We start from the raw sequence: 144,179 nt of genomic DNA on the forward strand, positions 1-144,179 counted from the left end.
TCTCCGTGCTGTGCAGTGTGAATAGTGTCACCTTACAGCAGTTGGACCTCAGGGGGGGATCGGCTGTACTGCTTTGTGTGTTATGGCTGCCTCCTCTGTTTCCCTCCGTGAATAGGAGATTGTTAATCAGCTTAACAGTCACTTAGTTTAGCAATGACTCAAAGGGTTGATAAAGAAATAACCAAGATTTAAAATTAAAGGGACATACCTGTGTTTATTCATGTCCCCTCCTTCCAGGCAAACATCGGTTTATATTTATTTCCCTATAATCTGAACATAAGCCATCATTACGGTGACCTTTATATGGAATATGGAGCCTAAACAATAGCTAACCCTGATCCAAGACCATCACAGGAAACCCATTCTCATGAACGTCTTCGTATGATATCGTAGGAACACTTATGCACAACAAGTTTAGCGGTCTTTACAGTTAAATTTAGCCAAGGAAAGGTTACTGGTAGTCAGGTACTGGTCACTGTGAGGTTACGGTCACTTCAGGGGCCGCTACAGTTGAGTTCACCGTCATGCAGTAACGACAGTTAAGTTTGGGCACCAAAACGACTAGTTAAGATTGGAAAAATTATTGTGGTTTGGGTTAAAACACTGGTCCCCTTAAGTCAGGGGTGTCAAACTAAACTTGACTAAGGGACACATTGAAAAATGAGAGTCAAATCAAGGGCCACACATGTATAGTTTACTGAAATGCTTTTATTAATCAAAGTCAAATATTATGTGTCACATATAGTCTTCTCACTACTTCTACAATGTGGTCCTCATAAAGCCCTAAAAAGTCAGCAAAAGTTTAGCAAATCAAGCAAAACAAGGCCTTTCACGGGCCTGAATCTGCCAACGCTCGGGTTCTGTGGGAATTTCTGAGTCTCAAAGTCGGCGAATCTGCCAAAATTCTGCTTCGAGTCTCGCGTAATTGCAGTTTGACAACAGTTTCCCGTCTTTTTGGTTTGGCGCACAACTAGGCGGGCCAAATTTATTGGGAACCTTAATTGATATACAGGCCGGATCAAAATCTGTGAGGGGCTGGATTTGACCCGTGGGCCTTGAGTTTGACACGTGTGCCTTAAGTAGTATTCCTGGGACACAAACACACGTTTCCTGGGGGAAAGTCTTGTGTTTTCCCCTGGAGGCAATATTTATCAAAGGCAGAATATGTGACAATTTCTGAATGAAGTATTGTGGTGCTGCAGAGATGCCCCGGCCTACAAATGGTATCCTACAGATAAAAGAAAACATCTTTTGGTACAGATCTGTGCAAAATTCACACTATAATCATTTTAGTTTATTATATAAAAATACTAATACAATTAAATAAAATTAATCATATCGCAATATCAGTTAAAATAATGGCAATTAGATATTTTCCTCATATCCTGCAGCCCTACTCATAATACTTATAGCATTGTTCTTTAATTATTAGATCATTGTGCCTACATAACATAACACAGGCTTACATCTTTGATTTTCCTCTAGTGCCACCATCAGGAAATAGGGTCCAGGTTGAAAAAAACAGTAGTTACCCTTTAATGAACACTAATGCACAGAGCATGTGCAGATGCAGAAACACGCTGGGATTGGTTTCATGCCTTAGGATTAGGATGCAGCCACATGATGAACCAGGGCTTTGGAACATTGTCCTCCTGTATTTATTATTCAAGTTGCCATTTGTACATAGTGTATGTATCAGGGTTTGTTAGCGATGCCGTGGGGAATGGTGCGTCTGTCACGGTACCACGGGATTTATTATTGATGTTGAATCTGCACACACTCATCCATTATGTTCAGTCAGTGTCGAAGCACTGATGACCAACGCCACTCAGTAATTATGTCCGCGTCATAATAATTCAGTGTTACCATGTATTCACTCGAGGATTAGCATGATTATATGGTTACATTGTTACTTCAGATGCGGTTTTATCTGAAGACAGCACATGTTGATCTCCAGATAATGCTTCAAAATGATCCGTAAACACAGCCAAGCAATGATCTCGTGATTACGAGATGATGGGGATTATAAGGTATTATCTCAGAAATATATCTTTCATCTAATCTGAGAGTTCATTCTGATACATTTTCTCTTTGTTAGAAGATTTCTCTTGTAGTATAAGATTGTTGCGTCACAATTAAAGACACAGAAGTCGTAAGGATCCATTTTCATCGGTGAGTACAATGCAGGGCTGCTCGATTCTGGGAAAAATCATGATCACGATTATTTAACACGATTACTCATCGACTTTTGGAAATATGTTGCAATTATTGAATTTTAAGGTACACTGTGTAGGAATGTCTTCCATCTAGCGGTGAAATTGTATTTTGCATTCAAACAAATAGTGCTCACCCTTGAAAAGCGAGGGCTTTTCAAATGGCGTGTTGCAACTACGGTAGCCGTTATGTACCAAGAAGCTATGACAACATGTCTTCCAATTTTCGCTTTTTCGGCAACGAGGATTCCTTCTCCTGTGGCTCGGCATAAGTACGATCCTCCATTATGAACTAAAGTGCAGTGTAGTTTCAAGCTCTGAACGAAAAAGCGTTGTGGATTAGCTGGACAGGTAGGCTAGTGCTCTATGTCCCTCTCAGCCATTACAGTTTTTCAAAACGGCGGAACGACATGGAAGCCTCCTTGGACTTGCCCGTCCAATGTATTAGGGCATGTATAAATACAGATACGAAATTCTTCGCTTACGAGGATAAGTCAGATCGTTGGCAGAGGTCATTTTACACCAATGAGGACATATTTATGAATGAAGACATTGATTTTAGCTAATAAAATACTTAAAACGCAACACAGTGTACCTTTTAAAAAAACAATGAAAACACCCTGAACTGTGAAATTTTCCTTCATGCTTTTCCCGTTTTAACTCTCATTCAGAACACGAGACAAAATAGGAGTTTACTTGCAAAATGTAACGTGCAAAATAACCGTTTTTTTGTTTGTCGATTACTCACTCTTTGTGATTGTTAGGAGCCGGAATCGTAATCGCGATTAAAAATGTGATTAATTGCACAACCCTAGTAAAATGTGCTTCCATACCCACACTGTGTACACACACCGCGACTCACACTCCCAGTTACACAAACATAGGTAGCAGAGAGTCAAATGAAAGTTAAAAATTGATTTTCATGCCTTTTTTCACATTATCATCTCACATAACATTCTGTTTTTTATTTAGTTTTTTTCTCCCGGAGAAATCTGATCAAATAGTTTTTACTGATACAGTACTGTGACCTATTTCCTAGCTATTACAGTTTTTTTTTTTCATATGTGAACATGTTATGTTATATAGTGTCAGAATGTGTGTAAGAATAAAAGGTACGTCTTATGTCAAGCCTCTTTTAATCTCAGTTTTCAGAGTAGGGAATGAGCAGAAGCTCTAGTTGGTACATAGTGCGGTTCATCGTCCATCTCTGTTTTTAATATTCCCACGACGCTGGGTTATTAATGACAATGACAGAAAACACTTTATTGATCGGATATTCCTTTAAGCTGTTCCAGAGTTCACTGAACTGGAAGTGTAAGAGTTCCTACAGAAAGCAACAGTGTACTTTGACTTGGGTCTTACTTGAAAATACTTTTTGGTTGTTGGTGAAACATACTAGATCGAGCTCTTTGTGTGCATCCGTTGAGTTGTTTATTCTTTCTTGTACTGAATAAAAAGCAACATTTCTTTAACTTCACTTACTAGTCTCCTTTATGTTCACATGTCGCTAATCCAACGTTCACTTTTCTGCTGTACAGTATGTGAGAACCGTTTTATAAAGCCAACATGGCTTTGAGAAATGTACTCAGAGAAAAATAATACTTTTTTTTTACCCTATTACATTTATTTAACAGCTGTAGTTATGTTTCCAGATTCAGATTTTACAAATTTAACATGATCAGCTCTTAGAATATGTTGCCCTGTTACAGATTAAACTGCCCAAAAGTTCATCAACTGTTGTATAATTATATATAATTGGATAATACATATTATTAGCTCCACTCAGCTCAACCGCAACATTAAACTCTGCTTAGACATTATGCATCAGTCATAATGAACTCAGGATATAATATGCACAATAAAACTATAACACATGCATTGCTCACAATGGCCACTTTTACATTTGAGCACATTTGGCTGATTATACTTCTATACTTTTTCTTCGGTAGAATTTTGAATGCAGAAGTTGAATGATTTTTTACATTGCAATATTCCTACTTTTGTAATTTCACCACTGGTAAAACAATTAAGCCCTGGTTTGACTGTATTTGCGTGTTGTTTCAGTTATTCAATATGTATATGTGTATATGTAATTTATCAATGTAATCAATTGGTTTAGTCGTGGAGTAGGACATTGTCCGTCTCGGCTGCTCTGTGTTCTGCCTTCTGGTGATTGATTAGTTCGGTCTAGAGAAAGCTCTGTTTGGATTAGCCGTCCTGTTGTTTGTATTGCTAAACGGAAGCGGCGAAGATGGATATCAATGGTTTGGACGTTACTTTAATTATCTTGTTTACGGTAGTCAAAGTATTCGACAGTTTTTTGACACACTAGACTTTTTTCTTCTTTTTTTTTTCTATACATGAAAAGACCGTGGCACTTCAGGCTCGCTTTGTTTACACTGCAGCAAATGGTTAACACAACAGCGTATGTTAACCCAGTTACTTTATACTTGTAATGATGGAGTCACAATGCGAGTATTTCATGTATTTTCCCGCCGCTCCAATATCGAGTTTCTCAGACCCGGCGGAGTACACAACTCTTCCGCGGCGAAAGCACGTCTACCTGGGGGAGATAGTCCAGTTCCTGCTGGTCCTGCGGTCTCGGAACACAGCGGTGGGGAGGGACGACAGCTCCGGCGGTTTACCTTGGAAGGACCTGGCGGGTTCTCTGTCTGCTCTGGCCAGTGTGTGCGTCGCCGAAAGCCGGCAGCAGCGACCCAGCGAGTACCAAGCCGATATCCACAGCACCTGCAGCAAGGACGACGGGGAAGAGGAGCCCGAAGAGAGGAAGTCTGGAGGGAAAAAGCCGCCGGACAGTAACCGGACTTTCATACAGTGTAGCCCGCATCTCATTCACAACAGCTCGTCCAGGGATGGGCGGCAGTCTGGGAGGGAACCGGTGAAGGTAAGAAGGATAAAGTTCGAGTAATTAAGAAATGTTAGGTAAGGAAAGGGGGTAGGGAAAGCCATTTGCTCTTTACTATCTAATAGCCTACAGCCTGTATTAGGGCAAAACAATGACTTGTAAATAGGGCTGGGTATTGTTCAAAAATGTTCATAATGTGACTTTGATACCGGTTTCCGTGTTTACACTTTTTAGGCACCGGCCGGATTGGCTCTGAAGTATCGAGTATCGAAAAATGCCTCGCCTAATTTCAATACCTAAGGAGTAAATCTCATCAGCGTCGTTGAGCCAATCAGCATGCAGCATGTTTCTACCAAGATCTAATAATTCTGTGATTGGCTGTCTAACGTCATACGTCGTAGAGACACGCAGGAAAAACTCTACGTTACACACCAATACCCCTTTTACATGTACATGGTTATTTTTGAAAAACGGAGACATTTCCCTTCGTTTGTTCCCTTCGTTTACACGCAAACGGAGAATTCGCCTCTGGAAACGATTCTGTCTAAAAACTCCGGCCAGAGTGGAGATTTTGAAAAACTTTGTTTGTACGTTTGCATGTAAACTGAGACAAACGGAGGTTTAGGCAGCCGAGGAAGTGAGGAAGAGAAGAGAGAGGAAGTGATTGGTTGCTGTTGTTGCCATTTTCGGGATTCTGATTGGCTAACGTGGGCTCGAGCTTCTCGTTACACTGCCACCTACAGGTTTGTCGTGCTCTTGACGGCATATATTGAGGCATTTTTCGATACTCGATACTTCAGAGCCAATCCGGCCGGTGCCTAAAAAGTATTGACATCGGGACCCAGCCCTACTTGTAAATGTTAGCGCAGGGACGATATGCTTTTGGCCCGATTCATTTCTTTCACGATACATGGATGCCGGATTTGTATTGCGATTTTCATTTACTGTGATTTTAGAAGTATTGCGATTCGATAAAAACAAATAGTTTCCTAAGAAGAATGCACATCACATTATTATTTCATTTGTAAAAAGCTTTCACACCGTTTCCCTGGAAACGGATATGATGTACATATAAACAGAAATATTTTGGTCAAACATGGGTTAAAAAGAGATTCTAGGGAAAAGAATCGGTTTTCAAAACCGTTGCAAAAATATCACAATACATATGATTTTAGATTATTTTCCCCACCCCTAGTAAATGTGTTGGAGGACATTTTGACTTTATACCAAACCACTACACTGACCTACCTTCAGTGTAATAGGAAGTAACCTTTATCTATTTCCTGGGTGGAGGAGAAACCAAACCACTTATACACTTCCTTTCTACGCTGACCTTTATTCTTCAGTTTGATGTGATTCTCTCTGAGGCAAAGCGGCCTTTGTTGCTGCCTGTTGCAGCAGTCTTTGTGCTCCAGATGTGTCCAGACTCGACAGTGCAGTCATGTCTTCAGGGGCTTTAAACCAGCTTCACATCTCCAGCTACTGAAGACATCACGGATGACGCTGACAGGCTGCAGCAGCGTTACACTCTGCTGCTGGCAACAGGGACTGCACAGCTCTGTGCATGGCTGGGTACAGCTACAGAACCTCAGTTTTGGCTGTCAACCAAACTGTTGCCAAACACGGCCCCTCACAAATTTGGATCCGGCCAGCATATCAATTTTGGTTCACAATAAATTGGGAACTACGTACTTCCGCTCAATTTTCATTTCCCTTCAGTACTCCGTCTGGGTTTGCGGTATATCCTTGGGTTTTTGCCGGCCAAATATTATGGCGGTCCAGTCAGTGAACAGAGGGAGTGGCTGAGAACGATGACGTTGAGGTCGCGCGCTAGTTTGAGTTGTAGTTCCGTAACGGCGGCGGAGAAAGATGCGAGCGAAGCCACTCGGTCCGTTGTGGCAACGCAGCAGAATATCCAGAAGTTAAAGCCCGAGCAAGAACAATCTGTGCTGAGTTGTGTTGGTGGCCATGATGATGTGGCCCTCCTCCCCCACGCGGTTCGGGAACAGTTTGATTTTCCAGCTCGCTCCGTTAGTGGTTAGTTGGCTAAGGCTAACGCTAGCAGTGCTAAGCCGATAGTTGTTGTCGTCTCCCCTCTTGTTAGCCTGGTCCTACCAGAGTGGCTCTGGGCAGATCCAATAGTTTTTAACTTCAACAAGAGTACCCGCCTTCAAGGAAGGTAAGAGTGGCCAGACTCTCTGTACAAATGAAATGTACCAGAGTCTGGTAGGACCAGGCTACAATCACGCGACATTCAGAACAGAATTTGGCAGATTTGCTGACTTCGTGACTCAAAAATTCCCACAGAAGCAGAGAGTTTACATATTCAGGCCTGTGAAACAGGTTGTTGTGAGGCGGCCGTGTGGTCGCTGCTTTTATAATTGTATTCATTGTTTTGCTTGATTTGAATTCTGCGATGGCTGAGGAACATTTTCGCTGACTTTTTTAAGGCTTTATGTCGACCAAACTGTAAGTGAGAAGACTGTATGAGACACGCAATAAAACAGTCAAAAATATTTGACTTTTTCGATGAAATAAAAGCATGTCAATAAACTAAACATGTCTGGCCCTTGATGTGATTCTCATTTTTCAGTGAGGCCCTTAGTGAAATTGAGTTTGACGCCCCTGGACTAGTCTTTATCCACAACCTTCCACTTCCGGGATTGTTCCGGTGCTGCCGGAAATTCCGCAGAATGTCCCTTTTTTCTGACCGAATGTCCGTCCCCTCCCTCTTTCTTTGTGTTGGCGTTCTAACCTCCGGTGGATTTGTGAGGACTATGGTTAACTGCTCCTCAGATCTCTGCAGGGTAAATCCAGACAGCTAGCTAGACTATCTGTCCAATCTGAGTTTTCTCTCGCACGACTAAAACAACCTTTGAACGTACACGTGCTTGGTTTAAAGAAATTCCAGTAAACCAGAGCATGTTTCTCTTCCATCCCGAGATGCTGTGTGGACTAGCCAGACCCTCCTGTGCACCGCTGTGGAGGAAGGTCTGGCAATGGGAGACTAGTAGTACATTCACCAAAGATGACAGTAATTGTAAGGTGTATACCTGCTTGTTAATGAGCAACTTTATTTCCCATATTGTCATCCAAACAGAGTATCTGTCTTTAACCTCTAACATCTTGTCCGATGTCTGCTTGTCCTCCTGCAGGCTGCTCTGGTGTTGGACGACCAGGTTGTCTTCCGTCTCACCGTCTCGTTGGACAAGCTGCCAGTCAACACACTTAAAGCCAAGGTCAGACACATCTGCATTCAGACAAATAGGGCCGGGTGGTATGACAGAATCGTACTGCGAGACAAAATTATTTTTTCTCGATTAACCGATTAGTTGTTTGGTCTATAAAATGTCAGAAAATGGTGAAAAATGTGGATCTGTGTTTCCCAAAAGCCCAAGAAGACGTCCACAACTCAAAGATATCCAGTTTACTGTCACAGAGGAGAGAAGAGAACTAGAACATATTCACATTTAACAAGCTGACATCAGAGAATTATTTATTTTTCGTAAAAAATTACTCAAACTGATTAACCGATTATCAAAATAGTTGGTGATTAATTGAATATTTGACAACTAATGGATGAATCTTTGCAGCTCTACTTTGACGTCTGTGGTTTGTGTGAGACAGTTGGGGGCGATGTTGCACATTAGACCGGTCAGAAACCTCCACATGAGGCTGACTTATTAGGAAGACAAATTTAGCAAAATGATCACCCAGACTTTTTTTTTTTTTGTCTGCCTGTCTGTGCTGTCAGATCGCAGTGACAGTGTGGAGGCCGGAGGATGAGAAGGCGGAGGTGAGGGAACATGGCTACCTGACTCTCCTGCAGCTCCGGAGTCCAATACACACCTTCAGGCAGGACCTCAACACCTTCAAGGCACAGGGTACACTCACTCTGTTTCTCATGCCGGCCCTGCTGTTCGAGATCGACGCACACACCAACGCACACGTATAAACTTCAGGCCACTTACGCAGAAGCATGTATCAGGCTTTAATTCTAAGGATTCACTGTGCCACATGTTGTCATAAACATTCCTGCTCCTCTGACAGAGTTCCTAAAGTACAGCGTGTGTCAAAACTATCAACAGCCGATGCAGCTGTGCCGCACGTCGTATTTACTTGACCTCACTTTTAGGGCTGCACGATATTAGGAACATATCTAATTGCGATTATTTTGACATTGCGATATGATTCACGATATTGGAGGGAATGATAATTTTCATTGAAAAATATAAAAAACAAAAACAAAACAAAAAACTATTGATGTGTGATTTTTTTTTGCGAGGATCTGTACCAAAGAAAGATGTTTTCTTGAGGCTGTAGGATAGGATTTGTAGGCCCAGGACATCTCTGCAGCACCACAATACTTTATTTAGAACGGTTTGACACATATTTGGCCTTTAACAAATATTGCCCCCCCTGCGATTTGGATGTTGCACTAGTTCATATTGCGATTTCGATAAAATTGCGATTAATTGTGCAGCCCTAGTCACTTTTAAACGGCGGCTCTGAGGCAAAGATGTCTGATGTTTGTTTAACGCCCGTTGCCTCAACTCCTCTCTCCTCAAGTCTCTGCCTCGACTCCAATCTCCTGTGGGCGGGACTAAGACGCAAGGAGAGGAATCAGGGATGTACAATTCGGGAAATGGGAAAGGGCTCTGGTTTTAGGACTACAGAATTCTGGGGAATGGCTTACAAAATCCCATGTAAAGTGCCTGGTTTTAACTGTGTGTGTGTGTGCGTGTGTGTGCGCGTGTGTGTGCGCGTGTGTGTGTGTGTGCGCGTGTGTGTGCGTGTGTGTGTGTGTGTGTGTGCGCGTGTGTGTCTTGTTTCCATTCCCAGTCAGCACCACCATGCATGTTCTCCCACCTCCCAGTGTCCAGTTTCAGCACATGGCTGTCTCTGGAAAACACCTGACTGTCCTTAAAGGTAGACCAGCAAAAAAAAACACACACACACACACACACACACACACACACACACACACACACAGTGCTGTAACGATTCCAAATGTTACTGTACAATAATTGTTTCAGATGTAATTGCGATTAACAATATAATTGTCTCTTTCAGTAAAAAAAAAAAAAGAAAAGAAAAAAGTATGTATTACTTTTTCAGACAATTTAAAGTTTTTGCATGAATCTCAGGATACGTCTTTTGGGTTATATGACCCAGATAATGTAGTAACCTAAATACACAGCCTATGAGGTAAACCACGCCTCTTTATTATCAGAAAAACATTGTTTTTTTGAACATTAAATTGACAATTACCATCAATACTCATACCCCCCCCTCTGTCCTCAGTGTTGAACTGCAGCTCTCAGGATGAGGTGTGTGTCAGAGATGTGAAGATCCTTCCTAACTATAACCTGTCCTACCTCCCCATGATGCCAGATGGTTCAGTTCTCATAGTCGACAACGTCTGGTAAGACCACTGTAATGTACTGTATACTCTCTGTCCAGGAGCGGGGGAGCTGTTAGTCTGTGTACTGTATACACACACAAATAACCAGCTGGGCTGATGCCCAATGTTTATACATTACTGAACATTCCCACATTCTGCTGTCACTGCAGTGCTAGAAACTACAGCCTACGCGGTTTCATTTTAAAGGAGTACTCCATCAGGAACTGTGTGGGTTCTTCAACACTAGAAAGGCCAACATTCCATTTAGTCCTAAAACCACCCAGCGGGTAATATTTACCCACTGCCGAAAAAGCATCAGCACTCGCAAATATGCCATTTCTTGAAGCAGTGAAGTTATTCATTTTTATCTATTTTTTTTTTTACAATAAGCACGACTTGACAAAGTAACTATAATATATAATATAAGAGTCAGTTTATGGCCTTTACAGAACAAATACACAGTACACAGTTCTGTCCTGTAATGGTTGAGCCGACACTAAAGAAGAAATATTAAATATTTGTAATTAGTTTAGCTAGTTTAGAAACTGCTATATGACCTCCTCACTTATGTCCAAATCTAGCTTGTGATGTGTCAGCTGCCCTGTCAAAAGATGTTTAAATAACACGTGTTGCTAGGCAACCGGCCGTGTTGTGAATGCTGAGAGCAGCAATATGCAGCGCTTTTTATGTGGGAGTAAAAACTACCTGCTGGCGGTTTTAGGTATAAATTATCATATTTTCATTTTCTTTTTATACCACATCCCCCATAACTCACTAGATGATTAATAAACACATTTTAGGAAAAGTCATGAACTGAGAGACGAAGGGGTTTTATAATAATGAAATGCCACAAGGGTACATTTTACTATTTTTTTTCAACCTGGACCCTATTTTCCTATGTTTTTGTGTCTTAGTGACTGATGGGAACAACAATCTTGGAAATTGTAAGTTGTCCAGCTTGTATTTACCTTCACAAAAGTGCTTGTTTTACCACTGACAGCCTCAGATTAATATTCTAAGTGTCTGACAACATTATGGAAAGGATTTCTAAGGAGGTCGACCTCTCTGTTAAAGAGTAAGATCCTTTTTTTAAACATAGAAACATCCACAAAATTGCATCATTAGCATCATAAAATACATTTCATACAAAGTCGACAGAAATTAAATAAAATTATGAAAAGCAGTTTTGGGTCGTCTTTCCACTCATCACAACTCTAGTTTTGGTTGAAGTATACACATAGTTTACCGATTTAAATGTGAAAATATGTTGGCTCTATACACGCTAAAAGTATTGTTTTTTAAATGGAGTCTGGTGGGTTTAGTGTTAGCGACCTCAGAGCTGTTTCTGGTTAAACAGAAAGGTCTTAAAGAGGTTTTAAAAAGGCCTATATCTGTAGGGATCCTTTCCATAATGTTGTCAGACACTTAGAATATTAATCTGAGCCTGTTAGTGGTAAAACAAGCACTTTTGTGAAGGTAAATACAAGCTGGACAATTGCCCTATTAACTTACATTGGAGCTTGTTTCACCACTGCCGACTGCAGCGATCTCACTTAATACTGGACCAATGTCAAAGATTGTTGTTCCCATCAGTCACTTAGACACAAACACATAGGAGAATAGGGTCCAGGTTGAAAAAAAAAAATGGTAGTTACCCTTTAAAGACTCCTCACAAACACCTGTTTCCACTTCACACTAAAGCCACCAATCAGCTGAGGTCACAGTGGCTTCATTCTATCGGATGGACAGCGAGTCATCGCGTTTACCCAGCATGCTCAGCGCCCTGGAGGAGCAGAACTTCCTGTTCCAGCTGCAGCTACAGGACACAGCAGAGGAGGACTCCAGTGAGGTGAGGAGACACGACGGAGGCAGCTTCCTTCATTTCCTTTATTTTATTAAATCGTCTCAATGAGGTCAACATCTCATCCATTTTCTTTTCTAGTAGAAACCCAAAATACAAGTATGAACCGGAAAATGAGCATAATGTAGGACCTTTTTTTTAAATGTATTTTTACAATTTGTACATTCAATCTTCAATCACACCAACATTTACATTGACTACTTTATATATTGTCTGTGACTGTAATTATGTTTGTGTATGTATATGTATTGTTTACTCTATATATCACCTTTTTGTTACACAGTAGCTTCACAAAAAAACCAACAAAAAAAACAGCTCACAAACATATAGTTTAATTTTTATTTATTTTTTTATTCTACATCCGGACATTGTAGGTTTTTTTTTTACAAATATTACAAGCGAATGTGGCATGCTGGGGACTATTTTCAGCAGCGGATTAATCCAAATTGGCTGCTCTAGTGAGTATTTGTGTCAGCAGGACGGTTTGTGTGTGGGATTGAGTCAGAACAAGAGGACCCAGGGCAACAGCGTGGCCCGCTCATGTGTTTTTAATAATTTTAGTTTTTCACATGAACTAATACATGTATTGCATATATTTCTGTAGGGTTTGGAAGTCCCGTTGGTGGCTGTGTTACAATGGTACACTCCAACACTGCCTCTAACAAGGTAAGTGACTGTACTACTTGGAATGCAGCCACTTTTAGGTTGCAGGTTTTTACAAGACTGTCGTGCAGTAAGAGTTCTGTGAAAACAATGTAGTAAAATGATCATTTTTAGGATTAAAGGGTGACACATTCATTTAACGAACATGTCAAAGCAGGAAAAGAACACAGGTGCAAGTGATAAGTGATCATAACTGATATGATTAAAATGACTGTACTCCATTTTGGTGAGCTAGTTCCAGAGTGCATGCAACTGAGCCATCGCTAACAATATTTGCTGCGCTTAGGCTTTTAAGCAAGCATAAGCGGAAATCGCGGAGGGATCGAGGGTTTGTCCCGCCCGAAAAAATAAAAATATCAGTATTAAATAATAGGGCTGGGACGATATGATTTTGTCCCAATTCGAGTCGTTCACGATTCATGGGTGCGGATACGATTTATATTGTGATTCTAGAAGTATTATAGTCTTTTCCTTCTTTAACAAAAACAAAAGTTGAATAATACACTTCTAGAGACAATATATCACGAGACATTTCTAAAAACTAGTTGTTTTCTTCCACAAAAAAGACAAAAAAAAAAAAAAAGAATCACAATACACACGATTTTCAATACGCTTTTCCGTGTCATGCATATGCCTTTGCGAGAGGGTCAAGGGGACAGTGGGAGTTTCCCATAAAGAGATGGGAGGGGAAGCGTAAAGTGTGTCTAATGATGTATTCCGCGGTATGTATAAAAACCGCCCGTGAAAGCGCGCCTCTATTTTGCGGTGAAAATCTCCGCCTCCTTAAAAGCAGGCGTAAACCAGGAAGCGGGTTTCCTCGCATATGGCTCCTGGGGAAATGGCAGCAGTAGTCCGAGCAAGACGAAGACGTAGGCCAAGGAGACAAGCTGAAAGGATTTTTGCCACAAGGATCACACTTTTTCAGTTGAGTAAACACAAAATCATTCAGCCATGCAACATTACAGTTACTGGAAGAAATCAAAGATGACATCGAATCTCCGACTCAGTGTTCACATTCCATTCCAGCAGTTGTTAAACTCCTCGCTACATTACAAATATTGGCATCAGGATCATTTCAAACAGTCATAGCATCAGCAGTGGGACTATGGCAGTCTGCACTCAGCCGTATCATAGCAACAGTACTTAACGCTTTGCTACAGCGCAATTTACGGTATAGTGGGCGGAGAAAGGCGCGGAGTACCCCATGAACTGCAGGTTTGGTAAATACAACGTAAACTGAAGTATCACAGCGTGCGCTTTCTGTGGGTTGGCCATGGCGCTGATAACGCTACATTCGCAAATGTACGCACATCTGGCCCACAGTCTTTTCAGCGGACGTTACAGTTGAGTTTAGTCGACAAAATGGGACTGTCCTGCAGCGGCGACGGTTAAGTTTAGACAGTAAAATGCCTAGTTAAGATTAGAAAAAAGATTGTGGTTAAAACACCGGTCCCCTTTAAGTAGTACATGCTACACTAATAATAGTAGTAAGGATTTCCTCTGGGTATACATGTCCTATACAGGTACAATTTTAGCTGTACTAAGTATTTCCCCTTGAAAAATTGCTCTTGAGAACTGTTAGATGCAATTTACGCCCATGATGACGAGTCAAAATGTCTGCCGTTAAAAAAAAGGTCTATACTAAAAGGAAATTAAAATGCTAGTTTGCCTTCCCTCCAGATACATCTCTAGTTGTTACGCGCTGCCCAGTATCCGCTTGGATCGTCCTCGGCTGGTGATGACAGCTTCCTGTCCTCGTGCTGTCAGGCCTCTGGAGCACTTCTGGGTAAAATACACCTTGCTCAACAACTTGCAGGACTTCCTGGCCGTCCGTCTGATCTGGAACTCTGACGGTGAGTAGCAGGCTGGACCATCACACAGTCTCCCTTTCTAACCTCCTACGCCGTATTCATAGGGGATTAGTAGACATGGGCCGGCTACCAGTTTCAAGGTATACCGCCAGCATACCGTTCCCGCTGTATGAGCTGTTTTTTTTTTTTTTTATGAGTTTTCAAGGGCAGAAAGTTCAGTTTAGAAATCCCTATCCCTGCCAGTGTACAGTGTGTTTACCCAGACATTTCGAAATAATACATTTTAAAGCAGTAGCTGCAATACCGTGAAACCGGCCCATGCCTAGGGACTAGTAATACCAGGGGACCTCGTGATTTAGAGTTGACCCCCTCAGTAATACTGATTCAATACTGATTCACCTCCAACGCTGCCAGCAATGGGTGTGTTAGCAGCAACACGGGGCATGAAAAGAGAGAGAGGAAAAAAAAAAAGAGCTAAATGCAATGTAAAGTCAGTGTTGAGTTACAGAAAACTATTCGTCACTCTGACAGGTAGATCAGATTACATTTAGTGTTGTGTGACTCATTTCTAGAGTCAACATCTGTTCACAGTGCCTGCCACTAACTCATGTGACTCCTGTGTAAAAGACATTTCATCAGAAACACATTTACTTACTTTACATTCTACTCGTGCACATCCGGAGGGAAAAAACAACAACACCAGACACAGCGTAGCTTACCGGCTGATAGCATGCAGCTAAAGACACAGGGTAATGTTAGCTTAGCGGTAGCCTGCAGCTGCACTTTCCCAGACACCATGGCCACTGCAGGAGTCGGAGATAACGGAGACATTTCTTTTGCCTTGCCCCGTGACTGAGTTATGGAAACTAAGAACAAAGATAAAGCATGTGGGCTCTGACGGGACTCCATGGTGCCTTCAGGTGCACCTTGTTAAACTAATGGTGCATTCAATTGTTGCAAAATACCCTCCTGTCATCTAGTGGCTCTTATTGTGGCATTAACGTCCCTGTTGGAAAACAAATGTTTCACCCTTGTGTTGACTTCGGGTCAAATTGACCCGTTTTTAATAAACGTCGACATTGACGGCGTCAAAAACGTCAAACGTCAAGGTTGACAGGAAGACAACACAAGGGTTAAACTGGAAAATGAATCGAATCGTGGATTTGGATAATGGTGACACCCCAGGAAGTGATTGGAATGTGTGGATTTGCACAGTATTAGTGTTACAAAGAGTGGTCAGCCCAACATGAATATTACTATACAATGTCTTTAATCATCCCATTTTCTATTTTTACCTCCCTACCCCTACCACCTGGCCCCTACCACCACCCATCCATCCATCTATCCATCCATCTATTCATCCATCAGCTGATAGAGGAGGCCAGCAGGATCCCAGGGCCCACCCGGCAGTGGTGTGCCAGTCGCCTCTCAACAACCTGGGCCAGTGTAGGAAGGGCTCCACCCTCTCCTTCACCGTGGCCTTCCAGATCCTCAGGACTGGACTCTTTGAGGTACTGCATGCTTCTGCAGATACATTAAAACAGTAATACACAGTAATGCTCAAAGTACATACTCTCCCATCTCTTTCCTGCTCTATGATAACTCCGTAGTTGAGCCAGCACATGAAGCTGAAGCTGCAGTTCACAGCCTCGGTGTCCACCCCCCCCGTGGAGGTTGGATCCCCGATGAGGAACTGTCCATCGTCAGTCAGAGAGCTGCTGGACAGACAGAACCTGGGCCGCTCTCAGAGCTTCTCCCACCAGCCGCAGCCCAGGGCTCACCACGTCAGGTACACAGGGTCAGCCTGCAGCAGCACCACGCTGCTTTCAGTAGCTTTCTGTTTAGACTCAGAGCCAGCTTTATCTGTGTGTGTAAATGCACCACTTTACAGATTATGTTAAGGGACAACATACAGGATAGGAGCAAGGTTATAATAGTTCTAGAGTTTTTAGTTTTAAGAGTTTTTAGGTCAAAAAAAGTCTCGGAAGTATGTAGCTACTAGGGCTGGGTATCGCCAATGGTTTTCCGAATTGATTTGATGTTAATGTTTACATTTACAATTTACCCCCAAAAACTTTGTTTAAAGTATTTTTTACATACATTTAAGGTGAAAAGGCATAGATTACAAGGTTCATTTATGGATTTTATTAATCAATATCAGATCACTCAAACTAAGATCCATTTTATTTGGAGAATCGCTTATTTTGACCCAGCCCTAGTAGCTACACATACAGGGTTGAAGAACGGTATAGGAATAGCCATGATGTTTTAATCTTTGTGCTACTTTAGTGTCCGACTTTAGTATTAGTTTTTCTTGAAGGTTTAAGTTTAGTTTCAGTTAACTAAAAATATATTCACTGCTTTTTTAGTTTTAGCTTTAGTTGTAGTTTAATATAATAACCCTGGACAGGGGAGACATTTGCAGACAGACCTACACATTCCTGTCTATCATCATGTGCATGACCCAGTGTCTCTGCTGGCTCCAGGTCCGGCAGCGCCATGGAGCATCGGAGCATCACTCCTCCTGCAGGATCTCCAGCGGGCAGAGGCCGGTACCTGCCGCCCAGCCACATCTCATTGGACAAAATAGCCAAGAGAGAGTGTAAGGTGTTGGTGTTGGAGCCGGTCCAAGAGGCACACAGCCGGTAAGGCTTTTACAGTGTATTATACGCTCTCAAAGATGACAAAAATGTTAGTATTTCTCAAACAAAGGTATTGAAAAACTACTCCGGTGTCCCATTGGCTCGAGTATTGAAAGATATGCAGCCCCATTTGACATAGGTCATATGAGTCAATTTTGTGGGACAATGAACAAACAGTTCCCCTTTGTAGAGAATCGGCATAGTGTTAAATGTGAGGGGGGTTGGGGACGTACAAGTTATTTTCATCAGGTGGTTTGCACATACATGCATATGTAGAATGCTCAGTTAAAGACAAATGAGTAAAATGTGCACTGATACACTGATGTTTGGAGTTATGTTCAGAAACCAGGGTTTCTGCTGGGTTTAATAAAATCTAAAAAAGTCAAAAAATGTTAGGCCTTAAAAAGTCTTAAATTGGCTGAAGTATTGTGTTCTAGGTCTTAAAGGGGACATATGCTTTTCCGTATTTTCTGTCATATCTACAATGTCCTAATGTCGGATTCTCATGTTAAACGTGGCCAAAAGTTCAAATAATGAGGTAAACATATTTCAGAGAAATCCTCGTGAGCTAAAACATTCCGATTTTCCACTGTTCTGAACTCTCCAGTTTCAACAGTATTTTCTACTCTCGGTTAAGTGTTGCGCAACTCTAAGGCGGCCTTCTTTGATTGGTCATCTGCTCCAGGTAGGCAGGACTGGATTTTCTTTTTTTTTTTTTTTAAAGCTACTGCGGTGTTAACATTGTCCCATGTAGCTACATGCTAACAGCAGTAAAAGATGTCATCTTGGCTGCCAGTGTCGTTAAATTCTCCCCAATTCCGGGTCACAGTACTCCTGAAACATTTTTCTGTTTATGTTATATTTGGTTTGAAAGCCTTTATCTGCGATTTTTTGACTGTAGAAAGTGCTGCTATATTCTATAAAGGGTCCACTGCTAACTATAGTAGCTACATGCTAACAGCAGTAAAAGATGTCATCTTGGCTGCCAGTGTCGTTAAATTCTCCCCAATTCCGGGTCACAGTACTCCTGAAACATGTCCGATTGGGTAGTGTTTGGTTCAGAAGCCTTTATCTGCGATTTGTGACGGTAGAAAGTGCTGCAAACTTTTAAGTAGCTGCATGCTATCGCGACATAGCTGTAATCTTAACGGCCAATGCTGTTAATTTCTCCCCATTTTCGGGTCACTTTACTGCTGGGACATGTCTGGTTGTGTAGTATTTGGTTTAGAAGCCTTTATTGGTGATTTTTCACGGTACAAAGTCCTGCTTTATACTCTGTTGCAGTAGCTCCAGCTTCAACTAATGAAACAAAACTGGAGCGCAGCGGAGATTCCAGGAAACACGGCGGCCAATCAGAGCAGACTGGGCTTTGTCGGGGAGGGGGGCATTAAGAGACAGGCGGTCCTACAGAGCGTCTCATACAGAGGGTGAATACAGGTGCAGCAGCAATGGGCAGTATCGTTTCTTTCACTAGTCACTATAATTATGCTATATATTCAACAAATTATATAATTATGCTATATATACACAACAGATTATATAATTATGCTATATATACACAACAAATTATATAATTATGCTATATATATACACAACAAATTATATAATTATGCTATATATATATACTCAACAAATTATATAATTATGCTATATATATACACACATTCAACAAATTATATAATTATGCTATATATATATATATATATATATATATACACACACAACAAATTATATAATTATGCTATATATACACAACTAATTATATAATTATGCTATATATACTCAAATTATATAATTATGCTATATATATTCAACTAATTATATAATTATGCTATATATATTCAACAAATTATATAATTATGCTATATATATTCAACAAATTATATAATTATGCTATATATACTCAACAAATTATATAATTATGCTATATATACACACAAATTATATAATTATGCTATATATACACAACAAATTATATAATTATGCTATATATACACAACAAGTTATATAATTATGCTATATATACACAACAAATTATATAATTATGCTATATATACACAACAAATTATATAATTATGCTATATATATACTCAACAAATTATATAATTATGCTATATATACACAACAAATTATATAATTATGCTATATATACACTCAACAAATTATATAATTATGCTATATATACTCAACAAATTATATAATTATGCTATAATAAAAACATCAAGGAGGAGCTCCGTGCTACAGAGCGGCGATTGCTAGTTGTGTAAGTACAGACCTCCGTCACAGCTCGGTCGTATCAGCAGCATTTAGTAGATGCGTTGAGCCGCAACAGAGTTCCTCAACACCAGCTCTGATGCTCTGTCAGGTCAGCAGTAGCTGGTGGTTCAGTTATCCGAGAATAGGTGACTCTCAGCCGGGTACAGAGCACCGCGCGCTGCCGGTCATTTCAACGGAGATTATGGTTAAGCAAGTAATGAAATGACTAGTTAAGAAAAGAACTTGCTAATGTTAGTCCCTGTTGTTTGTGTATCTCTATGGCAAACGTGCAGGGGGAGAGCTGAGCCCATTCAGAACTACGGGAGCCCAGAGGGGACATTGTTAAGGAGAAAACCGATTTTCATTTAAACAAGTCAATGTTAACTACACATTTGAGTTGTGTCTTTTGTATCATAAAATGTACAGATTAAGGTGCTGTATACATTCTGTGAAAGTATCAAAACACTCAATCCACAGAGAAATGCACACAGCCCGTGTTCAGGAACTGTGCCTTTAAACGAGCCGTCAGGCCTTCTGTACGGTTGTGATGTAACTATATATATATATATATATATATATATATATATATATATATATATATATATATATATATATATATATATATATGGTTCGGTACAATGGAGGGAAAAGCATAACAAAAATGCAGAAGGCAATTTTTGGCTGTACCACCTAGTGTCATCCAGTCTCTCCCCTGAGCTAGCTGCAACAGCCTGAAGCGTATAAAGTAAGATGTAAACAGTAAACAATAAGTACATCATCGCCAGACTCCATCTGGAACTTGTAAACAAAATAAGACAATCAGCTAGTAGTGTGATATGGGAGACAAGCGCTGCTCTCATATGTGAATGCACAGAGCAGGGGTGTTAAAAGAGCAGCTTCGGTTACACAGAGCAGTTGGCGAATTGTGGCGTTAGCTTCACACGCTAACAGCGGAGCTAAAAGCGGAGCAAACAGTGAAGCAAATGGGCCTGGAAGCCATTTGTGGTCGAGGCAAGAAGTGATACAGCTACAGTACATCCGTGTTTGGTTGTATATGGAAGGGACTAGTTTGCTTCGTGTGGACTCACTGGACCGACTCGACATGTAGGCGGCGCTTGGGAGCTTCAGAGCTAAGGCGGGGCTACAGATTAGGTGTCCCTAAGAAACGCGTATGTAACAGTAGTTCCACATTACATTAATTCATTTGCACGCAAGTTTTATTTATTTTTATACCGTGTATTCTCCGTGTAAATTCATGTACCGGACATAGACGCCCGTACCGTTTCAGTTCAATACGAATACATGTTCGTGTGAATACATGTTCCACCTCTAATATATATATATATATATATATATATATATAAAGTGGCGCTACAGTGCCGTTACTGTCATTCCCCGGCTGCAATGACGGTGCAAGATGTGAAAGACCTGGAAACACTGACCAATCAGAGCAGACTGGGCTTTTTTCGGGAGGGGGGCTTAAAGGGACAGTCAGCTAAAACTGAGTGTTTCAGACAGAGGTATACAGGTATATTGAGACAGACAGGATGAGAAAAATAATCAGTTTTTTGAACATTAAAGCATGCAGACATGTTCTAGTAGAAACCCAAAATACAAGTATGAACCTGAAAATGTGATTGATATGGGGCCTTTAAATTTGACTTGGTGAAACCTGCACATACTGATTGTGACTCTCGGACAGAAAACTGTGAAGGAAAACCTGTTTCATATTGAATCTTCACTCCGTTTCTCCTCAGATGACCTGGAGAGGAAGCTTTTTTTTTTTTTTTTACCAGAGACACATACATCAGTGTTTGGGCCCTCTGTCCAGCCGCCAGAGCATCCACCCTGTGCCCTGAAGGCAACATGCCGTGGACGCAGTGATGGAAGGAGGAGCAGAGGAGCGCTGATTGGCCAGAGAGGAGGAGGAGTGGGAAGGTGATGGAGGGATAATACAGCTGGCCTGAAGAAAAGAAAAGCCCCCCTGCGGAGCCACAACAGTTGTTCATTTCATTGGTTTATCATTTCAATTTTGTTTTGGTTTTTACTTTTCCATTTCATTCCAGTTTACTCAACGGGTTATTTCCATTGCCTTCCTATTCCTGTGTATTTATAGTTACTAGTACATTTACAAGATTCTTTTGGAACTCGGCGTTGACTGTATTTTCCTTTCTTATGGCAGCTCTTGTTTTCTTGTAGGATATAATCAGGAAACCCCAGCCTGCCTGTGTGTGTCAGGCCTGGGAGCACAGAATAAGCTGGATGGATCCAGTAGCTGGTATTTATTTTGATAAAGTAACAGTCCAACATTTTGTGAAAGAGATTTGCTTGCCATCGAACCCCAGTTAGATACGAGAAAAACTGCTGGCCTAGCTGCATCTGAAAGACCTTGCAACAGTCCTTTTTCCACCTTGTGCACTATATGGCCCTTTCCTGTTCCAACCGTAGACTATAAAGATTGACGGCATGTGTCCCACACAAAATCTCCTGGATACAGGCAGCGCCATCTTCTAATTTTGGAGTCTGCGCAGTAGTGATAGGGCGGTATTGAAGTCCCGCCCATACACCCGTCCGACCAATCCCGAGTCAATCTCAGCTGTCAGTCATGCATTTCACCCCGTTATTATAGCATCAAAGAACTAATAAAAACTAAACTTATCAGTAGAATTGTCATGTGAACAAAAATCAGCATGATAACTACCTAAATGACTGAAAACCATCTTTGGGAAACATTTATTTGACGTGTACTTTGACTTTTTAGTTTGGCCTATGTCCTGTCGGCTAACATGGAGGGGGCGGGGCTTATGACCTACACTGCAGCCAGCCACCAGGGGGCGAGCCAGACGTTTTGGCCTCACTTACAGTCTATTAAAGCTGCAACCATTAGTTGACTAATGGATTAGTCATTTGATAGGAAAATAGGCGCCAACTATTTTGATAATCGGTTAAATCGTTAAAGTAATTTTTTTAGCCTCTCAAATATGGAGCTTTCCAGCCTCTTTTCTGTTTTACATCATATTAAACTGAATATCTGGGTTTTGGACTGACAAAACAAGACATTTAAAGATATCTGCTTGCGATGCGCAATTTTCACCATTTTTCTGAAGATTATTCGATAATGAAAATAAGCATTAGTTGGGGCCCTACAGTCTATGCATCGACCCCTGGTTTCAACATGACATGCCCCCCCACCCTGCAGCCAGGTTCCAACATCTGATGGAAAGCCTGGACCCAGAAGAGTGGACGCTCTTATGGCAGCACATTAATCCCCATGGTGCCAGATGTTCCACTGTCCACATACTGTGCTTTTGGCTGTACAGTGTAGCTTGTTAGCAAGTATGCTAGTCCCCAAAGTCAGCTGGGTTTCGGTCACTTGGAAAAACCCTAACCCTAAGAGAACGGGAGCCATTGTTGGGTTAGGGCCAACATGTAGTTCCAACAATAACTGCTACACCTGTGCACTACACAAGATCCAACATGTCAATCAGACAGCTGTGGGCTCCATGCAGAGGGGATTTGTCTCTCTCTTGATAGAGCTAGGCTAGCAGTTTCCCCACTGCTTCCAGTCTTTGTGCTAAGCTAAACTTGTTCTGAAACTACTTATGTGCTGTAAATGTGATTCTGGGTATGACAGAAAATAGGGAAAGTGAAAGTTCACTTCCCACAATAGCAGACCTTTACATAAGCGAAGACAGAAGTTCCCATCTGGGAGGTTTGAACTACGATCTCTTTATTCTACCCGCTTCGGTTTCGTCTTCAGTATCAGAAACATTTAGGGGAAATGAATCAGTAATTACAAGTAATATTGATAGGTTTAAGGTTACAAATTGTGTTGTTTTTTTTTTTATTATAACTGAACTACAAAACTGGATGACAGCTGCGTGTTGTCCTGCACCTTCCCTAGCAGGAAGTGGTTTGCACTCTGACATCTATTGGTCTATTTTTAGTATTGAGTGTGATCCAGCTCCATACAGTAGTCTTTACACTGGCTGATTTATTTAAATGTATTTGTCTTAATGATGCCTTCATTTATTGGCAATGTTTTTGTCTATTTTTTTTTTTTGGACCTGTTACATAGACTCCGTGGTGCGACAGTGTGGTCCCCTTATTTCATTCATTGTCCAGTAATTCAAAACCCCTAGCAACGTAACGTATGTTACATAATCGGTGCTAATGACTCATATGCACACATATAATGTGTGAGCCTCGTGGAAACGGGGTCCAGCTGAGTTGTTGAACAATTAACCCTTCTAATGTAGTCTGATAATTACAGAACCAAACTCATTTCTTAGGGCGGAGTTATGCCATCCCAGAATTTAGCAAATCTAGCAAAACGACAATTACATTTTTTAAAGTAGGCTACTCGATTTACAACAACCTGTTTCACAGGCCTGAATATGCAACGTCTTGACACTGTTCTCAAACACATCACTTGTGTCACCTGGGCCCATCATTTGTTTCGGGTGCTAATTATGGAGAAAACAGACAATTCTTCGAGTTGATTTCATTCATTCATTTCCAGAATCATTTTATTTGTTGAAATCTTAATGTAAATATTCATTTGTTATTGGAAACTTTATTCTTCATACGTGTGTTGAATTGTTTGACTGTTTGTTGTACAATTTTGACCAACTAAAAGACTCGGGATTGAAAAGCAATTCACTGGAGAACAATAATTGGAAGTATACCCAGTCAGCATGGTCTCTGTTGGCCCAATAATTAGTTCCAAATGACATAGTTCTTTTCCAGGAACGGTGTATTGAATTTCCAGTTACACATCAGTTCCTTTCCAGGAAACTATGGGACCGGTAAAATAAAATGTTATTATAATGCTTATAGGCTAAAAATGAATGTGTGGTTGGTAATAACAGAAAAAAAGGTGTGTACACATTAACATACTGGTGTACTGTCACTAATTTACACTTGATTGCCAATTGAATGTGTGTAAATTTCACTTTTATTTAGCCTATTGTGAGATTGGTTTTTAAACTTTCTGCTGCAGCTTGCTTACACACACACACACGCACTGTCATTTCAATTTAAAAGAAGGGTGGTATCGTGTGTTATGCACTAATTAAAACTGCACTGTAACTCTCTGCAGAGGACAGTTCAACACACATTAACCCGAAAACAGAGACTAATGTACTGATTTACTGTAAATACCCGTGAGGCATTACCAGAAATGCTGCTTAAAGCAAAAAAAGACAATGGTGTTGGAGGAAAGGCCATGGTTGATCCCTCTAAGAGCCTGACTGTACTGTTACATTTACCTCGAAGTCTTGGCGATACAGTATCTTATGAAAAATGTTGAGAGGGTTCATCCTCTGGGCAGCGTAAATGTGCTCTGTAAATGTTGACATTAGATGTGGATGTTTCTATAATGTTAGTCTCTCATTGCCAGACCTGCCTCCACAGCGCTGTGGAGTAAGGTAAAAACGTGTTCTGGTTTATTGGCATTTCTTTAAACCAATCACAATCGGCGGCGCTAAGCCCCGGACGGAGCCACGGTGCCTCTGCAGAATAGCCTCTGGAAGGAACTTGTTTTGGTGGAACGTGTGTACGTTCAAAGGTTGTTTTAGTCGTGTAACAGAAAACTCAGATTGGACAGATAGTCTAGCTAGCTGTCTGGATTTACCCTGCAGAGATCTGAGGAGCAGTTAACCATAGTCCTCACAAATCCACCGGAGGTTAGAACGCCAACACAAAGAAAGAGGAAAGTGACTGCCATACGGCAGAATTTCGGAAATGAAACATCGTCGATATAGACTAGGTGGAGTTTTTTGAGCTGGCGGTGGCACCAGGGCAAAAGTCAATGAAGTCATAGGATCTAAAAACGCTGAAAACCTTCGCCGGTTTGTTGCGATACAGTATGTTTGCACCATTTCACCATTCCATTGTTTAAGCCACCACACATTCCAGACGTATTATACACCCCTGACTTGTCATACTCATGTATGATGACTAATCAGGACACTGTTCATACTGAAGACCAATATGTTGAATGTGAGGCATGAACATGTGGAACAATGTGTGGAATTTTAGACGGGAGTCTTGTTTTTGTACACTGGAATTCTATTAGCAGGGTGTTTTGATTTCTACTGAGTGTGTCTGCTGTTCTCTGTCTGAAAGGGACTTGTTATTTCATTCTTTGGTATTTAACCTTTTTTGGAGCCATTAGAAAGCCACACATTGTGAGCTTATTGTTGTGTCAGATATGTTTGGGATATCTTTGGTTTTCTGCATACTTTGATGGCAAATAAAGTATTGCTGGGTTAATGTGTTGGTCTGGGTTTGATTTTTTTTTTATTCTGATAAAGATCTAGAGTTTTAGCTGCATGCATTTGAACTCACATAGTCCTGTGATAACATGACTAAGAGTCCACAGTGGCTCTGCCAGGCTCATGGGAAAGTCATCAGTTTCATAGTTTCACAAGTATGTTGGCTGCTGTGGCGGGCCGTGTTCATTATTATCCTACAGCAATTAAACCGCCTTTGAATAACCTCTACCCTGACACTAGGCAGTGGTGGAAGAACTATTCAGATGCTTTACTTAAAAGGTACCCTGTGTTTTATTAGCTAAAATCAATGTCTTCATTCATAAATATGTCCTCATTGGTGTAAAATGACCTCTGCCAATGATCTGACTTATCCTCGTAAGCGAAGAATTTCTTATCTGTATTTATATTGACATTGGACGGGCAAGTCCAAGGAGGCTTCCATGTCGTTCCACCGTTTTGAAAAACTGTAATGGCTGAGAGGGACATAGAGCACTAGCCTACCTGTCCAGCTAATCCACAACGCTTTTTCGTTCAGAGCCAGCGTCACGTGACTGAAACCAGCTGAAACGGAGAAGGAGATCAGTGAGAGGTGCTTGTCACCGCCCCGGCAACATTTGAAAGCCTGCACTGCACTTTAGTTCATAATGGAGGATCGTACTTATGCCAAGCCACAGGAGAAGGAATCCTCGTCGCCGAAAAAGGGAATTATAGCTTCTTGGTACATAACGGCTACCGTAGTTGCGACGCGCATTTGAAAAAGCGAGGCGCTAGAGAGCATTATTCGTTTGAATGCAAAATACAATTTCACCGCTAGATGGGAGAAAATCCTACACAATGTACCTTTAAGTAAAGTATTAATACCACACTGTTAAAATACTTTTAGTAAGTAAAAAGTCCTACATTGAAAAGTGTTAAGTAAAAGTATGTAGGGCTGCAACTAACGATTATTTTCATAGTCGATTAATCTGTCGATTATTTTCTCGATTAATCGATTAGTTGTTTGATCTATAAAAATGTCAAAACATGGTGAAAAATGTGGATCAGTGTTTCCCAGAGCCTAAGATGACATCCTCAAATGTCTTGTTTTGTCCAAAACTCAAAAGATATTCAGTTCACTGTCACAGAGGAGAGAAGAGACTAGAACATATTCACATTTAACAAGCTGGAATCAGAGAAATCTTATTTTTTTTTTTATAAAAAAATGACTCAAACGATTAATCGATTATCAAAATAGTTGGCGATTAATTTAATAGTTGACAACTAATCGATTAATCGATTCATCGTTGCACCTCTAAAAGTATGTATCATCAGGAAAATGTACTTAAAGTATTAAAAGTAATACAAATGAGTAACTACTAGTACAATCAAAGCTCATCGAGGAGCTATAACCGAGGAAACACCAGAGCAGCCTTCCTGGAAGCCGTGCAGCTGAAGGAGTTGCTAACTCCGCCCAAACAGCTGACGGATTTATGCGACGCTTCAGAGGAAAGGACGTCTCATCTCTCTAAAACACAACAGGCTCGTTCGAGATGAACTGCGCCTCGCCCATAAAGTGTACGAGAGCAGGCGGCAGCAGCCGGGGGCAGAGACAACAATCCCTGGTCAAGTCGGACAGTTTCCAGTCGTTTCCAGCAGCCTTCAGGCGGAACAGGAAGTCACAGAAACACACACATCCTGTAAGGTCTGATTCCAATTTTATTAAATGTTATCAGACCCATAAATCAGCTTGCACACAGTCTCCAGTTGGTTTTATTATGACAGAGTAGCTGTTAAAATGCTCTACATGCGATCTGTTGCTGATGTAAAACAGGCTGTAGATGATCGGTAATCTGAACAGATTTAGTCTCTCTGACTTCTAAATGCAACCATTCTTATTCTTTATTTTATAAAAAGGACAACACACATTAACATTTCTGTAAATGTACCAGTGTTAGCCAGCCGGCTAATTTTCAACTGTAGTCCTTTGGCCAGATGATTTTAGACCAGAGCAACAGGAAACGGCGAGACAGTAGCACAGGTTAAACTATACAGACAGAAGTCAACAAGACACCGTACAGACAGCTAGAGCAACAAATAAGCTTTCTCAGTAAGCCATGCAGAGCTGCAGGAAGCAGCGAGACATTAGCACAGTTGCACATCAACAGCATCCCCATTCAGTACAAGAAGCCATGCAAGCGTCAAAACACAGCCAAGCAACACAGACCCGAGCCATCTTATTGCACCGTTCAACCATGCAGAGCAGTAACAAGCAGTAATAAAAAGATGAAATAGGCTACATCACTCACATCAGTCACACAACATGTGTTCTGTACAGAACAAGTCTTTAAAATCAGACAAATAGCAATTCAAATCCCTCCAATTCAAAATCAATAAAAAAGTTTATATAAAACGTCATCATGTTGAGTCGATTCTGAACCAATCAGCTGTTAGATCAGCTGAGAGGCCGGCGTTTCCCAGCATGCCCTGGGTACGCCTGGGTCTTGCAGTCGGTGAAAAGCATATACAGTAAAAGAATGGACACAGCTATGCCATATATTTCGACGGAGACCAGTGAAGTCACTTTTCCGGTGATGGTTGAGCGTTACTGCGCTGCCTCCAACTGAGCTTGAAGACGTAGATGTGACGTGAGAGCGTAGGTATATGTAGGTATATATGAGATAACATAGGCACAGGCTAATTATTGCTAAGTAAAATGCTAGTTAACATTAGTAATTAAACTCAAACAGCTAATGTGAGACGAAACTGCCTGTGAGCTTCTCCTGTACTGTACGGTATGCAGTAAGTCGCGTGTTTATGACACAATTGTTAGCCTATTTTTACAAAAACGTCTGCTACGGAGCCATAACGTGAGATACAAGGTAATGGAGCCTTTTATACATTGTCGTGTTTCTTTAGAAATAAACAACGGACAAATAGAGTCTTTAAACGCTTCAGATGTAAAGGTATTCACTGTCAAAGTGACGCCAAAATGAATGGGAGTCAATGGAATGCTAACGGGGGTAATTGCTCGTTAGCCTCAGAATCTCCCCATAGGAGGTACGCTTTCCGGATGCTCACTTACCCCCCACCTGCGTCTCAGAACTGCGGCCGCCTTGATCTCGCGAGGTTATCGTTGCCCACGTGTCCATGACGTCAGAGCAGGTCAGGATCAAGTCGGACCCAAATCAAACCAGCATGCATTGGGTGGCGATCGCCAGTGATCGATTCTGCGCACATCTGGCTCATCTCGAACTAATATTATATTATTGTCCGACTTGACAGTGAATTTTTGTCCCCCCCCCCCCCCCCGCTGCTGCCGCCGCCTGCTCTCATCCACTTTACAGGCGAGGCGCAGTTCATCTCGAACGAGCCTATTCATTGCAGTAAGTGGAGATGTTCTAAGCCTTCCTTTGTATGGTTTATAAATGATTGTAAATGTTATGTTTTTTTCCTCACTGGAAAAGATAAAATCTAGTAAAATGGCAAGAAAATGTGTCGTGACATATCTAGGGAAACTACTGTTTTGATTCATCTCTCCTTGTGTGTCGCTCTAAATGTTAATTTTATTTTCTCTAGCCTTTTTGCTTTCGATTTTTAAGTAGTTAAGATTAAATTAGAATCTTTTAATGCTGCTGTTGTGACTGTCCCTTCAAAATAAAAAAGTCTTAAATAAATGGATCTGAAGAAACCTTAAAGCTTCTTCAACCAACACATGCTGGAGACACCAAAAATAAAAAATAAAAAAAATCTCGAACGAGCCTATTTCGTCGCCTCTCTCCTCTGATGGTGGGAGGGACTAATGGCGGGAAGGGAGGCAGGTGGAGGAGACGGGGATGTCATTTAAGTGCTTTGGGACGTAGGCCTACCCAGAGAGAGTTTCAATACGCTATTGCAGAGACATGAATACACGGTGACTGAAGCCATCACTTTTACGCAGTATGACAGGGTGCTGCATCACAAACAAACAACAAGTGGTCACATTTACTCATACGACGACCACAAAGCAATGAAAAACACTAATGACACAATTATGAATCAACAGGCTTTCCCACGAATCCCAGCCAAGCTGCTGGGGCTCAACACACACAGCAGCACGCATACACAGAGGCACAGCGGCCACTGACACCAGCAGCAACTATCTAAAGCAAGCAGTGATAGCTAGTAAAACCATTTGACTAAATTGCAGAAAAATCCATTAAACTTACCAAAAGCTGCTCGTCATTTGAAGAAAACGTACATCCTCATTTCTTTCACTGACTTAAAAATCTCTAAACAAACTTCAACTAACGTCGCTGCCACGGTTATGTGATGCTAGCTAGTTTTGCTTCAGTTGGCTAACTGGTCCGGAAAATGCCGACGTAGGTCAAGGGCTCTGGCTCGCTCCGGCCTGTCAAAGAATACGCCCAACAGGGCAAACTCAAAGTTTGATTGGCTAGAGAATATGACAATCGACAACATCGTCCCTATTTGCTTAAACAGCAGAGGGATTCACTCGGAATTATGAAGGCCTCAGAGTAGATTTTTCACCCGGAGACAGCACAGAGGGGAAATCTGATTGGATAAAAGCGACGCACTGGTCTACGCACTCCGAGGGAGTGTAGCAATGCATTACGGTTATAGACTTGTGGGAACGGACTAAAATACATATGAAATTAATAAATAAATACTATAGATAGATAGATAGATAGATAGATAGATAGATAGATACAGTGGTCGAATGTAACTAAATACATTTACTAAATGTTGAGGTACTTGTACTTTACTTGAGTCTTTTCTTTTCATGCCACTTTCTACTTCTACTCCGCTACATTCCAGAGAGAAATATTGTACTTTTTTACTCCACTACATTCATCTGACAGCTTTAGTTACTAGTTACACTTTTCAACTTAAGATGTCTGCACACAAAACATAAGATAAAATCAGATGTTTTATTATAAATTAAACTACCCAACAATATAACGGCCTAACGGCTGATATGATTAGCCGATTAAACACTTGGTTGATTGACAAAACGATTTTGAACGTTTTCAGTTTGTGAGGATTTTTTCTGCATTGAGTACTTGTACTCCACTTGAGCGAAATATTGTACTTTTTTACTCCTCTACATTTAGTTGATACATTTACTTACTTTACAGATTCATATTGTTAATGCAAAATATTATAAACAAATACATGAAGCTACCCAGCAGTATATCAAGTGATTACAATTAGCTCCACCTTTACCAGCTACAACATTAAAGTGATACACACATTCATCTATCAATGACTCGAATCCAATACAATTATACATTTTCTTCTGAAATTAGTCATTCTGCATAATGAATACTTTTACACTTTGGTCTTTAAGTACATTTGGATGCTAATGCTTTTCGTGCTTTTATTTTGAAGCAGGACTTTTGCTTGTATTCCTTCACTGTGGTATTACTACTTTTACTTAATGATCGGAGTACTTTTCCCCACCACTGCTTCCAAAAAATATGTCCCGATAGATACATACCCTTTCATGTTAACCAGTAAAATAAATGTAAAAAAGGCGCTTGGTAAAAGTTTACAGATATAAAGAATAGGAAAATACCTTAAAAGATACACAATCAATCTTACAAATAGAAGAGATACACCAATCTACCTTAAAGTGACTATATGTAACTTTTAAATGTCTGAAACTGTGTAATGTCCCATCTCAGGCCTCTGCCCGGGTCTGATTTTTCCCGCGCAGTCACAGAATAATTTGCGGCAGGTAGACGGCGCTACGGTCACACATTCTGACGGGTCACAGATTTCAGCAGAACACCGGGAAAGCCTGTGTTAGTGAGTATCCAGCCAGGTAAAAGGAAACAGGAGATTTGTTTACATAGGCCTAATTGTATTTCAATTTTATTTTAGAAGTTATCTGCTGTAGTTATGGCTGATACTGGGGCAGGACCATCACAGGAAAGAAGGAAATTAAACCAAGAACAACTAAAAGCTAAAAGTGAAAGGGAAAGACAACGGGCGATATCCGAGTCACACTTGGGCGGGCTTTCAACAGATGGAGACAATTAGGGGATTGTAAATGATTCAAAAACGACCCCGAACTGGCCCTCAGGTATGTAATACAGTATGTCTATTTCATTCATACAATAACTTTAGATTGCGCAATGTGGTTGTACGCCAGTAGCCAACATTAAATGACGTCCCCCTTCCATTTACCGCTGACATTTTATTCCTTTTAGTCCGTGTTTGTGTTGGCCTACTGTTGGTCGCTACAACAGTCTCTTAATGCTTTGGCTCGTGACCCAGTGAGAGTGCTACCTGGTTTAGCTCACGAGACATCCAAAGTAGGCTAAGTTACCGTATGCTACACTTGAAATGCAACGATGCATCTGTAACATTATCTTTTATTGTAAATGAATGATTTTCTTTCCAAGCAAAACATTCATTGCGACTATATGACCTCTCCATAACAATAACTCCTAGACCTTTAGGACAGCAGGTGTGGTAAAAACACTATGGCTTTGGTCCAAAGGGGCCGCTAGAACCAACACAAACTGAAAGTTACACACAGCCACTTTAATGTCTCACAGTACATATTAAACTCCTAAACATCCAGGATGTAGTTTCAGGTTTTCTATGGGAATGAACTACACAAGAGCAATGGTTGAATGAGCTTTTATTTTTATTTGCACTTCAGAGTATTGGATGAAAGGCGAGATGGAAATGTTCTGGAACATTTTGGGGCTCTGTGATACAAAATAATTGATGGATGCAAATTAGAGATGAAAAAGTATGGGATTAATCTAAACTAAATAAATAGACTGAGTATATAGGTGCATCTCTCTGTAATCTGTAAGAATTAAAAACCCTTTAACGTTTTAACAAAGACAAACACTTTTTTTTTTGCACGCATTTCATTCCAAAAATACATATACACTTAAAAGGAACACTTCTCTGTTAATTAAAGGCACACATCTGACTAAAATTACATCTTCAAAAGCATAAGTTAATGAAGCAAAACATGGGCCTATGAACAATATCTATAATATTCACAACTCTCACAAGACTTCCTTCATTTCTGACAGAGTTTTATTCTTTGGAGGCCGGCTGAATATGCTTCAGAACATATTGTTAATGTTGGCCTTATAGAGCAGGCGTTTGTTACATTCAGGTTACACACTTTGTCATCACATAGGAGTCACTTTATCATTCCTTTGGTCATCTATGTTTTTATATGGGACGCCTAAAAGAGAGAAAACAGAAGGAACAGATATTAGAGCTGCGCTAATAATCATCATCAGGAAGAATCGGTCTACAGGCATTCAACACAAATGGAGAATAGAGTTGACTTTCAAGGGAATTCTTCTGGAAATACTCTAAGAAATGAGTCCGTAAAATAACAGAAGAAGTTCTGGCAGCTCATTGCCGGGACTTACACCATAATTAAAAACTGAAATTATGTGTGTAGCTCCAGTTCAAATACAGAACATTTTCTGTTTGGCCTGTATATTAAATGCTTAGGATAATATCAAACCGTTTGATTTTGTCAGAGCGTCGAGACGGGAAAAAGACTGACCGGGACTGAGTTTTATGACCTCACACCAAACGATGGAGAGGACGGGAGCGCCCCGACTCTAGCAAGACTCTCAGGATTTCATCCAGATATTGGGAATTAGTCTGCGACAGTAGAATCGCTTGAAAAGTCGTTTGGTGTAAGGTCGGCATTAGTCAACTAAATTGTTTTTTCCCCCCAATAACAACAATTCTTACTTGTTGACGTCAGGCTGATCATCTTCTTCTTGTTTTTCCTGCGGACAGAAAGAACCGAGGTAAGAAAAAGTGATTAATAACACACCTGTGTGTGCCTGCAGGTAGGAGTTGAGTGAGTGCAGAGGAGGTATGTAGAGTGAGTGAGTGAGGAGGAGTGAGGAATGCAGGCAGTGAATTACACCCTTCCCTTCCCAGTGCTGATACAGAAATTCAGTTTGCTCCCAGAAAATAACCCCCAAAAAGGTGATGACACTGTAATTTTCTCTCACCCACTGTGAGACGACTGCTGCTTCTGAATTACATAAACTTGTGACCTGCAATGAAAATTGTATGAATTTGTGTGAGTTTCTTTTTCTTCCTGTGTGTCGAGTAGACGTCAGGACATTCTGCCTGCGTCAGTCAGCAGTCGTGACACAATCTAATGCACGCCCGAAATGCTTTGATATTTGCACAGCACAGAAATCAGCCGAGACTCACTTGGATTTCTGTCTGCAAGCGCACGTGATGGCGGTCACGATGGCGATGACGGCGACAGCGGCCAGGACCGCGATCAGGATGATCCACTTGGTTTCTGTAACAAACAACAATTCAAATAAAAAAAAAGTCCTTTTGACTCTTAAAGGAAGCCCACAAGGGAATAGGTAAATAAAGTCTTCTACAGTCTGCTGATGTGCAGGTAAGGAATGAGCCTTTTGTCTTCAATCCCAGCTATCCCATACAGTTCAGTCAGGAACACTCTCGTCATAAACTCAGCAAAAAAAGAAACGCCCCTTTTTCAGGACACTGTATTTTAAAGATACTTTTCTAAAAATCAAAATAACTTCAGAGATCTTCATTGTAAAAGGGTTTAAACCCCCTAAAAAAATGTTTTCCATGCTTATTCAATGAACCATAAACAATGAACGTGCACCTGTTGAACAGTTGAAAAGACAATAACAGTACTTAATGAACTGGCCAGTCTGGTGCAGTACATGAGGAGGAGATGTACTGCAGTACTTAATGAACTGGCCAGTCTGGTGCAGTACATGAGGAGGAGATGTACTGCAGTACTTAATGAACTGGCCAGTCTGGTGCAGTACATGAGGAGGAGATGTACTGCAGTACTTAATGAACTGGCCAGTCTGGTGCAGTACAGGAGGAGGAGATGCACTGCAGTACTTAATGCAGCTGGTGGCCACACCAGATACTGAGGGCTACTTTTGATTTTGACCCCCCCCCCCTTTGTTCAGGGAAACATTATTCCATTTCTGTCACGTCTGTGAAAATTGTTCAGTTTATGTCTTAGTTGTTAAATCTTTTAATGTTCATACAAATATTTGCATACGTTAAGTTTGCTTAAAATATAAAAGCAGTTGAAAGTGACAGGACGTTTCTTTTTTTGCTGAGTATAGATTTATCCATTTTTTTGCAACAAATGGAAAAACAGTAATGCTTGGCGCTGATGGCTCTGCTCCCTGGACCAGCCAAGTAGCATGCTAAGCTGAAACAGTTTACCACCTGTCTGGGGCAGCATGTGTGTAGCAGGGATCAGTGAGGAGGGAGTCATATTTAAATGGACCGCCCTTGATGTGAGAATGGCTGTGATTGGTTAGACTGATAGAAATGGTAATTCAATCAGCGGGCGTATGACTTCCATGTCCCTCATGAACTAACGCTAAGCTTAATTTAAAAGAAGTCTGATATAGACATTTTACTGCCTACTGTAAATAAATAATAGTTTAACTGTATATCTGTGTCTGTGTATTTCTTTATATCTGTGTCGCACCAAATGCTCTCTCTGGGGGAATTGTTGGGTCTTTGTAAATTATAGAGTGTGGTCTAGACCTGCTCTATCTGTAAAGTGTCCTGAGATAACTCCTTTTGTGATTTGACATTATCAATAAAATTGAATTAGTTTGTAAATGGCATCAGTAGAGGAGTGCAGCAGATGTTTGAGCAGGCCGTACCCAGTCCTCCGCTTGGTATTATCTCCACCTCGCAGTTTGAGCCCTCGAAGCCCTCTGCACACTGACAGGTGTATGTGCTGTTGCTGGCCTCCTGGCATGTTCCTCCGTTCTGACAGGGGGAGCTGAGGCAAGGGCTCGCTGCAACACAAAACAAGATATTATGGTTTTGTTTCTCTCACAATCATCATGTTAGCATCTTCAGCATTAGCATACTAAATAGAGGTGAAAGAATAAATAAATGCGGCAGGGTGATGAACAAGCTTTACCACGTTTTCCCCTTTGCTGAAAGTTACTCGGCTTGAGATAAAAACCACAACAATATAACCACTTTGTATTAAAACAATCTCCGGACAAGAAAACCTCACAATGCTACAACTATTGCAATAATATTGAAAAATAAAACTTATTGAGCTTTAATTTTATTGTTTATGGTTTAGCTCAAACACCCCTTACTTATTCAAAAGAGTGGAACGCGATCCCTACTATTATTAGTGTATTAGTTTAAGTCAGTTTAAATTAAAAAAAAGAAGTAGGCCTATGCACTGGCGTGTCCTAGGTGTCCCTATTAGTGTTATGTGGAATTATCATTTCTATATTATTGTAGTGCACTGTATATGTCCACTGGGACAACAGATGGAAATTAGCAATTCCAATTATAAAGGTTGGTGTCTCCCCTTTAGTCTACATAACATGTCATAGCATGTTACCACGTTATGTACAGCTGTTCATTTATCATACAGACTTAACTTCTAATCAATCAGAAAACAAATACACCAAAAAAATATGAACTAATACTAAATCTAATGTAGAGCCTATGACATAATTTAAACAAGTATCCCAAAGAGAAACAGGTATCTTTCTCTCCCCCCCCCGCCTGTGTGTGTGTGTGTGTGTGTGTGTGTGTGTGTGTGTGTGTGTGTGTGCGCGCGCTTGTGGAGTTTAACTCCGAAAAGGCAGTTAACCACAGGTTCCCGTTAATCTTATGATGGACATGTGTTGTGATATTTAAACAAACGATCAGTCAACGGCGACATAAAAGCCTCTTATTTACGAGAGCGGTCTGAGAGACCTCCGGCTTACAGCGGGGTCTCCGAGCGCGACCGTCCGAGCAACGAGCTAGCGGCCCCGGCAGGCGCAAGCTGGCTGCCGCGTCACTTTATGGAGCTTCTCAACTCCGAAAACTTTGGAGCAAATTGTCATGTCGGCAAAGATTTAGGCAAGACTGCCTATATTCGAAATCTAAACCGTTCATTTCTCGCCTAAAATGTTCTCAGAAGTTAATTTAGTGACGAATAAGATGGTTTTTGGTCTGTCTATGTACCGGAAACCCGACCCTCACTGAATGCCAAAATTAATGTTGGGATACGGGTGATGCCAAATTCATACAAGTTACCAACCAATGCATCCTCGGTAAAATGGGCGTGTCAAGAACATTTCCGGGAATCTTAACTGTTCTTAGTGAAATGCAAACTTGTGTATTGGGACAGTACTTTGGCAACACGAGATGACGTTTCACAGGGACACAAGAACACAAGTCAATAGAAGAACACAGATTGAGAAACGCCCCGGGTGCACATAGTGTCTCAGGAAATCTGGTGCTAGTTACACACAGATCCTGAGTGCAAATTAAATGAATGCTGCAGCACACATTTGCCCTGTGCTTTCACCTTAATATGTAACGTAATGACAAAACAACTACAAAGAGACACAACAGGATGACAGAGAGACTGAAAACAACTACAAAAGACATCCAAAATGACTATAAATACACACAAAACAACTTCAAAAAAGACGCAAAATGCGACAAAGAGACACAAAATGAGCACAGAAAGACAATAAATGAGCACAAATAAGACACCAAAATGACCACCAAAAGACAAAACAATTACTCAGAGACACAAAACGTAGGGGATGCGTACTGACTACATTGAGAGAAGGGTTGCACGATATTGACAAAATCTGATATTGCGATATAGATTATGAATATTGCGATATCGATATTATTTTTTATATTTTTAAACATATGTAAATTTCCAAAAGTTATGGGGAAACGCATCAAAATAGATTCACAACAATATTGTGCATGGATGAAAAATATTCAATCTTTCCGACTCCAAACTCTGCCTCATATAAACTCTGTTTATAAAGTTGCGGGATAGCTACCGGTGAGAAATAGATGCAGGATGGGGTTACGTTTGGCCACTAAAGTTTCCTCTTCGATCTCTGTTATTTCATCTTCTCCCTGAGCAACACTCATTTTCTTACTTTTGTGTTCTTTTATTTTGCTACACTCACTTCCTTCGCTCTCTCTTTAGGTCCTTTCCCTTCTCTGATTCGTTCCTTTTTTTTGTCTTAATCCATCTCTTCACTTACATGGTCAGTCTGCCGTGAGCTGACGTGCACTAACATGTGCAAGTGGCACGGTAACTGGCCAATGAAACATGATCATTATAGCGTTTCAAGCGGGCTCTAAATCAAACAACTAAGCCAGACAGCCAACAGACGAGACGCAGCACCCCACAAAATATATCATACTTATTGCGACACTTTTAATATAATATTGCGTAACGTGATATCGCGATAACGATATTGAGTCGATATATCATGCACCCCTAATTGAGAGTCAAAGGCAGAGTCAGCGGGGTTTACACTGAAATAATATTAAGACGATGAAGCTCACACACACACACACACACACACACACACCTTTGTAGCAGTCCCGTTTGAAGTTGTAGATGGTGCAGACGTCTCCGACTTGGCAGGTCTTGGGCTGGCACACGGCGCCCAGGCTTGTGCATTCACAGGCCTGGGAACAGTCCTCGGTCACAAACTTCTCGTTCAGCTGCAGGACGGAGGTAGAGAGGGGAGACGGAGGACAGGATGACATCATCACACAGAGAGACACACAGTCACTGCTGTAACTACAGGAGGCCTCTTACAGAGTAGCATCTGTTCTACATCTGTTGTGCTTACAGTGTAGTATCTGTGATACATCTGTTGTACTTACAGTGTAGTATCTGTGATACATCTGTTGTACTTACAGTGTAGTATCTGCTGAGGAAGGTGCAGCCACACTGCGTGTATGGCACACAGCTTCCCCCGCTCATGACGAAGCCGGCGGCACACTGGCAGCCCTCCATGCAGGAAGTGATGTCACACTCGGAGGGCGCTGCCAGGTCGGCGCAGGAGGCGGGGCAGGGGGACATGCAGGGGGAGTAGGTGCTGTTGGCGTCACAGGACAGGACTGAGAGAGAGCGGGAGAGACAAGTCACAACCCTGTCCCGTATGGATCACTGATCAGTCGATTAGTTGCCAGCAATTAAATTAATTCGCAACTATTTTGATAATCAATTAATCTGTCATCTTTTATGAAGAAAAAAAAAGTAAATCTCTGATTCCAGCTTGTTAAATGTGAATATGTTGTAGTTTCTTCTCTCCTCTGTGACAGTAAACTGGATATCTTTGAGTTGTGGACTAAACAAGACATTTGAGGACGTCATCTTGGGCTTTTGGGAAACACGGATTGATATTTTTCACAATTTTCTGACACTTTAGAGGCCAAACAGCTAATCGATTAATCGAGAAAATAATCAAAAGATAAATCGACAATGGAAATAACCGTTAGTTGCAGCCCTACAGCAAACCAGAAATTATGGCACTGCGTTGAAGAAATGTGTCATTCATTTCCACACAATTTAAAAATCTATAAGCAGACTTTGCTTGCGTTGTGGCTGTATTCATTTTTGTCAAAGTGACGTTATGGTTATGAGACGTTTCAAATGTATCTACGCTTCATCTGCATTACCACGCAGCGGTCTTCTGATTGATTATCATACAGTAGGCCAACAGGAATGAACAGATGTCCCAAACAGTAGGACAAATACATGAAAAGCAGTGGTGAACTGTAACTAAGTACATTTACTCAAGTACTATATTTTTTATTTTTTTTAACTGTTTCAAAACAATAACAAGAACAACAAAACCCAACAACAATGTAATGGAGTCATCATAATTTAACATCAAACCCCTCCCACCCCCCATCAAGTACTATACTTACAATTTTACAAGTACTTTACAAGTACTACAATTTTGAACTACTTGTACTTAAGTATTTCCATTTTATGCTATTGTATACTTCTACTCCACTACATTTCGGAGGCAAATATTTATTTGATAACTTTAGTTACTTTGCAGATTTAGATTATTATTACAAAAAATAATCTAACTAATAAATTAAGAAATAAATTAAGCTACCCAGCAGTATTTAAAAATTAGCTCCCCCCTTTATCAGCTGCAACATCAAAGTAATCAACACATTAATGCATCAAGAATTAGAATCCCCTGATATAATGTATCTGAAATGGGCCATTCTGCATAATGAGTACTTTGGATACTTCTGATGCTAAAACATTTGTACTTTTACTTAAGTAGGCTTTTGAATCCGGCTCAATGGGCTAAAACCAGGTCCTCGTCCAGCACTGAGAACCACTCCGCTGTTGTTATAGCAACGTGATGTGAATGCAGTGTGACTGTGCGTGTGTGTTCAGCATCTTACCACAGCCCAGCTGCTGCCTCCAGCGCCCCAGTTTGACTCCGGCCTCCTGACACGCTGCAGCGTACGCTTCATAACTGGCACAACGCAGCACTGCACTGCCATCCTCAGCACACAGGTCAAACACACAGTCACTGAGAGAGAGAGAGAGACACACACACACACACACACACACACACACACACACACAGAGCATGAGCATTATGTCATTTAAATTTAAAAGAAGGGTGTGAAAGTAAAGTGCTATGCACACATTAAAATAGCACTGTAACTCTCTCCAGAGGACAGCACCCACTCGCACGTGCACACAGACACACACACACACACACACACACACACTAGAGCTGGGTAATATATCGATATTATATCGATATCGTGATATGAGACTAGATATCGTCTTAGATTTTGGATATTGCAATATTGTAATATGGCATAAGTGTTGTCTTTTCCTGGTTTTAAAGGCTGCATTACAGTAAAGTGATGTCATTTTCTGAACTTACCAGACTGTTCTAGCTGTTCTATTATTTGCCTTTACCCACTTAGTCATTATATCCACATTACTGATGGTTATTTATCGAAAATGTCATTGTGGAAATATTTTGTGAAAGCACCAATAGTCAACACTACAATATCGTCAAAAATATCGTGATATCCGATTTTCTCCATATCGCCCAGCCCTAACACACACACAAAAACTCACTCCTGGTAGGTTTGAGGTTCCAGGGCTGCGTGGCAGGCAGCAAACGGCCCCTCGGAGTGAGACAGCGCTCCACACTGAGCCACACTGAGGTAGTCATTGAGCTGAGACTGGGAGCAGTCCGATGTCTCAAATCCTGAATCCAGATCAGTCTCCGCCTCGCGCCTGGAGACACATGGCAGGAAGAAACAGAAATGATTAAAGTTGGGGATCCCCAGGGGTCTTTGAGGGTGTTCCAGGAGGTCTCCAGCAAAAAGGGGATAACTTTTCATTTAAATATAACTATAATTCTATCCAGAACCAACGCAATGACAGAAGGTACGACTATTTTAATGTGTAATGTTTAATCTGTAATCGGGTGGGGGACCCTGGGGAGAAATCTCACCAAATGGGAGTCCGTGGTCTAATTTGTGTCAGTTTAGGTGTCCCTCATGTGAAAAAGTTTGTGAACTACTGCTATAGAAAGTGCATTTACAGCTTAAGCAGCGCCCCTGGGGGTGGTCCTACCTGTGGACTGTGTGAGGAAGGTCGGAGGTTCTCAGTCCGCCCGCCTGCCGCTCACTGACCCTCCAGCTTTCTCCGAACTTGTTCAGGTCCCGGACCACCGTTCCGTCCGGCTTCATGTACTCGTTTCTGGTGACGCCATCGTAGTTTCCGCACAGTCCTCTGACAGAGTTCTTATAGGTGCTGGGCAGTATGATCTCTGGTACACAAACACAACGGAGGAAGATGAATGAACGGATTTACAAACAAGTTAAAGTCCGTTAGCGAGGGCTGAGGTTGCCGGTTCTCTCACCTCCGCGGTAGTTGCCGTCAAAGCGAACCGTGAGTCCAAAGTCAGTGGTGAGCTGGACCTGCTTGGAGTTCATCGTGATGGTCAAACCGGCAACTGGACTGAGAGGGGGGGCAACACGCTCCCCATTCACCTAAAGGGAATACAATAGGATTTCACTCAACGCGTTCTCATGAACGGGTTCGTATGGTATCATATGAAAACTTATGCACAACAATTCGCAAGATATCCTATGAAATTACAGTTAGTGGTAACATAGTCTATATCAAAGAGGTTTATTTCCTGGGATTGCTCCGGTGCCGCCGGAAATTCCTCCTGATGTCCCTCATTTCGGCATCTTCCTCTTTCTTTGTGTTGGCGTTCTAACCTCTGGTGGATTTGTGAGGACTATGGTTAACTGCTCCTCAGATCTCTGCAGGGTAAATCCAGACAGCTAGCTACACTATCTGTCCAATCTGAGTTTTCTGTTGCACGACTAAAACAACTTTTGGACGTACACACCTTCCACCAAAACAAGTTCCTTCCCGAGGATATTTCGCGGAGGCACAGTTGCGCCGTCCGGCACTTAGCACCGCCCAAGACGATTGTGATTGGTTTAAAGAAATGCCAATAAATCAGAGCACGTTTTTCTCCCATCCCGGAATGCTGAGTGGACTAGCAGAATCGCGATATTTTCCATGGCAATACTGTCAATACACGGACGCCAAGTATCAATTATTGATTAATATTATATAAATTGCACATGAGAATTTAGTTCAGTTTGTCAGGTGCATACAATATTATTGACTGGTTTTCATGACAGTCTTGGTCATTTTGTCTGCTTGGCAATCCCATTTTGCGGCAATAAAATGGAAGTGAGATGAACAAACAGAGACATTGACCTTTTGATACTTTGAAGTTGGAAAAAGGTAAGAAATTGCAATATACCGCAGAATATCGCAGTATGATTAAAATCGCAATATTATCGTATTGTGACATAGGTATCGTGATAACATCGTATTTCAGCTGCCAAGTTTAGCCAACAAAAGGTGACCGTCATGGGGAGACAGCAAGTTTAGACACCAAAACGACTAGTTAAGATTGGAAAAAAAAATATTGTGGTTTGGGTTAAAAAGTACAAGTACAAAGTAGTACTCGTCTCTACGTGGATCTTGGCGCTCTTACACAGCAGCAGTTAATGTGGTGCATACAGTGATACATATGAATCAGTGCTTTACTTTCAGAGCTATATAGGAATGGAAACAGTTCCACTATACTTTTTTCCTACGAGCAAAACATGCTTTAACAAAAGGAAGACAAAACACTGACCAGGACTTGCTTCTTCTGCAGGAAGCGAACGTTGAAATCGTAAACGTCGATATACATCTGATCCAGGAGGGAGATCCTCTGGTTCCCCCCGCGCCTGATGTTCTTCCCCCTCACCACCAGCGGCGTCAGGGAGTTCTGCAGGTCGTGGCTCTGGGTCAGGACGTAGGTGTAGGCGCCCTGGAAGTGATGGGTGAAACCATCAAATGTTCGGTGGTGAGGATCCCCTTGGATGGTGCACTTGTCAAACTCTGTATGAAAATATATAAATGAAACAGTCAAACTAGGTCATGACCTAAACCAGGGCTCGGGCTGGGTTTAAAAATAAATAGATTTTTAGGTCCCTCTGTCACCTCCAGATCTCTGAATGAAATGCCACTCACTACTCTGGAGAGCTGCACTTTATTGTGTGTTCATGTTAAATAAAAAGTACATTAATGTAACTGCTTTGGGGTCAATTAAATATTAATACTTTTAAAAATGCGTCAGGTTAGACGGAAACTTTGTTATTAACCTTTGTAGTAATTGTAGAATCTCTTTCATACCCAACATAAATTGGTATTGCAACCTCATTGAAATTGAATAGGGAATAAAAATCGATTCAGGACCTGGTGAATCAGAATTGAATCAGAAAATCATTGAGGATACCCAGCCCCAACTTAAACAATACTAAGGTTTAAAGTCTCTAAACTACAGGTGTCAAACTCATGGCCCGCCGGCCAAAACCGGCCCATCGCAAATTTTGATCCATCAGTATCAATTTAGGTTCACAATCAATTCTTGCCCGCCTAGTTGTGCGCCAAACCAAAAAGACAGGAACCTTTCTTTTTACTCGACACTCAACGCAGCATTTGAGACACAGACATTCCCAAACAGCCTGTGAAACAGGTTGTTGTTAGTCGGGTAGCCTACTTTGAAAAATGTAATCAGAATGCATTGTTCTGCTTGATTTCTAAATTCTTTGATGGCTTAGGAACTCTTTTGCTGAATTTATTTTTCGGGCTTTATGTGGACCAAATAGACTACATGTCTTGATGTGATTCTCATTGATGTCGATTGTCATTTTCCACTGTGGGCCTGATTGAAATGGAGTTTGACCCCCCTGGTTTAACGTCTCTAAACTGTACAACTGTTATCCAACATGTTGGAGGAAGACGATCAGAGTGGGGCACTCACTGGTGGGTTTGCAGGTCAGGTCTCCGTACTTGTCCAGGGCACACACTGAGTTGGAGTTACAGCTGTGTTCCTTACACGTGATTTTGCCGCCGAGGTTACAGGTACATCTGTCGGTACATCTATTTGTCAGCCACGAGTCTCCCACCTGTGTACACGCACACGCACACACACACACACACACAAACACACACACACACACACACACACACAAAATGATGTTTTGCTATGTGCAACAATCTTTCCTTTCCTTCCTAAGGACATGACCTAAGTCATAGTGCCTATGCAACTATCGGCACTGTATATATACTATAGTGTAATAATTCTAAATCAATATAAGTGCAATACAATACAAGAAAAAAAACATAAATTAGACAAAAGTCAGAAAGATCTTTATTTACCATACTATTCTTTTTTTAGCTTTATTTTATTTGACTGTAATAACTGCCTAGTATGCTTTGTGGAAATAATTATGTAATTTGGTTAACTTAGCAGGTCAGCTTAACATGTAAAAAAAAAAGTGAAATTCAGTATGTGCAGAAAAAAATTCTATTAATTAATCAATGCAATAATAAGGAAGGACTATTGGGTTTAAATGAAGCTTTTCTTTCCAGGAAATTTGTATTTTCTCAGTAATTAGCAACGATATCATTTTTCCTTTCATTAAAAAAAAAAAAAAAAAAAGCCTAGGAAATTATTGGAAAATGTATGTAGTAGTAACAAGTGATTACGGTAATTATTTTGTGAACCTTCAGATGTATCTTTAGACTCCTCAGCTGGTTCTTATCCCAGGCTGTAAACCACAGATAAAGACACTAGACCTAGACCTTTTGTCTGGGTCTCTACTAAGATCTAAATTCAGTCAAAAAATGTCCGATAAAGTGTATCGCAGATCACTAGATCATCAGTAATATACAGTTTCTCACAAAAGTGAGTACACCCCTCACATTTTTGTAAATATTTCATTATATCTTTTCATGGGACAACACTGAAGAAATGACACATTGCTACAATGTAAAGTAGTGAGTGTACAGCTTTTGTATAACAGTGTAAATGTGCCGGTCCCTCACTTCTGTGAGATACTGTATCTGCCTGAAGCCTCCAGAAATTAACCCTTGAGCGTACAACTTTGCTGGAAAGCTCCAATGCTTCACGAGGCTTCATCTCGCCATCACTACCTTTAATGCTTATAACCTGCATGTGTTTCTGACGTCGAATGAGATCACGTCACGTTTTAGGCCCATCGGCCGCTTCACTCACATCATGGTACTCTCCATCTGAGTCCACACAGCCACATTTGTCCAGAGGAACGCACACGTTGTCGCTGAGGACGAAGCCGGCGTCACACTGGCAGCCCTCCACACAGGTGGTCGGGGGGAGGTGGCAGAAGATGGGGAAGAGGTCAGAGCAGGTGGGGGGGCAGGGGGCGGTGCAGTCAGAGTAGTGGCTTTTGGGAGGGCAGGGCATGGCTGCAGGGAGGGGAGACAATTAATTATGTAAAGAGTAAAACTAGAATCCGCATTTAGACTGTTAATCAGTGGAAGTGGAACTTCAAGATCAAGACTAACGTGATTGTAAATTTTGTCTTGGGCTCCCAAGGCTACAGTCATAAGAAACAACATTTACAACAGGATACAAATCCAATAATAATAACAACAACAATAATATGACCCTAATGGTGTGTAATATGCAACATGGTGTCACGCAGTGCATATACTGTAGATAACCATTTAAAAAAATAAATAATATCTGTGCAGCGATAACGCTAAAAAAGATGAACTTACGACAGAAGGTGTTGTTCCTCCAGCTGATGGTGACTCCGGCGCTCTGACAGGCCTGAGCGTAGGCCTCCACGTTGTCACAGAGAGTGGCCTGCATGCCGTTGTACTCACACATGTCATAGACGCAGTTACCCAGGAAGGCCTCGGGGGGCACGAAGGAGTGGCAGGGCTTGAAGCGGTCGGAGAGGATGACCTCGGCACACTGAGCCTCGAACCGCTTCTCCTCCTCTGCCGTGCAGTTGGGGTGGACGTCAGGACGGGTGTCTGGCTGACAGCTAGAGGGGAGAGTGTTTGGATCAGTGGTTTAGTCAGCCCCGAGCGGCAACCTGCGGGGCTGAAAAGTGAAGCCAATTTTGGAGTCGTCTTGATCAACGTAAGTAGATTTTTCAGGATTAAGCATGAAATTCGATGTCCCTCCCCTTCCGCTCTCTGTGTGTTGCCGTTTTCAAAATCTGTTCACTTCGCTAAATAACAACAAACTTCGAGCTAGCGAGCTCCACGCTGAAAACGGCAAGTTTGGAAGAAAATTTGGATGGTGCAACAAGGCAGGCCTACTTGGTTCTTTCAGGGAATGACTGTAGAGATTTACAAGGAATATGTTTAGGGTATTTCCTCTCTAACTGGGACGTTTTGGGACTGACTGGTGGGATCGTTGTGGACGAAGTACACACACAATACACTGGTAAGTGTAAATGAAGTTTAACCATGTATGCAGCTAACAGACATTACTGTATTGTGTCAACTTCATTTAATATTGTTTGTGGCGTTTTCTATAATCTCTCTTTTCAATAAACTGTCTGTACACTTACAAAGTTCTCAATGCTTTGGGTAAACATGTAGGGACCCTCATTATGCTACCGTTGAAGTGTGGTGATATTTTGAGCCTTTTTAGTGGTACAAAATAGCGATTTGTTTTTACTTTCCCTGTGCCCCGAATACTAGCGTTGTCATTCAGCGGTCCGCGCTAGCTTCTTTCAAGCTACAAACACATTTGATTAGCATGAAAACATGTCCCAGAGAGCGACAGAGTGGGTACACATCTGTTATTAACCCCTAGGTTCGTTTTGCGCCGGAATTGTCCTTTAAACCTGATTCTTTCTTACAGCCGACTCCACTGGTTGCAAAAAGAAGTCTGTTGTAGATGTCTGGGAAAATGACCCTACTTCTCACTTGAATTATTATCTCAGTAATCATTTTCAAAATGAGTTTATGGCCTCAATCGATACTTTCAAGTATTCTTAAACACAGCATGATGTTCATTTAGCAAATTAGTCAATAAGTCCCATTTATTTTAAAATGAGCAATAAAACAGGAGATGCTTTAGGGCGGGGCAGCTTGTGATTGACAAGTCGCTACCTGTCAATCAGGACAGAGGCTAAGCAATGCTAACCATGGCCCTGTGTACATTTAAATAGCTGTGAATTTGTTTTTGGGTGTTGTCAGTGTTTTCATCTTAGAACTTTGGCCCTGTGCTTTTTCACTTCTTCAAAGTTAATGGTAACTGTATTAACTGTAACCCACTGACCCAGGATCACTGTCTCCGTCTGATTTCCAGCTGTTGCCCAGTTCAATCACATCCTTGGCTGGCTTCTTGTTGGGCATCAGGTTGTCATCGGAGGAGTTGTGGTTGTAGTTCCCACACATTCCGCACAGCTGGAGAGGAGGGAGATGGAGCTGGGTTATTACAGTGCTTCACACACTGAGGGGCCCCGACAAGGTTGCATCTCGCAGCATAATCCCAATTCAGATTACAATGATACCAATGGTGAAACACTTTGTTTTTGGTGAAGGGACAATAAGACAGGCCTAAAGTCTTCATACTAGGGCTGGGCGATATGGAGAACATCTGATATTCTTAACCAAATACCTTAATGTCAATATTGTGACAATATTGTAGTGTTGACAAATGGTGCTACAAGAAAATATTTACACAATTAGTATTCCATGCATTAAAAAGGTATGTATAAAGGCTTTAGGCCGCCAAGACGTTATTGTAGGCCCAGTTTAATATGCAATTTAATTTTATACAACATATGCGAGGTCCCCGCTCCGTCTCTCTTTTAACTAAGGGGTCCTCAGCTTAAAAAACGTTGACGACCCCTGGACAAGGTGGTTGAAGGCTAATAACAGCTAGAACAGTCTGGTAAATTCAGAAAATGACATCACTTTACTGTAATGCAGCCTTTAAAACCAGGAAAAGACAACACCTTAATACGATATCCAAAATCTAAGACGATATCTAGTCTCATATCACAATATGGATATAATATTGATATTTTGCCCAGCCCTTCTTCATACCTTGTTATAGTATTCTCCAGGAACAGTTATCTCCAGGTGATGGACTCCGTCAAACTTGACCTGCAGACCAAAGTTTGTGTCCAGCAGACTGTAGGATCCACTGGTTATCACCTTGGCTCCGACCACGTCAATGGAAACTGGGGTTCGCACCCGCCGTTCATTCAGCTAAGACAAGACAGAGAGAACACAGATGTCAGTCAGCCGCAGGGCATTTGACTACGCTGTAGCCCATCACTGTTTCCTGCAGCCAGTATAATACTAAAAACAGAAAGAGGTTACCTTACCAGAACTCTGCGGCTCTTCTGCAGCTCAACCACAGTGTCATGAGGCAGGTAGACTGTGACAGAGCGGACATAGGAGGCCTCCGGCTGACCGCGCTCCTCGTTTTTAGCCACGATCTTGAAGGGAGTTACCTTGGTGGTGTTACACACCTAGAGGATTCAGAAAAAAAACATTTGAAACAGTAACGCTTTTATGTTTCCAGGGGTTAAAGTGGGATCTGGAAACCCTAAGATACAGGTGAGGGGGGGCGGTTTGCTAACACCACACCAAATTCCATTCTCAAATGAACATATTATAGTTTCTTACAAAAATGAAGTCTCTGACTACTACACAGCCCTGAGAGAAACTTACTTTTAAAGCGTTATTTCCTTACTATTAAAACAGTGGTGAAGAACACCAGGAGCAATTGCCAGGAGTTGAGTGAGTAAAACTAAATTATGACGGTGGTGTGCTAACTGCATGCCAGAATAAATCACAGCACACAGGGCCTAATGGCCTCCTAAGCTACCATTTGACCGGTTGCTGACAAGCATTTAAAAGTCTATTTGTTTTTAAACAGCGTCTGACACATAAATACATAAAACACACCGAGGCTACATTCACTTCCAGCTTCACGGAGAACAATGAGGGCAAAACAGCATCACCGATCTGTTTTAACCAAATATTCTCAGTCTAGCTCGGCTAAGAACACCGGATCTGCAGCAGGTTACCGTGTTGGTTACTACAGAGCCTTTTGCACGTGATCTTCACCTTTTCAACTGACTTTACCAGCAAATTTAGCATCAAATTCAGCCCGTACCTCCACCAGAGTGTAAGTGCACGTGCCCATGTACGTGTGCATCACACCATCAAAGGTGTAGTAGTGAGGATCTCCAGCCACGTGGCACACTCCTTTACCTGAGGAAGGGAAATGAGGCTCGGTGAAATATGAAACATACATCTTACTGCCTAAAATATGACGTGACAATGTTCAGAGTCTTCCAGTGCATGGTAGGCAGGTACATCTTTAGTCCTCCAGTCTGTTAAAGGAACGTTGAAAAACATGTGTTGATCTACTGTGGTAAAGAAATGGTTCGCGTTTGTGCCTTTCTGAATTGTGGCAACAGAATGAGAAAATACAAGTACCTAAACTTTCATCACGGGACTTCAGCGCGAGACTAGAGCTAGCCTTCAGTAACGCTATTACTGTGCAAGCCACAGGCATCATTTGGACCGTTTCCATGTAGTTACATAGTCACTGATATGGTCATAACCACTACAGTGCTCAATTACCTATTTTTGAGGGGGAAATGAACTTCAAGCTTTCGTCACGAAGGCATGACCTCCGTGATCGACTCTTCTGGGCTTTCGGTGAAGCGACCGATGGAAAACGAGGTAGGCGACAGTACAAACTTTGAATTTAAACGGTTTCTTCACAATGTCTGGGTTGAAAACGCATCTTGTTGTCACGTAAGGGCCCTGTTCACGTTGCACAGAAATGTTAATGTGCAATGCATTTTGTGTCTGTTAAGAGCACTCTTTAGAACATGCCCCCACAACTGGCATTTTAGCTGGGACCTCTGGCCATTAACTGCAGCAACTCCAGTTTGCTAGCACTGATTTTGGTCGTTTGTTTTTTTTCCTATCAACAGTAATCGGATACATCTAGCGATCAAGATTCAGGTAAAAATCAGCCGGATTTCTCCTTTAAGTTTACCTGTAGAGTGGCAATCCAGCACTCCTTCTACAACTTTACACTCCTGGGCCGGGCTGCACTGCCACGGCTCGCAGGTGATGTTTTTGTTGCCGGTACACTTGCAGCGCTCGGAGCAGTCCTTCTCTGTGAACCAACTGTCTCCCACCTACACACACAAATAGTGCACATACATAAGTTCAATGCATGTTCAAACACATTTTCTTGCAAAACCCTCCACCTGAGCGGAGCACTCTTACCGGCCTGTAGTGCCCGTCTCGGTCGGTACATCCGCACTCGCTGAGCGGGACGCATTTGTCTCCGCTGAGGACGAAGCCAGGGTTGCAGACGCATCCCTCCACACAGGGCTGGTTGCAGGAGCCGCCGGGGTTCCCGGGGTCCTGACAGCTGGGCTGCGAGCAGGCGGGGCCGCACGGGTTGTACTGACTGCCTGGGGGGCACTTAAGAGCTGGAGGGAGAGAAGGACAGTTGCAAATAGGGTTATTCTAGAAAAGTAAAACTAAATTGAAACTATATTGCCAGGTAAAAAAAAAAAAAAAAAAAAACTGATATAAATGAGCGTACGACAGAAGGTATTGTTTCTCCATGTGATGGGGACTCCGGCAGCAGCACACATGTCGCCGTAGCTCTCTACGGCCTGGCACAGAGCCACAGTCTGACCGCCGGTGGCACACATGTCGTACACACAGTTTCCAAAGTACGGCTCGGGAGGCACGACCGAGTGGCACGGCTTAAAGATACCTGAGGATCAAAACACGGAGAGGCAGCGGAGGTGAATGGCAATCATTTTACTGTATTTCATTTACTCAATAATTACTCTCTTAGTAGTATTAGGCTAGTGTGTGTGTGTGTGTGTGTGTGTGTGTGTGTACCATTGGGATCGGTGATCATGCCGCAGCTGGTGGGCTTCTTGGCCTCCTCCTCCACCTTTTTGTCACAGTCGTCCACCCCTCCCCCGTTGGTGCAGCTGAAGAAGACGAGGAGGAAATATGAAAATGGCACAAAGTGATGATTTTTGTTTAGTAAAACATGGCTCAAACGTCTAATGTATGTGTGTGTTCTGTGATGCGACTCACTCTGGCCGGGGGTCAGGAACCTGCCAGCTGTCTCCCAGTTCGTTGGTGTTAGCGGCCGGTTTATTGTCTGGTTTCAAGTTGTCATCTTTGGAGTTTCCGTTGAAATTTCCTGCCGGGGGAAACAAACATTAAGACTCACTGGTACACTGAAGCAAATACAGTGGACAACGTAGCTGTCAAGAAGAACAGACTAAACTTATTGACTGGCTGCAGTCAGTTGTGAAATTGACTCCCAGTAGAGAATTATGTTTATTATAGTATGAAGAGCTTGAAATAAGAGAAGTTCCGATACCAGTATCGGAAAAGCCTCCGATACTGCCTAAAATACTGGTAAGCATCGGTAAGTACTCACATGCACCGATCCGATACCACGAAATTTAGACCCGAAGAAAATCTAACTCAAAGTAGTTTACTTATGTTCTCTTTCTGTTATGACTTATTGTCAAACTGGATAATAAAATAATCCTGGGGCGTTCATTGTTTGTTTGTGTATGTTTCACAAAGAGTTTAACCTAAGCCAGGCCGTACAACAAAGATAGAAATGATATCACATCCACACAGGGATAGTAGTATACAGCTGTTAAAACATAATAAAATATATGACACACTGGTATGGGATCGGTACTATTGGGTGATACGCAAGTTCAGGTATCGGAATCGGTATCAGGAAGGGAAAAAATGGTATCGGACCATCTCTAGTTGAAACGGGTCACAACTGGTTCTCACCACACATGCCACAGAGCAGGCCATTGTAGGAGGTCGGCACGGTGACGTCAGCGTGGTGGTTGCCATCGAAACGCACCCTCAGGCCGAAGGATGTCTCCAGGACAACAAACTTGCCGCTCAGGTAGATTTTTACTCCGCTGATGGAGGTGACGGGGGGAACAACCACCGTCCCATTGACCTGGAGGACATACAGCAGAGATGTTGGTTCTGATGCTGGGCAGACAGTGTCTGGATGTGGAGCAGGGCTGCACAACAGATTTTTTTTTTTACTATAAACTAAACTATCTTTTAGTGGTGCCTTTTGTGTTCAATTCAACGTTCAATTTGTTCAATAAAAGAATGTTGGGAATGATGTCCTTTCATTTGTTTCAACAAGCAATTTGTTGTATTTTATTTTACTGAAAGCAGCAGAAACGCCAAACTGAGTACACTCTAATACGTTTATTTATCGCAAATGATATCGTTATCACGATATTTAACACTGTTATCGCATCTTTTCCTCATACCGTGCAGCCCTAATGTGGAGGCATTGATTGGAGGCAGTGCTTTCTTGTCTATTGTTCCAAATGGATCCCATTCATAGAGCTTTGTTTAAACGCAGAAAAGAGGGGAACTAATGACATTGATGATAACTGTGAAATAGTTACACCATTCACTTGACAGGTAAAAACGTTTTGTCTGCTGTGAAAGATTTTCCATCATCAGTTTCACTCCACACTTTCCCCCTGGCCATGCCCCCCGCAAACTCCTAATTTAGTAACTGAAACACGTCCACTCCGTGAACGGTCTGCAGTTGTACACGTGCAGAGTAGCCAAAGCGTAAGAAAGCCAGTTTTTGAAGAAGTGCAACAAAAAAAACAGGAGAGATTATTGCTAGATTATTAATCTAGCAAGCAGATCTACAGCTTTAGGGCAACATACCTGGACTGTGCGACCCTTGCCGAGGATGACCGTCACACCGCTCACATTGATCACCACGGCCCTGACGTAGGAGATCTTCTTACTGCTCCCTCTGTGCTCATTCTGGGTGTCCACGGTGAAGTAGGGCATGCCGGAGGAGGCGTTGCAGGGTTTGGACAGGGTGTAGGAGCACGCTCCCATATAATGGTGGGTGCGTTTGTCAAAGGTGGTGTAGTGGGGATCGCCAGACACTGAGCACATACCATTTCCTGAACAAGAGAGGCAAGAGTTTAGCTTAACTTTAACTGTTGGGGTTTCGCTGACGAATCAAACCAAAATTCACACCCAATCTAAACCAATGGAATTTGATGGAAATCCCCCATTTTCTCCCAATCTGAATTCCCAGTTGCATCATTTGACTCAAAGATAGTGTATATCGATACAAATCGTCAGTTTGTATCAAAATATTTTAGACTTTAGAAACTGATCTTCATAATCAAGTGCTAGGTTAAAAATGAGCTAGTGGGGACCTATATTAGACCTTTTATTGTATTTATTTTATATATTTTATATAAGTTTGGAAACTGTTTTTCTTTGCACTGACTATTTAATTCAATTTCCTTTAATATTAAGGGTGGTTGTAGGTTGTAAAATGTAATGAAGATTTTTGATTTTAGAATTATAACTGAAAGTCCTGTTCAAATAAGTATTGTTCTTCCCCATATTGTTATAATGGAAGATGTGCTGGAGATGTGTGTTTTAAGTAGAAAGTCTGGGTTGTGCTATATTGGTGTATGTTTACATGGTGTCATTATGACATTTGTTAATGTTCCACCAAGCTGACACTGTTCATTTAGGTTTTTTCGGAATGGCTTGACTAAAATGTTTCTGTGTGTGTGTGTGTGTGTGTGTGTGTGTGTGTGTGTGTGTGTGTGTTACATACCCAGAGGACGACATTCATATTCTCCGTCGTGTAGCTGGCAGCTCTCAGTGGTTGGCTTACAGCTGCTGTTGTGACACTGGATCAAACCTCCACTGTGACACACACACTTCTGCTCACAACCCTCCAGGTACCAGTTATCATCCACCTGACACACACACACACACACACACACACACACACACACACACAATGAAGAGTCATATACAATCTGATTACATCAAGCCTCCACAAAAACGTCATTGTTCAGATCAGATAGATTACTTAAGACGCTACAACAATATTGTTGAGTATGTGCTTGAAACATTCATACTTAAAAAATAAATACCAGGAATGTATCAATACTTATGGAATGCTGCTGCAATAAGTGCAAATGCTGCTCAGAGGAAATGCTGTAAATTATAGAGCGTGGTCTAGAACTACTCTGTGTGTAAAGTGTCCTGAGATACCGCCTGCTATGATTTGACACTAGAAATACAATTGAATGTGATTTCAGTGACTCGGAGGACTCACAGGATGATAGGATCCACTGGGGTCCACGCAGCCGCAGTCTTTCAGGGACACACACTTGTCGTTGCTGAGGATGAAGCCCGGCTTACACTCGCAGCCCTCCACACACACGTCCTCGCAGCCCGGGGGTCCGGACACACCCAGACACGTCTCAGGACACGAACTCACACACAGGGAGTAGGAGCTGTTGGGAGGACAGGCCAGGGCTGCATGGAGGAACAGAGGGACGGAGAGATGGAGGGAGGGATAGATGACAGACAGAGGCAGGGTAGGAAGGTAGGGTGAATGGTAAGGAGATATACAACTATTGATGGGTAACCCCTGATCCACTTCCTCCTTCCCAGCCACGGCGACGAAAGTGACGTTTAGACACCAAAACGACCACTTAAGTTTAAGAAAAAGTTCATGGTTTGGATTAAAACACTCGTGAGGAACGAACATGCGTTTCCTGGGTCAAAGTATTAAGATTAGATTTTGCGTAACTTCTGGCTGTAGCTGTATTCTTTCTAGCCACAACCCCCTTCTATTGATGATGTATCACTTCCTTGCTTTTGACCTATAGGCTTACACATTGATAGAGAACCACACTCCCATTCATTAGTCTAACACTATATACAGTATGTGAGCAGACTACTGCTGACAATGGCCCTGAAGAACAACTATTTCAGTTCAGTGGTCATTTTAACTGCATACTGCCATGTCAAATAAAGGCATTTGAATTTGTTCTACTGTGTGCCTTGGATTGTTTTTGAAGGAGAGTTGCATTTGAGACAGATTCTACCCGTGCAATGAGGCCTTCACATGATGGAACAGACAGTGAATGTCTTTGGAAGAAAAAGATAGTTTGTGAAATTAAAATGCTCAAGACTTACGACAGAAGCTTGGAGTCCTCCACGGGTGGACTTTGGCTCCGGCGCTCTGGCAGGCGTCGGTGTAGGCCTGGAGCTGGTCACACAGCACATGCTGCTGGCCTTGGAACTGGCACATGTCATACACACAGCTCTGGAAGAACGGAGTGGGATTCACCACGCTGATACACTCCCTGGAACAGAGGCAAACACTCAGAGGGTCCAACGCTAGGGACGTAACCAAACATTTAACTCACCATTCAATTCACGCTTTGAACGTCATGACACGATTCTCACCATTTTTTAACAGAATGAGCTGCAGACAAATGACTGAAACTATTCCTTTATTTTTTTTAAACTGTGCAAAACAACAGATGTGTCCTGTTGTGTGCAACTGAAATTTATTTCATCTTAAAATAAAAAATAACTAAATAAAAAATAAAATCACTGACTAAATATTTAAAATAAATCACTTCAGATAAATAAACTGAGAACACAGTGACGTCTGAAGTCCAACAAGTGAAATCTAATGTAGATTAAAAACTGCATGCCCATTCATTTGTTATCTCAAGCGGTTGTAATCTTTACACGTCTATATAGATTTTTAACTGATTCACTATGCATCGTTCCATCCCTATCCAGCCATAACTAATGGCATGCTGCTGATTTCTCTGCATATATGAAGTACATGAAACCACCTCCTAAACAACCCAAAGTGAGATAAAAAAAACTAGGGTCAGTGCATTTTCATTAACATACACACTGGAGATTATTTAGATTAAAAACAGGATCCAAGTAGTCAGAAACACATTATATATATACATATACACATACACACACACACACACACACACACACACACACACACACACACAAAACCACGATACTTATGTCACAATATTATGCCATGTTCTGCGAGATTTTGTTTGATTATTACTTTTTTCCCCTACTTCAAATGATGTCCCCCAAAAGAAAACTAAGTTTTGATCTAAAAAGAAACATTTCTCCATTTGTTCATCTCACTTCAGTTTCATTGCTGCAAACTCAACTGCACCATCTAGTTGACTGAAAAAGCTAATTATTTTATTATTCTAGTACCAAGAAGTTAAATTCCCATGTGCAATTTATATAATAAAAGATGGATACTCTGCGTACGTGTATTAATACAGTATTGCCATGAAAAATATTGTGATACTATGCTGTATTGATTCTTCCCAAGAACGAGCTACAAGTGTAATCTGAAATGGGTAAATGAGTTGTTGATAACCTTTAACCAATCTGTCTCTCCTCCAGTAACCACTGGTTACCCCTTTCAAAATAAAACACCTGCCGTGTGTGCAGTAGGTACAAAATTGAACCAATAAACCGTCATTTGGCAAACTACTCCGCCTGACGTTTCTACAGTATCTACAATCACACCCTCTAACTAGCCTTTGTACAAAGTAGGTTATCTGATCCACACCCATCCCAACAGATAGATAAGTGCTGACAGTCCCATATAGATTTTTAATGAATTTATTTGCAAATTATGGTGGAAAATAAGTATTTGGTCAATAACAAAAGTTCATCTCAATATTTTGTTATATACCCTTTGTTGGCAATGACAGAGATCAAACGTTTTCTGTAAGTCTTCACAAGGTTTTCACACACTGTTGCTGGTATTTTGGCCCATTCCTCCATGCAGATCTCCTCTAGAGCAGTGATGTTTTGGGGCTGTCGCAGGGCAACACGGACTTTCAACTGCCTCCAAAGATTTTCTATGGGGTTGAGATCTGGAGACTGGCTAGGCCACTCCAGGACCTTGAAATTCTTCTTACGAAGCCACTCCTTCGTTGCCCGGGCGGTGTGTTTGGGATCATTGTAATGCTGAAAGACCCAGCCACGTTTCATCTTCAATGCCCTTGCTGATGGAAGGAGGTTTTCACTCAAAATCTCACGATACATGGCCCCATTCATTCTTTCCTTTACACGGATCAGTTGTCCTGGTCCCTTTGCAGAAAAAACAGCCCCCAAAGCATGATGTTTCCACCCCCATGCTTCACAGTAGGTATGGTGTTCTTTGGATGCAACTCAGCATTCTTTCCCCTCCAAACACGACGAGTTGAGTTTTTACCAAAAAGTTCTATTTTGGTTTCATCTGACCATATGACATTCTCCCAATCCTCTTCTGGATCATCCAAATGTTCTCTAGCAAACTCCAGACGGGCCTGGACATGTACTGGTTTAAGCAGGGGGACACGTCTGGCACTGCAGGATTTGAGTCCCTGGCGGCGTAGTGTGTTACTAATGGTAGCCTTTGTTACTTTGGTCCCAGCTCTCTGCAGGTCATTCACTAGGTCCCCCCGTGTGGTTCTGGGATTTTTGCTCACCGTTCTTGTGATCATTTTGACCCCACGGGGTGAGATCTTGCGTGAAGCCCCGGATCGAGGGAGATTATTAGTGGTCTTGTATGTCTTCCATTTTCTTATAATTTCTCCCACAGTTGATTTCTTCACACCAAGCTGCTTACCTATTGCAGATTCAGTCTTCCCAGCCTGGTGCAGGTCTACAATTTTGTTTCTGGTGTCCTTTGAAGCTCTTTGGTCTTGGCCATAGTGGAGTTTGGAGTGTGACTGTTTGAGGTTGTGGACAGGTGTCTTTTATACTGATAACAAGTTCAAACAGGTGCCATTAATACAGGTAACGAGTGGAGGACAGAGGAGCCTCTTAAAGAAGAAGTTACAGGTCTGTAAGAGCCAGAAATCTTGCTTGTTTGTAGGTGACCAAATACTTATTTTCCTGAGGAATTTGCAAATAAATTCATTAAAAATCCTACAATGTGATTTTCTGGATTTTTTTTCTCATTTTATCGCTCATAGTTGAAGTGTACCTATGATGAAAATTACAGGCCTCTCTCAACTTTTTAAGTGGGAGAACTTGCACAATTGGTGGCTGACTAAATACTTTTGTGCCCCAATGTATGTATGTATGTATGTATGTATGTATGTATGTATGTATATATGTGTGCGTGTGTGTCCTATGGCAGTGATTCTTATACTTGTCAGTGGCACTCTGCCAGGGGGTCGGGGGTATACACATTTGTATCTTTTTTTCCCCAGAAGGCTTCAAAGTTTTATATATAGTTCTATAATAGTAGTAGTATAATAGTAGTCACATTACTTTCTTATCCAACAAATCTATTACTCTCAGAATCTGCAAATATGATTAATACATATCTCTTGTGTTGTTCTTTCACAGAACTAAAATGACAAGCTTATAGAAGTATAAAAAGAATGATTCCATGGGACATACGTGAGGGAGCTCCGGTATATTCTATCTTGTAAAGGGTCTGTGGTTGGAAAGAAAGATTAAAGCCTCTGCCCTCTGGTAGCTACTGCCCTGCTGTGCAGATCTTTCAATTTAAATGTGAATCTCAGCAGGGTGATGCCTTCAGCTCATGTCCCTCTGAACAGTACAACTCCCTGCAGTCTAAAGCTGATTCATGGTTCCGAGGAGGCTCCACGCAGAGCTTTCTCCGTAGCCTACGGAAGTGGCCTGAAGTTTATACTTATGCGTTGGTGTGTGCGTCGATCTCTTTAAGAGAATAGCAGGGCCGGCGTGTGTGTGTGTGTGTGTGGTAGAGCGAGTGAGAGAGTGATGGCGATAAGCTTCGGAGCGACTCTAGAGTCATAGTGAGAGAAACAAAGTGTCTCCCCTGTTCTTTCTGACCACGGTGGGAAATCTGGAGCAGGAACAGTTAACCCTCTCCCTGATGTCATGTTGTTTACGGAGAAGGAGAACCAGGAAATGAGTCGGGGGAAATGTAACACTACCAAGACACGGCCGAGAGGACCAATCACAGTTGTTGTGTCTGTGTCGCCGCAACGTGTAGTTACATTTTTCGAGAGGTGCACATCAGGCTACGGCGTTGGGTCCATGTCTCTATGTACCTACGTACCTACCCACGGCTTGGATTTACCACAGAAGCATAAACCGGCCTTAACAGCTATAACAGGTCAATAATTAGGTTAAAAAAGCTGCTTTCTTACCTGAAGGGTCCAGCAGGGTCTTTGAGTTTGCCACATTTGTCTGGCTTCACCACCTCGGCCTCCAGTTTGGGGTCACAGTCTGGGTTGGGCCCGGTGCCTTGGCTACACCTGAACAATACAAACACAACACCAGGGTCACATTCTACTTCACTTATCCTCAGGAGTTATGGCAGAGTCAATTCTTTGTAGGGCTGGGCGACGTGAAGAAAAAAAAAAAAAAAAAAAAATCAAAATCAGATATCACGATATTTTTGACCAAATACCGCGACAATATTGTAGGGATGAGAATTGATGCTTTCACAAAATATTCACACAATGAGATTTGTGGTACATAACCATCAGTAACGTGGATATAATGACTAAGTGGGTAAAGGCAAATAATAGAACAGCTAGAACAGTCTGGTAAGTTCAGAACATCACTTTACTGTAATCCAGTCTTTCAAACCAGGACAAGACAACACTTGCGTCATATTACCATATTCAAAATCTAAGACTATATCTAGTATCACAATATTGATACAATATCGATATATTGCCCAGCCCTAATATTATAATAATACTTTCTCTACAAAATATAATTAATGTTCTTGCGAAAAATATTTTTTGGTGTTAAAAATGTATTGAGTATAAATCCATACATTGCGTAGCTTATATAATTTGTGTTATTGTCATTTCCCAGAGTTCAGGTTAGAGAGTCCAGTCACATGTACCTCCATCACATGCTTGAGCTTTATGGGAATCTCCAGGGAAGGCTTAAGGAAATTCTCAGAAACCTGCACTGAAATGAACACACGTAAAACTCACGAGTCATCCTCGTCTTCTTTTGTCTGCCAGCTGTTGCCGAAGTCGTTGACGTTGCCTCCCAGAGTGCCATCTGGCTTGGTGAAGTCGTTGTTCGGGTTCCCGTCGTAGTCGCCGCAGAGGCCGCACATCTGGTCGTGGTAGGAGCTGCCGGGACGGGGAGGAAGAGAAAACGGGATTAGGAGATGGAGAAGAATGTCTTAAGAAGACTTAAAAGGTTTAAATAGTGTTTGGCTCTTTAATGGAATTCTATAAACAATAGAGACAGACTGCTCTGATACTATTAATCAGGGAACCATCAATGGAAGACATAGAAGCAAAGTATTAAGAATGTTGGCAGGATTTGTTAAAAACAGCAGATCTGTATGACGTTTGAACTACAGATTGGATAGATGCCGAGGTGATTACTCAGGCAGTTTTTACAAAATACACAGAGACTAAACTGCAGTTTATAGCTCTTCTTTGCTGCACCCAGCCGGTGTCATTCTGTCTTTCAGGGCCTCTTTCATTCAGATTCCTATTTCCTGTCTGAATTCTTTTAGTAGTTCATTTCAGCGAAAGAAATGTGTACTGACAACAGATCCACAGTTACATTAAATTGTAAAAAAATGCACGCATCGCATCTGGAAGCACAATGGTTCACATGTGTTTTCACCCATTGATTTGAGATTGAGACTACTACATTACCAACCTGGGAACTGAGATCTGGGCGTAATGGTTTCCGTCCCAGCGCACCCGGAGGCCGAAGGGCGTCTGCAGGGTGATGTACTGGCCGGCCAGACTGAGAGAGATGAGAGGGGAGGGGGAGTGAGGGAGGGCCACTCGCAGTCCGTTCACCTGTCGGAGGGAAGGAAGAAAAAACAAGGGTCAACTGAAGCTACAGGGACCAGTTTTTACATACACATGTGTTACATATTTACAGTTTCAGTCAGCTTATCCAACTCTAAGCTATTTATTGGTATAGTCCCAACAGTTACAGAGAAGCAATGAAAACCTTAGATCTCAGGCTCCCTCCAACAATGCTCATTAAATATGTCTAAAAAGAAAATCACGCCAGTAAAAGAAAATGGGAATCAAAGACATAAAATAGTGCAGAAGTTAAAATATAAGGATAAAATATAACATCACTTATATTTGTGGTGTACAGTAAATGCAAACTAAATAAACTGAATTTAAACAGGAAAGTAGTAGATGTACTGTGTATGTAGTATATGAATTAATAAATATAATTATATAGGGCTGCAACTAACAATTATTTCCATTGTTTGGTTTATAAAATGCCAGAAAATGTCAATCAGAAGACGTCCTCTAATGTCTCGTTTAGATATTCAGTTTACTGTCACAGAGGAGAAACTACAACATATTCACACTTTAATAAATAGTCAAAATAGTTGGCCATTCATTTAATAGTTGACAACTAATCAATTACTCTTTGCAGATGTTAACAGGTGTAAAAAACGCAAATCAAAAGTATATGAATACACATGAATAAAAACCCAGCACACAAGATGAGATAAGATAAGATAAGATGAGATGAGATGAGATGACGGAGTAAAGACACTGAGGATGTGCGGACAGATCAAACAGATGAGTACAGGAGACGATGAGGAGGAAGAGCGTGGATAGATCTCTGGGATTATGGCATTATAAAAGAGATAAAGGTCAAGGAACAAGGGATACGATCAGATAAGAAAAGGTGAAGAGAACAAGAGACAGGCTTTGGGTTGTGATGTCACTCATCCTGAGGATTAAGCTATACAGAGAGGGAGTGACAGCGGGTGTGTGCGAGGCACATGTATATTCCCATTAGGGGTGAGGGCGGGGGATAAAAAATTGTATATATCCTGATAAAAAAAAGATTTTTAAAATCAATTCTTTTCCCTAGAATAGATATTTTAATGTATTTATATTTTTTAACCGCCGATGGCGACTACATCGTAACAGAGTGAAAGCAGAAAATCTGTGTTACGTTCTTCTTTATGAATGAAATAAATGTCAGACTGACTGACTGACTTGTGACGTGCATTCTTCTTAGAAAACAACTAGTTTTTAGAAATGTCTCCTGATCTATTGTCAGTGTATTATTCAACTGTAGTTTTTCTTAAAAGGAGGAAAAGAAAATATATAATCAATACTCAATACTATCGAATCGCGATACTTCTAGAATCGCAATGAAGGAAAATCGCAATACAAATGGAATCGGCACCCATGTATGGTGAAAGAATCGAATCGGGACAAAAGCCCATGGTCCCAGCCCTAATACACATGTTGTGCCCACTCATCCTCAGTGATACTGACAGCTTGTAAATACAGAGACAGAGATACTGACCAGCGTCCTCCTGGCCTTCATCAGGGTCACAGTGATTCCATTCACAGTCACGTAGAGCTTTCTCAGGTAGGACAACCCTGGCATTCCTCTCTCCTCATTCTTCCCCTCCACTGAGAACCAGGGACCTGCACAGGAAGCGTACACACAGGTCAAATGTGTCAAATCTCTGTATTCTTATGCAAGGATGAGAACATGGATATGAATTGCCAGCAACAAGTGTTTTTCTTTTAAATAAGCATGGAACATTGAACAGTCTGAACTGAATACTTCTTCCACCACTGGATCTGTGCTTTGTGTCATCTAAATGTGCTCGCAATTAGTTTAGTTTGTGTAAGAGCTGTGACAGGTTGAGAATTTTGAAACACTTTTTAGACAGCGCCATGAAAACATTGTGTTCAGGTGCAATGGAAATAAAAGCCACCTACCTGTGGTGTTCTTGCAGGTTCTGGCCAGGGTGTAGGTACATGTTCCCATGAAGCTGTAGAACTTTTTGTCAAACGTGTTGTAGTGAGGATCTCCAGACACCACACAGTCCTGAGAGCCTGAGGGAGAGGGTCACACACACACACACACACACACACACAACGTCAGAGTAGCTCCAACACAGCTGCAGCTACTCCAGTCACAATTAAGCAACTTTTTTTTTGGTTAACATTGAATAACACCGTGGTAGTGAATGACTTGTCACTCAATCACAAGGTAACGTTAGCCACGCCCCTTAATCATCCCCTGCCCGGATGCAATATTTCTTTTCCCCACTATGGCCACGCCAAGACCTGCCCTTCAATAGCTACTATTGGCTAGGCATCCATGCTTAACAAGGTAACGTAATCTGATTTGTTCAGGTCATATCCCCTGACCAATCGGCTATCCTGGGATTCGTAATTTTGCTGCCCGCATAGCTCAGTTGGTCAATTGGTAGAGCGGGCGCTCATATACAGAGGTTTACTCCCCGACGCAGCGGGCCCGGGTTCGACTCCGACCTGCATCCCTTGCTGCATGTCATTCCCCCTCTCTCCCCCTTTCATATCATCAGATGTCCTGTTAAAAATAAAGGCCGAAAATGCCCCAAAAAATAATCTTTAAAAAAAAAAAAAAATCATCCCCTGCCCTGCTTTATAGTCTCTTTTACTCTACATTGGACCGTAATTTACAACATGAACATCATGCTGTATTGAAGAAGACTTGAAACTAGCAATTGGGACCATAAACTCATTAGGAATGATTATACTAAGTTAATAAATCAAGTTCTCATAGACTTCTATCAAATTGGACTTCTTTTTGCAACCAGTGCCCCCTGCTGGAAATTAGATAGAATGCAGGTTTAAGGAACTTCCGCATTGGCTTAATTTTTTTAGAGCCAAAGGTTGCTGCTTGAGGTTACTTATCTTCCTCCAAAGTTTGAGCCTTGTTATCATCATACTGTACCAAGTAATATTAGAATAGGTACCTAGTAGTTTAAATATATCAACGGTATTAGTTTCCCACATTCTTAAGCGCTTATTCCCTGACATCACACCTTGTTCCGTTGTACCTACAGTACATGCATGTATGGTTACTGTACAGGCTGGCACACTGTTAGTACAAAGAATTACATGCTGTAATCTAAAGCCTTACCAGTGATACCTCCCACAATTTATTTGTATTCAGTTTTGAATTCATAAATTTGGGTCCAGACAACATCTTCTGCTAAGCTGTAGCATTGAGATGCCAAGTACCGTATAATTCATATATCCAGTTCAGTTACGTGGTGTAGTAGTGTGGTGGGTGTAGACTTACTGGTGGGATAGCAGCCCAGCTCTCCATCCTGGTGTTTACACTCGTGCATTGGGGGACATTCAGAGGCCACGCAGGTAACGAAGGGAGCATCGCACTTACACTTCAACATACAGTCTGCCTGATAAAACTCGTCTCCAGACTGACACACACACACACACACACACACGCAATTGTGTTAGCAGGATGAAGTTCATATCAAAGGCCGCAATATCCTCAAAATGCAGAAATGTCTTCTTTCAAACAAACTTCACCGTACCTCATAATACTGGCCGTTGTACTTGCAGCCACAAGAACTCTTCCTGACGCACTTGCCGGCACTCAGGACGTAGCCAGGATCACACACACAGCTTTCAGAGCAGGGCCCACTGCAGGAGGGAGGTTTCCCAGTACACGTCTCCTGACAGGGGTCTGCACAGGGCTCGTAGTGGCTGTTTGGGCCGCAGTCCAGAGCTAGAGGGGAGGATGGGAGGCTGAAGTCAGTGATAGTGCTGGGCAAAGAAGCATATGCTGAAACCAGGGCCTGTTTTTATATCAAGGGTAGTATCAAGATTTGAAATATAGGCAGCAGGCTTTATGTGTAGGTTATAGGCAAATAACAAACCAAAATATGATGCCAAAATACATAAGGTACAAAAACACCATAAATGTAGCCTATATGAATATTAAACTAGTAATAATTTGCCTCAGCTGTGAAATGCTCCTATTAGCACCACGCAACCACATCATTCTAGTTATATCTACTATATCTATCCACATGTCATTTCTCCCGTTAACACTCACGGCAGAAGGTGTTATTCCTCCAGGGTCCGACGTTCACCCCGCGGTCCTGGCATTCGTTGACGTAGGCTTCTATGGCTTCACACAGAACGGGCTTGGCTCCATCCAGCGCACACAGGTCAAAGACACAGTCCCTGAAGTAATTCTGAAGACACACATACGGTTTGATGAGTTACAATGCTTCATTCTGTCTCTTTGTCTCCCTTTGTGCTTTGGTTTTCTATTTTAATTGTAGTGTTGTATTTTATTGCACGTAGGTACGCTAAAAGTAGGGCTGTATATTCGATTCTCCAATTAAAATCAAACTTTATTTGAGTGATCTGGTATTATCCCAAAATCAATCTTTTATTATCCACATGACCGGGTGAGTGAGTGTGAGTGTGTGTGTGTGTGTGTGTGTGTGTGTGTGTGTGGTGACTTACATTTGGGTTGATTTTGGGGTGGCACACAGCGAAGGGACCCTTTTTGTCCAGCAGGATGCCACAGTATCCAGAGCTCTCATACAGTTCTTGCTCTCCATCACACTCAGGGATGGTGGTGTTGGGTTTCTTATTACACCTGCCGACACAGACACTCTGTTAGAGGAGCTCTCTGTGTGTTGTTAGTTAGTTTTTGTCCCTAGTAATTATAATAAAGGGGTAACTGGTCCGTACCTACAGTGTTTGTGTAGTATGGAGACCCAACATATTCAATATTAAATTAATAAAAAGACATTATGCAACAAATAAACCAAAAAATATATACTTTTTAAAACAGTCTGTATATATGGCCTGTTTGTAGGAATTATATTTGTATGCTACTAACTCTGAATCAGTGTTCCAGCTGTGTCCAAAGTCATTGGCATTGTTGGTCAACGATCCATCTGGTTTACGGAAGTCATCTTTGGCATCTCCATCGTAATCTCCACACAGGCCACACAGCTGGTTCTCATAGCTGCAGAGTACAAGAAATGATCTACACGTTAGGGATTTGTGGAAGTGAGAGCAACAAGTCAGTTAGAGCTACATCTCTCTACTCCTCCATCATGTCCAAGAGTTTGTGACTTATTCCAACCAAGCACTAGTGTTTTCACTGATTATTCCCAAACTTCCATTGGAAATGGGATTCTGTGTGGGGGTCGGGGTAAGAATGTAAAGACACAGCAACTCCTCAGTCCTAACTCACTCTTTGATCACTTTGATGTCCATGAAGTGGTTTCCATCGTAACGAACAGTCACACCAAAGTCCATGGATACAGTGTAGAACTTTCCTGACTTGAACACAGAGACACCAGGGGCCGGAGACACTGGCACGTTTACATTGGTCCCATTCACCTGTGTGGGGAAAGCAGGTGCAAATAACACAATGGGGGATTATCAAGGAAATAGAAACATTAAAAACTGTCTATGTATACAATCTTACATATTAAAATAACAATGAAAATAACACCAACAATAACTTCCTGCGTTGCTCCCGAGCCTCCCATAACAACTACTAGGCCACTAGAGGCCGCCATCTCTACAAACATAAATATAAGTCGTAATTGTTGCTTCAAACGACCTATGTGGGCGTTTTTCAGGGTAGGAGTCAGGACAGCTTCTCTTGTAAATATGTCACGCTGCCATCCTATCTGTTAAAAATCTGTTTGTTCCTCCCCTCATTTCTTACCTGCACAGTGCCACCTTTGAGGATGGAGATCTTCAACATGCGCACGTATACATGTACGGCCTTCACATAGGAGATGGTGGGCGTGTTAAAGCGATGTTCATTGTCGGCATGGACCTCAAAGTATGACAGAGTCGTTGTATTGCAGGGTCTAGACATCAAATAGCTGCAGTTGCCCATGAAGTTGTAGTTGCGTTTGTCAAAAGTGGTGTAGTGGGGATCACCAGTCGCTACGCATGTGGATGTACCTGAGGTATGAGAAACTGTACTTTAGCAGTTGTTATGTTACTAGTATGTGTCAGTGATTTAAATATAAAAAATGTACAGCAGATAGTAACAACAGGTCATTTGGGACCAAATTAGTTTATTTCAGATGGTCGATCTGAAGTTAGATGTCTACCAGACATTACCTTTAGGATAGCAGCCTGAAACACCATTGACCTTGCGGCACTCTTCAGTAGGGTCACAGGAGTTATCAACACATTCCAAAGAGTAGTTCCCTGCACAGCGACACAGCGTTGAGCAGCCATCTCCAAATATGATCTCGCCAGGCTAAAACACAATTGAACAAAGGATCAATAATTGCAGGGTGTATTGTGTGTCACAAGAACTACACAGAACAATCTTTTTCTCATGTAATGTCTTACAATTATATATTTTGCCTTAACAGGAATGTATGCATATGGATATATCTGACCTCATAATAGTTATTCTGGCCGTCCAGACAGCCACATTTCTCCAATGGCACACAGTGCTGTCCTTTGAAGACAAACCCTGGTTTGCAGAAGCAGCCACTGATACAGGAGCCAGAACAGTTGGTGGAGGGTTCCATACAGGTGGGGATACAAGCTGGGCCACATTCTATATAATCTGCATCAGGAGGGCATGGTTCTGTACAGCACAGAGGAAACAAATTGGTTGAATAAAAATGTGGTAAACAGATGTGAGAAAGAAAGAAAGAGAATTGAATGAAGTATTAGTGTAAAACTCAAAACCCTAAATTGGCTAAGGACATGTCATACTTGGTGGCTTGGCTGTGGTTGTTCCAGGAGTTGTTGGTTTAGGTGTAGTTGGTCCTGGAGTTGTTGGTTTAGGTGTAGTTGGTCCTGGAGTTGTTGGTTTAGGTGTAGTTGGTCCTGGAGTTGATGGTTTTGGCGTGGATGGTCCGGGAGTTGAGGGTCCTGGAGTTGTTGGCTTTGGTGTTGTTGGAGTTGTTATTGGTGGTAGAGGAGTTGTTGGCTGAGCTATAAATGAAAAGCAAATAGTTTCTCATGAAACTATTGACACATCATAGACATATTTCCTATGGTGCAGAGAGTGACTTGAATTCCCTCGGCTCAGTTTCTCACCATTGCAAGCCATGACACAAACAGCATCAACGGCAATATCTGTCTCAGGAGTTTCTCCAAAGGTACCGACAATCACAAACTGAAATACATATGAATGTAACAAGAAGGTTAATGTGAATCTATGCACAAACACACACATACACATGTACAGAGACACACAAAGATCTAGTATTTACCTGAATGGCAGCAGTTCCCAAGTACTGGGCCTCTGCAGGCTTCCAGCCCTGACCCTGGTTCCCCCTCACAGTGAAGAGAGCAGGTCCAAGGCTTCCACCTGGTTGACAGAAAAACAATTCAAGTGAAAAATAATAATTTTCATGCTGTCTGTGTTCCTGTCTGTTTCATTGTTTTCAGTCATCATTCATCATTATGATTAATGCAGTCTTTTACCTGGAGTGATGGTGTGGACGCTGAGCTCCATAGTGGTGCTGGTGCCGTACAGGTAGTAGTGGAAGGTGAGGTCCAGACATCCAGACGTGGGGGTTATTGCAGGACTTCTGAGCTGTGACTTGGCTCCAGGGACAGCGTACTCAGAATCCATCAACATATAGGAGCCAACTACATATGGAAGAGGTCAAAATAAACAATTATCATTTAGGTAAGAGTAAAAAAAAAAATGTTTTTCTTGAAGCTTTTGTGACACCTATTCATGAAAATATGAATTTGATGTTGTCAACTCATTTTGTTGCCTTGATGGTTTTATATATACATTGCCAGACTCTGTGACACAAAGTCATTCAACACAGCCACTTACATCCAGGTTTGGAGAAGTCATCATCAGGGCCGGTGCCTTCAGTGTCCGTATTCCCGGACCACTGTTCAAAGCCTAATAAGCCAGGATCCTCAGTTTGACTTGTCCACTCACACATGTCAGTGTCAAAATCGCAGCCAGAAACACAAGCTGTGGAAAAAAACATTTGGACAATCATTAATACAGCAATTTGTGTTTGTGTGTCTAAGTGTGTGTGTGTGTGTGTGTGTGTGTGTGTAGCTTACAGGGACATGCTCCTTCAGTGATGACGATGTTGTCCAGAGCGGTGTCACAGGAATCAGTTAAGCCTCTCTGAGCCTCAAACACAATCTATAGACACAGAGCATACATTATCACCCTGCATGAAGATATGAATACAGCAGTTGTACTGTATGCAAAACATTGCATTTGAGATATACAGTAGATTGATTTCAGTTTTGCAGTCTGGTTGGATTAGATGAATTCTCATGACAAATTACTCCGCAAGTAAATTGTAGCTCATGTAGCTCAACATCGTAGTTTTTCTTTCAAAGACAATATGTGCGTTTCCATCCACCTGTTTTTATGTGTAATCAGATCTGCGTGGAGCGATAAGGAGACTGTTATGTTATGTTGTAAATGTCACATTTCTATAACGTTTTCAACATCATTTTGGTATGACATCATCTCAGTGCTCCCTCCTTTTCTGCAATTGGATGTTTTAATGGCACCCGACTGGAGGATTAGCACCAATAAGTGTTTATCTTGATGCACCTACAGTAGCTCCCTAATATTCATATAACAGCAGGGGAAGGAAACACACATTTTCTTTTGCCAACTTTTTGGATATTCATTTAAAATGTGCCCTAAATTTAGATGAAAACTTGGCTACTGACATGAGGCATAGCTTTGTTTTTATAGTGTTTAAGCAATATTGGTGCTCTGATTCATGAAAATAATGGATGGTGTCCTGGAGGGATAGTGAAAGAGGGAATTTAATGCCAAAAAGGCTTTATAAAAAATCCAGTTGATTTGTCTAACTCTGCTGAAGCATGATATCAACTTCAGAAAGATTGAGGATTATATTTTTGTGAGGACTGTGGGATTTCCCCCCCCTTCACTTGCATTGGAAGTCAGTAGAAAGGTCCATGAAAGTCAGTCAAGTGATGCAGACTTAATCGTGAGGAAGATGGCAGTAGTGGAAAAGTGAGTTGAAAAAGGATTTTTTTTTTACACTGTGCAAGATTATTTTAGTACCTTTTCAGTCAAGAAACTGAGTGTCAATCACTGCTCATGCACACGCATTCATTCTCCCTTGTGGGGGGAGGGTCTGAGAAGTTGTCGATGTTCAAAGTTTTGGGCTAAGTCCTGGAACCTCACAATCCTACCTACGGCACCTTTAATTCTCCTCTCTGTGACAGTAAACTGAATATCTTTGAGTTGTGGACAAAACAAGACATTTGAGGATGTCATCTTGGGCTTTGGGAAACACTGATGCACATTTTTCACCATTTTCTGACATTTTAGAGACCAAACAACTAATTCATTAATTGAGAAAATAATCGACAGGATAATCGACAATGAAGATAATCGTTAGTTGCAGCCTTCCAATGCACCTGTCAGTAGACTTTATAGTATGTTCATTTTCTTTTCAATATTTTAGTCTTTAACTGTGAATACTGTGAGAATATCTGTTTTTCCCTTCATGACCAAATCTTGTATCCCAGTTTCCATATTGCTTCTCATCTATAAGTCCTTTATTACTGATGGTTAAAAAAACATCTACAGTGACCTGCGAACACTCACGGTAATGCTCTCACTGCTGGGTTTGGACACGGTGACAGAGCCCTTTAGCCAGGATGGACTCTGGATACCTGTCCTCTTCCAGACCTCCTCATCACTGCTGGGCCTCCTAGCCAGAACCCTAAACACATTCGCACTGTCGGAGCCGTACATGTAGTATCGAAACTGGACACAGATCTTAGATGCTGATGATGAGAGGGCAGGGCTCAGCAGACGAACTTTCTGTCCATTGGACACATTGTCACACTCCTGGTAGATAAAGAAGCCCTCTGCAGACAGATTGACACAGAAGGAAGAGGTTTATTTGTAATCATCAGAATTCAGTGGTTCCATCCTAGGACTCTAAATCAACCTCAATCGTGGGCTGGTTACCAATGAGTTAAGTGCACAGAAATGAAATATATGAAATAAACCATGCATTCAGGACTGACTTCCATCAGGGTAGCCTCCACTGGGGCCAGTGCCAGGTGTCGGGGTTGGACCTTTCTGTCGGGTCCAGTCACCGTTGTCTGTGCTATCCTGAAGGAAGTTGCAGAATGGTTCACTGTCCTTGTTAAAGTCGCAGGAGGTCAGCACTGCTGCTGGAGAAACACAAACACAACACAGGCAGGTAGACAGATAGATTAGTAGAGATCAAATAGGTTAAAAATAAAAGTTGAATGGGAGCCAGAGCCTTCAGCTGCCAAGCTCCTATTCTCTAGAACCAGCTCCCAGTTTCTGTTCAGGAGGCAGACACCGTCTCCACATTTAAGAGTAAGTTTAAAACTCTCCTCTATGATAAGGCTTATAGGTAGACTAGTCAGCTAGGCTGACTCAGGTTTGCCTTGGACCAGCTCTTAGCTATGCTGCTATAGTTTAAGACTTCCTACTGTATGACACACTGAGCTCCGTTCTCCTCCTGCATTCATGTCCCATTAATGCTACGGTTACTAAGTTAGCTTATTCCCCGGAGTCCTTATGCTTTCTCGCCTCGTGGATTGTGGTGGCACCAGGATCGTGGTTACAGCTGCTGCCGTGGTCCTGCTCTACGCCCTGCTACGCCCTGCTACGCCCTGCACTGTTAGTACTATTATTAGTCATAGTTCTATCATCTTTACTGTTACTATAATTGCCACTGTTCATAATGTCATTCCAATATATCTACTTCTATAATTTTTGTGATTCATATTTCTGTGGCCGCCCACCAAGAGTCAGGGTCTGTCCGAGGTTTCTGCCTGTTAAAAAAAAAGTTTTCCTCGCTGCTGTTGCACCAAATGCTTGCTCTTGGGAAATTGTTGGGTCTCTGTAAATTATAGTGTGGTCTAGACCTACTCTATCTGTAAAATGTCCTGAGATAACTTCTGTTATGATTTGACACTATAAATAAAATTGAATTGAATTAAATGTGCAGTTTGTATGTTTGGGCTGTGTTAACACATTTGCGCAGTGTAAAAGTGGATAGTTAAGGATAGTGACGATATGGAGCTGTAAAGAGGTAAAGTCCACATCCATGCCAAGGGCAGTGCGGTGGAGTCACATGCTGTGCTACTGTCTCACCTATGTGGGAGCATGCCATCTAACTTATACATATGTTCACATATATATTCAAGTATTTTATGGCATAATTAAAACCAACCTACCATCTCTGTAGGTTTTCTGCAGGCTGTAAAAGAGAGAAAGATACAGGAACAGATTCAGATTAATGTTGAACTAAAAGTAGCTTGTTTCGCTCAATGTAAGGACGCCTAAAAAATGTAAGAAAACATAAGACACTGGTCATTATTGTGAGTCAAACCCCAACAGGTTAATGCGGACGAGTCTTGAATCACCCTGGAAGAGTTTAATTTGGAATAATGACCCGCTCGCTCTACATTAACCTGCTTTTTACACAGCTACTTACTTAAAGAAATCAACAATTTGACCCAAAATATTGATTCAAAAATGATTTTATTGATCGAAAAATTGTCCTACAGAGTCTATGATCAGGGATTGAGCATTCAACAAAGCAGTGCAATAATCCTACGTAAAGGCTCGGTCAACAAAAGCAAGAGCATGTTTTATCAAATTTGCAACATGCAGCCCGCAGTTAGCAATATGAGATAGTTCAGTATAAGTTCAATTTATCTAAACATAACATGACCCTGTAGGACTGGTAAAACGGGACACTGCCACCATTTGCAATCTGCGTGTAAGCAGTGGACAAAAAGTGTAATATGGCATGATATCAAAACATAATTAAGTACAAAAACATCCCCCATAAACTCACTATTCCTTACGGCACTATCTTTACAGGGATTTAATTGGGATTGAATTCACACTAATACCACAGAACAGCATCACTTCCCAACACTGGGGTCTGAAACAACACAGCAGCCTCCACAAGGCTTTGGAAATATTTCAAGTGAATCACTCGCGTGGACTTTAGAAATACTGAGTCCAAACGCCAGAAACACTTCTGAATAAATAGTGCAATAAAAGCAGAAAGATTTGAATAATTAGCATTGTACTTATTTAGTGGATTGACAGAAAAGTAAGCAGTTGATTCTAGTCATACTTTTAGAAATGTGCTTCGTTTTTCATATGATTGCAACAGATTTTTGATGTGACGGTATGACAAAAGCATGAATCATTAATAAGAAAGAGATGATAATATTGATAGATTTTGCCGGAGGGGTGGGGGGGGGTTGACTTACCTGTGCTGTGCCTGTCCTCCACACATCCATAAGAGCAGTATCATAAACTTTAGTGTATCCATGGCTAACTGCTAGTTAGCAGAAGAGGAAGACAGAGGGACAGAGCAGAGGACTTTATATACAGTAGAGGACTAGGATGATTGGGGCGGGGGTGTAGGGTTGGGTGGGTGGTGTGGATGCTGAATTGCTGCATTTCTTGCTGTTGCAAAATGTGTAAATCAGTAACCGTAAGCGATAGGGCCAGGGTGTGTTCTTCTTGAGTGTGTGTGTGTGTGTGTGTTCTCTGAACTATCAGCAGTTCACAAGGTGGGTGGGGATGCCCATCATACACTGTATTACAAATACCAACTTGTACTGTAAGACATTATAGAGCTCATTGTGCAATAAACTGAATAGTTTGACCACACGTACACATCTTTATAGAATATACTGTATATTGGCGTGTGTGAGAATAAGGCTTGCTTTGTTACACTACATTTCTAAGAAAAAGCTAATTAAACTGTTTTCCATAGCAACCAGACTTAACTTCCCATGTGCACTTTGACCTCGGGCTCACTCCATCACCAGTGATGCTCACACTGTTCAGCTTTATCTGTGAAAGGGAGCTCTAATCGCTAGGACCGTACTGTTTGTTTTGCAAGTATTATCTCATTTACTTGAACTCTACTTTCCTGTGTCCAAGAGGCCACCGGTTGTTCCTGTACACTCAGGAAATCAGCTGTCAGAGACTTGATATAATAATTGATAATTGATACTTGTTTGATCCCCGGGGGGGGGGGGGAAATTACTTTACAATATTTTCACTTCGTTTTTTCATACAATTCAATTTAATTCAAATGTATTTATAGTGTCAAATCACAACAGGAGTTACCTCAGGACACTTTACAGATAGAGTAGGTCGACTCCACACTATAAGTTCAAGTTCAAGTTCAGGTTACTTTATTTGTCCCCCAATGGGGAAATTTGTTGTGCAGCAGATAGTATAGTACAAATCACACACAATCATACACACAATACAGAGATTGCCTACCTTGCAGGCATAGTTAAAAACAATACAAAACAGAAAACAATCAATAAATAGTAAGTCAATAAGTTATCTATGGTTCTTTATAGAATTGAGAAGTAGAACGGCTGCAGGTACAAAAGACTTTGTTTATATGTGTTGGTTCTGAGTTTTGGAAGTTTAGAGCGTGATCCAGATGGGAACATCTGAAATTCAGCCTGTAAGGGATGAGAACTATCTGACAGGATAGATTCAACCCTTCTTAGCATCTGCTTCATAGTTTACATAATAATTTACAAAGACCCAATCATTTCCCACGAGCAGGCATTTGGTGCAACCATGCCAGTCTCTAGGTAATGAAGGCATTAAAGTTTTCTTGTGACATAATGGGGCAATTGTGCACCCTCGATTTTTGTCTACTTAAAGTGACTTTTCTTTGCCACTGACAGGCTCAGATTGTAATTAAAAGTGTCTGACAACAAAATCACAAAGTCATTTTTAGTGGTCAAAAAGCAAGCTGCACAATTGCCCCATTTGGTTACATTGCAGCTTGGTTCAGTCACTGCAATCACACTTAATACTGGACCAATTTCAAAGCTTTTGTCACTTGTCACATCAGTCTATTAGACACAAATGAATGGGGAAATGGGGTCCGGGTTGAAAAAAAAACTAAACGAAATGACCCTTTAAACCTGGCACCATGAGAGTCCGGGGCCCTGGGGCAGCTGTTGATCCAGGCGGGGACTCCATAGGGTGCAGCCAGTGTTTGAGGGTGTGTTCTGGTCTTGAGAGACTTTCTGATGGTTTGACTTGCTTTGAGTACTACAGGCGTAATAAATGGCAAGCAGTCACACTGTGTCCTTTCTTATGTTTGAACATAAGTATGAGTGCAAAGTGCTTTTGTTTTATGCTTTCTTCTTGGCTACAGCGACACTGTTGGGATTATATTTAATGTACTGGCCAACTGAAAATGATAATCACAGTACATTACTGTGCATCATTTGAAAATGAGTAAAATCATTTGAACAATGAATAAGCTGTTCTGTTTTGACTTGTCAGAGCAGCATTATCATTTAACATCAGTAGGTGGGGACTGGACTTCATAGAAAACAATCATAAAAAAACAACATTATCAACATGAGTCAGTTATCTGTGTGTGTGTGTGTAAGTCCCAGTCTGGTAAATATGGAGACAGATGGGAACTCCTGTAATGCAAGGACTTGTATGGTTTCTTATCATGACAGGGCGCATTTGATGTAATTATGAGGGGTGTGGTTTGGGTCACAGTTGCAATGTAGTAGCCTATTTATTTCAGGGCTGAGGTTTATTTATGTCTCCACTGTGTTTCCCATGGGGATAGCATTTAGCCACGCTGCTAGTATGCAGTAGGAGTGAATGTCTTCTCGCATCGACAGTTTCACCCTTATGCGTTCCTCAGGTCAAATTTGACAGGTTTTCTAAATTTTTTTGTGGAGTGCCAATCAGGTGATGACTCACTGATCTTTGTACCAGAATACAACACACTTCACCTAAACATCACCTAATGAACACACTGGGTGCGGTTCAGAAGTGTCTATGAGTGTTTAAGCAAAGTGCAAGTGCATGCGCAAATACCAACCCGTTCTCACTCCCAGCTCGTAAAATACTGACGCCTGGTCAGTGTTTCTCAGCATCAGATACCGAAGCAAAAATCACCCTTTTCCAACCGCACTTAAAGCTATAGTCCGTTCTGTCGCCCCCCATGAGGAATTCTAAGTAATGATAACAAAACTGATGCGTCCACATCATTCGCAATACCCCCCCTCCCTTTGTGGCTTTAACGGCGGCTTCATTTGGAGAAAGAAAGAAAGAAAACTATATGCTATTGCAGGGAACAAACTCCTAGACGAGTCAAGAAGGAAAAGCATATTGCTATTCAGTCAAGGGCTGCGATGGCCGAGTGGTTAAGGCGTTGGACTTGAAATCCAATGGGATCTTCCCGCGCAGGTTCGAACCCTGCTCGCAGCGTTTTTTAGATTATGTGAAGAAGACAACAAGGTGATAACAAGTGGACGTGATTGTTTTATGGGACCTGAAGAAAGTCGAAATTTACTCAAGTTAAGTTAAAACATTAGAAAAATCGCAATCGGCACAAAAGGCACCGCTGGGATTCGAACCCAGGATCTCCTGTTTACTAGACAGGCGCTTTAACCAACTAAGCCACGGCGCCGCCTGTCTACGTTGCTCGACAAAACCTATCATATACAAGTGACAATTGCATGTACACTGACGTGTTGTTTACTAGCAATTGTATGTTCATTTGTATTAAGTCATTTCACGGATCCGTTTTGCAAATCACAGCAAACAGACTTGAACTACATCGGATTTGGTTTGAATGGCTCACAGTGGATGTTCTGTAGTAACAATATGATACCACAGAGTGGCGCTAAGAAGCCATATTACCACCATTGGAATGACATGCAGGCGTCTGTAATGTGCAGCTTTTCATTATCCTGTCAGGAAGAATTCAATCTGCTTACAAAAGGTGAACAAAATAATACAAATAATATATTGTTTATGTAGCCTATTGTAAAAAGACGGACCTTTGAGCTGAGATTATTAAGTCACATATACTTTGGTGACTGATTTCTGCACACAAGATGTCCATGCTATTTAATTTAAACACAAAAACTCTAGTCTGTGAGGAGATATAGGCCTAGTTAAGTGATTCAAAAAGCTAATGAGCCTGACCTATTTTTTAAATTATTTTATTTATTTAACCTTTGTTTTTTTTGTCACAGAAAGACTCTTGTTTTAGAAAGCACTTCATGTCCCTGGCATGTTGTCTTGAAATGTGTTATTAATCACAATGTTGCATAACTGCAAAAATCCCATCCTTACACAATCCACATAAATGCCTGGAAATTGAAAGATAAAAAACAAAAGTTGTAAACATGCGGGGCTCATGTGATTTTAGGGGTACCAAATATATTAAGCACAAGTGTTATGTACCACCGACCCTCCATAGGCTTGGTTCTACAAAAGACTAATAATACACATAACAATAAACACAAGAATACTTATTCAGTGTTAACCTAAATCTTATTTATCACTGCACATGAATAATATCCCCTCTTTGACGATAAAGTGGGGTTAAAACTGTATGAAAATATTTACCCCAGGCCGGGGGGGCAAACGACAGTGGGCACAACTGGAGCCAACTCTAACCACAGTCTGCATTACCGACAGTCACCTGAGCTAAACAGTTCACATCACCTGCAAAACTCATTCACAGCAACACAACTCCTCACACACGTCTCAAAACAGGCTCAGTGCAGCCAAACACTATGAACAACCCTCATCTAGAAAACACGCACTGTCAGTTTTCAATCATTTTTCATAACATACCAGTTTTTAAGGTTAACAATAAGGAACGAAAATCAGCAGTTTGCTTCAATAGATATATTTTTTATTTCGTCTGTAGTAATTTATGTAATAACTACAACAAACGTTACACACTAAAGGTATGTAGTAGTAACAAAGAATAGTGGGGCTAATCCTGCCTCCCTCCAGCATCAGGCCACACGTCTTGATCATCACATTGGATGTCCTCTCTTGCCATGCACCTGCATCATCTCTACATAAATACAAATGACTGTGGTGTTTCCATTGCTTCCACCTCCATTACTTTCTGCAAGTGCCCAGTTTTACTGTCGTAAAGCTAGTTTATAGATGTGTATGTAACCTCAAACATCTTACCTGGACACATTGATGTCTTTGCTCTTTTATCGGTTCACTGTATAACTGTTGCTAACCGTTTGGACAGCAGTGTGTTAGCATTTGAACAAAGTGCTGTAGGTCCACAGTGTTGTGCAGGTTGTGGTTAACGCCATGGTATACTGTGAGTGTGTAGAGTTTTGAAAAACAAACTACTTTGGTCCACATGACCTGCTGCTGTGCAGACTGCTGTGGTTAGAGTTTTGCACATGTGGCTCCAGTTGTGACCACTGTTGTTTAGCGATCGGAAACAAATCGGTTATATTACGGCGGCACTGGCCACCCTTGGCCCCCCCAATCGCCACTGAGTAGGAGTTTGGAGTAAACAACATTAATCTTGAAACCCTTTTTTTTTTAGTAGAGTTGACAGAATGAATGAGGATATATCCCCAGTCATATACATTTTTGCTCCATTGATTTGCCAGTCCAGTCAAGATTAAAGATTACAGAAATGTAAAGCATGACTACATGTATGTGTGTGTGTGTGTGTGTATATATAGAGCTCTATGAATAAATATACAGTTGTGTTCAAATTAATAGCAGTCCTACATCACTAACCTCATAAATTTTTTTGGTATTAGTGATATTTCTACATGGCAAATAATTTACTAGTAAGTGTTGTAGAGTCATAGAAAACCAACAGACCCACCAGTCATGACAACATACAACAGCCTAACATTCCTTTTTCTTCACTTTCTGTAAAAGGTATAACACAAACTTCATCAATTTTGGTCATGTTTTGATTTGGAATTGAATGTGCAGTGTTCCCAATGCATTGATATTATAGAATTAAAAGCTATTCTAAGGATTTTGAGCATTATTCACTTTTTTTAAACACACTGCTATTATTCTGAACACAACTGTATATAAAAAATCATTTCCAGCCGTGAGTCTGGAAACTGGGTTGAAATGACACAAAGTTGAGCTTATTTTAAAACCTAAAAGATATGGGGCTTATGAGAAAACATGCAGGGCCTAAGTGCCAGAAGCTTCCCCACCCACCCACCCCCTGAAAAACAAAAAAACAAAAACACGAATCATCTTTGTGCTGGTAACTGAGATGAAACTCACATCTGGGTCTGATTTGAGAGAGTCTCAGTCTCTCTCTCAGTCGCTCTCTCTCTCTCTCTCAGATTACCATAGGCTACCCTTCAGACCTTCTGTCTGTGACTACGTTTAGCTACGAGTGGTCAAAATATTCCAAATTCAGAACAATTCTTTTTTCGTTCCTATAAATAGCTACAACAGCAACACACATATTATCTCCTAAGTGTAACTTTCATTTTCCATGAGTAACTTCCTGTTACTAATCACCCCTAACCACCAGGCCACTCAGCTTCCTCCTGTAAAAACCACATTCACTCACTACTAAAGGATCCTTCCCTCTTTGGAATGAACCCTATGTTCACCCTGGTAATGCTGGCAAAGTCTGCACAAGCACGGCATAAAGCCAAACCACACTGAATACACTGTGTTCTGCCAAAGTTTGAACAAAGGGTTAGGGCTTTCTCCAAGTGAGGAAATAATACTTGAAATGCATATTTTTTTTAAGCGTCATGCAAGAGAGACGATAAAATAAAACAAAAAGGAATGGTCAAAGAATATTGACATTTAAGGTGTGTTGATTGTTTCACTACGTCAACTCATTCCTTCAGTACGTGCAAGAAAACATTACACCTTAACAGTTGCCGGTAGTTGTCGGCAGGAGCCTTTGAGGGCCACAGTGAATTCAATTATTTTTCTTCAGTCAGTGTTGTAGTCAAGACCACCTGAACCCAGACCAAGTCATCACCAAGACCAAAGTGTATCGAGACCGAGTCAAGACCAAGACTTGGAGGGATTGATACCAAGACAAGACCAAGACTTGGAGGGATTGATACCAAGACAAGACCAAGACCCTGAGGGATTGAGACCAAGTCAAGACCAAGACTTGGAGGGATTGATACCAAGACAAGACCAAGACCCTGAGGGATTGAGACCAAGTCAAGACCAAGACTTGGAGGGATTGATACCAAGACAAGACCCTGAGTGGTTGAGACCAAGTCAAGACCAATACTTTGAGGGGTTGAGTGCTGAGTATGTGGGTTGCGCCCATGAAAAATTTGCCAAATCTTCTCTGCCAATGCCAAACAACTTATTCTGCCATTGACTCGTTTGGTGTTTGGTGGATTGGATGATTGAAGTTTGAAGAAACAAGACATATTGGCAATTTAACAATTTATTCATTTCACAAACAGGAGCCTCAGTAGCGTGTGGAAGAACCATACACAGCCACAACAGCCTGGCACCTCCTCCTCATGCTGGTCTCACACTGCTGTGGGATGGCATCCCATTCTTCAACCAGCATTTGTCGCAAGTCAGCCAATGTGGTTGTGTTGGTCACTCTGGCACGAACAGCACGCCCAAGCTGATCCCACAAGTGTATAATGGGGTTGAGGTCAGGACTGTTGGCAGGCCATTCCATCCTCTCCACTCCCACATTCTGGAGATAGTCTCTGATAAACCCCGCCCTGTGGGGGGCGAGCGTTGTCATCTTGGAGGATAGAGTTCGGTCCCAGACTGTGGAGATATGGGATTGCCACTGGTAGCAGAATCTCATCTCTATATCTCTCTGCATTGAGATTGCCTCCAATGATGACAAGCCTTGTTTTTCCAATGAGGGAGATGCCGCCCCACACCATCACACTGCCTCCACCAAAAGGTGTTACTCTATCGGTGCAGCAATCAGCATAGCGTTCTCCGCGTCTTCTCCACATTTTGACCCTATGATCCAACTGCCGTAGGCAGAATCTGGACTCCTCACTGAACATAACGTTCCTCCACATGTTCAGGTTCCAGTGCATGTGTTGCCGACACCAGCGCAAACGGCCTGACGGCGAAGGACAATTGCAGAGAAGATTTGGCAAATTTTTCATGGGCGCAACCCACATACTCAGTGCTGCTGCTCATCCCACAAATGCATGTTCCTTACAAATGAGACACCATTTGAAAGGGAACTAAACAGGCTTTCCAACGGTATAAGATTTATTGCCAAAAAGCATTGTTACCACAGAGAAATAATCTACCAAACACAAATGTCCTTATTTTTTGTGCAAAGTTTACTACAACTACACCTCTGGTCCCAATGAGAAAAAGATTGAGAAAAAAAACCCGGTGAGGCATGTGATTCAAAGCCCAGTGCATGTGTGTTTGGTGTGTGAATGCACGAGTGCGAGTTATTTCTCGTCCCACCTGACTGCTGCTGCCGTTTTAGCTCGGTCCCACACATAGACCCTACAGTTCCACAGTGGAGCTCCAGTTATATCCTGTAACAGCCTAAATATGACATTTTCAATTTCAAAATTACACACACACACACACACACACACACACACACACAGTCCTCCATACTGAGCGGATGTGTCAGACACCCTGTGAAACCATTTGTCATGACCTGGAGAAAACAGCATGTTTTTGACTCATCTTTAAATCATGATGTGAGCCACGTCTTAATCATCCATCATTCTTCTGGGTATTCTTCTCCTGCTCTGCAGTTTTCAGTACACGGATGCCTGACCTTGAAACCAAATTGAAAGTGCTGGTTATGTGTATATTGTTGCATAAACATCTGATTTTCAATGCTGACTGACACTGAATCAACACTGATTCACCCAGTATTACGCCACCATAGGTACAAGTTCCTACACTAGACGTCTATCTAGTAGTGCTATGGCTGAATCTAAGGAAGTGATTCCATCGACATCTCATAGTCTATAGTTCCGTTAAGGCAATGCCCCGGTTTCTCAAACGCCATGTATAAACCTTACCTCAGCTAAAAATGTGCGCATACCCCGGTTAAGGGACCTTTTTGTTTACTTCTTCAATTACAATACAAAGATACAAACAGAACAAAACAAGGCACATCAATAAGTACAAACAGGCACTTGAAGATATTCCAAATGTAGAGATATTAGTGGTATGTTTTACTGTTATGGTAACTGACTGTCTCTCATCATGGTGTTTAAAGAAAAGAACACCAAGGAGTGACAAACATGTACAGTACATGCACAGATGGACACACTGTGTGCATATAGAATGCTCCCACATTCCAAAATGTGATCAGTTATCTTATTGAAAATAAAAATAAAGTTTTATATATATAAAAACAGTAGACTACAAAGCCGTAATGAAACCCCCCCCCCCCCTCCAGAAACTGCATAAATGAGCCCCACATCTTTACAAAAGTGTCTAACAACATATGTAAGTTTCTCTAGGGCAAGGCATTGCAGTAGCCCTTCAACCCAGCTTTGCTTGCTTGGTCTGTGAACAGATTTCCATGATGTTTAGCTTCAGAAGACAAAATATAACCATCTTCCTGATACCGTTTAATGTACAGCTTGCAGGGAAACATCCAAAAATACAAAGTTTGGGACATAGTGCAAGTTGTTAATTGATAAACGTGGAATCTCTTTCCAAAATTCTTGAATGAGGGTACACAAGCTACCCTTCTGCATACCACACTTGACAAGTATCCAGTGTATTAGGGTAAATGCGATGTAGTAACTCTGGGGTAAATTATGTTCTCATCACCCATTTATATTGGAGGAGTTTGATCCTTGTATTTATCATTTGTACTTGGACTGCACTGGAGACACTGTATATCCTCGCATTCTTCTACAGCGATTCCTTCAGTAAGATCTGAACACCATGCTAATCTTTTATCCTCTGAGGATTCTTTTGATGTGGCTATGATCTGATAGAATTTTGACCAGCTGCTCCATAATTGTTTGGAACTGTAACTTCTAAAGAATTTGGACAGGGAAGATTTACTGTTCTGTGTCTTTGTTCTGAAGCTTCTTATCTGAAGATACTTGAAAAAATGTCAGTACTAAACTTTTGCTTAATCTCCTTAAAACTTAAAAGTATCACTCATACAGATGTGAAATGTTACCGATACCTCTGTCTGCCCATAATTTAAAACCAAGGTCATTAGTACCTGGTGTGAAGTTTGTTCCCCCAAATAGGTGAGAATTGTGATAAAATGAGCATTTTCCCCAAGATAAGTTAACACCTCATGCCATACTATCAGTGTGTTTCTAACAAAGGGGTTTGCAGTGTGTTTTTTTCAGAGTGGATACATTTGCTGAATAAAGGTAGAGGTATAGGGGATTGTTGTTGGGAAGTTGTGATTTCCTCCATCCTTATCCAGTGCAGCGATGACTGGGGTTCAAACCAACATGAGGCTGCCCTTAGTTGGGCTGCCCAATAGTAGGAGATTTAACCCACCTCTGTCATATGGTAAGTACAACAAGGTCATGCACAGTCTGAGCGTCTACTGTTCCAAATGTAATTACAAAAAAAGTTTGTTTCATTTTAACAAAGAAAGTAAAAGGGGGAGCAAGTGGGGTGGTTTGAAAAAGATACAGGAACTTGGGAAGAATAGTCATCTTCAGAACATGAATACGTCCAATCTGTCACGGGATACAGGAAATAGAAGACCCAAATGCAGTTATACAGAATAAAGAATTTAATGGCAAAACTTACAAAAGGTGTCCAGAAGTTGGCAGGCAAATACAAAAACAGGTACAAGCAGAATCCCAAAAACAGGAACAGGAAATCACAGAACAGTAGCAAGCAATCCACTGACAAGGACAAACGAGAAACACCGAACAGAACACACAGCAACAGAAGGCAAGCAACAGAACGTACAATGATCCAACAAGAGACAAAGACAGAACAGGAACTAAAGGTAACGAGGACTAACACTGGACAGGTGACACAACAGGTGAAACAAATCAGGGTGGGGCAGAACAATCAAAAAAGGCAGGAAACAAACAAAGACAGGAAATAAGCTAGACAAGACAAGGGAGACAAGACAGACTACAAAATAAAACAGGAAACAGAACATAACAGAAAAACAAGACTGCCACAATAAGACTGAACAAAATACCCTGACACAATCATAGAGAGTGGTAAAGATTTCCATCTGTTAATAGATTCTATTACTGACTCATCCACAGGGTTATAGTTAGCAGGTACCATGGATTCTATTGTAGGAGTGATTTTAACACCGAGGTATGTAAAGCTACCCACAATATTCCTAAAGGTGTACATAGTGGAGGACTCAATCTCTCAGATGTTTTCAGAAAAAGGATTGTAGACTTAGAAGCATTAACCTTATAACCTGAGAAGCTGCCTTACGTTCCTATTAACTTTATGTTAAGTAGGTAGGTATAGATTGTTTCAAGTTTGTCAGAAATAGAACTATGTCATTGGCAAATAATCCTATTTTATTCTCAATATTATTAATTTTGATACCAGTTATCTCACTGTTGCTTCTATCACAATTGCTAAATTGGCCAGGACGAAGAGGAGAGGGGACAAGGGACATCCCTGCCTTGTACCTCTGGAAAGAGAGAACTGTTCTGAAACGCTATGGTTGGTCATTACTGAAGCCCTTGAATCATGCTATAAGATTTTAATCCAACTAAGGAAGTAGCTGCCTATTCCAAAATGGTTAAGCACTTCCCATAGGTATTCATGCTATCACAGCCATATCAGTTGTTTCTTTCTTGGCATATTTAATATTCATCAGCCTACGGATAAGTGATAAGATTGTGAGAACTCTGCCTTTATTTAATAAAACCATTTTGATCCAGAGCAACAACAGATGGCAAGTGTGCTTCTAACCTTCTGGCAAGAACTTTTGCTATTATTTCCACATCATTGTTGATTAAGGAAATGGGACGGTAGGATTCACACTTTGTGGAGGGCTTTCCTGGCTTTAATATTAAGGTTATAAGTGCATTCCGTAATGATGATGGCAGCTCACCCTTTTTAAGTGAGTCTTCACACATGGTCAATAAAGGAACCAACAGCATGTGCTTAAACGTTTTATATATTTCAATAGGAATACCATCAAGACCTGGTGCTTTCCCTCTTTTCATACACTCTATGGCCTCTGACAGCTCAGACACTACAATTGGGAAGTTGAGCTCCTTTTCTGTGTTCTTTGATAGGACCGGTATTTCTATCTGACCTAGGAAGCTGTGGTGCGTGTTAGATGTGGCTGGACTTTATGACGTATACAATTTTTGATAGAATGACTGGAAAGAACTATTCATCCCTTCCTCTGACTCAATTTCTAAGATTGATCTTTCATTCTGCATTGATTTTAAACGCCGGGCCAAAAGTTTCCCTGCCTTCTCTCCTTGGTCGTAGAATGTCTGTTTCAGTTTCATTATGCTATATAATGCTTTATTTGTGGAGAATTCATTATACTGTGCTCTTAGAATGGCCAGTTTCTGTCTAGTCTCTTTTGTATCATTAAGGTTAATTTCCGTCTCAAGTTCTTTGATATCTTTTTCTAATGCTATCAGTTTTAGGTGCTGTTTATTAGAGATGCTGCTTGTATAACCGATCATTTGCCCTCGTATATAGGCCTTAAATGCCTCCCACCTCGTAGACGCTGATGTTTGAGTAGTGTTCACTTTAAAATAGACATCAATATTGGTTCCAACTAATTTGAAGAACTCATTATCATGTAGCCATCGCGGGCATAATCGCCACATGGTTGGGCCCTTATAGTAGCTGCCTCAACAGTGTAATTGATAAGTTGTAAAGCATGATCTGAAATGACAATAGTCTTAGCCAAAGTTCTCTGATAGGCCTATTTGTGGCTCTTCAGCTGATGACCCTTGAAGTACGTTATGATTGATGTTCGCCTTCTTAATCTTAATTTTCCCCAGCCTGTAGGTTTGCTCGATGGTTAACGGTTGTCCGGCTGCTTCGATGTCAAAGGCCTTGGGTAGCCATGTCATTAAGAATGCTCGCACATCTCCATTCTCCAACCCTTCAGGTAATCCAACCAGTCTCAGGTTGGAACGACGTTGTCGGTTTTCCAACTCTTCAATCTGTGAGGTAAGTTTCTGGACTTTTTTCCGGGTGGTATCGGCTAGGGTCGTTAGTGAAGTTATCTGGTCCTCCGCTGTGCTAATGCGGGTTTCTGCTTCTGTGAGTCTTTCAGAAAATGTCTCTATGGCTTCTTTTATCTCTCTGTTGGATGAAACTACTTCATATAGCTGTGTGGAATAGTCATTCCTCAGGGATTGTATGGCAGTTCAAATCTGGTTCTCATTGCGGCTAGTCTCCTCTTGAGTTAGCATCTCACCCGTTGATCTTCCCTGTCATCCTTGTGTAGAGTTTCAAAGTCTGTCTTTTTGTCGTCTTTAGGTCGGCCTTTACCTCGACCTTTCGACATCATGTGCAATGTATCTTAGGCCTGTCAAATATTTTGGGTCACAAATAGCTCGATTTAGATACTAAAGGTAGAAATATATTAATTCTAAATTTCTAATAAATATAAAAAATAGTTGCGTGCCATAACCGGAAGATAAATTCTAACTCCTTTAGTAGTCCTGCATTGCCAGACCTTCCTCCACGGCGCTGCGGAGGAAGGTCTGGCTAGTCCACACAGCATTCTGGGATGGGAGAAAAAAGGTGCTCTGGTTTATTGGCATTTCATTAAAAAAATCGCAATCGCCGTGGGCGGTGCTAAGCACTGGACGGAGCCACGGTGCCTCTGCAAAATAGCCTCTGGAAGGAACTTGTTTTGGTGGAACATGTGTACGTTCAAAGGTTGTTTTAGTCGTGCAACAGAACACTCAGATTGGACAGATAGTCTAGCTAGCTGTCTGGATTTACCCTGCAGAGATCTGAGGAGCAGTTAACCATAGTCCTCACAAATCCACCAGAGGTTAGAACACCAACACAAAGGAAGAGGAAAGTGACGGACATCCGGCCGAAAAGGACATACGCCAGAATTTACGGCAGCAACGGAGCAATCCCGGAAGTGAAACGTTGTGGATATAGAATCTTCATTTAGTAACCTGGGTATTCGTGCATGTATACACCTTAACCAGGGTAAGCTCAGGTTACACGTCAGCGGATGAGGAGACACATTTTTTCTTGTTGGAAAACGTTGTGTAATTTTAACAAAGGTCAACCAGAAGAAAAAGCCTTATTCCGCCTTATTCTCTTAACCACGGTTACCCCGGTTAAGTAAATAACGGGCATGTGAATGCACTGAATGTGGATAATACACTTTTCTTTGGAGGCAGGCTCCCGTCTACAGCCAATCTTGTATAAAGTACTTGAAAGCAATACTAGAGTAAAAGTGCAAGTATCCTACCAGAAAATGACTTTGGTAGAGGTTACAGTCACCTTTTAGAATATTACTTGAGTAAAAGTCTCTGATAGTTACTTTAGTTAAGTATCAAAAGTCATTTTCTGAAACTAAATGTCTTTAATTATTAGAGGTAAAAGTAACCAAAACTTTGATTATGAACTTTATTGTGGCTTCCTTTAAGGAAAGTAATATTCAGGGGTGTTAAACATCAAACTCAAAGTCTAACATCAACAAGGAGAAAAACAGAAACTGAATTTTCTTTCTTTTTTGCGAGGAAGAATCTTTCACTCCAACGTACGGAAACATTTCTTGCAAGTAACGAGGTGGTTTAGGGGAAATTTAATCGGAGTAAAAGTATACATTACATTCAGGAAATGTAGCAGAGTAAAAGTAAAAGTTTTCAGAAATATAAACAACAAAGTACAAGATATGTGAAAGTTCTACTTAAGTAAAGTAACTAAGTATTTGTATTTTGTTACATTACAACACTGGCTACAGCCCTATCACATGAATCACAGCCACCCATGAGGCAATAATTTGCTATGTTCCGACATTGTCATTTGAACCTCGGTCAACTGGTACGCCCCCCCACCCCCCCCCCCCCTCAGTGATTCACTCCTCACAGCGCTGTGACAAACATGCCCCTTCAACCTCAGTCACCTTTCCCCTGCTGTGTTTCCCATCCCATCTCCCTCTGCACTCTGCACGATGAAGGTTCAACCCCTCAGAACTGTCAGCAGTGGGGGAGGAAATATTCAGTACTTATAACACACTGCAAAACTACTCTGTTATAAGTAAAAGTATGTCAGTAACTCAGAAAATCAGAAAAATGTACTTAAAGTATTAAAAGTAAAAGTACTCACATTGTAGAAAGTGTAAAGGATCCAAACAGTTGTGTGTTTAATAGTCTAATCATGTCAACTGGACTAAGTAGGCTGTTATATTGTTGGCTAGTTTACTTTAGAATAAAACATCAGATTTTATAAACTACATGTGTTGTGTTCAAAAATCTAAATCTGTAAAGTAACTAGTAACTAAAGCTGTAACAGATGAATGTAGTGGAGTAAAAAGAACATTATTTCTCTCTGAAATGTAGTGGAGTAGAAGTACAAAGTGGCATGAAAAGGAAAGACTCAAGTAAAGTACAAATAGCTCAAATTTGGAATTAAGTACAGTGCTTGAATAAATGTACTTAGTTACATTCCACCACTGGTTGTCAGTACATGTCAAGGCTGGGCCCTGAGCACATTCTTCCATTTGCTCCGTTCACAGTTTGGGCTCAACAAACACCGCACACTTCCAGTAAAGTGGCAGATTTACAACGACAACAGAGAGAGTAACAGAGAGTTACTTTTAATAAATGGAGCACATATTCAGCTGAACCATCCTGTTGGTTGTAGGTTATGTGTTAACTACCATTACTCAACTGTGCATTCCTGTTCCCCCAGGCATCACATGGAAAGCATGTGAAAGCCACAGAGATACATTTATTTTTATAAACCTTACTAATTTTTCCCATGCAACACTTTTCTTGAGGAGTTCCCCCTCTGTAACGAACACGCTTTATCACCACTCCCTGCTCCCTTGTACACAGTGGTGGAAGAAGTATTCAGAGCCTTTACTTATGTAAAAGTACTGATACCACACTGTAAAAATACTCTGTTACAAGTAAAAGTCCTGCATTGAAAATGTTACCTAAGTAAAAGTATGCAAGTATCATCAGGAAAATGTACTTTAAGTATTAAAAGTAAAAATCCTCATATTTTAGAAACTGGAAAGGATCCAAACAGTTGTCTGTTTAATGGTCTAATCGTTTCAGCTGGACTTATTATTATTTATAATAAAACATCAGATTTTATAAACTACATGTGTTTTGTGTGCAAAAATCTTCATTTGTAAAGTAACTAAAGCTGTCAGATGAATGTAGTGGAGTAAAAAGTACAATATTTCTCTCTGAAAATTAGCGGAGTAGAAGTAGAAAGTGGCATGAAAAGAAAAGACTCAAGTTAAGTACAAGAACCTCAACATTTGGAATTAAGTACAGTTCCTATAGTAAATGTCCTTAGTTACATTCCACCACTGGTCACTACTGAGAGTTGGAGGAAAACCTGTCTCCATAGAGCTGTGACTCTCTGTCAGCCTGGGGTCGTTCTTATTTTCCTCTATTAATGAGTAGTAGGCTGCTCTGAGGGCCTTCCTACACACTCTCACACTGTCCTGCCAGACTAAACAAAAGTCTTCCAGATTGATGGAACGCTATTTTCCTTCAAGTTTTCGTGACGTTTGTTTCATTTTGCGGGTTTGGGTGTTATACCATGGAGCTAGGGCAGCGCCGTCTACAAAATGATCAATTTGGGAGGGGACCAAAGTTAGCACAGGAGTCCTCTGTTGTAGGAAACTGCATGTAAACACAATGATTGTTTCTCACGATAGTCCAAAAGTTAGTTTTTTTATTCCGAGAAACATTCTGGTGGAAAAAAATGTCAGTTTTTGAAAAAATGCATTTGTTTTTTTTTAGTTGTGTAAAAATCTTAGTATCTTTATATAAAATAACATAAAGTGTAAACTGCACTTCAGGTTGCCAAATTCCCACAAGAATACAGACGACAAAACATCTGGATTAGATAAAGAGGTTTCATTCTCAAAGTGTAGGCCTACTGGAGCACACGGAGGACTTTTTTAGAGGACTAACATTCATCAGAGTCATAACGTGTGTCCTCGATGGTAGCTGACAGCTGCCAGCTGGAGCCAGATGACAGCTGGAGCCTGGAACGGTTATCAGTGTGCATGGCTTCTGCTGAGTCTATCGTCTAATCATGTCCATGCCTGTAACACTGTTACGAGCCACTGGGAGCCACAACAGCAGCTGTGCTGTGGTGAAGCTTTAAGATGGAGATCAGGAGAGAATAGGAGTGAGAGATGAGAAATAAAAACACCAAACCGGGGAATATCTTTTGGGAAAATGCTGCTAATCCAAGGGCTTTTAACTTTGTCCGACGGCCAATATGCATACGTGTGCACATACACAAATAGTTTGAGTTTTTGAAAGACGTTTATTTCATTCAAAATGGGGTGTATGTTATGTATGGATTGTAATGCACTTCCTTGCAGCGATCAAAGCAAGATCAATATACTGTATGTTTTATGAACTTTATTCCCAGGGTCCATATTGCCTGTGCCAAGAAGAGACAAGTGAGGCAGTTTTGTGATATGAACACCTAAACAAAGTGCTGTATCAATTACAGCAGGGGTGTCAAACTCATTTTAGTTCATGGGCTACATAGCCCTAATTTGATCTCAAGTGAGCCAGACCAGTAAACCTCTCCAGAAAGATCAGAAGCTTTTTAGCAGAAGCAATTAAGTTGCTTCTGCTACGACAGCGTTCTAAGGCCATTGTAGGAAAATAAATAATGTAACGGACCTGGGAGAGAGGGGTAATTTTCAGGGAATTTTTTTTAAGTCTATGTTTTTAAATTCAGAATTTCTAAGATTAAAGTCGTAAATTTACAGAAAAAGAACTTGGATATCTCTAAGATTAAAGTGTTAAATTTGGAATTGGAAGTGGGCCTGATTGGACCCTTTGGCAGGCCGGCTCTGGCCCACGGGCCATATGTTTGACACCCCTGATTTAAAGAATTCCAAAATGTTGACAGCAAATCACAGGACCAAAACATATGATAGATGTTACCCGTTTGTTTTTTTCAACGCCGGCACATAAAGGACATTTCCGTTACACTTTACTTGAAGGTATCTACATAAGAGTGACATGATACTGTCATGAACATGTCATAAACATTATAATATATAACGTTATGTCATAAACGTTTATGACATAACGCTTCTTTTAGTAAGTGTCATTCGGTTTTTGTCATGACAAGTTAGGGTTAGGGTTAGGGTTCATGTGTCATGACTGTGTCATGACAGTGTCATGTGTTCATGACAGTGTCATGTCACTCTTATGTAGATACCTTCAAGTAAAGTGTAATCGACATTTCCTTGTTCATTTCATGAATTTTATAGGTGTGTAATAAGTTTACTATAGAATTTAGTCACATTTGTTTGAGCAATGATTACAAAGTAGCCAACACCTGTTTGAGTCACTATGACCAACATTTTACTGACACCCTTTATACTTTGTCTTTTAATTTGCAATCCGTATCCCTCCTAAGGTCATGCAGCGTACCTCCAACCACAAACATCCGCTCCATCACCAAGCTCTTTGTGCATTTCAAATTACATTATTAACTGCACTCTTTTAATAATTTGATTCATTAAAACGGTGCCCGGAAGTAGAGACTGAGGCTGTCTATTAAACTTCCTGTATCCTTGTTTTTGGGGTTAGATCATTAGGTGAGGGATCGGGTTGGGGGATCAATGAATGAGTGTTGTCAGTGGAAAGTTTTCTTAATTTAATAATATAAATGTATTTGTGCGTTTTGCTTGTGCACACCAACACACAGCCAAGCCCACGGTGCCAAACAGCAGCAGACTTCAGACTAGTTGTTATGTCTTTTTGCAAGACACTATTATCAAAGTTATGGGAGATGAGGGTGCACAACACTGACTCACTGTACCTCATGGGTGGTGCAAATGAGCTCAAAAGAGACAGTGAGTCACTCGCTTCTGCAGGTAGGAAGGAAGGGGCAGGGATGGTGGTAAGTCAGGACTTGACGTGCAAACAAATTAATATATATTTAAATTATTCCTACTATGTGCAGATGGTCCTTGCCACAAAAACGGCCTTATAGGTCCATTGTGAGGTCCATTAGAACGACCCATATTTACGTTTGTTGTTAGGCGGCGACTTGCGTAGGGAGGTAGGTTGGGTGTTGGATGGGTCAAACAAACAGGACTTTCACCCAGGAGACTGGTATAAAATATTCTACTTAAGTAAAAGTACTATTACTGTGATGAACTTTTACTTAAGTGCAAGCAAAATTGTAGCTCATTTAAAATTTACTCAGAGTAAAAGTTACTTTTTAACAGCAGGGGGAGATACTTATTTATATTTATACTTATTTAATATCTTATTTATACTTATTTAATTAAATCAGTCTTTTGCGATTTGATAATGGTACAAAGACATTCAATTTTAGTTTGTTGACAGATACTTTGCCCAAAGAAACGGCACAAAGAAAAAGCCTTTTTTTAAGTAAAAGTACAATTACAGATTTTAAAAACTCAAAAAAACTTTTTTTAAAAGGGGGAACAAATCGAACTCTTCTAAATATTGGGGGTGGGCATAGATCCTCTGCAGCCCTCCCTAAATCTACGCCTATGCACCAGGCCATGCAAGGAAACACTGGGTGGTTCCAGGCAAAACCCAGATTGGTGCCAAGTGTGCCAGTGTGTTATCTTTGAAATCTCTGCCGGGCATATCTAGATTTATGATGGTTACAGTGTTGGAGGGCAGGTATGTGACGTGTTCCAGACTCTTTGTGTTGTGTCTGGTTTAATGGAGGGTCAGCAGCAGGAACTGGTCAGGTTATGTAACCGAGTATGTCTAGGTGTCTTGTTAATGCAAGTGTGTTCATGAATGCAGCGTGCCAATCTTCAGTCTGCACATTCGGTCTGGTTCACGGTAGCCTCACCCACCTTACTCACTCTAACCACATGCAAGTTAACTCAGGCCAAACAGTAAAAAAATGTTTCCATTCCTTTTCCTTTTAACTCCTGCTTTGTGGTTCGCCATCAGAGATCATACCGTGTATCCTGTTGCTTACACAATGCATGATTCTGTTCAGAGCAATGCAAAGATTATGTAACAAAGTTGTTTTTTTTAAATCAAGAACACAGAGCAAAGTCATAATATAGAATATGGAGGAGTCAAACAAACCTGGACAGATTTTAATATCAGTAATATAGCAGAAAAATAATTAATTAACCAACAGATTTCTTTTTTAGTCTTTCACTTTCAGTTGAGAGTGACAAACCAAGTATTTGGGAACTCTTGCCACACAGTGGGCTGTTGAGGTTTACCCAGCAGCATGAATAATGCTACAGTGTGCTTAGGTCAATCCTGCTCATGGAGAAGACCAAGAATGACAAATATGCTTATCAAGAAGGAATGTGTCATTTGGACAAATTCTTTTTCTGTGATAGAATAAATAATACATAAATCACACTTGATATACCATGTCGCCTATCTTTTTAAAGGAGAATTTGAAAATGTGAATGACGTTGTCAGGGCACAAAACCCATGATCTCTTGATCTTCACGAATCAAGAGTCTAACAATGGCATAGCTGAAATAGTGATGGATATGTGAAAGAATGTTCTGTATTTATGCCTGATTTCATGTGGAAGTTGTTGATTGATGTAGAAAAACCATCACCTCCAACAAAAGATGGCTTCTCGGGGTGTTGTTTTTATCGAAAATTGAATGGAATCGTGACCTTAAAATCAAAAGTCTAATCGAAGTGTAGATTTGGAAAATCGTGATACGCTAGTAGTTATCCACATTCTGTTGTCTGCTCTGTTTTTCCTGCCACACACTAACTCTCCTGTCATTTTAGATCCACATACTCCCTACTAGGGATGGGGATCGTTCATTTTTATTGATATTGATACCATTTTCGATAATTTTCTATTATTCCGTTCCATTGGGTTGACAAGACGTAAACAAGCTTTTGACTGGTCAGAATGGTCTCCCAGAGCATCATGGGAAAAGCCGTAGCATCAAAGCTAGCGGCAATAAATGACCGTAAATTCATAAATTATGGACATAAAGTGTATCACTCTCGGATGTAACAGTTTGGATATATTGCACAAAGACCCTGGAAAACGCTGGGTTTACAGGCTGGATTAAAAAACCTTCTGAAAGGGCTACGAAGACACCAAAGACATCAGCGGAACAGTGCGAGTATTAGCTTTTACCTGCTCGTTATGGTTAGAAAATGATCAGTCATTAATCAAAGATGCCTTTTTATGTCGTATACATATATACGACGAGCTTGGGCTCAGAGGGTTGACGAGCTGATTAAGCGGCCCACAGAGCGGTGCTCTCGGAGGCCAGTCCGACTGTGTTTTGAATGATTTGCGGTGGGGAGGCCAGTCTTTACCTACGGTCTTTACACACACAATGTGCTCGTAAAGCATTTTTCCGGTTTGCGCATGTATCTATTTTCAGACATCGTTATATGATCCACTAGTCTCGATAGCAATAAGCTTGGAACTGGGTTCTTCATAGAACCGGGTCTCGAGACCCATCCATTCTCCCTACTGCCCTGCAGTAACCATTACCATCACCTGTTTTGAACCTTGCCTGTTATCTGACCACATTAAAAGTCATAATTATCTTGACCTGCTTGTCTTTGAGTACAGGCTGTTACATACTGAGACATACATATTATACAGTAAATCTGCCTTATTAAAGCTATAGTGCGTAGTTTCTGTCTCCCCGATGAGGAATTCTAAGTAATGACAACAACACTGTCGGTGCATCCACATGATACAAGCCTTCTGTGATCGCGCACCACCCCCACCCCCCCTCCTCCGCGCAGTTGCTAGTAGTAGTACACTCTTCAGAAGAGGTAATTATCTTGTAATTTTTATGTCCTTTTCGTCTCCACAGCTGATCGCTGCTGTTGTCCTCAGCGGTGACATGAAACGCATCACTCAAGCTTCTGCGCGTGAAAGTGCCCTAACTACACCATTTTGTAAACATAGCCACACTGACAAATACAGAGAGAGTTATGTGGAGCTGAGAGTCTTAATTAGCTTTGTATCAACTCATTTGGCAATGGCTTGAATGTAACGGACGTTTGTTCATATCAAAAAGTCGCACACTATAGCTTTGAGGCTTTTTGATGGATCATCTGCATGCTTTCGTTAACATGGGTTTATTTTAATGCATACAAATCCATTAGAGTATGAAGAAATCTTATTTTTAAAGTGTAAAAGCCCTTAAAATGTAAAAACAAAAATCATTTCAGTTAGCTACACCTTCATTTGTACTTTTTGTACTTAATTTGTTTAATTTGTGGTTAATTGATGGACAAATGAATGGATTGATGCAGGGTATATAAGAAGATTTGAATGGCTCATCTCCACAGTGTAATGCCTCACCTACCACCTCACTACAATGACTTGTGTTTTCCAACATACCACAGTCTTAAGAATGTCCAAAATAAATTAGATAACCTTTATTCTCAGTCTCTGCTGAGATGTCAGGAAGGGTGACTATCGTTGTCCCTTGATTCACTTCCTGTTTTTAATCATATGAGGCATGTCCTGTTGTCTGATGTGACATGACAAAACCTGACAAAACCCTGGGCTGTTTCTGTTTATTCCTCCTTGTACAGTACATACATGGGTGTTCTACAGTTACCACAGAGTTGTACACACACCTCTCTGGCACCTGGCAACAGAACACGACAGAGCTTCATTATGCTGACTGGGGTTTCAAACCCTGAGGAGGCACTCTAAATATTGCAGACATATGGAAATATTTTGTGTCCCATTTGTTTTTGTTTTTTAAATAAAAAAATGGACTTATTTTAACTTACGTAAATCAACGCATTCTCATGAATGGGTTCGTAAGACATCGTACGAAAAGTTATGCACACTAAAGCCAGAGCTTCCTGCCGTCGGCTACAGACCCTTGGTCACAGCTCGGTCATATCAGCGGCAATTAGTAGATGTGTGTAGTCGGTTGTTTCGGTGGAGGTTGCGGTTAAGTTTAGGCAAAAAGAAAAAGTGAGCGTTATGCGACGACGAAAGTTAAGTTTAGGCACCGAAACGACTAGAAAAAAATTTGTGGTTAGGATTAAAGCAACACCAAAGATTATTTTGTACCTTAAAATAATGTTTCCAAAATTGTTTCAGTGGTTCATCAACTCGTAACAGGGTGAACGGCACTTCTGCATTTGCTTTGCGGCCCTCTATCGGCTATAGCCGCACTATGCAAGTTTGCCAGATCGGGTAGCGGCTCTGTAGTTCGAATGAGACATAATGGACACAATTCCGCTTCCAACCTGTAAGGGGACCGAAGAGGAAAAGTGCTTCGGTGTTGCTTTAAAACAATCCCAAGGAACACACATTTCCCACGCGGCCAGCCGCATTCTTATACAGCAGCAGTCAATGTGGTGCATACAGCAACGTTGAAGGACGTCCCAATTCCTAAAATGTACATGGAGGAGCGTAGATCGGGGAGCGAGGAGGCTCCTCAGAGGAGCTATAATCGAGGATTAGGGCTCAGGAGGTAGTAGGAAGAGTTTTTACTGGGAAACAGAGCACCAGAAACAGGCAGAACTTCTCGACGCAGAACACGACGACGAACTGACACCAGACAAAGGGAGCACGCAAACTATATACATAATAATACACAAGGAGCCAATCACAAGACAGGGCACAGCTGGAGTGGAAAATTAACTGCAATAAGAAGGGAAACACTGATTGGGTAACAAGACAACAAGGACTGGCAACACAACGGCAGGTGACGAGGCTAGACACAAAACAGGGGCACGTTCAATCAGGGCCGGAGTAGGACTCATTTTCAGCCCTGGAGTTATCTTAAAATAATGTAATTAAAACCTTTGTATATATGTCTGCAATAGCACACTGTTCTGTACTGTCTTGTAATTCAGTGTATTTTTTGTAAAATTGCTCTGAATTTCCAATTCAGAGCAAACACATTCAGTGTTGCTTCACAATGTAGATTTATTATAAGTTAACAGTTACATAACATTTCTACAACGACACAATATCAGAATCTATCAGATATCCAAACCTTGAAATGAAATAAAAGTGAAAAAAAAAATGTGTATAATATTTCATATTAGTTTCATCCTATTCCCTTTCAGTCCTGAGCTTTTTATATTTATTTACTATCCTACTTTCGATGATAAAAAGCATAATGGCTCACTAGTAACATTAGGACATATAAAGTGGTTATTTTGTAGTGGCGCATTGCCAGACCTTCCTGGCAATGCCTTCCATTACCAATCCTGGAAGAGGAACGTCGTGGATGTAGACTACATTGTAACTAATCTGATCATGTTTGCTTGTTCACACACAACAGCTTACCTATGCCTCCCACACTGTCACTGACAGCTGCTATGCACACTACTGGCTCTACTTCTGACACTAAATCACATTTTTTTTAAATTGTCATGCTTCTCAGCACAAATCTTGCCTTTTTGCAAAGCTTTCTGATGAAGTCAAGTCAGTTTCATTAGTGTGAATCATCTGGCATCACTGATTATCTCTGGGCATTTTTCATACGGAGGAGGTCTACACCCAGTGGTGTAGTATACGTGATACGCAGGTATACGCAGTATACCCACTAAGAACGCTCCAGGATTTCCATATACCCACTTAAATATGCGCAATGACATGTAACAACATACTTTGCATTATTATTTTGATATATTTTGAATTGTCATCTGTTTTTTTTCTTCGCATAGGCTAATTAAAGGTATTTCCACCGTAAATTGGTCCATAAAAGTATGTCAGAATGCAGGAAATGAAGTCTTTGACGCTCAAAATTTTCCTGGGGGAGGATACCCAAACCCCCCACTATGATATGGCACAGTACAGTATACCCAATACAATACATTAGACTACACCACTGTCTACACCATACTCTTCATTAATATTAATTCTAGTTATTATAATATTCACTCAATGAGCAACCCTACCTGCCCATTCTGGAGTTGGCTCTTCACTGATAGAAGCAAACTGGACTAGTGGCTGCTGCTGAGGAGCTAAAAGAAAAAGTTTGATTCACAAACACTAACGGTGGTTTGTAGGCAACGTTATATAATGTTTTGCACGAGTGCTAGCATCCTGCACTGCTCCTAGCTAAAGCTTAGCTTAGCTTACCCATGTCATCATTTGGCGTTCACTCTCGCTGGTTTTAAAGAAAAAGTTGCTCAGTCTTCAGTGGCCGCGTCACTTTCTAGAGCTTCTTGCCTTTTTAGCGCCGCCTTTGCGCTTTCTGTTATCCATTTTTATCGCTTCTTTTTGCTCGCACGTCGCGGTCGCATCCTAACAAGTTCCGCTGCCTGAAGTGTACGAGGTGATGGCAGTGTTGCCAACTTAGCGACTTTGTCGCTAGATTTAGCGACTTTTCAGACCCCCTTAGCGACTTTTTTTCAAAAAAGCGACTAGCGACAAATCTGGCAACTTTCTGTAGAAAAGTCGTCAGTATTGTCCAGCGAGCACGCGAGGTATTTCTCTCCTTTAGCCGCCAAAACAGTCTTCTGTTCTGTGACTGAGGAGCAGCGAAGCAGCCTCTCCCCTCTCTCCTCATGTGCAGCAGCACTGCGCACAGTGCGCGGGCAGGTAGAAGGGGGACAGGGTGTGCGGGTGCTGGTGTAGGTAGGAGAGACAGCAGGACGCGACAGGAGAAAGACGCCGCTGAGCTGGCCTGGACCTGGGCAAGCCAGTGATGCCAGATGATTCCCACTAATGAAACAGACTTGATCAGAAAGCTTTGTAAAAAGGGAAGGTTTGTTCTGAGAATTATGACATTTATTTTAAATGTGATTTAGTGAAGCAGAGCCAGTATTGTGCATAGCTGCTGTCAGTGTGGAAGGCATAGGTAAGCTCTAGGGCAGGGATCTTCAACAAGGGGGCCAGGACCAAGAGAGGGTCCTCAGAGTCACTGCAGGGGGGCCTCCAAATTATTGTTAATTTTTGAAAGTTTTTTTCAAAAATGAAAATGTCTTAACATGAATACAACATATTATTAGCAAGTATAAATCCCCACTGATGAGAGGCTTACTGGCCTATAGGTAAAGTAGTCACTATGGCATCCAAAGATACAGTTCATCCTAAGGATTCACTGTGCCACATGTATGTATAACATTAAAACATGATTTATAAAATCAACAATTATTATTTTAATAGCTTAGTATTCTATGCAAAAAATGTATTTATAAAGGCTTTAGGCTGCCCTACACGTTATTGTAGGCCCAGTTTAATATGCAACTTAATTGTATACAATACATGTAGTAGGGGGCCCCTGCTCTGTCTTTTTCAGTTAAGGGGTCCTTGGCTTAAAAAAATGTTGAAGACCCCTGATCTAGGGACATGTCTGCATGTTTTGAAAAAAAGTGACAAAAACATTAAAAAAAAGAGACAAAAACTTGGAAAGAAGTGTAAAAAACCTCGGAAAAACACAAGAAAAACGTCAAGAGGCGACAAACTTCAAAAATCCGACAAAAACATCGAAAAAAGCGTATTGAAAATAAACACTGAAACAGACAGAAGACAACGGGAGTGTCTCCTCAGACCGGTCTGAACTGGTGAGTTTTGATCTGGATCAGCTCCTAGATCTTGCATTGCAGCAATCTCTTCCTGCTGACTTTATTATTTTATTTTTTTGTTTTACAAATGACACTGAAACTACAGGCTACTAATGAATATCCATCCAAATGAGCAAGAAACACATGACTGACAAACAGCAGAGTTTTTGTCTGACCTTCTGTTTCCATGTTCCAATAGTTGGCAAGAAGAGACCGCAGCGATGCAATATATTATTGCTGATACAAATCAAAAGTTTACCAGTTAAGACAGTGATGTCTGATGACACACTCGTCACAAGTCCTTTTTCTGTTTCAGTGCATATTTTCAGCGTGTTTTTCTTAGACTGAGAACTCAAACGCAAACACTGAAATCTAAAATAGGACTCTGTTCAGTGCCAGACAGCTGTGACCTCCGGGTCAACAGATCAGCTAGTGAAACAGGGAATTCCCTCGCCTTTTACTTGATTCACTGCAATGTCCTTCCTCTTTCTCCTGTGCAACATGCGTGGGTACATGCATTTACTGTATTACACCTAAAGAAATACACAAAACTGTTTCAATATTTCAACATAATGAGGATCACCGTAAGCAGCCGTGTGCTACTACTACTACTAACAGTAATTATTATCAAACAACAGCAATGATAATGGTCTATAATAGGAAGCTTGCTGGGAAGACAAGTAGGAAAATATTAGATACACACATTGAATGCATTCTCACTAACATGTTTGTGTGATATCGTACGAAAAAACGTACACCGTAAGAAATATAGCCGTAGAAAAACGGATAATGTCATGGCAGAAAATTACCAGTACCTTTTCTGAGACATTTCTGTTAATCCAATCTAATATATAAATACGGAAAACACCTAAGAATTTTTCTGATATAGCTGACTGATTATTGGTCCCCCCCCTTTCTGCCTAACCACTTTAAAAATCCTGACACGAACACCTGTTTCCTGGTTAAAAGGAAACGGCCTTCCTTGTGTTTTCCCCTTAATAAAGTCATTAGTTACAATGTATGAACGTATGAAAAGAAGTCAACAACTACTTGTTTACCCCTTTGTTGAGTTAATTGAGTGTGTGTGTGTGTGTGTGTGTGTGTCAAGTGTGTGATGCTGTGTGTTGTCTTGGCAACAGTCGATTCCCATGTTTCCTGAAGCCCTGAACTGGGTGGGTGGTACACTCCTAATTTCCATTCACAGCCGTATATGGAATGAACCAAATCCTCAGCGCTTGTGGAGTGTTATGTCATGTTACAGTAAAGACATGTTGATGTCTATTTGTATATTTTTGGCAACACTGTGTAAACAGACAGCAGGATGACATGTGCAGTAACAACAAGTGGGGAAAACAAAGGTCTCCATAAATGACTCATGAGGCCATAGACCCATCCCATCACGGCCTCTCATTTGTGTGCTTGTGTTTGTTTCTCGCCTGTCTTAAGTTATTTAGTGGGAACTACATCTCTTTAATCTTGATAATAAATGAGCTGCACTGTGTGTGATTTAACGAGGCAATTAAAGTGCACTACACTCAAACCCAGCCACCAAAACACAGAACTAAACTATTTACACTGCCTTCCATGCAAGACAGTGTTAGTGGGCCTATAAATGTCCCTCACAGACACTCTTGTCTTGGCTTAAAGAAAGATAAAAGGCAGAAGACAATGACATCAGGGCAGTCTAGTTCCTAAACCTTCCATCTCCGTTTATTGCCTGGGTTTGTCCTATTCTTTGGCGTTATAGTAAGACAGCAGGTGCGTTGCTCTGCTAAACTATACACACACTGTAAACCTTTGATGCAAATTTAAAGCTAGAATCTCAGTGTCGTACTGCTTTAATGTTATACAGGATCATACTGTAAATGGCAATGCATTCTGGGAGAAAATAACATTACAGCACTATCTGCGAATGTCACAGATTACAGGTATTTACTGTCAGTGAAGTCCCAAATCACCTATATCCAACAATGCTCCATCCAACTCAGAATCTCCAGACATCATATTCATATTGGCGTATTTCACAGCTTAAGCGTTACGTTCGTTGCCAACGTTTATGTAAGAAGAATTGTGTTCTTTATGAAGCAAAGCAGAAATGAAGGGTGTGGACGTTCAGGGTGGTCCCGTCACCATCTAACGCAATGTTTTTTTTACCATAACCACGACAAATAAAACCCAAAAAAACTGTTTTCATGGATAGATGCTGTACCACTAGAGGGAAATGAGAAAACATGTCTGTTTGTAATGTGGGTGACCCAGCCCCACCCTTATGGCTTAGTGTTAGTGTCATGGCTAAACACGGGATACAGCTTCTGGTTTCACTGTCAAAAATTTGACATCAAGCACACCATAACTGAAACATCAGCTCCAAGAAGCTCTTAGTGGCTTTGCTTTTCAACTCCCAAGATAAAAAGTGGCTTCAATTAGGATTTCTGTGGGTCTCCCAGAGGCCTCATTCCACATTTGGAAAATGTGTGTAATTCCCAGTCTCTGTACTGTCTACCAGATGCCTGGTGAGTAGTGGGATGAGGAATGCTGGAAGCCACGACCAAATTTGGTGTTTTGATTTGTCAACCCACCCCCAAAGTGAGAGTCAAGAGAGGGACTGAATGAAAGATAAGGTAATCACACAAAAGACATGAGGATTCACCCATTATGGATTGTGATATCAACCGCAACAAAAATGCTGGTCAAGAAGTGAGTGTTTGGGACTGATTGTGGAACTGAGTAAAACACAGAGTAAGTTTACATGCACATTATAGGCCTATTCCGGTTTTTGCCCTTATTCTGGCTAATGAAAGAGAATGTTCCACTAATGTTCCCGTTTACATGCAGCCGTGCAAAATATGATTTTTTTCAGTTTTCCAGCGGCTGGACCGTTTTCTTGTTGGACTATGTGAACACAGCGTCCCTCTTTCTTTCCTTTCATATGAAGCAACATTTATCCACAATCCACTTTATCCACAAGATTGAATGATTGAGATTTCTCTTGGCACAGCTACCAGAAGACTTCCAACTTTCAGACAGGTTGCTCACGTCACATCTATGTCGTCAAGCTCCGTTTGAGGCTGCTCAGTAACGCTCAGCCATCACCGGGAAAGTGCTTCTAACTGACTTCACTGGGCTCGGTGGAAGTCTATGGCGTCGCTGTGTCCATTTCTTTTACTGTCTATGATTGAGACGCATATTCCGAATGCTCTATACATGTCCAAAGAATGCTTCTAAAACCCGAATAATACCAGAATATCCCACATGTCTTAATCTAAAAATGCTATATTCAGAAAAAAGGCCTCATTCGGAATATCCAACCGGAATGTGCTGTTTACATGAGCTGTATCAAATTCAGAATATTGTCATATTCTGAATAATAGTGGACTATTGGTGTGCATGCATGGTAGTCAATGATCCTGCAGAGATTATGGATGTCTACAGCAAATGGTATGGCAGGTGCCAGGACTACAGCTGTTCAAGCAACCCCCCCCCCACATGTTCTGCACCCATAGATGAAATAAAATGAAAAATGAGTGTCCTGATGAATTCCATCATTGAAGGATGCCTGGGTGGTACCAAAACGGGACACTTGTTTTTTTTCTCCAAAAGAGTCCAGTTAGGACATGGGATGCAGACGTTTATAGATCACAAGCTGGTTATCGTTTAAACATTTTTAATACTAGTGCAGATATCAGAGTTTTAGTACACATGCCAAACATATTTTACATTACACACATTACTTTGTGTTGTCTTCAGGGGTGAAATTTGACCCGTTTTTCAAAATGTCTACATCAGAAATATAGACATTCGTATTGAACACGAATGTCCCAAATGCTTTCCAAGTCTGTATCGTCTTCATTATTGTTGTGCAACATGAGATAAAAAAAACCCCCAAAAAAACAAGATAGTGTTCTTGCATCAAATGTGTTTCTCAAAACATGACTATGGCGAACAAAAACTGAATCTGAAACTTGGTAATCAAACGGAACCATGAAGGAAACAGATGGAGGGTCACTGTCACTTCTCATAAACTGGCGTGTTGTGTCTGACAAAATCTCACACATTCTGAAATAATAATCACACAACCTTGGTTTGTTTCAATATTATAAAATACTTATATTCATGGCAAAACCAAACCTAAGACAACAGTGCACCCATTTCCTCTACAGGCTGATAGACAATTTCTTCAGGGGAAACATAAATGCACATGCCAGAGTGGTGTGTGTGTGTGTGTGTGTGTGTGTGTGTGTGTGTGTGTGTGTGTGTGTGTGTGTGTGTGTGTGTGTGTGTGTGTTTGAATGAGACAGGGAAAACAGTTAAGTGACTTTCCATATGCTTTGTCATGATTTGGGAAGACAGAGAAGAGAGTGAGAGGGAGGGAGGGAGAGTGGGAGAGAGTGGATGTGTGTGTTCATGAAAAGGAAGCCTGTCCAGACAGTGTCAGATGACATCATCCTCTCTAATAACTTCTGTGTGTGTGTGTGTGTGTGTGTGTGTGTGTGTGTGTGTGTGTGTGTGTGTGCGCGTGCGTAGGTGGGGGGCGTGGCTTCAGACCATGCAGCACTATACACACTATAAATAAAGGAACTCATTCAGGCTTTCAGACACAAGCAGCAGCAGCAGCAGCAGCAGCAGACTGAAGCTGAAACAACAGAGACTTGCTCTACTACATCGGACACATTTCAACCAAAAGGTAAGTGACTTCAGCTGGACGTAACATTTTCGTTTTTTGGAATCAGATTCATACATCTAATATGAACTTACTGGCAGATTTTTTTTAAATATTAGTGGTGCAATACAAAACCACAGGGAATAGAATCAATGTCAGTCTTCCATTAAGAGCAATTTTTTTTATTTTTTTATTTGATCCAATGTGTTGCTGTTGTACTGTTACAGTAATATGGTGTAACAAAAACAAAAGGAATAACAGGGTTGTCTGAACATTTGCAAATTTGCAAAAGTACAAACCTGTCTAGATATTTGGAGATTGAAACAGCATTGAAAGAGTTATTAACAGCCATAGTCAGGGTTTTAAAATTATTGTGGTCATCTTGCATGGTATAGCCTAAAAAAACCATATTTCTAAAAAGGGTGCTGAGGATTTATTATTATTTTTACTGAGGTGGTGTAGGTGTAGTCATTTAATACTAGGGCTGTCAAAGTGAATGAACGAGTTAACGCAAATTCCTTTTCCACTCATTATTTTTGATGTGGGATTAACACGCGCACATTTTGGGCCCCGGGCCGCTCTGTAGTTTGGGAAATCATTATTTGCGTGTATGCTGTCAATGTGAGCTGAGTTCTCAGCGGAGTACGTCCAGTCTCAGATACCACTCCAGCATTAAACACTTGAAAAAAAACAGATAAAAAATGTGCCATTAATCGCAAATTAACTGGACAATCATGCGATTAAACATTTTGATTGACAGCCCGATTTCATACCCATGAATGACTTTTTGGGGACATTTTAGACCTTTAATTGACAGGACAGGGGAGAGAGAGAGGGGGAATGACATGCAGCAAATGGCTGTGGGTCAGAATTGAACCCTCGACCGCTGCGATAAGGACTGAGCCTTTGTACATGGGGCACATGCTCAACCAGGTGAGCTACCAGGGTGCCCCCCATACTAGTATGGAATTCTTTTTGTGCCTTTAAGTAGGTGGAAAGTGACGTTATGTGTGTTATGTGCCGTAACACTTTTGAGGATACTATGGTTACTTTAACCATGGCCAGTGGCTTCTCTGGCCAACGCACAACATGGGAAATCAAGCGGTGTGTAGTTCTCTGTGGTGCTCAGTGAGGGCATGTGTGTTCATAGCTCGATGTGACTGCTAATGCAAACAGAGGCTGAGGTCCCAGCACTGACCTGTGATCAGCAGCAAGTCTACGATGCTGCTGCTACAGTGTTAGGAGCTGCTCTACCCTCAGTACACACCATTGATGTCTGCAGTGGAACACCAATGTTACTGACGCACACATTTTCCAGTTGACACACTGACGTGAATGTATACACATCCAGCATGAGGCACACACACACACACACTCCTATATTACCAACAGTGGACTACCATTCTACACTGACCAAGTGTGGAATTTTTGAACTTTCCTAATCAGGTTTGGAATCAGTTCCCGTATGATTGCATCTTTGAGGCAACGTGCATTATTTACTAGTTTTATGGAAGCCAAAGAATATCCTTGGCTTCTTTTCTTACGCCTACATTTTTATTGAACACATCTGCAAGCTGTTTAGATTCTCTCTGCAGTGTTGAGCAATTCAACAAACGTACTGTTCCTTAGAAACAGAAACAAACTGTTTCCTAACAGTTTCTTCATCTCTAAAGAACACATGGGGTAACATTTTTCCCCCCCGGTGACATCCATGTAACATATTTTCTTGGGGTTTTTACTTTTAGCTGTCGAAATTCAAGTGTTTGAATTCAAACCAAACCCAATTAAACTTACACCTATTCTCTTCTTTCTTTCCCAGGATGCTTTGCGTGTCTATTTTCCTGTTGCTGACTCTGAGCAGAGTGGGGCTGGGCTCTCTGCAGGATAAACAGACTGACTTTGGCCTGAAGGTCTTCTCGCAGCTGGCCAAGGAGTCTGTGGACGAGAACATGGCCTTGTCCCCATACGGCGTGGCCTCCGTCCTGGCCATGGCTCAGCTCGGTGCAGCCGGAAACACCCGCAAGGCCTTAACTGCTGCCATGGGCTTTTCTCTGCAGGGTGAGTGATACATACAGGCTAGAGTCAAATAATTAGGATTAGGAAATGCGATTACTGGGAAACGATCCAAACTGTTCTGTCAATCAACTAAGTGTTTAATCAGCTAATCATTACAGTTGGACTTGTAGGCCTATATAATGTTGGGTAGTTGGGTATGTGTTTTGTGTGCAAGCATCTTAATCTGTAAAGTAACTAGTAACTAAAGCTGTCAGATGAATGTAGTGGAGTAAAAAGTACAATATTTCTCTCTGAAAAGTAGAAGTAGAAAGTGGCATGAAAAGACTCAAGTAAAGTACAAGTACCTCAACATTTGTACTTCCACCACTGGTAACCCTGGTTTTGAAAGGTGCTTCATAAATAACTTACTTACTTACTTACTAACCATGAACGACATCCTCCTCTCGCCTCTCCTGCAGAGCGAGGGATGTCCCGGCAGCAGCGTCTCCTGCAGCGGGACGTGTCCAGTGAGGAGGGGGTGGAGACGGCCAGCGCGGTCATGGTGGAGAGGAAGATGACCCTGGAGAAGGGATTCCACAGGGCCTTGGCCAAGGCCTTCCAGACACACCCTAATCAGGTGGACTTCAGCAAGCCAGAGGAGGCAGTCCGCATCATCAACTCCTGGGTCTCCGACCACACTGCAGGTAACTCCCACCAACTGGCTGACAGCATGTCGTCTGCACCATTCTCCAAAGGACTCCTCTGCAATTTTGTTTGAAGTGGCCTTTCTGCTTACATCATATAGCCTACACTATTGGAAGTGAAATCCTACTGTTCCAGTAGTGTATATGAGGGTGTTCCAGTAGTGTACATGAGAGTGTTCCAGTTAGGGATGCACCGAATCCAGGATTCGGCTTCAGATTCGGCCGAATATTGGGCTTTTTGACGGGGTTCGGTTTCTGCCAAACCTTAGAATATTTTTCCCATCGAACCGAACCCTGCGCTTACAATACGCGCGCTACGCTGGTCGACGTAATGACGCCGCCGTTGATTACGGGAAGGTGTTTACGTAGGTGGAGCGTTCAACGCACTAGGCTGTGAGAAAGTGAAAATGGAACTGGTGAGCAGAACAAGTGTTGTTTGGCAGTACTTTCAGTCAAAAGAAGGCCATTCAAGTCCAGCTACATGTTCAATTTGCAATGCCGATTTGTCTCGTGGTGGCGAGGACCCTAAACAATACACAACATCACCGCTGTTACAACATCTGGTATGAAATGGTGCTGTATGAATAAATCTTGATTGATTGATTGATTTTCTTCTGCAGGTGCCATCCCTGAGTTCCTGGCATCTGGATCTCTGTCTGATGAGACCCGTCTGGTCCTCCTTAATGCCCTCGACTTTAAGGGCCTCTGGAAGGTTCCCTTTGACCCCAAACTGACCCAGGAGAGGATGTTCCACTGTGCCAACGGCAGCAATGTACCCGTGCACATGATGAGACTCACCAACCGCTTCAACTATGGTAGGTTCAACCAATGACTCAGTGCACTTTATCTCAATTTTGCAACAGGTTCCAAAGATGGCAGACTTTGTCCTACTTGAAAAAAATACAAACAAAATACATCTGTGTCCTTCTCCTTAATCAACAGGCGAGTTTGTGACTGCCGACGGGGTGGACTATGATGTCATTGAGGTTCCATACGAGGGAGACTCACTGAGCATGCTCCTGGTATCACCCTTCGAGCCCGAAGTTCCACTGAGCGCGCTCAGTGCCGAACTGAGCAGCCAGCAGATTAAGCAATGGAGAATGGAGCTGAGGAATGTTAAGCGACAGCTGGCCATGCCCAGGTGAGGGAGACTGGCTCAGACTGTTTGTGGGTAGCTAACATGAAATTATTTAGAAAATACTTTCTCATAAACTTAGTGGAGTTTCACAGTCGTTTGTTACATATCGATTCTCAAAGGCTTTAAGCAACCAGGGTGAAAACTGAGGATTTGTGTGTGTTTATCGCAGGTTTACTCTGAACTCTGAGGTGGATTTGAAGACTGCTCTGCTTAACATGGGTCTGGGAGACATGTTCAACCTGGCTACTGCTGACTTCTCACGCATCAACAGTAAGTTAACCTCCTATACAGTAGGAAGTCTCTATAAAGAGGAAGGATACAGCGATGTCAGCGATAGATTTACTAAACAACAGCCTTGGACCTGGACAACATTTAAATGATGATGGAAAAAAGAGACAAAAACTTGGTAAAAGACGGTAGAAAGAAGGAAGGAAGGCAAGAATAGTGAATAATGAAAATTCAGCATACAAAGAGTCGTAACCAACTTTGTTTGCAGTTCGAGGTGCCCGGGCATCCGTTTTACAGATGTCTCTCTTTTACAATGTTGGCCTCTTTTACAATGGAGGTCTATGGGAGAAATCCTTTCTGGGCCATGGGGGGATTATTTGTTGCAATAGACAAAATTGGGAACGAGGCTGAGCACTTCCTGGGGGCCTGGTATAGTGCCTTCAGATGAACTATGTGTCTAATCAGTGTGTGTTTCTGCCCTCCAGCTGATGAGAGGCTGTGTGTGTCGAAGGTTCTGCAGACAGTGAAGATCGAGGTGAATGAGCAAGGAACCAAGGGAGCAGCAGCAACAGGTAGGCCCAACACTAAATCTCACCCATCCCCCTCCTTTAAGACTTAAGATGATAATGTTATGCATATCTTGTACAAATTCCTAAATACATTTTGTGTTTAATACAATAATAACACACAAAAGTGTTGAGAAGTATCTGGGGCTCCAGGCAAAAACAATGAAGGGATCCCACAGCTACACACATTACAGACTCTGACCTGTTTTTCATTCCTTCCCTCCATTAGCTGCGGTGATGTTTTCTCGCATGGCGGTGGAGGAGATTACTCTGGACCGACCCTTCCTCTTCCTCATCCAGCACAAACAAACAGGTAACACTCTAATTACGTTTTAATATGAAATCCCATTTTTAGCAGTCCGGGGGCATGTTCAATCCCAAAACTGTGTGCACGGTTTTGCTACGGTTTCCGTGTTGAACAACGTGTTTCCTCAGCACGGTGTTAAACGGCTTTGTTTTCTCTCGTTTGGTGGGCGTGTCTCTCGTTGCCAGACCTTCCTCCACAGCGCTGCGGAGGAAAGTCTGGCTAGTCCACGCAGCATTACGGGATGGGAGAAAAACGTGTTCTGGTTTATTGGCATTTCTTTAAACCAATCCCAATCGTCTTGGGCGGTGCTAATCGCGGGACGGAAGCCACGGTGCCTCTGCAAAATAGCCTCTGGAAGGAACTTGTTTTGGTGGAACATGTGTACGTTCAAAAGTTGTTTTAGTCGTGCGACAGAAAACTCAGATTCATCCGGCTGATAAGAAGGACATATGGCGGAATCTCCAGCGGCAACAGAGCAATCCCGGAAGGTGGAAGGTCGTGGATATGGACTACTCGTTTATTGGCTGTGTCACAGGTGTTCTCTATCAAATCGAGACTATTTCTCCAAAGCGTTACTGTACATATTCCATATGTATTGGGGACTGACCCACGTGGCCCATGCTCGTGGCATAAAAGGCCCAGGTGTGCACTGGGTCACTGATATACAGTGATTGGAACGGTCCCCGGACGGCCTTGCCCTGGAGAGATAGTCTCTTCACTCAGAGAACCAAGGTTACCGAACGATAGCCAGTAATAAAAAGGCAGATCACTTGCGCACACAACGGGGTGTTCGACGCACCAACGTTTCAGTTTTTAAAAAAACCAATGTATTGCTACGTTTTTGTCGGGGCTCAACACGTCCCAGGTGTGCTGTGTCTAATGTTTCAATTCCTGTGTTCAGGTGCTGTTCTGTTCATGGGCCAGTTCAACCAGCCTTAACAACAATAAGACCTGCCTTCATTCCAGTGTGTCTGACTACTGCTGCTCATACTCCACATGATGACCACACGCATGGAGACCACACCGGACCTACTGTCCAGGCTTCATTTGACTTCTTTTGACTCGACAGACTTATTCACTAAGCGCTTTATATTTCTAATGTAGGCTTCTTAATATACAAGAAGACTGGGGGCCAAGGGAAACACAGACTTAACATGACAGACATTGGGAACACGATTGACTGAGAGTTTATATGTTTGCTGTTAATTTATTACCCTGAATGTTTCTGGTTGACAAGACAGAAAGAAATATGAAGGAAAGTTACTGTCTGACACAACAGGCACCGATGCACTGCATAAGTACCCATAAGATGTATTTTTAATCTATTTTTACATGTCTTTCTAATGTCTGTTTCTTGTTGTTGCTAAGTTACGTTTGTATTTTGCTGTATTTATATTTATTAAAATACTTTTGTTTTTACAAACATGTGGTCTGTGATTTCTGAAGTGTTGAGATCTGTGGTAGGTCAACACTGACCTCTTGTGTTGAAGTCATGACGCTGCAGTTTTAAAACAACACGGCCATGCTTTACTTTACTTGCAGTTTTTCCTCAATCGCTTTGACACATTCGTCGAATGAGTATTGAGCTTCGTCAAACTGTATGACTATTTATATGATCATTGGGTCAGTTGTTTACATGACTCTAGTCATTTGTCATTGCTTTGGCACAAAATGCATTGAGTAAGCCTTGCGGGTCAAAATAGTTTGCATTCATTTGCTATTGAATCATATTACTCTGAAATGCAACTACACACAATTACACGTTCATTGTGTAAATTCCTTCATGCAAACATATAACATATACATTAGATACATAATAGGTAGGTAACTATCCCCCCTTTCAGAGTACGCTGTCATTAGACAAGATGTCTTTGCATTTTGACTGTCTTGGTCTAAGCAATGATAAAGGAACCTTTTGTTTTGAATGCTATGATTTATTCATTGATGGATTTATTTATATTTGAAACAGAAGTTAATTATTTTGATTGATTAATCACCTTTTGCAGGTCACAGAGTAATGTGCTGAATGTACCACGTGGTGTGAGGATTGTACTGTTTGTTTTGACAATTGTAAGTTTGTTTCAGTAAATGTGCCAAAGTGATTAAGAAAACTAATATACTGATATATATAGTTCACTATTTAATAAACACTATAAAGGGAATAGTGAGTGAGGGAATGGTTTCCAACACAGCTATTGTACACAAGTGTAATGTGGAAACTTAAACCTCCAGGTCACATACACCGAGACTTTTCAGTAAAGCAGGAAACACCTTGCCGTTTGGTCGAGGTGCTATATAAATACGGCAGTATCCAAACACTCAATCCACAGAGAAATGCACACAGCCTGTATTCAGAAACTGTGCCATTAAACGAGCCGTCCGGCCTTCCGTGTACTGTGCAGCTACAGTGCCGTTACAGTCATTACCCGGCTGCAATGACGTTGCAGAGACTCCGAGAACGCAGATGTGGAAGACCAGGAAACGCTGACCAATCAGAGCTAGTCTATATCCATGACGTTCCACCTCCGGGATTGCTCTCGTTCTGCCAGAAATTCCGCCGGATGTCACTCTTTTCGGATGTCCGTCACCTTCCTTTCTTTGTGTTGGCGTTCTAACCTCCGGTGGATTTCTGAGGACTATGGTTAACTGTAGAGATGGTCCGATACCATTTTTTGCTTCCCGATACCGATTCCGATACCTGAACTTGCCTATCGGCCGATACCGAGTACCAATCCGATACCAGTGTGTCATATATTTTATTATGTTTTAACAACTGTATACTACTATCCCTGTATGGATGTGATATTATTTCTATCTTTGTTGTCAGCCTGGCTCAGATTAAACTCTTTGTGAAACACAAACAATGAACGCCCCAGAACTTTCTTATATTATCCAGTTTGACAGTCAGTTATAACGGAAAAATAACATAAACTACTTTAACGTAGATTTTCTTTAGGGCTTTATTACGTGGTATCGGATCGGTGCATAAACTCCAGTACTTCCAGATACCGATACCAGCATTTTAGGCAGTATCGGAGCCGATACCACCTCTAGTTAACTGCTCCTCAGATCTCTGCAGGGTAAATCCAGACAGCTAGCTAGACTGAGTTTTAGTCTCTCTCTCTCTCTAACGTTAGGGTTAGGGTATTGAAATGCTGCATGCATTGTAGTGATGAAACGGGTGTGTGATTGTTGTGTGAAGTGACTTTGCCTGAAACCCGCCTAATGCTGCTTCCTTGTTGGCCGAGAAAGGGTTTGAACGCGGAATTGCCACTATATATATATATATATATATATATATATAAAAAGTTACCTTTAATAATGACTTTGGAATATGTTTGTTCCAAGCTTTTCATTTTGATGTGTATTGCCTGCTGATTTGACATATGGTTGCACATGCACACAAGCACGGTTACAAAACATCAGGACACCATTTCATTCAGCTTAAAATGATTTATTTCTTTATAAAATTACATTCACACCCCGACTCCCTTTAGCCTGCATGACTTTCCTACACCAGGGCCCCTCGTCTCGCCCTCTCTTACTCCAAACAACTTTTAACAAGAGATTTCAAATCAAAATCTTCATTCTCTTTCACAAGAACTAATTTATGAACAAGACAACCACCAAATTGATTAAGTCACTGCATATGATGAGCTGATTGACCAAACACAAAGTTCAAACTGGGCATTAAATACAATCTCACCCAAGGCAGACAGGAAAAAAAAAAATAAAAAAATTAACACACTATTCAAAGTCTCTTTGGAGGAGGAAAGGGGCAGCAGAGGTCAGGGTTAATGATAAAACCTTAGGAGGGTGCATGCTCAAATGTACAGAAATATGTGAGGAGGATAGTAACGCTTTTAAGAGCCCCTATTATACTCCTTTCAGCATCATATTTATACTCCTGGGGTCTATTAGAATAGGTTTACATGCTTTGATGTTCAAAAAACATTTTAGGTTTCTCATACTGCCCAATGCTGCAGCTCCTCTGTCTGAAACACTGTCTGAGCTCTTGGCCCGCCTTCCTGAAAAACCCAGTCTGGTCAGCTGGCTGTCTGTTTCGATTGGTCAAGACAGCACATCTGGAAAACTGGGCTGGCTTTGTCAATCAATTACATCACTAATAGAGGATTTTCAAACAGGAATATGGGTGAGGCGTTTCAGACAGTTGAGAAAAATTCTGTGGGAGAGACAGCTCCATTTGGAAGTGAAATGTTTTTTGTACTCGATACATCTATTACATACACGAATAACTATATAAACACACTAAAAGACAGGAAATATCCAAAAAAGCATAATAGGGGCTCTTCAAACAAAGTGCTCGCCAGAACGTCAAACATCTGGAAGCCACTTTTCTGAAGGCAAAATCAGGGGGCTCTGCTAACTTTCTGAAACAGACTATGGCCAGGTGTGTGGAGGTGTGAATGTTACCTCCGTCATTTCACGTGCGTACAACAGTGTGTAACACCAGAAATGCCTTCAAAATAGACACCGTCTGAAAGCGTGAGCATCACGACTATAGAAACTAAACAGTTGGAGAGAGATCGGGAAGGCAGCGGGAGCGGGACGCAGCCAGGAGGAGGCTATAACAAGTTTGCTTTTAGACGTGGTCGGACAACATATCGGGGTTTTTTTTTTTTTTTTTAAAGCAAACTAGGACATTTAGGGCCACAAGAGCAATACATATTTAAATTGTGAGATTCAAATTAAAAGTGTGAAGAAAAGGCAAGACTTAAAATTAGGATTTCTAACATGTTGATAGAAATATTGAATCTCAGAACTCAAACATTTTGCCCCTAATGCTGCTCCGCGCGCACATCAGCTACAATCTGGTGTCTTGGTTTTGCAGCAGTTTTTCCATCATATCAGAGCCTACCTCTTGTGTTCCCCCCCAGTTGTTCCACCACATGCTGACACAGAAAATCAGATCACACAGTGAGCCCTTAACACGGACTGACATTCAGAGTTGAGCGGAGGGAAACCGAGGATTAGTCACTGCTGTGTACAGACGACGACGCTGTGGCTGAACTGACTCTTTGAGACAGGTTCGGGCTCAATGTCCTGCAGCGTGTTCCTGCCGACGACCCCGACATTTTCTTACGTTTTCTTTTTTACAGGAGGTACGCCTGCACATAGGTCACATTTGAGGATGTAGTTCTTCTTAGAGAACATAGTGTTGCAGTCCAATATGTACTCAGAAGTTCTCTTAATAAGCAAGCAACGTGTTCAGCAGGTCACATAAGAAAGAAAATGAATTCCCTAGAAATCAGGAGATGTCTATCCAGAACTCCTGAGAGGACATTATATAAATGAAAAAATAAATTAAACATGCATACATTTTGAGGCAATAGAAGGAAGATTTTTCTCTCTAGGATTATTGGAAAATGTAACAAAACCCTAGTGACAGCCACTGAAACAATATCTGGAATATTGTGATACAGCTTCAAAGAAAATAGTTTCCAAAAAATATCCGTTTCAGCTGAATCAAATGGTCATTCATACATTTTTCCTAATGTAGCACATCACCCAGCCCTATTATAGGTGAAATAGTTTTATGTAAGCACTGACAATGATACATCGTCACAGTGTCAACAGTAACGTCAAGACAAACGGGCTTTTGTAGAGACAGCCTAGCTCTAATCAACAGTCTATGGGGAGGTAATAAAAAAAAAAAAAAACTTAGGAGCTTGGTAAGAAATAGGATTTTATGAATATTTCAGATACATTAATTTCAAGAAAGTTTGCAGAATTTTGAGAAACATAGATAAGACGCTTGCAGACAACTTGCAATCATTTATTTCCTGAATAGTTTTCTAGGAAAAAAAATCTGCTCCATTATACAGTCACACTCATAAGTTTATGAACCCATGCTAAAGTTGACTAAAATGATGAATAAAATAAATCATCTTTTGGAAATTGATCCTAATGCCTTAATTAAAAAAAAAAATAGTAAAAATCCAACCTTTAAGGACACCAATTTTCTTTGTGAATGAATAATGTATCGTAAATAAATAAATGTTCTTCCTTAAAATACAGGGGGCATAAGTCAGTACACCCCTATGTTAAATTCCCATAGAGACAGGCAGACTTTTATTTTTAAAGGCCAGTTATTTCATGGATCCAGGATACTATGATCCTGATAAAGTTCCCTTGGCCTTTGGAATTAAAATAGCCCCCCCACATCATCACATCCCCTTCACCATACCTAGAGATTGGCATGGTTTTATTTCAGTTAGCCTAATAGCTGGTTTGATTTGCATTGAGAGATGATTTTATGGAAAGTACCCCATGCCAATCTCTAGGTATGGTGAAGGGCATGTGATGATGTGGGGGGGGGGGGGCTATTTTAATTACATTTTTGTATTCCTCTTTTTAGTCAACTTTAGCATGGGTTCATAAACTTATGAGTGCCACTGTATATGATGGCCATATTCTGAGCGTTTGTACAAACCCAACATCTGATTGCAAAGAAGTTTAGAGTAACATACTCGTCCCCGTCCACAGCCTTTTAGAAAGTAAACATGTCATGCATAAGATCACGCCAGTACACAAACACACTAAGTAAATTCAACATACAGTTCACATACTGACGCCAGGTTTCCCCCAGTGTATTGCAGGCCTGGTGGCCACCAGGCTTAAGCCACTGGCAATTATTTTGTAATATTTTTTTAAAGAGGTTTAACTGCAGTTACAGTGGGGCGGCTCGGTTGGAAACGTAGTCATATTTTGACATTAGCTTTTAGCGCTGACTTAATGTAGGGCCATATGGTCTGGTTTGAAATTCTCAATTTCCTGATTCCGTCTTTGATTCTGTCATCACAGAAACTATTGGGCTCTACATTAATGCTGCCTTCAGTCTGTGTCTAGTCCCCAGCCGGGCCCTTGTTGAAAAAAAAGACACTTGCCACCGGGCTTTTCTGGAGGAAACCCTGCACTCTGTATTATTGGTGTGAGTAGAGTTGGGTTCTGATTGCTGTGCCCGTTTTGGATCTAGTTCCAGAATATTTGGTCTTGCGAGTCAAAATGATAAACATTTATCATGTTTATCGGCAACAGATTATTTCAACTGAAGCCAATTTATGTTAACTCCTTAACTCAAAAAATGTAACTGGGGAACCCCCCCAAGTTAACATTAATTTACATCATGTCAATAGTTTCAGTTTGTCAGTTTAATAGTCTGACTTCCAGTACTTGGATCAATAAAACAGAAAACAAGTTTTGCAAAGTAAGTAGATTACACTTGTCATTTAAAGTTGGGTTTGGATTATTTTTGTAAGTTTGGTTACAAAATCTTGAAAGCTGACTCAAAGAGTGGAGTCAATTCTGGATTCAGATTCAATAAAATGCCATCAAAGCCCAACCCTACGTGTGAGCATAGCCATAAGAGGTTTGTGCATTTGCTCGACCGACACTAAATGATTTGTCTGATTTACAAGCCGATCTGGACTATGTCAAATGAAGGCAAGATGAGAGAAAAAAAAACATCTTTCCACTTCATCAAGGAAACCGTTTTTATACAGCACGTTGATAGACCTAACCCCAGTGTTTCCCACAGAATTCGATTCTATTTGTGGTGGTAGCTGACCTGGGGTGGGGGGGGGGGGAGTGCAGACTTCTTATATTAATTGTACTGCAAATAATTTTATAGAAAATTCTGCAGGTAACAACAAAGTCAAGTTCATTTGATTAGTATGAACAGGGCACAACCGTAGCTTTTTCCCCAAGGAGCAGGTTTTGCTCCTCAGTTGAAAAATGTAGGAGTGACTTCACTGATTGTGTGGCGAGCCGCAACAAATATATCAATGTATGGGAAACACTGTAAACCCTGACCTGAAACGTGAGGTATGGACCCACTGTGACCATGGTGCTAAAGAATACTCTCAAAACTGCACTTTGCTTAAATTAAATGACATTTTAAAGCCCAGTCCAGACCCCGCGTGACCTTGTTGAGCCTCCGTCTAAAACTCTGCCGTTTCGACCAGATGGCAGTTTGTAACATAGAAATAAAATAGATTATGGATCATTTTATTTCTAGAGTTTGTAGCTGACTTGACACGGTGACTTCTTTATTGGCTGTTGAAACAGGGGACGTCCCTTTTGTTCTAAAACCAGCCTCTGGAGAGTTGACCAGCTGAGTCGCAGCTGGTTTGGGTCGAGCTGAGACGGGGCTGGTTCAGACCACAGCAACTTTTCCCTGCAACGTTCTGAAACGGTTTCGTCTTGTCACCAATCTTTGGTCTGACCTGGGCTTAACCAAGTTGAACAAAGCACCACTTGCAGGCAGAGCATTCATGTGTGATCCTGCCCTTTACCTTTACTGACCTCCATCACTCTAGCAGCGGCTGCTCATCTTGCCTAAGATGCCATTTCAAAACAGAGATCAAATTTAGATCACCAACATCAGTAACAACCACACATTCAAAATGATTAAACATTATAAAAGCATGTACCGTTGTCTAAAATTCCGTTTATTCTAGTTGCCTTGGAATTTCAGTCCCAACAGTAGTACCAGTCAGTAGTACCAGCAGAACAATGTCAAGTTCCAAACTCACCGCTGAACTCTTACCACACCCCCCCCCCCCCCGCCCTCAGTCTCAGTGGCTGCTTCCTGCTGTCTGGGAGGAAAACTAGATGGCGTGTGACTCTCAGTTGCACTGTGTTAAATTGCATAAGACAGACTTGACATTTCCATCTCGTCTGGTACATCAGTCCACTTGTGGTACATATGCATGGCTAATATGTAAACAAGGCTGTTATGCAAATCTCAAAATGTCTTTGGTTCAATATTCACAATCCACAATGCAGTCCATCCCCACTGGGCCCGCTGAAAGATGGGCCAATCACAGATATAGGAATAACTTCCAAACAGTACAACTCTGCCTTTATGAGAAAATTAAAAATAAATATTTTAAAACATCAAGTGTAGTTCAAATAATTGTAATATTATATTGAGAGGGGTGTTTTTGACAACACCTCAGGATTATTAGAACATTTAGGGAGTGGAGCCAGAAAACAAAGGACAATTCTGTTTCGTTACAACCTCTGTTGTCTGTGATAGTCATGGCCCTCAATCCTTTTGGTTATGATAACGTAACTGGTAGGAACGATGGGCGAAATGACAAAAATAAGACCTAAATAATGAAAACGACCCTTTACACAAACTAAGCCTTAAAAAAAAACGGATCGTATAAACACAGAATTTCACTTTAAAAAGTTGTATTCTACATTTTTCTGATTGTCACCAAATCTTATGTGCAGAACCAAACCAACAATGAATGTATCTACTATCAAGTATGTGCGTTTGTAGCTAGCGTTCCATTTACCTCTGAACTCGGAGCTGTGAGTTAACGTCACACCCGAGTTGACCCCGTTCCATTAAAACGAGTCGGATTTCAAACAGTGGGGTTAGCTCTAGCCAGGTTAGCCATTTTGAGCAATACCAGTTGATAACAATGCATTACGCTGTTTTTTTGTGTATACAAACTGCGTAGCAACATGTCCACAGATAAAAGTTGAACAGGACTGTGTGTACGGCTGGTTTAATGAAACACAAATAAGACAGAAGTGCAATTAAAATGTACTGTATGTTACTACAGCTGTCACTACTGTTGATGCACGGAGCAGCCATGTTGGATTATGAAATCCGACTTCAGGGTGCGTGTTTCCAACTTCCGAGTACAAATGGAACGCACTAAAAGCCTGATAAGATCTTCTTCCTCTGTGCCACAGAGCTCCAGTGTTGTCAAAAACGATTAAAACCCATCAGTACGTCACACTGTTGCACTGGGTGACAAGTTCCTTCATTACCATACACACACACACACACACACACACACACACACACACACACACACAGGTATATTTGGATTCAGTCGCACATACACCGTCCTGCTGCTGGAGATAAACACTAGAACTGCAAATGTGGATTAATCCGCCGTTGAATATAGTCCCCAATAAATGCACTAATTGTATAAACTACAGTAGCCAGCTGTTTTTTGTTTTGTTTTTATAAATGAATTTAAAAACATGAACATCTTGGGCAGGAACCAATGTGCTTGGAGCTGAGTGTAACCGACAGCTTAGGGAAGTCAGAGAGTTTTGCGTGCGAGATGAACTAACTCGTTGTTAGTGTTGGTCTTTTCATGAGAATTGATGAAAATACAAAAAACATGAAATAGCATCAGACTCATCATTTAGGTGATGCCCCTTTTATCTAATTACCCAATTCCCTGACCTAGTCTCAGTCCACTTGCAGTGCCTGACACACACACACACACACACACACACACACACACACACACACACACACACACACACGGGCCAGTCAATGCAAGGATCTTCCATTCTTAACTGAGTCTCCTCCCCAGTTAAACACTGTACAGCAGTCGCCAGAGCCAAAGATACACAGAACCAACGCTTGTCAGTCCAAGCCAGTTCAATCCCAGATTGTGTCGCCCCCCCCCCCCACCCCACCCCTATCAACCAGCTCTCCGCCTTATAGTATCTATAGTCTCTCACACGGCTGCTGTGTACTACGCCAGGCCCATCTCCTCCAACACACTCCTGGGGGACTCGTCCTCCTGTCAAAAGGAAACACAGAGAGTTAGAGTTAGGATAGAGGACTCATTTAAAAAAACATGTATATCACACCGCTACAGTCACACTTTTTTCCAATCACGTGACATTATGGCATTATGCAAACGTTAAACATTCAGAAATGTCGAAAGCAAAAACAAACATAATGCAGTCTATGGCAGCCAGAGACCATCTAAGGTAGGATATTAAACCTCACTATGTGTCTGTGGCTCTGAGCACTTAAAAAAACACGCCATTCACTGAAAGCTGAATGTCTGTTTAAATCCATAATCTTCTCCACCTATTGTTTTATCTGGCAGGGCCCAATTCAAATCTAAATTTTGCCAGTTTTAGACTGTATTTTTTTTTTTTTAAACCCTCCATTTTGACCATATAGTTCCAGGAGCTAATTGACTATAGGAACTAAATTGAGGAAGAAACTGCATCTGTAGAACAAAACAAAAAATAGACAATTTAGATCAATAACGGATTAAAAACTGATGGCACCGCTTGAGACGCAATATTTACACACGAGTAAACGACAAACATTTGTGTTGTGATTCTATGCTTTAAATATAATGCATGTTTTTGTCTCTCTCATTATGTCTCTCTCTCTTTTACATAACATTACATAATAATGGACTTTGCAGCACCCAGTGGTAGCTGTGGGAACAAAGCTGTGCACAAGGTGTAGCAGGTGAGGTTTGCGTTTAACCAATCAGTGACACTCAAGCGCAAACCCCGCACTGCATAACTCCTGGGCCAGAAAATGCTAACGTCAGAGCTTTTGAGGGCCAGATGCTACGGCGCTAAATGTATGGTCACTCTGGTAGAACAGCAGGTTCCTGAGATCCTAAAATGTCACCCAGACCACTGGAAAAGCTTTACCTGGTATTTGTCTTAAGGGCAACTATTATATAGCATTTCCAGGATAATACTTGTATTTTTTGTTTGTACTAGAACATGTTTACATGTTCCATTATGTTTGTGATAACCTGCTAACTAATGTAGAAAGAGAAGGGAAAGGCTAAAGGCCAGGGTACCTCCTGCAGTAGGTCCGCCTGTTCGATGGCTTTGAGGACGCTCTTCTTAGACGTATCCTGGATCTCTCCTCCCATCAGGAACTCATCGAGGATGAAGTAGGCCTTCTCAAAGTTAAAGATGATGTCCAGCTCACATACCTGCACAAACACAACAAACTTTAGCATCTGTTTGTTTATTGCACGTAATATCATTGTGATATTCAACGTTATCGCATATCTTCCTGACATCGTGCAGCCCTACTGTAGTTAAAACCAACTACAGAAAGCAAACGGAGCAGGAACAACGCAGGGATTCACAGATTTTTGACTTACACTGCCAAAGTATTTATCCAGAAGCTCTACAAAGCGGTGGATGACTTCCAGTGTGATCAGCTCGTTGTCCTGCTCTTCGATTGCACAACAGAAATACAGGCTGGCGTACCTGTACACAATTACACACGCACATACAACATATATAAACAAATCTGACAAAATTAGGGCTGGATATCATTCAAAAATGTTCAATAGCGATATCGCTACCAATACCGTGACATTGATACCGGTTCTGGTTCGATACCAATTTTATAAAACAGAAAGAAATAACATTACGTCACAAATCTTTTTATTTATTTTTCAGCTCCTACAAGTTGAGTCCTGTCTGTGTAACGGAGAGTTTTTCCTGCGTGACGTTAGACAGCCAATCACAAACATTATCGGTCTTCATAGAAGCATGCTGCATGCTTATTGGCTCACTGACACCGATGAGATTTACTCCTTAGGTTTTGAAATTGGGTATTGAATGACGAGGCATCTTTCCATACTTTAGAGGCAATTCGGTCGGTGCCTAAAAAGTATTGCAATCGGTACCCAGCCCTAGACAAAATGAATTCTTCTCCATGGCGGAGCTGGAAACAAGACTAAAACATGCCCTTTTTTAACCAAGTGAAAACATGCACATATAGACATCTGAAGTAGCAACCACTGTGTCTACATGACACCAAAGCTAAAAGTGTTTGAGCTGCAGTTCCCTTTAATTGCCACTAGATGCTGCCTCAGAGGAAACAAGCTAATGGATTTTACTATACGGACGCTGCTTCTGTTTAGCGCTGGGCAATATGGAGAAAATCTCAGTTATCAATCAGATATCATGATATTCTTGACCAAATACCTCGATAACGATATTGTGGGTTTGACAATTGGTGCTTTCACAAAATATTTACACAATGGCATTTTTGATAATCATCAATAATGCGGATACAATGACTAAGTAGGTAAAGACGAATAAAAAGAACAACTAGAACAGTCTGGAAAGTTCAGAAAATGATATCACTTTTGCTGGCACATGGCCTTTTTTGATGCCTTCATTCCGTTACTCATTTCCTGCAAAAAACGTTTCATGCCGAAGCTCTTTGTACATCTCCTGAATACGTTGTCTCAGATCGTCGTTTTGATCGAGCTATTGGCCTCTTTCTCAGATTCTGCATTCATATGCAGATATCCGTTTATTGAGATAACTAAACTATCAGTTGACATTTTGTCTACCTGCACTTCACCTTCACGCAAAGTAAACGGTTAAGACGGTTGTCCAGAAGACACGGTAACAACACCGCAACCATGTGAATTATTGCAAAGAATCACACATCTACGGTTGTTGAATCTGTGGTTTTCTGTTATGCTTTCACCGCACAAAAAAGTGCAAGTTTGGGAGCGCACTAGGACAACCTTTTGCATAATTTTTTGGGGTTATTAATCTGCTGATGCGTTCTCGATTAATCAGTCTATAAAACACCAAAATATCCAAGAGCCCAAGATGACTTCATTAAATGGCATGTTTTGTCCAACCAACAGTCTAAAACCCAATATTATTCAATATACTACAACCTAAGAGACATATACTCACATTTCAGAACCTAAAACTATCATATTTTTGGCCTTTTTTTGTTTGAAAAAAGCGATTAATTATCAAAACAGCTTCCCATTCATTCTGTTTGTCATGGTTGTGGTTTCTGTTGTGATTTTGCAAGTTTATTTCAGTAATTCATTCCCTGTTTCCTTCTGGTTTACTGTCATGTGTTCCTGTATTCTCTGTTGTATTTTACCCTGTTCCATCCGTGTGTATGTTTCATGCTTCAGATTCTGGTTTTACTTGGTAGTGTGTTTCTCTTGCGTCATGTCTTGTGTTACTTCCTGCCTTGTGTTTTCCCCGCCTCAGCCTGATGTGTTCCTCTTATCTCTTGTTACTACCCTCGTTACCTTGTGTATTTAGACTCTGTGCTTTCTTTGTCTGTTCGTCGTCGTTTCTCCCGGTGTTATTCCCTAAACAGTGGATGCACATTTGACATTTAATTAGACAAAATGCCAGGCAATAAACGGGTTAACAGGAGGTTTCTGGCAAACGGTAGAGCTTGTGCAGTGTTGCCTCAGTCTCCACTGCAGGAAATCCCTCTGTGCTCACCGCATCACCTGCCCACGCACACGCTGCTTCGTTTACTTAGCCCACCTCTGCATTCTGCTCTTCTACAGTAATGAGCCCCGACACACACTGATCTCTGTGTGCGAGTGTGTGTAATACTCATGTTGTGGGGACATAAATGACATGTGGATTCACCCTCCTTTTAAGGACAAAATGCAAGTCCTCATAATGTAAATCATTACATTTTACGGTGAAGGCAGCGGTCGGGTTAGGGTGAGTCTCCAGGAAATAAATTCAAGTCGATATAATGTACTCTAAGTGATGGAAACCCGACTGCGTGTGTGTTGATTGGATGCTCTGCACTGGGATCAAAGCCCAGAGATTATAGAGCCTATATAGTGCAGCATTTTACAGGGTTTTATTCAAATAAAAGTTATTGAGTTTGAAAAGTGATTCATTCAATTTGGATTTAAGTTGCATATATAAAGTCAAAGTTAAAAGGGCCATTTTGTTCCATTTCCTTATTCTGGCGTTTAATGAGACTTTTTTTAAATCAAAAATAATCTTAAAATCTTAAATGAAATGATTTATTGATAAACCATTTACATAAAACAAGTTCACATGCCAGGAAAAAGAAATGAAAAAAGCCAAATGGGCATTTAACATACAGTGGGGCAAAAAAGTATTTAGTCAGCCACCAATTGTGCAAGTTCTCCCACTTAAAAATATGAGAGAGGCCTGTAATTTTCATCATAGGTACACTTCAACTATGAGAGACAAAATGAGAAAAAAAAAATCTAGAAAATCACATTGTAGGATTTTTAATGAATTTATTTACAAATTCCTCGGGAAAATAAGTATTTGGTCTCCTACAAACAAGCAAGATTTCTGGCTCTCACAGACCTGTAACTTCTTCTTTAAGAGGCTCCTCTGTCCTCCACTTGTTACCTGTATTAATGGCACCTGTTTGAACTTGTTATCAGTATAAAAGACACCTGTCCACAACCTCAAACAGTCACACTCCAAACTCCACTATGGCCAAGACCAAAGAGCTTCAAAGGACACCAGAAACAAAATTGTAGACCTGCACCAGACTGGGAAGACTGAATCTGCAATAGGTAAGCAGCTTGGTGTGAAGAAATCAACTGTGGGAACAATTATAAGAAAATGGAAGACATACAAGACCACTAATAACCTCCCTCAATCCGGGGCTCCACGCAAGATCTCACCCCGTGGGGTCAAAATGATCACAAGAACGGTGAGCAAAAATCCCAGAACCACACGAGGGGACCTAGTGAATGACCTGCAGAGAGCTGGGACCAAAGTAACAAAGGCTACCATCAGTAACACACTACACCGCCAGGGACTCAAATCCTGCAGTGCCAGACGTGTCCCTCCCTGCTTAAGCCAGTACATGTCCAGGCCCGTCTGGAGTTTGCTAGAGAGCATTTGGATGATCCAGAAGAGGATTGGGAGAATGTCATATGGTCAGATGAAACCAAAATAGAACTTTTTGGTAAAAACTCAACTCGTCGTGTTTGGAGGGGAAATAATGCTGAGTTGCATCCAAAGAACACCATACCTACTGTGAAGCATGGGGGGTGGAAACATCATGCTTTGGGGCTGTTTTTCTGCAAAGGGACCAGGACGACTGATCCGTGTAAACGAAAAAATGAATGGGGCCATGTATCGTGAGATTTTGAGTGAAAACCTCCTTCCGTCAGCAAGGGCATTGAAGATGAAACATGGCTGGGTCTTTCAGCATGACAATGATCCCAAACACACTGCCCGGGCAACGAAGGAGTGGCTTTGTAAGAAGCATTTCAAGGTCCTGGAGTGGCCTAGCCAGTCTCCAGATCTCAACCCCATAGAAAATCTTTGGAGGGAGTTGAAAGTCTGTGTTGCCCAGTGACAGCCCCAAAACATCACTGCTCTAGAGGAGATCTGCATGGAGGAATGGGCCAAAATACCAGCAACAGTGTGTGAAAACTTTGTGAAGACTTACAGAAAACGTTTGACCTTTGTCATTGCCAACAAAGGGTATAGAACAAAGTATTGAGATGAACTTTCGTTATTGACCAAATACTTATTTTCCACCATAATTTGCAAATAAATTCATTAAAAATCCTACAATGTGATTTTCTGGATTTTTTTTTCTCATTTTGTCTCTCATAGTTGAAGTGTACCTATGATGAAAATTACAGGCCTCTCTCATCTTTTTAAGTAGGAGAACTTGCACAATTGGTGGCTGACTAAATACTTTTTTGCCCCACTGTATATATTTGAACAGTAACATCCTGTCTCTTTTCTGTGTGAGAAGAAATGAATTAAAGGTGGTTTAGGTTTCCAGCCCTGTGCATACTTTAATTCAATCTGTATTGCAAGATAAAGCTTTTGCTCTGAAAACCACCGTGCACTGGAAGATTAATTGTTGAGACCGCTGCAGCTCTATCTCATCTCACGTTAGAAATTTAACAAGAACTGATGTTTACACTTACTAAACAGTGGATGCACATTTGACATTTAAAAATTCAAAATGCCGTAGGTTTCTGGCAAACGGCAGAGCTTCTACTGCTAGTGAGGTGTTCCCTCAGTTCATCTCCACTGCAGGAAATCCCTCTGTGCTTGCCGCATCACCCACCCACCTGCCCACGCACACACTGCTTCGGTTGGTTAGCCCACCTCTGCGTTCTGCTCTTCTACAGTAATGAGCTCTGACACACACATCTCTGTGTGTGTGTGTGTGTGTGTGTGTGTCTGTTTTACATCAATGAGGGTGGACTGCTGGGTCTCACCCTTTCCACCCACCTAAAATCGAATGCGGCTCAGCCCACGGACAAACAGAGGAGAACTTCTCATTGGTCCGTGGGAGGTGAACTAAAGTGAAGAGTAGACACACTCAAACCAAAGAATCTGCTGCATGTCGGTTTTAAGACTTTTGTTTTAATGGAAATCAATTAATCCCCGTTTTTAAGTGCCTCTTGTCGGTCGACAGAAAATAAATCAACTATAATTTGCCAATCAATTTACTAATTTCTCTCATTTTTGTGCGGTTCATCTAGCTCAGGTATCTTCAACAGGTGGTCCGGGAACCCTAGGGGGTCCTCAGAGTCAATGGAGGGGGGCCTCCAAATTAAGTCTTAACATGAATCGAACATATGATTGGCAAATATAAATCCCAATTGATGATAGGCTTACTGGCCTATAGGTAAGGCAGTCCACAGATACAGTTAATCCTAAGGATTCACTCTGCCACATGTATGTTTAACATTAAAACATGATTTAGAATCATGCCAACAATTATTAGGCTATTTTAATAGCTTCGTATTTTAGGCAAAAAGGTATCCCTACATGTCATTGAAGGCCCAGTTTAATAGGCAACCTAATTTTCTACAAAAGATGTAGTAGGGGGTCCCTGCTCCATCTCTCTATCAGTTGCGGGGTCCTCGGCTTAAAACAACATTGAAGACCCCTGATCTAGCTGCTACAATGCGATATTGATATATTGCCAATGTACATGTATGCCAGCAAATCAAACATATCAAACATTTATGGGTTTTGAACTAAAAACAAACAATTCAAAAATGTCAATTTGGGCTCTGGGAAAATTTATAATGGGCATTTTTCACTATTTCATACACTAAACGATTCATCAAGAAAACAAATGGCAGCTTACATAATAATGGAAATGCTAAGCTGCAGCTCTACATACAATTTATTAGCCAATGAATTATCAATATCATCCTCTCTGCCTGCCAACAGAGTAGTGCCAAGTCTTATATTGATCTGACTATTTTGTCATCCATAACTACATACAGACTCTTACAAGACATACAACGTTTCGGTCTTAGACCTTCATCAGGTAAGTTTATTGTTGCTTTCAGGTGCAACAATAAACTGTTATAGTTATACAAGGTGCATCCTTGTACAGTATGTTGCATTTCCAACATACTGTACAAGGATGCACCTTGTATAACTATAACAGAACTTACCTGATGAAGGTCTAAGACTGAAACGTTGTATTTTTCAAAAAAAATGATTTCTTGTGTAATGGTCAGTGTGCGGGACTTTCTCTAAGGTTTTGATCTGCTACTTTTGATCATATCCTACGCACCTGCCCGACAAAAGAGGTGTGCAAAAAAGCTTTCTTACAAAGACCTTAATGAAGGAAATTTCGGACCTATATCACGACATAAAAGTACACCATAATGTAGAGTTACACAAGTACTTGCAAGGTAAATACATGTATTCAAATTGAATAAAAGCGACACGGAGTAATACTAACCTGTACATATACAGAGAATTATATTTGGACGAGCAAAAGAAAGAGCTACAACACCACAGAATAACAAAAAAAAAATACATTACTACTGAATTTAAGACTTTTTAAGGGAGAACATTTTTTATTTTGAAACTGAAGACTTTTTAAGACCCTGTGGAAACTCTGATGATACTGCTGTTCTCTTGTTGGCTCACTTGTGATGTGTGTGTCCTAGTTAATTACAGTCTAACCAGTTAAAAGAATCTGGACTTCTGGACTGTGGGTTGACTGGCGGGGAGGTTAAAATGCTGGTAAGATGGTTGTGTTAGTTATTAACGGCTTAATTATTGGGGACTTAAACATCTTCTTAATTCAACTTGGAACAGGAGTAAAATTGAGTCACTAGGCTATTCATAATGTCAAATATTCTATTTTTGGCAAACTGGGTCAGACAGAGATGCACTTCCTCCTCCACTGGGAAAAAGTATCTTCACTAAGAGATTTACACCTAGGAATAGAGTGCGGATCGGGCCGCATTTTTCTGTCCGAGCCCGGCCCGCGTCCGACGGAGCAGTAACCGAACCCGGCCCGAGCCTGACAGGCATTAAGATATTTATGTCCGAGCCCGACACAGTTAAAATCTCGTTTTTTTTTCCTCATACGAATGACAGACACGTTTGTTTTGCGTGGAAAGCCCGCTTTTATCAGCGCACACGGGGCAACATTTCTGAGGACTGACTATGGTTGACTGCTCCTCAGATCTCTGCAGGGTAAATCCAGACAGCTAGCTAGACTATCTGTCCAATCTGAGTTTTCTCTCGCACGACTAAAACTACTTTTGAACGTACACACGTTCCACCAAAACAAGCTCCTTCCCGAGGATATTTTTGCAGAGGCACTGTTGCTCGATCCGGCGCTTAGCGCCGCCCACGACAATTGTGATTGGTTCAAAGAAATGCCAATAAACCAGAGCACGTTTTTTTCCGCAGCGCTGTGGAGGAAAGTCTGGCAAAGTGAGACTAGTGAATGTGTGAATGAGAACAGTTTTTCTTTTATGAGAGACAGGAACATTTCATTGCCAAGACAATAAAAGGCATTCTATTCAAAATGAAATGCTTGGCTGGTTGTCTGGTTAATGTGCCGTCTTTAATATTCTCACTCAGCCAATGATAAGAGAAAGTGAGAATGATGTAAAAAATGAAGTACCTCGTTAAAAGACTCACTGACACTTCTGGGAGACACTTCCGGCTGGCCAGCAGAAACGAGTGCAACGTTTTGAGAGTTTATGATTTGGCGTTCTTTTTACCTTTTGTAGACAATCTTGAGGTCCCTCCATTCGAGGAAGCTGCACATCTTTGGTTTACGGGCGAGCACTATCTGCATCAGCTCCCTGACCATCTTCTTCTTGTCGCGCTCCGCTGTGGCGGTGTACCACTTCTGCAGACGCAGCTTCCCCTGCCGGCTGAAAAGCAGCATGAAACGCATCTACACACAGACAGGGACACAGACAATTCAAAACAAGGGAAAGCATTATTGACTTTTTGATTTGATTGAATATATATTCCACATGTTGATCCATCTGCCGACCAATGAGAAAAGTGATAGGGCTGGGGACAACGTGCTTTTGTCCCGATTCAATTCTTTCACGAGACATGGTTGCCGATCCGATCCGTGCTGGGATTTTCATTTATTGTGATTGGATAGTGCGACTATTGCGGTTTTGCCTTTTAACTTAAGGTGCATTTTTGATCCAGGTCTTCATCAATCAACTTAACGTTTGAGAGCAATCCGTCTAAATACCTTCATCAAGTCCGTTTTCAATTTTCGACATTAGATTTTAGTAGTGATGTTGACGTGCTGCGTAGAGTAATCCTGCAAGTTTTCCGTGAAGCGCAGGTCGAGGCTTTCATCGTTTTAGACCAATGAGGTCCATTGGTGACGCGGGAAGCCCTTACACAGTTGAGAAATTATTGTTCCTGAAAAAAAGAAAAATAAAGTCTCCCCTCTGAGTCATTTTTCTAGTTACACAAGCACATTCATCGCCCTCTGCCTGACTAAACCAGTACCAGTACCAGATACCAGTATCTGTATCGGCTCCGATACTGCCTAAAACGCTGCTATCGGTATCGGGAAGTACTGGAGTTTATAAACCGATCCGATACAACGTTATAAAGCCCTAAAGAAAATCAACGTTAAAGTAGTTTATTTATGTTCTTTTTCCGTTATAACTGGCTGTCAAACTGCAAAATAAAAGAAAGTTCTGGGGCGTTCATGTTTCACAAAGAGTTTAACCTGAGCCAGACTGACAACAAAGATAGAAATCATATCACATCCATACAGGGATAGTAGTATACAGTTCTTAAAACATAATAAAATATATGACACACTGGTATCGGATCGGTACTCGGTATCGGCCGATACGCAAGTTCAGGTATCGGAATCGGTATCGGGAAGCAAAAAATGGTATCGGGCCATGTCTACCAATATTGCCCCTCCTGCCATTATCATGAAACAATTATTTACCAAAGGATTGATCAAACACATGTGATGCATTACTCACAAGACAAGTGAAGTTATGTTATACAACCCTTGGCCTACTTATCAGAAAACACTATATTAATAGGCTATCAAATGGATTACACGTAACGCTACTGTAAAAAAAAAAAAAAACGTTTTCAAATGAAACACATGCAATAAACCGCTCAGGATTTAGTGTAACCCCCTAACCCTAACCCAACAACAAAGCAGTCGCATCATCTCTCGCTTCTTTGCCTTTTCTTCCCCCTCTTTTTCCAAAGCTGCCTTCGAAGCTCAAAAAATGCCCTAGAAGCCTCATGAAATTAACCTTTTCGCAAAGCAATTTGCTGGAATGCTTTATCTCACCATCATTACATTCTGGTGAATTTCCCCCACATAGAAAACATTTCGATGGAGACATACCGCACAATAGAAAATACACCAAACTACTTTCACAACTTCCAAAACTATTACATGTGGCTTTATTTTGAAAGTTTTTTTTTCCCCATCTCCAATTAGTGTCAATTAGGAATTGGAGTATCAGTCAATACCTATGCTTGGTCCGATTTTGTCATGGAAGACTCTCAGCGGACCAGTACGACTCGCAAGGCAAGGGTCACGTGAACAACGCGGATGGCTGAGCCAGCACTAGCCCTAGCGAGCTAATCTGCTAGCATTGTTGACTACTGCCTGAAGTATTTAGCTGGGAACTTGGGAGAAATTCTCTGATAACAGAACTGGAAGACATTGGACATTTTGAAGGGATCCTTCAATGTGGTTATGATGGATATAGTGTTATATTTTAGAGGAGGGTTAGGTTATCTATCTACCTTGGCTGCCTTCGTCAATCGCAACCTTTGCCTTGGCAGTTTGTAGCCATCGAGAGTCTCCCACGTGGCTGCACAGGACTTGGGTTAAAATGGGCTGACATTAAAATTCTGCTGAAATATGTAACTAGGCAAGTGTATGCTAACACATTACCTATAGCAACTTTATAAACTGCGCATTTCCAGGTGCTGTGCATGTCCAATAATTGATGAATCCCTCTTAAATTATCAGATTTCTGTGATATTACACACACGCACAAAAGATAGCCTATTATATAGCTGCATTATATTCACAGACAGACCACACACACACACACACACACACACACACACACACACACACACACACACACGATAGCCTACTGTACAGCTGCATTATATTCACAGGCAAATGCAACCATGAGTGAATATCAACACACACGACAGTGACTCTGGGATTATTGCAGCTTTAAGGAAACTCTACAACTCACAAAACCACAACATCAATCTACTGTACCATCTACTAGTGATCTTTACTTACATCCGCCTGCTACATGTCTTTAGCTCTGTTCGGTCTATATGACAAAGAGACAACGGGGGAGGTGTAGATCCTGTTTGTTTTACAGCAGCAGGATACTTGGATGGAGGATAACTAAATATTGACTGATCAGCTATTTAAAAACATGTCCCATTTGTTAGGTGCAAAGAAAACTTTAGTGTATACGATTTATTTACAGCTTCACAGTTCCAGGTCCTGATTCAGACATGTAAAAAACTAAAAACTTGGTCTTTTTGAACAGCAAGAAGACAGAACAGAACCCACAGCTCATATTTTGTGTATGTAAACATCAAAATGATATAGGGTGCTAAATCTTCTTAAAAAAAAGAAACCCAACATGTATAGACTGGAGTGTAAATGCCATACACACATTTTAACTTAATCAAACAACAAAAGACATTGTTGTTGCACCAACTAAGTTAGCTACATCTGAGTGCCAGCAACAATTGTCATTATAGCCATTGAAATTAAAGGAGCATTAGTAGCCATTTATATACACTATTTGGACCATGTAATGTAAAAAAAAAAAAAAAACAGTGACAAATGAATGTATGCTTTGCATTCTAATCTGACAATAAAATAATGCTGTGCAAACAAGCTGTAGGTTGGCAGGCAGCCGGAAACAGTCAGCTGAGTAACAGCCATCCAACTGTCACCTCTATTGTTGACACCGACTAAAACCTGGGCCTTAACTCGTTACCTGCGACTTGGAAGCTCGGCAATTATTCAAATATTAAATTATCACTGTCTGCAAACCTCAATTTTAACATTAACTGGATATCATTAAGATAACGTTACAGCTAACATTACACAGGCCATACGCTAATTGAAAGCCCTACAGTGTGTTAGATATACAAGGCTATTTTCCACCTTACGCTGTTATACGGCCTGTTAGCTTGCAGGCTATATGCTGACAGAAGCCAGGTGAAGGTAGCGCAGGTGGGACACTTCCTGAAATCATACACCTTGCTAGCATTAGCTTAGCGCCTAGCCCCCCGGCTTTTTTTTTAGGCGAAAGATAAGCAGGAAGGTTAACTTACCATTTGTTTTGAATTTTTTAAGCTACTGCGACGTTACAAACAAACACTACGTCTACACTGCCTGGTCCACGTAAAGGAATACACCGCGGCTAACGTTGTCAGTGCATGTCTGTGTCAGAGTCACTGAAGCTATGCTGAACGAGCCGAACCCATTCCCTGCTACTCTGAGCAGTTCCGCCTCCAGTAAGCATGCGCACACTATCTTTTTGCCCTCAGTTTCGCCTCTCAGGTAACACCCCTCTTGTTCTTCTAGGTTATACCAAAGAGTATACTCTTTGGTTATGCTAGGCTACAGAAAAACACAAAACAAAAAAAACACCAAACAACTACACGAAATGACCCCATATTTCCTAATTTGTAATATTATAGCCTACTAACCTACCAACCCTCTTCTTATTTCCCTAAAGTCAGGTCCTGTGCATAGTAGTGATTTTTAACTCCATTTCTGCCCTGTCTTATGCCCTATTTTTCTTAATATCGCCGTCTCTAAACAATATTTACTGCAATGCATACAATAATTATGTTTCAAGATATCTTGAAAACAAAAACAAAATGCTGTCTTGACCATATAGGCCCCACACAACATGTTTAACACATGGCTCACACGCTGACGGTTGTTTTAGAGCGACTGGCATACTACAGTACTGCACAATTCTATAATTACTGACATGGTGGTTAGTATCCCTGTTTTGCTTTTAGACAAAATAAGTCATTTTGTCAAAAAGTATAAGCCTTTTTAAATTCAACTCAATGTTGGAAATGGTTTCCCTTCATTTGTTTTAAATTCAACAAGCAATTTGTTGTATTTTATCAGAAAGCAGCAGAAATGCAGAACTGAGTACACTTTGGGATCCTTTTTATTTATCGCAAGTAATATCGTTATCGCGGTATTCAACAACGTTATCGCAAGTCTCATATTTTCCTTGTATCGTGCAGCCCTAGATGTACGTGATTAATGAATATTTGCCCCATAGGGTTACATTGCAGTCCAGTCTGTGGCTGCCGGTTACAGCATTCACTCTTAAAGTGCTCATATTATGCTCATTTTCAGATTCATAATTGTATTTAGAGGTTGTACCAGAATAGGTTTACATGGTTTAATTTTCAAAAAACACCATATTTTTGTTGTACTGCACATTGCTGCAGCTCCTCTTTTCCCCCTGTGTGTTGAGCTCTCTGTTTTAGCTACAGAGTGAGACATCTCACTTCTGTTCCATCTTTGTTGGGAGTCACACATGCACAGTACCTAGGTAAGGACTACTAGCCAGTCAGAAGCAGAGTATGAGGGCGTGCCCTGACAGTACCTAGGTAAGGACTACTAGCCAGTCAGAAGCAGAGTATGAGGGCGTGCCCTGACAGTAGCTAGGTAAGAACTCCTAGCCAGTCAGAAGCAGAGTATGAGGGCGTGCCCTGACAGTAGCTAGGTAAGGACTACTAGCCAGTCAGAAGCAGAGTATGAGGGCGAGGGTTGAAAAGAAAGTTACCCTTTAAGGGCAAAGAAAAAGCACAGAGAGTACAATAGAAAAGGATTATAAATAAATTAAAAATAAAATAAGACAAAAAAAAACGTAGATACTGTACAAAAGAGTGCAAACAAATATAATAAATTATGAATACTGTAACTGGAGGAAACAACTATGGTGGATATTACATTTGTCACAAGAATAAATATTGCAAATAGTAGAGTGATGTAGTGAAGATTATTGCACATTTCTTCACAGTGAATTGTTCAGTGTTTTATTTAGTTTTTGCCACCAGTCTGACTGTGGCAGGGGAACAAAACTTATGTTTTATGTGAAGTGATACTGTCTGCTGTGTCTGAGTCTGTAAGCTATGTGCAGTGTTTGTGTCTGAGCAGAGAGGGAGCTGGGTGGAGTGAGTCTCTAACGATGCTCTCTGCTCTTTTCCGGCATCGCTGTGTGTGGCCGTAAAAGGAAACTTAGTCCCAATAATAATAATAATAATAATAATATATATATATATAAGCATTTTTATTATAATAATATAATAATAAAAATGCTTCTAGAGAGCTTATTCCCCGGAGTCCATATGTTTTCTTTTCGCCCAGCATGTTTCCTCGGATTAGGGTGGCCCCTAAATCATGGTTGCAGCCTGTCGCCGTGGTCCTGCTGCATGCCCTGCTATGCCCTGTTACACCCTGCTACGCTCTGCAGTGCCCTGCTACGTCCTGCTATGTCCTGCTACGTCCTGTTATGCCCTGCTACGTCCTGCTATGTCCTGCTACGTCCTGTTATGCCCTGCTACGTCCTGCTATGTCCTGCTACGTCCTGTGATGCCCTGCTACGTCCTGCTATGTCCTGCTACGTCCTGTGATGCCCTGCTACGTCCTGCTATGTCCTGCTACGTCCTGTGATGCCCTGCTATGCCCTGCTACGTTCTGTGACACCCTGCAGTGCCCTGCTACGCCATGAGCTACTACAGCTACTATTTCTAGTCACTGATCCATTATCTTTATTGTGACTATTATTGCCACTGTTCATCACACCCCCAACCGGCACCGTCAGACCCCGCCTACAAAGAGCCTGGGTCGGTCCCAGGTTTCTCCCTAAAAGGGAGTTCTTCCTCGCCACTGTCGCACTAACTGCTTGCTCTTGGGGGAATTACTGGAATTGTTGGGTCTTTGTAAACTATAGAGTGTGGTCTAGACCTACTCTATCTGTAAAGTGTCTCGAGATAACTCTTGTTATGATTTGATATTATAAATAAAATTGATTTGAATCCTCTCTGCAGTCTTTATGACTCTTTGGAGAGTCTTGAGTCAATTTAGTTGTTTTTTTTCAAGAAAATAATGGGCTGTCTTAACCCTTGTGTTAAAATAGATTATTTTTGGGGCATTTTCCAACATTTTTGTCGCCTTTTTTCAACGTTCTTTTATCAATTATTTTCTTCAAGTGCTATGAAATTGAATAAAACACCCGAAATTCATTAAAAGTAGTGAACTGATCATTTATTTTACTTGTAAAGAGCGTTCTAGAGAACCATCCACGTTATCTTTTTTTGACAATTTGGTTAAAAGAAACCTAAATTTCTGATAACTTCCAAAAAGCCCAGAAGAAACCAAGGCAGACCCCAGTAACACCAGTTACCGCCCTTTGACTTTGTTTTGGAACGCTCAAATTGAGTTAGGGTGCAGGATAGCAATAAGTAGATGGATAAGTAACTGTAAATCATCAGAAATACATGCCACGATCACTAGATTGTATACAGGTGTTACTATACTAATATTGTAAATGGTGATCATTACTTTGGGTTCAACATTTATTTTTTTTATTTTTTTTTGGGGGGGGGGGGGGGGTTGGATCTCCACCTCTCACTACCCGGGATTCCTGATGACCAGCAGGGGGTGCTCCAGCTACTCTGGGCTCCTTTACTGTAACAAAGAAATATATGCTGACAAAAGTATTTAAACAATCACATTTTTAGCTCTCTCTCTCTCTCTCCCCCCTCCCCTCTCTCTCTCTCTCTCTCTCTCTCTCTCTCTCTCTCTCTCTCTCTTTCTCTATCTCTATCGATTTCAAATTCAAAGGGGCTTTATTGGCATGAACGTTTCCATAACAATGTTGCCAATGCCAAAGCATCCACATACAATTTGTCCAGATATTCAGACAGAACACAATAAAGAGTTATATGAACATAAAAAAACAGGCACATTTAAAGACACAAGTACAGTATACATCAGATATTCATATGTGTGTGTGTGTGTGTGTGTGTGTGAGACCGGGTGAATGAGAGGCAAACTATAAGGTGGGAAGGCGCTCTGCTCTATGAATGCAATCCATTTACCAGCTTCCTAAAAAGATGGAGTTGCCCAGTTGCCATTGAAAGTACGCCTTATGTGAGGAGGGCCCATCCATGCTAGAATGAATAGCTTTGTTTGTTAAGGAGCCCGTAGAGACTATCTTTCTACAGGGCCCAGAATGTTGTGCTACGCCCCTGCATTCCACCACTGTTCACAGATTATATGTAATGGATAGTTTGCCGTCTGTCTGTAGTTATTCTAGAAGAAGAAAAAAACAAAAAAACAGCCTAACTTTATCATGAAATCCTATCCATGATGTTGTTTCCTCGGATAAGGCTGAGTCCGGGCCCTGGCGGATTGGAAGCTGATGAAACTGCGAATTCATTCAGCAGCTTGTGTTCATTCAGCAGCTCGAGCACTGCAGCTAATTGGTTCGAAAGGAGTGTCGGGAGGAGGAGGAGGGGCGGCAGAGCAATCTTATGAATGAAACCCAGTCCGGTGACGTCAATGGGGATCGCTTGACGCACGAGTCACGTGGCGCCGGGACCGGCTGAGCTATAAGAGCGGCGCGGCCGCTGTCCGTGGTCCTGACATCAGAGCGGACAGGAGGCAGCGGAATCCCGGGAGAGGAGCGCGAAAAAAAAAAAATCAGCGACAAAAAAAACAACAACAACAAGTGACGACACGTAGACTAACATTAGACCCCCAACTCACACACAGCAACCAAAACAACAAAAACAAGAAGAAGAAGAGGAAGAAGAGGAAGCGCACGGTGCAGGCAGTGGGCTCTGTGCATAACACTTTCAGCCGCCTTGAGTGTGACGTGTCGAGGCAGGGGAAGCTGGAATCCCCCCCCCCACCCCCCCGCTGCTCACTCTGCAACTGCAAGTAAGTGCAACTTATTTGGCATTACTTCACTTTCTCTTTTGGACTGGATTGGTGTCATTGCACATAGGCTATATATTCACACAGCGAGACTTGGTTGGAGCAATCCAGTTTGCAGTATTGAGATACAAGATACAATACAAAAAAACAACAATATATATATATATATATATATATATATATATATATATATATATATATATATATATAAAATATATATATATATATATATATATATATATATATATATATATATATATATATATATGCACACTCACACCCACACACGTCACTCATACCCATGGCCACTTACGCATTATTAGGCTATCTATAAATAGATTCTCTAAAAATAAATAAAAAAATACACACATATTACCCCCTGGTAGTTGGGTTGACTGGCTAATTATTGATACTGAGACATTTTATAATTAGAAATTAAAACCCCTGCGATCAACAACAAAAATGTCCAAGAGGAGAGTGATTTCTGGTGTTTGTTTGTCGGCTTGATAACGGTTTCTGTTTGATATTTAAATTCCCCTTTAGACATAATCTATTTATTGATCAATTCAATGGCACATGTTACAGTCAAGTTGATGCCTACAGATATATGAGCGGGGTTTTAAATGAGACTTTGCATCATGTTGCCGTGAATTACGGCCCAATGTGCGGGCGCAGAATGTATTGTTACGTGGACGTATTGATTGTATATATGGTCAACACAGAGGTGCCCCTATTATCCTCCTCTTCTTTTTCGCCCCCCCCCTCCCTCCATCATCATCATCATCATCATCATCATCATCATCACAATTATCGTCATCTCCAGCCATCATCACCATGACTCGCTGTGCCAAAAATAACCAAAATGAAAGAGAACGAAGCTGCTTCACACGGCTGCCATTATGTGCATTACAATTTAAAAAAAAGGTTATGATACCACAGAGGCAGCGACAGGGACAATGCTTTTGCACATCCCTCAACATGTTTGCACATCCTGCACTAATCCATGCAGTCTCTTTTTTTTCTTTCTCAATGTTATATGTTATTTGTTTCTGTGTTTATTGTTTGTTCATTTCATATTATTGCTTACATGTGTTTTCCTGTATGTACCATCAACCAAGGCAAAGTCCTAGGTGCTACTTACCTGGCAATTCATCACCCCCCCTCCCCCCTTCTGTTTCTGATTCTGATGGACAGTCCTTTGTCGTGTCTAAAATGTCTGCATACAAACACTGACGCCTATGGTTGTTGGGGGGTGGGTAGGGTTCGGAGGTTCTCAGTCTGTCAGTGTGTGGGCTGTGGGGAGGTTCCTGGAGGTGGAGGGGTGGCTTTGTGCGGACAGATTTGTCTTGATTCTTGGCTCTGCAGAAGCGGATTGTGAATCCGCTTTGCTGCTTATAAAGTGTAGTGTGACCTGCTCAGGCCAGGAGAACGTAAAGGAGAGAATATAAGACAGATGCAGCCAAGCTGATCTCTTGGGTTTATGTGTGGAGGATGAGATACATCATTCGCTGCGTGTTTTGCACATCACGCATCACACATCCCCTGCAATCCAGCCACCTCCACTGCTGCTGCAGAACATCATCTGCTCTGTTATTGGCTCTGGATCTCTAACAGTGTTGTTTGTTTTTTTCATCACAAATGAACTTATTTTCGACATGTTTTAGGGCGTCTCCAATCACCTCTGCATAGCCTATCAAAAATGATGTCCAAAATTCTTTAAACATGCTGATTTTATTGTTATGTTTTAATACAACACAGTCTCGCCCAAAAGGCGTACAAATAGCACGGGTTTAAACTTTGAAAATACGTGCAATGTGTATGCCAAAGTCAAATTCTGCGTGCAGTAGATAAGGCGGAGCGCTCCAATAAATGCTCATGGAGACCGGTGCGTTTGTGTTTTTTTACTTGTCTTGAGAAAAAGACGCTAATAAACTAAATGACTGCATTGCACTGACTATTTTTTGCAGTGAAAAGTAACTGCAGCAAACAGTGGCGTGGTGCCATGCAGCACAACGGTGGGCCATAAAAAAGAAGAGCAGGTGATTATTATTATGGCGATGCGCGCGACCTGCACCCACTCAGGGGTCTTTCAGACCCATTTGTGCACTTCAAACAAACACATCTTAAACCGGAGAGTAGATAACTAGGCTATGTGGGCGTGTTGCCTTTTGGGAAAAAGAGGAATGGCAATACATGTGCGTAATATCAATTATCAAAGTAATATTAGCCTTCTCTATCGGCAGTGCTCCTGCACATGCCACGGTGCATTCTGATCGACCTACTCTGCCTGATAGATAAAGGAGAGTTGGCGCTATTCATTGGCTGAACACACTTGATCCAAGATCAAAAGAGGTAAACATCTGGGAATCTTTATTTAAAAAAAATAAATACTACTGTATTATTATTTCAACTACAGGGTATACTGATATTAGAAGTATAATTATTCCCCCTTGGGGAAATTCAATCTCTCCAGTCCACACTCCGTAATGTTAATCCTTAATTGTCACATACACAGTACAATGTAGTGAAATTCTTTTACTGCATTTGAACACATCCTAGTATTAAGAACAATGCACAGCTATACATACAGCATCCAGGGAGCATCTTGGGGTTCAGTGTCTTGCTCAAGGACACTTGACATGTGGCTGGAGGAGCCTGGGATTGAACTGCCAACCTTGTGGTTGGGGGACACTACCTCCAAGCCACAAGCCAAAGGCCAAGAAGTAAAAGACTTATTGAAACTGAAAATGTTTTTTCTGTGTTTTTCTCTCCTCCAGGCATTTCTGATCGCCCCCTCGCTGCTCACAGCCGACCCTGTTCTGAGTGACCATGATTGGGTACCACGATGCCTCAAGTGCCCTTACCCTCCTAGTCCTCCTGACGGGGACGTCCCTCCTCCATCCGTCCACCCCCAACCCCATCAACACCCCTGGAGATGTCGATTACCCAAACAGAGATACTCCTCCTGAAAAGGATCCGGAGACAGGATCAATACAGAAAGAAGAGGCAGAGGAAGAAGAGGAGCTCTTTAAGGATGTGGATCTCAAAACACTAGCCGCGGTTTTGCTTGAGGCACTGAATCACTCGTGGGTAGGGGAAAGGAGGGAGGGAAGGGAGCGCGACGATGGGATGGAGGATGGAGAAGAAATGAGGGCTGAGACGGGGGAGGCTACAAGAGAAGAAGCTTACAGAGGAGTGAGAACGATGGAGACGGAGGGAGCAAACAGAGACAGAGATGGCCGACAGGAGCTGGAGCTGCTGATGGCCGCGCAGGGGAAGGAGCGGGAAAGAGAGGAGGAAGAGGAGAGGAAGAGAGCTCAGGAGGAAGAGGAGAAGATGACAGAAAAGGTGACCAGTCGTACCACGAGTCAGACAGTCCAGGTCCAAAGAGAGCGGCAACAGTCCGCTAGCACCGCCCCCCCAAACATCCTCGGACAAGGTAGCAACGAGGAGGAGGAGGAGCAGCTCAGCCCAGAGGAGCTGAGGAACCTCGAGACCATGATGAAGGAGTTCCCTCGTTTAAACGCCGCCACTAAGAGGGACGGTGATTCGGAGCGAAACCACAGAGAGAGCCGAGGCTACAGCAGCTACAACGACGTCGTACCGATCGGCAAAGGCGCCGACCTCGCCATGACTAAGAAGAAACTGAAATGGCAAGAGGAGACGCAGAAAGGCCTGAGCTTCCCATCATTCAGGGGAGGCAACTTCATGGACGACTTTGATCATAACGACAACTACGCCGGCGGTAACACAGTGCAGTCCCAGCTTCCGGCAGAGCAGGAAGCGATGGAAGATGATGAACCCGCGCAGGAGGAAGAGGAAGACGAGGAGGCGTTGAGTCCCGAGGAAGAGGAGGCTCGGGCTAAAGCGGAGCAGGAGGAGATGAGGAGGCAGGCGGCCGAGGCACAGAGAGCCAAGATGGAGGAGGAGAAGTTGGCCGACATCGCCTCGGACATGCTGCTGCGCTACATGGTCAAACAGAACAACGGGAACAGGAAGTATGGCGCGCCTCTGTCCAACGCCGCCGAGGACAAGCGGTCCGACGAGGAACAGGAAGTGACGGAGGAGGACGATATTGACCCCCAGACCATCGACAAGCTGATTGAGATCTCCAACAAGCTCCACCTCCCCGCCGACGACGTGGTGGACATCATCAGCGACGTGGAGAAGAAGAAGAAGAAAGACGTGGCGCCCGAGGCGGCGTCTCGTTGGCAGCGGCCTCCGACGCCGCTGTCGTCTCCTTTCTCGTCAAGCAATGGTTTCTCAGCGTCGCAGATTCCAACCGGCCAAAATGGCTTCCCCGTCTCTAAGCAACCCTCTCCAGCTGTCAATCTCCTCAAAACGTGGTTGCAGGAGAAATCGCAAACCAAATCGCCGGATCTTTGGAACAAACCTTCCAAGCCTCTGTCAGCCAATCCAAATCGTTGGCCCAAACCTCAGAAGCCTCTATCAATCAAGCAGGACCTCTGGCTCAAATCCCCCAAGTCTGTTTGGACTGGATACCCTTTGTATCCCTACAAATACCCATCCTACTACCAGAGGAAGCTGTACCCAGACTACTACCCCATCTATTATCCTCCTCCCCCCAGACCCAAACCCCGTTACTATATCCCCAAACCCGCTCTCACCCTTAACAACTTCCTGGGAAATTCCGTGGATGACACCTACTCCTTCCCTCCCAGACGTCGTTACCACAGCTGGGTCCAACCTCGGCTGAGACGCCCTCCCGCCGGCCTCCAGCAGAGACCGTACTACGCCAGCTACCGCTTTCAGCCGCTGCCCATCCCCAAACCTCGTTCCCCTCCCCGAATGCCTGTGATCCCTCCGCGACAGAAGTTCTATTACTCAGCCCCGGCGGCCCCCGCAGTGACGAGAAATGAAGATTATAACGTGGCTGGAAAGCAGCCGGACGGCAGCAAGCATGACGATCTGGAGAAATACATTCAGCAGATACTCACGAAGGGACAAATGTTGGAGTGAAAGGGTGAGAGGAGAGCGAGAATAGGGGAAATGGAAATTAGGAGAAATGAGCGGAAAAGTATTTCTTCATTGAATTTGTTTTGCTGGTATTTGGTTTTGTTTTATGTAACAAGTTTCTTCCTCCCGTTTTGATTGGTTGTGTCGTGGACACGGACATTCAGGAGGACTTTTTTTTCCAGCTGTAGTCTGGATAAAATGTACTACGGTAGGAAAATGAAAGGAAAGACACACATCTGCACTCCTCCTCTGTGAAGGAGGGGAAACAGGATGAATGGCGTCCGTTGGAAAGCATGATGCGGCAATGTTTTGTTTCGTGCTAGAACTTTTCATCCAAACTTCCGGCATGACAACATTCTCCATTGGGACATTTGACAATGCCAACAAAGGAGGACGCTTGAATATGTTGTTACCTGTACCTTTAAAAAATATATATATTTTTCAGAGTCAGAGAGTCGAATCAATCGTAGGCAGTGATGGATGCTGGGAAATGTTTGATGACTGATGGAATTTAACTGTCTAAACACAAGGAGAATATTTGTGTAATTATCCCAGGCAGGGAAATTTGAAAACTTTTTCATGAACAATCTTTCTAAAATGACCTCCACTAAATGGCCCAAACTATGTGGACGCCAAACATTCCAGCCGTATGTGATTCAGACACAAGAGCATTAGTGACGGTCCAACACTGATGATGCATGATTAGGTCTGGCTTAAAGTCGGTGGTTCAGTTCATCCCTAAGGCGGCTCTGCTAAATAGTCTCGGGAAGGAACTTGTTTTGGTGGAACATTTGCACCCAGATAAAAGAAAACGCCACGTAAAATATGAAATTAAGTTAACTGTTCACACAATACAGTAACGTGAGCTATTTAAATCAGCTGATACATGGTTAAACCTCATTTGCTCTTACCAGTGTATCTCCGTGTGTACTTCGTCCACAGCGATCCCACCAATCAGTCCCAAAACGTCCCAGTTAAATAGAAAATACTGTAACATATTCTTTGTAAATCTTTACAGTCATTCCCTGAAAGAACCAAGCAGGCCTGCCTTATTTCATGATCTACATTTTTTGAATGATAACACACAGCGAGGGGAAGCGGAGGGATGTAATGTACTTCCGTGGATCCAGACTATTCCACACCTGACTTTGTGTACGGGGACATTGTTATGTTCAAAACAGAGAAGGGCCAAAAACAAACTGTTGACGGGAAGCTATGATAGAATATCACTGTATCCTAGAGCTTTAATAGTTCCCTTTTTTGGCACTAAGGTGCATTGCCCAAACCAGGAAAAACCTCCCCAGACCACAGAGCGTCTCTATACTTTTGGCCATATAGTGTATCAACTGACTCATTTATCATCTCTTAGTGATGAAATCAAAATCACACATCATCTTGGAATGGCCTCATGCCATTGAATACATTTTTATGCAAATGTATCATTTTTGTGTTATTTGTATCAAAATGCAGCAAAAGCATTTTAGCAGAACAGCACCTTCTCGTTATGTATACTCACACATAGCCACCAAAGCTCTTTATGATGAAATATAAGGCTCCGAAAAGCATATTTCACACAAAGGGCTGTGGAAGCCACACTAACACCACTGTAATGGCTTGGATGACTCATCCTTTTGCATAACTTCAATTACCTTGTTGCTATGGTGCCAAACCCTGGCCAAACTCTATATGGCATTCTTTTGATGCCTTCAGAGGACAATGCAGTGGTGGAGGCATACTGCTCTTTTACTAAACACATGCATTTTAAAGGACAAGGCTGGTGTTATTCTCTATTTAATTCTACATCACCAAATGTGTTTAATACCTTGCGACTTCCCTACCCTGTCCGTAGCACTCAGTTTATATTTGTGATATGGAGAATCACCTTTAAAGATACCCTCCATGGTTTCGTTAGAGCACAAAGTGCCCCTGAATCTCAAAGTTCCTTTCAGCTCGATGAAGACCATTAAGTGCCATTTTAGTATTCGACATTTAGCTTTCATTGATCATTATGAACTCAAAGTCTATTTTGAGACATATATTGTTTTTCTTGTTATCTAAATTGTTGCACAACCATTGATCTTACATTTTAAACTCTGAGCTGAAGTCGGCTGCCTTACATGTCACTGTGACATCCCTAACATTGCGCTTTATGATTTTTTGTATTTTCTTTATTTTGATACCATTTGATATTATCCATGAGATCAAGGCTTTAATCACTTTTGTAAGAGATAATGGGAATGATTCTCCGGAACTGATTCCACTGGAGATGGGATCAGTTCGCTCATATTCAGGTAAAACTAAGTTGAATTCACAATTTTAAAAACACGATGAAGGGATTTTTAATTGCTTGAATTGGATGGCAGTGTTTTTCTGTTTTTATTTTGATTTGATTTTTGAGATTTCCTCTCTTTACTTAGATGGCTACTGATAATCAGTAATC

General features: G+C 41.5%; 5 protein-coding genes and 2 non-coding genes across 8 annotated transcripts in view; 4 read left to right on the forward strand and 3 right to left on the reverse strand.

Moving 5' to 3' along the window:
* The first annotated feature begins 4,401 nt into the window (after positions 1-4,401).
* trappc14 (trafficking protein particle complex subunit 14) lies at positions 4,402-23,560 on the forward strand. The gene is made up of 12 exons (XM_078276555.1): positions 4,402-5,118; positions 8,235-8,318; positions 8,834-8,963; positions 9,922-10,008; positions 10,384-10,504; positions 12,185-12,332; positions 12,949-13,010; positions 14,688-14,860; positions 16,187-16,329; positions 16,429-16,607; positions 17,305-17,463; positions 21,474-23,560. Exons 1-12 carry the CDS (start codon positions 4,669-4,671, stop codon positions 21,475-21,477), a joined length of 1,740 nt encoding a protein of 579 aa, XP_078132681.1. The 5' UTR covers positions 4,402-4,668; the 3' UTR covers positions 21,478-23,560.
* Positions 23,561-32,617: 9,057 nt separating this feature from the next.
* zanl (zonadhesin, like) lies at positions 32,618-73,174 on the reverse strand. Its single transcript, XM_078276642.1, has 53 exons — positions 73,149-73,174; positions 72,096-72,118; positions 70,908-71,057; positions 70,480-70,745; positions 68,940-69,024; positions 68,698-68,844; positions 68,334-68,501; positions 68,120-68,217; positions 67,944-68,022; positions 67,617-67,838; positions 67,292-67,485; positions 67,005-67,146; positions 66,598-66,842; positions 66,115-66,263; positions 65,755-65,883; positions 65,373-65,508; positions 64,954-65,095; positions 64,430-64,623; positions 64,174-64,312; positions 62,820-62,936; positions 62,395-62,519; positions 60,757-60,902; positions 60,069-60,212; positions 59,265-59,372; positions 55,261-55,430; positions 54,392-54,594; positions 53,882-54,026; positions 52,960-53,207; positions 52,039-52,216; positions 51,313-51,421; positions 51,109-51,203; positions 50,801-50,977; positions 50,476-50,684; positions 50,240-50,384; positions 49,343-49,440; positions 48,546-48,692; positions 48,262-48,426; positions 47,489-47,616; positions 45,967-46,238; positions 45,443-45,651; positions 44,186-44,330; positions 43,013-43,260; positions 41,708-41,837; positions 41,419-41,614; positions 40,915-41,076; positions 40,218-40,348; positions 38,704-38,906; positions 38,369-38,504; positions 35,663-35,800; positions 34,194-34,287; positions 33,986-34,030; positions 33,717-33,754; positions 32,618-33,189 (listed from the first exon to the last, which is right to left on the reverse strand). The coding sequence occupies exons 1-53, from the start codon at positions 73,172-73,174 to the stop codon at positions 33,134-33,136; spliced, it is 7,794 nt and encodes a 2,597-aa protein (XP_078132768.1). The 3' UTR covers positions 32,618-33,133.
* A 2,902-nt stretch (positions 73,175-76,076) lies between these two features.
* trnas-uga (transfer RNA serine (anticodon UGA)) lies at positions 76,077-76,158 on the forward strand. Its single transcript has one exon. It is a non-coding gene; the product is annotated as a tRNA-Ser (tRNA).
* Positions 76,159-76,286: 128 nt separating this feature from the next.
* trnat-agu (transfer RNA threonine (anticodon AGU)) lies at positions 76,287-76,360 on the reverse strand. Its single transcript has one exon. It is a non-coding gene; the product is annotated as a tRNA-Thr (tRNA).
* A 27,539-nt stretch (positions 76,361-103,899) lies between these two features.
* Positions 103,900-110,344, forward strand: serpine1 (serpin peptidase inhibitor, clade E (nexin, plasminogen activator inhibitor type 1), member 1). The gene is made up of 9 exons (XM_078276315.1): positions 103,900-104,007; positions 105,803-106,041; positions 106,458-106,682; positions 107,303-107,497; positions 107,625-107,823; positions 107,990-108,090; positions 108,534-108,620; positions 108,844-108,927; positions 109,823-110,344. Exons 2-9 carry the CDS (start codon positions 105,804-105,806, stop codon positions 109,858-109,860), a joined length of 1,167 nt encoding a protein of 388 aa, XP_078132441.1. The 5' UTR covers positions 103,900-104,007; position 105,803; the 3' UTR covers positions 109,861-110,344.
* Positions 110,345-117,371: 7,027 nt separating this feature from the next.
* ap1s1 (adaptor related protein complex 1 subunit sigma 1) lies at positions 117,372-132,296 on the reverse strand. 2 transcript variants are annotated; one of them, XM_078276159.1, is made up of 5 exons: positions 132,118-132,296; positions 128,502-128,680; positions 120,855-120,963; positions 120,543-120,680; positions 117,372-119,504 (listed from the first exon to the last, which is right to left on the reverse strand). In XM_078276159.1, the coding sequence occupies exons 1-5, from the start codon at positions 132,118-132,120 to the stop codon at positions 119,457-119,459; spliced, it is 477 nt and encodes a 158-aa protein (XP_078132285.1). In that variant the 5' UTR covers positions 132,121-132,296; the 3' UTR covers positions 117,372-119,456. The 2 variants fall into 2 exon arrangements, with proteins under 2 accessions (XP_078132285.1, XP_078132286.1); XM_078276160.1 differs by lacking the exon at positions 132,118-132,296 and adding an exon at positions 131,948-132,024.
* Positions 132,297-139,401: 7,105 nt separating this feature from the next.
* vgf (VGF nerve growth factor inducible) overlaps positions 139,402-144,179 on the forward strand; it is a 5,410-nt gene continuing 632 nt past the window's right edge. Inside the window, exons 1-2 of the mRNA XM_078276643.1 lie at positions 139,402-139,477; positions 139,587-144,179. The exon at positions 139,587-144,179 is cut by the window's right edge and continues 632 nt beyond it. Coding sequence (XP_078132769.1) covers positions 139,402-139,477; positions 139,587-141,742 — 2,232 coding nt within the window. The 3' untranslated portion in view covers positions 141,743-144,179. The remainder of the gene's footprint in view (positions 139,478-139,586) is intronic.

The sequence above is a fragment of the Sander vitreus genome, chromosome 19 (genome assembly GCF_031162955.1).
Source record: "Sander vitreus isolate 19-12246 chromosome 19, sanVit1, whole genome shotgun sequence".
In the NCBI taxonomy this organism is placed as follows: Eukaryota; Metazoa; Chordata; class Actinopteri; order Perciformes; family Percidae; genus Sander; species Sander vitreus.

Bases quoted from the DNA above. Each gene is read 5' to 3' on its own strand.
- trappc14 (XM_078276555.1), top strand. From the start codon at position 4,669: ATGATGGAGTCACAATGCGAGTATTTCATGTATTTTCCCGCCGCTCCA. The intron at 12,333-12,948 runs GTGAGGAGACAC...ATATTTCTGTAG, and splicing joins CAGAGGAGGACTCCAGTGAG to GGTTTGGAAGTCCCGTTGGT. The intron at 16,330-16,428 runs GTACTGCATGCT...ATAACTCCGTAG, and splicing joins TCAGGACTGGACTCTTTGAG to TTGAGCCAGCACATGAAGCT.
- serpine1 (XM_078276315.1), top strand. From the start codon at position 105,804: ATGCTTTGCGTGTCTATTTTCCTGTTGCTGACTCTGAGCAGAGTGGGG. The intron at 106,683-107,302 runs GTAACTCCCACC...TTTCTTCTGCAG, and splicing joins GGTCTCCGACCACACTGCAG to GTGCCATCCCTGAGTTCCTG. The intron at 108,621-108,843 runs GTAGGCCCAACA...TCCCTCCATTAG, and splicing joins CAAGGGAGCAGCAGCAACAG to CTGCGGTGATGTTTTCTCGC.
- ap1s1 (XM_078276159.1), bottom strand. The intron at 120,681-120,854 runs GTAAGTCAAAAA...GTGTTTGTGCAG, and splicing joins TGGATAAATACTTTGGCAGT to GTATGTGAGCTGGACATCAT. The intron at 119,505-120,542 runs GTACCCTGGCCT...TCCTTTTGACAG, and splicing joins AGGCGGACCTACTGCAGGAG to GAGGACGAGTCCCCCAGGAG.
- zanl (XM_078276642.1), bottom strand. From the start codon at position 73,174: ATGTGTGGAGGACAGGCACAGCACAG. The intron at 60,903-62,394 runs GTCAGTATCTCT...TCCCTCCGACAG, and splicing joins TGAAGGCCAGGAGGACGCTG to GTGAACGGACTGCGAGTGGC. The intron at 59,373-60,068 runs GTGAGTTTTACG...TGTATTGTTCAG, and splicing joins AAAGAAGACGAGGATGACTC to GTGTAGCCAAGGCACCGGGC.